The sequence below is a fragment of the Pteronotus mesoamericanus genome, unplaced genomic scaffold (genome assembly GCF_021234165.1).
Source record: "Pteronotus mesoamericanus isolate MK-2021 breed Mesoamerican mustached bat unplaced genomic scaffold, CSHL_Meso_final contig_164, whole genome shotgun sequence".
Lineage (NCBI taxonomy): Eukaryota > Metazoa > Chordata > Mammalia > Chiroptera > Mormoopidae > Pteronotus > Pteronotus mesoamericanus.
Window position 1 is genome coordinate 27,455,105 of NW_026555065.1, and position 144,179 is coordinate 27,599,283.

Sequence of the window (144,179 nt, forward strand, 5' to 3'; positions counted from 1 at the left end):
TAAATTAGACATAGGGATCCGAAAATTGCATAGCTCCAGGAACATAGATCTTCTTTAATTTGGTTCATTATTGAAACTGTTTATTTTCTGTTAACCTTATTTTCCATTTCTTTTTTAAGCATCAATGGAAGAACATCTTAAGACCACTCGGTGGTTGTTCCTACCCATTCAGTGGCCTCAGCAGCAGGCGCTCACACCAGTCTTCAGGGGCGGGCTGCGCGCTCCAGGGCTTCAGGAGGAGACAGCTGAACAGGTACCGAGGGCACCTGCGCCCTCAGACCAGTCAGCAACCTCAGGCTGAGCAGCAGTGAACTTGGGAGCTGGAGCAGGCTGTTCACCCTGAAACTCCTCCTTGTTCACAGCCTTTTCAGCAGCAGCAGCAGCAGACTGCTCTTCCTTTCCAGCCTCTTCAGAGTCTCTGTAGAAGTATGGATCAGGCCTGAGCTCCCTGTGGTTGCTCGTGGGAGATGGTGCCGAGCATGCGCAGAACCTCTTGGGCCAGCCTCCACCCGCTCAGACTCTCAGTGTAGCCTGGGGTGGCGGTGTTCACATAGCGCAGAGTAGAGTCTGTGCTTCAAGAGGAAGTGGCAGGCAGTGCAAACTTAACCGCCTCTGTGAGAGGCCGGTGCTCAGCCCTGGGATCAGTAGCCAACCCCCAGAAAACACAGCTCCCGGAAGGTTGTCTGGATCCGGTTAGGGAAGGTCTCATGAGTGAAACAGCCAGTTGTAGAAGTGGCTCCGGTGGTCGCAGCAGTGGACTTTAACGCAGCTCGCCGGTCAGTATTCCTGAAGAATGTGACAGTGACATCAACCGACTTTTCAATCGCGACAATGGTTCAGCCGGCCGGCAGGAAGCTTCTCCCAGGTTCACGTCGGATTTATGAAATAATGCCATCACTTTTCCTTTTGCAGACGTACTGTACCATTTGGAAGTCAAGGTTGGTGCCGCCTACGTGGGGTCTTGCTGCAAGACATTGGAGGACCCTATGGACATTGTGACAGTTTCCCTTTAAGTTACGTTGGGAACCCCGAGCAAGTCATGAGAATCCTTTGCTTGAGAGTGTGGAAAGGACCCTTTAATTTTGTCAGTCTTAGTTTATTCTTCATGAAACAAAGATGAGTAATTCTTTTAAAATTATTTTTTGGGGGTAGTGCTTTGAAAGGGAATAAACAACAGTTCACTGACAAGTAATATCTAAAATCTAATTTCACTTGAAATTATTTTTATTATGTGAAGAATTATATTTGCAGAGAATACAATCTATCCATTGACACATTTAAGTTATTAAATCGTGGAATAAAACAATGCTTCCATTATTTAGTATTCAGAAGTAACAGATGATAGCTGATTCTTTTAGCAAACATGTACTTTGATAAGACTTGCCCATCAACCCACAAGCTCAAGAAACATAAGACAATATACTATTGACCATAAAAGCTTTAATATGTTGTAAACATTTTAGAAATTATATTTCATCCATCCAGCCTCCCCTTTATCCATCCATGCAATAACCCATGCTTTTATATTTAAAAACAAATTATCTAATAATAATTTTCTATGCTTTTATTCTTACAGCAATAAACCTGATTTCTCAGGCAGTGTTATTATTTTTCTGTTGAGAAACATATATGGCACAGAGGGCACGGTCCCTAACAAATGCTTTCTAAATGTTGCAAGGATAAAGGTCTAGGCAGTAAAATGAGACAGACCAGTGTTAATTCATAAAACTTACTAATAGCTGTTTTTAAATGGTTTGCTTCTAAAATGTCCCAGTGTAGTTTCAAATTCCACATTATTGTTTGAACCCAAATTGCCTGAAGATACCTTGCTATAGCATCCTTCAGAAGGAATTTTACCATCTTGTTGATGATATGAAGACACATGGACTAAATGATAGTATAGTTAGTAAATTTTTAGCTATTTGAACAATGTTCCTGAAGTTTGATTACTAGACCAGTTTCAAACTTGAGTGCTGTCTCCAGTGACAATGTCAAAAGTGCCTGTCTTAGATACTTTTTCCTCAAAGTTCATAGGGATAGTTTGAACAAAAAGTTAGGCAGACACATGATGTTTGTAGAAGTTGCAGAACTGTAAAAAATATATTAAAACATTGTGCTCATTGAATCAATATGGGACAAAATCAACAAAATAAAGTTTAATAATCACACACACATCCATCCTAAATATAAGATATGTATGTATGCAACCTTACATTATGGTTAACAATATCAACTGGAAATATATATATGAAGATTATCTCTTTTTAAGAAAACACCTGAGCTCTATCTTAATAAAACTGAAAACAAAGCAATATTTAGGAACAAACATATTTGTTACATAGCTGTTTATAATAGTGAAAAAATAAAATAAATAAGCACCCAAATGAGGAGACTAGTTACTATAATCATGATACATTCACTTGATGGAATATCGTATGTTCATCCAAATGAAATTTATAAAGGGGTAGAGCTTCCAACAACATAGTAAGATGCTTGTGTATTATCACTAAAAACAAAATACAAATTGGATGATTTTTCATTATATAAATAATTTAAGTGATATACAAGTAAATATTTAACAGATATACATTGAATACTATCTCTGTTATTCTACTATCTCTTCATTCTACTTCTCTTTGTTTCAGTTTTAACACTGAATATGTGTTACTTTTTATAATTATATGACTATTTTTAAATCACTTGCAGAAGTAGGAGACTAGGATGCCTGGCCAAAAGCAGTTAATGCTGATGGCTAATGACAATCAGCTTGTTAAAAATCCTGTCTTTTCCATACTTCACCTCACTTAATCCCTACCATACACTTTAATTCACTTAAAGCTTGCAACAATTGTATGAGGTATGTATCATCGTCCTCATTTTAAAATTTAAGCTTACAGGCCACGTTGTTAGTGCATGGTAGAAGTCATACTCTGAAAATTTAAACATGAGCCCACAGTGAAATTAATAATAACTTCATAGGTTATGATAACTGATAATATATGTGAGGTACTTGCCTCAGTATTAATGAGTAGAAAGCTCTTATGATTAAGATGCACACACATACACACACACGCACACACAAAGATGATGGTGGTAGTGCGGGCTGCTGTGGTCCTCTTACAATGTTTTAAAAGTGTGTGGAAAAGGAAGAGCAGGGTTTTTCTTTTTTATGGTTTCAAAGGATTGAACTCAGACAAACACTGAAAATTACTGAATGTGGATTTCCAATTAATATAGAATTGTTGAAATATTGGCTCTTTATTCCTGGAAATACAGTATTAAACCAGAGTCAGAATGATCATGTATCAGAAGAATATTATAAGTGAGATCTATGTTGAGTGAGGGTTTTTATTAGATACTCTATTTAAAGTTCTGGAGTTCTTTTTATAATTCAGTTGTATTTTATCTTCCTTAATTCTTAAGTGTTTTTCTCCATATTCTTTACACATTTAAGTGCATTGTTTTCTCTACTGCTTTATTTGAATGTACATACTTATTGGAACCAAATAACTGTTCTCTTCAACTTCACAGCTAGAAACTTTAACATTGTTGCAGTCTGGGTTTCAAGTGCCCATTACAAACAAATCTTGGTTTTGGATGAACCTGATAAAATGGATGTTGACCAAAGAAATCAAATATGATCTCCTTTCCATGAGATGGGGCAGGTGGTGTCTCAGAGGCCTGGTCTGGGCACTGATTTGGAAGTTGGAGCCAAAAGAGGCGGAGACAATTAGCAGAGGCAAATATTATGGGTTTCCAAGGTCAGTACACAAGGTAAACAGTCTGGGAATAGTTGCCAAAACCAAATGGAACAAAATGAGGAGGGTGAACCAATTCTCAAAGCCAAGAGGGTAGAAAGCAAGCGCAGATGATATCTGAAATGGCTTGGAGCAATGAAATAAAGGAAGAGTGGAGAAATTCCCTAATCTGGGTTTTAGATTATGCAGTATCTACAGCCTCAGTGAGTGAGGCAATAGCAGGGAGAGGCAGACACCAGACCTCACACTAAATTGATACCCTCAGGTAACATTAATTAATTTATGAAAAAATGCTTAAGGGATGCATCTTATGAGCAAAACACTTTGCTACCTACAATGAAAAATATAAAAAAGAATAGGCACAGATCTTGTCCTCAAAGAACTTACTTTCTGATGAGTGGAAAGATGGATAGAGATACAATAAAAAGTACAAAAACATATGTCATATATAAATTAAGTGGCAGGGGAAAATAGATACATAGTACCTGGTTAGGTAAATATGTAAGTCAGCACATATGAGAAAAAAAATAGAATAATTCAGGAAGACAACATTACAAAACTTTTAAAAGACATTTACCACTTCTAAATTTCTAGTTCAGTACAATTCTACTCTCAAATTGAGTTTCATTTATTAAAACAAGTGTACAAAAACACAGTTTGTAAACTTTTAGTGTTAGGTCGCCACTGGCAATCAGCCAATCCCTGCCCTCTCCATGAAGTTACTGCACATCAGAGTGGTTGAGGAACTTGTCCAAATCACACAGCAGCTCCACTGGTCTGCATTCTGTTTGTCTGACTTATAGTCATTCACAGGAAATGATTATTCATGTGAGCCTCTGTTACCTTTTTGTTAAAATTTTTTATCCTCATTGAATTTCACATGAATGAGTTTGATATATCTGTTGTTCAACAGCTGAAAACATTAAGTCTGATAAAGTTGCTCAAATTGATGCATGAAAATTTATACAACTCTCAAGCCATGTGATGGTTGACTGATGTACACACTAACACTGTTTGAAAATGTCTTTTGGATTCTATATTATTTCTTCCAGCACTGCCTCAGAATGTAGTATTAGGGCATGCTTTATTACAAATACATCTATCTAATCAAACATTGGTGTGGATCATGCCAGCCATCTTCTTTATACTTCTTTAGACCCAGGAATTAAAGGTTTTCTACCCTAACTGAATACCAGCTTTACAAAATGATCCTGAAGTCTGCATTCACCTATGATACTCTCTATACTTTTTTAAGAATCATTGAGGAAACTAAAAATATAAAATATGACCTATCAATGGATGTGCAATGGTTTTCATTTTTCAGTATCTAATCCTACCTATAATTTTTTAAATAATGAGCTTAGAGAACAAATGACAACATTTTGCTTGAGTTTATTTGAGAAATCTTCGACATAAAAAGGCTGGAGTGTGTTAATGACAGAAATACTGAAAAATACAGCTGTGGATTAAATATAAGATTTTTTTCTAGAAGTTCCTCCTTTTCCAATAAGTGTGGAATTATAAACTTTAATGAAAATATAATTCTTTGTAGTCTTCATTTTAATTAGTATAAATAACTATTTACAAAACTGGTAAGGTTTTAACAGAAAAAAGGTTATTAATATTAAGGTTATATCTGCCAATTCAAAATAATTTTGGGATTAAATTTTTTAAAATAATTTTCAGTAATTTTGTTAGACAACACTTTAATATTAAAAAATATATGGTATTTACAATTTTACTCTCAGGCTATTTTTCCAAAATGACTTTACTGATGGACAATCACAGAATTTTAAGAATAGAGTTTAATTTTTAATTTTATTTTCTCCATCCCTTTTCTGACTTTTAACTTTTTTGCTACTATCACATCATACATTCACCAAGATGAGTTAGTAGAAATGGCATTTTTTTAACAACCTATGTAAAACAGAAGTGAATTGATTGTTTTATTTATTCATATAAGTACATAAGCATATGTATATATATATTATGAGGTCTGTCCAGAAGGTATCCAGCCATATACTATGAAAAGCAGAGACATTTTCTGAAGAAGATACAAGATACAAGAAACATTGTACATAGGACAATGATGCCTCTGTTCCCTTCAAAGTAGGCACCTTGGGACCTAACATAGTTCTCCCAATCGCCATCAGCTGCCCTGTCATATGTTTTCCAAATCTCACTGACTGAAATCTCTTCCCTTTCAAAGAATATCAGTTTTGGGAAAAGCCAGAAGTCACAGCCAAATCTGGGCTATAGGAGGGTGGAATCCCATGAGTGATTTGATGTTTCACAAAAAACCTCTGCATGAAACATGATGCAGGAATGGACATGTCATGATGAAGCTGCCAATCACCGGTTGCCCAGAGCTGCGGCCTTCTGAATCATCCAAATAGTTCATGTGGAGAAATGTTCAAGCTTAATGCAAAATTTGATGCAGACTTGTTGCTCTGCTCTCTTAGTCATTTTGAATGCAGCGGCCACACAGTACACATGCTCACTCAATGGCATCTACCATCCCCACTGACTAGTACAGTGAAGTCGTTGTTGTCCACGCATGCATATCCCAGTCCATTCTCCTTGGCTGCCAGGTTACATTGATGCTGCTCAAACCATTCTCGTTATATTAACAATGGCTGGACTTTTTTCAGACAGACCTCGTGTGTGTGTGTGTGTGTACAACTATTTGGTTTTTTCCCTATTTATAAATCTATTATTGATACTTATTCAAGGAAAGCTGACCAATTTTACTAAGTGTGAAATCTCTAGCACAGAAGTTTACTTATGATAATCACCTACAATAATAGGAAAGTTTAATTAATATAGTAGTTACATTTTCATATACTATGAGCAATAGGACCTCTATAATACCAGTCTAGAGTCCAAAGCATTCTAATCAGTTAATGGATATGGAGTGATTTCTTTGCTGGTAGCTGGCAAGTAGCAATTTCTAGCTATGCTTTTCTAAGCAAAACTATGTCAGACACTTGAAATGCATTTAATTAATACATTCATTTAATTTTTATGTTCAGCTGTTTCTGCAAGTTTGGAATTGCTGGGAACTAAGTGACGTGGAAGTAAAGCCCTTTGTCCAACATCACGCATTTATGAAGTACTGGACTAGAATTTGAACCCGTATCTGTCTGGTTCCAAATATCCAATAAAGGAGGCAAGGGATCCTGGTGTATCATGGTGATCTGTTGAGGCAGAAAGTTAATCATTTTTACTAGACCGCTATTGATTATTAGAGTACTGCCCTAGCCTGTCAGTGATTAAAGGGCTGGGAGATCATGTTGACTTGCATAAATGCAGTCCATCCTATTTCTAATAAAGTGAAAGGGAATAAAGCGTAGTTGTTGAGGACACTAGTTTTGGAGTCATTTAGCTCTAGACTGGGGCTCAGGTTATGTTGCATTTTAGTTATACAATCATGGGAAAGTTACTTACCGTCTCTCAGTTCTAATTTTTTCTCACCAGTAAAATAGGCTTAAGTTACAGAACTTAACAAGTATGATTATTGAACTTTATTGAGATAATGCTTGTGAAGTCCTCTGTAAAGACTGCTTCATATAATTAAGTACTGAGTAGTGTGGTGGTAATTATTATTATAAAATTTAAAATATTTATTCCATTTTTATAACATGGAAATAAATTATCTAAAATATTCCTGAATGGTATGGGATCTCACCAAATTATCATAAAGAATAATTATCCTAAAAGAGAAGTGAATGTTCAGGGTGAGAATACCATAAATGGAAATGATAGAGCATAGCTTAAAATCACATTTTGAGGTTTAGTCAAAAGGAAAAGAAAAAAAAAATTACTGTTTCAATAGCAGGTGGCTGAACACAAACCACAACTACGGAGTTAAAAAAATGTCCTTCACTCTGGAGAAAAAATACTGATATCTCATTTGGATGTTTTCTTTTTTTATTGCAGTATTATGCAAGGAAAGTGGTACTTAAAAAGCCATAATCCATTGCTAAAGGCATTAGTTTCCTTTTACATTTCAGGTGCAAATGCAAGTCTGCTATGAAAGATGTGTTACATTCTTTAATGTATCTGCTAATAAACAGGGTAGAATTGTGGTCCTTGTGAATTTCGAATCCTAGAAATTTCAGCTGGAAAATGCAGTGAAGCGATTTAAAACCACAGCAGGAACTCAAAATCCAGCCAACGGAGTCCATTTTTAAAGGACTTTCCTACCTGAGCATAAACTTACTAAATGATTCCCTCCTTTCAGTTAGGTATTAAGAAACAGTTTCAGTGTGTGAAAAAAATATTCTGTGGTATCAGAAAGCATTTGAATGTTTCGGCTGAGAAATTTAATAGTCACTTTTTCAGAGACACTCGGGTATTTTCAGCTATTGGGTTAGAACCTGTAGGCACACGTCATGTGGTTAAGCATACTTCGCAGGCCTCAAGTACTACCCTCTAAACCTCAGTATTTTGTTTCCTCACCCCCCTTCCCTCTGTCTGCTCTGTTTACATATGTGGGAGACGGCTGTTGAGTGTGGCTGATCTCTCCCAGCTGTGGCCTCTTCACTCACCCTAATTTCTTTCTCCATAGCTCATTTGGACCCAAGCGGTGGTGAAATTGCTGACTGGCGAGTGTGCCCTGCCTCAAAAGCCATAGACAAGACATGGCCGCAACAGAAGGAGCATGAGGGATGGAAAACACCATCTGGACTGTGCAATTGAAATAGCATAAACCCCTCTTTTTTCATTTAAGAAAAATCAGCCATGCAGGCTTTTGTTGCTTTCTGCTGTGGCCAAAAACCACTTAGGTTGCAATCCTCTGCGAGTGAAAGAAAAAGTCCAAAGGGACTCCAGAATATCCACTGCCCTCTTCTCAAGTTTTATGTACAGCTTCCCCCCGCCTCCCCCACATCTCTGTAGCCCGTTCCCTGCTCAGGGCACAGAAAGTGGCTCCCAACTGTACATCTATCATCGGTCTCCCTGAGAGTGCTCACTGGGCTCTTGGGGATTTGTTTTCCAGTTGTAGGTAGGCAAGGAGAGTTTGTTTTCTGTTTATATACAGCCAATAATCCAAGAATAAGCAGCACATTCCAGACAGTCCATGCTCATATTCATTTGGGAAAAGATACCTCTGTCTGATTCTTAACCAGACTTAGTCATTCTTTGGTTTTTACTTTGCAGTAAAGATTCATAGAGTTAGGTTGTTATATTTTGATAGTATTTTATAACAAACAATGATAAAACAGTTGCTTTTATTTATTTATTGTTGTTTAATTACAGTTGTTTCCATTTCCCCCCCATTTCTCTCCCCCACTCTCCCCACCCCCAGCTCCCACAGTCAATCCTCCCCCTACTGTTATCTTTGTCCACGGGTCCTTTGTATATGTTCCTCGACATACCCTTCCCCTTCTTTGCCCTGTTATCTACCCCCACCCCCTCCCCTCTGGTCACTGTCAATTTGTTCTTTATTTCCATGTCTGGTTATATTTTGCACACTTGTTTATTGTGTTGATCAGGTTCCACTTATAGGTGAGATCATATTGTGTTTGTCTTTCACCCCCTGGCTTATTTCACTTAGCATAGTGCTCTCCAGTTCCATCCATGCTGTCGTGAAGGAGAGGAGTTCCTTCTTTCTTTCTGCTGCATATTCCATTGTGTAAAGGTATGACAGTTTTTTGATCCACTCATTTACTGATGGGCACTGAGGCTGTTTCCAGCACTTGGCTATTGTAAATTGCACTTCTATGAACATTGGGGTGCACAGGTTCTTTTGAATTGGTGTTTCAGGATACTTAGGGTATAATCCCACTGCTGGATTTATACCCAGCAGTAGGTCAAAAAGTTAGTTTTTTTGAGGAAATTCCGTATGGTTTTCCACAGTGGCTGCACCAGTCTGCACTCCCACCAACAGTGAGCTAGGGTTCCCTTTTCTCCACAACCTCACCAGCACTTGTTGTTTGTGGACCTGTTTATGATGGCCACTCTGACCGGTATGAAGTGGTATCTCATTGTAGTTTTAATTTGCTTCTCTCTGATGGCTAGGGATGCTGGACGTACAGAGAGCCCAGGACACATCCTTTCATATGTCTCTGGGCTGTCTGTACGTTCACAATCAAGACTTACTCTCTAACCATGAGGGTAATGAAATAATGATTTTTTTTTCAGTGATTTAGGTTCATCACAAAGAGCATTCATCTTTTGGGGGAAATCAAAGAAGTATTGACGTTATAGTAAAGATAATACTAGACTAAGGGTCAAAGACTCAGCTTTGTCACTAACTGGCTGTGTGACCTTAAGGCACCCGAGCCTCTCTGACTTCAGTGTCTTTATCTGTGAAAGGAAATTGAGATCCTCTCTATTTCTGCAAACCCAAATCTCTTCCTGAATCTTCAGAAAACAACTTAAGAAGGAAAGTAAAAAATAAATAACTAGCATTTAATTACCCTACTAAGTGCTAGCAACAAGGAAGAATACATGAAATGCTCTACATGTATTGTTCATTGCAACCATTAAAGAGAGTAGATATTATTATTATGTCCATATTGTAGATGATGAATTGAGACAGAACATTTAAGAAATTTCCCAGTGCCACAAGAGGTAGAGCTGGAATTCTTTGTAATTGTTGAGCATTTATTATGGTCACAGCAATTTCCATACATTGTCCCATTTAAGCTTCAAAATAACACTGTAAGGATGGTATTATTATTTTCATTATGAAGATAAAGGAATTGCAGCTTAAAAATTTGGAAGTCTACCAAGAGTGACATAATTAATGTAGAACAGGAGAGCCAGGATTCATTTCTTAGTCAGCCTAATTCCAGCAATCAAGCTCTTTTCTATTACGCCAGTTGGATGCCTGGACAAACCTCACTTTGTTGGATAATTAGATAGCTTTTGTTTACTTCTAAATTTTGGATCTGACATGAGGTTGGCATATTCAAATTCAGGCCAAATGTTAGGTAATGTCATGGAAAGTGTTATTTATATTATAATTTTTGGACAAGGCAATAGGACTAGTTTCGGTTCAGTTTCAGATCCCACACAAAACTTGGAGGACCTGAAGAACAGAGGGGTGGCTGGTGGGGGAGAGTGATGTCACTATCAGACTCGGGCGATTCATTTTATAAAGTAGACTTTTAAAAGTCAGATGATCTAGAATGCAGAAGTTCTCTTGGCAAAAGATCGGTAGACATCATCTTGAAATCTAGAGAATGTCATTAAATCTCTGATCTCTTTATCTTTTTTTATTGACCTGTACAACATGTTTTATGGAGGCATGAATATGATTGGTTAGTGCATACTAGAATCTTAAGAACTGATAGTTATTAGAGAGGTTGCAGGAGTGGATAGAAACCTTAACATGGCTACTTTGTCAATAAGTGGAGTAGTCCTTACCTAGGATGGTCGAAATCCTGGTTGCTCATTTAGGAAGCATTAGACATTCAAATGCACCTCTCTCCAGTTAATTTGAGTAAGAATCACTAGATTCTGGGGTGTGCCCAGAGCATTTGCATTTTTAAAAAGCTCCCCTGATGATAATGATGTATGATCTGAATTTGGGGAACCACTGAGCTAGGCTAGAATCTGGCCTCTTAGCTTCTTGAAAGAAGTCGGTGAAGAGTTGAGAGGCCCTGTAGAGCCATTTATACAATGACTTTGGTGTGTTATAAAGGCATGAAAAGTCACCAGGAAACTCAGATGCCACTTTGTAAGACTTAAGCCTAAATTACAGAAAAACCTCTAAAATTTACTTGTGATTTTATTTTTGCTTCGCTCAATAGTATAATTCTGCTCCCATTTTTTTTTGTTATAGTGAACAGATATTATAACAATTTACTCAAGCTTTACATTTTCTGTGGTTAGAGAGTTGAAACAAAGAATGCTTTTCATTTTGAAGGTATGGTGGATTCCTTTTATGAAAAAACTTGGGTCAGAAGGCACTATAAGGAAAATTAAACATTAGTTTTCATGAATCCCCTTGAGAAATATGTTTTAGAAATGTGCACACCATATATCAGGATATTTTCCTTCCTTTAAAGTCATACCATATATTTTGACATGCTCTCAATTTAACAAAATGCATTAGTTCTAAAGAACAAACATTTTGGTATTACTAATTTGCTTTAGATTTGTAATGTCTTTTTTCATTATGTGTATGATCTGGGTCCCCCCCACCCCTGCCATATTCTTCTCTTAGCTGCTATTAATAGGTTTGCATTTATGGTTTTGTATTTTTTTTTTCTTTTGAGATGATGGAAAGGGCAAGAATTATATTTGGGTCAGTGTACAAAGAAGAACTAGAAATTTCCTGTGGATTACAAAACAATGAGTAGATTTTAACAAAATGAAAGGAGAGACTAATATTGCAGATGTTCAGGGTAAAATCAGTTTCTGAGGAAAACCTCAAATAAGAGATTGTAAGTTTTATCATTTTTTAAAAAAAAATAGTACACTTCATTTACAATAAACCTTTTCCCCCTCTCTAGTTAGTTATGGTTAGGGTTATTTCTTATCAGCCAGTCAAGGAACTACAAAAGGCAGATCTAAGAAAAAATTTTCTCCCCCAACTTTTCACATTGTGAACAACTTGGTTTACTTGATGTGTATGTAGTTTTCTAATAGCTGCATGTACCAAGATTGGTATCTAATTTATGTGTAAGAAACATACTTTAGTGGGTTTTTTTTTTAAGGCAAAGAGAAAATCAGGATGTTATGAGTCTATTTCATTGATTTTAGAAAAATAAACATACTGGCGGCACAAAATGCCGCCAGAAGGATGAGGGCTAATGACTGTGGGCTTGTTTGCTTTTCATCTTTTAAATTCCATCAGGGAAAAGTCCACTGGAAGGAATATTAAAATCCAAACTAAAATTGTCATTTAAAATCAAGTTCTGAGGGAAGGGAGCAGGGTAGAGATTGAGTTGTGAATAATGTAAAATTGATTTAAAATTCAACTGTATTTCATACTTTCCAGGACGCCATTTGAATCAGAGTATTTTTTTTTGGATGGGTTGTACTCTGTTTCCAAGGCTTATTTCGGCTCACACTTGGTTTGTGTGGTGACCACATGCCTCCGGGTATCTGTGTGTGTGTGAGAAACGCTGTTGTCCTCGCCTGCTCCTGGCTTTCCAGCCACTCACAACTGCTATCACTGCAGGACTCCATGTCAGGAAGGAGATTTAACTAGGTGTAGAGTGATTCTCTCTTTCATATTCCTGAGCAAAGTGACCCAAGAATAATGTTCCCCTTCAGTTTGTCTGAATTATGTACCTTTACATTAAAGAGTTTCTTTTCCCTGAGGTTAATCAAAAATACTTTTTTTTTTTTGATAGGAGTTCCTATACAAGCCAATTGGCCTCAGTTTGTTCTAAGAGTCACATCTATTGAATACATATAAGCATGGCTAGCTTTTTGGCAAATGCTTATCACTGATCTTTAAAGAGAATTACTCTAGAGAGTATATTAATCTCAGACCAAAAAATCATCCTAGCTACTAGTAAAATAATGTATTAATTTATGCTGTGTAACTGCAAATAACACTTTCACATTAGGAGGACAACATGGAAAAACAAGTGTTACTATCCAATACATTCTGATCAATTTTATAATGAATTACTTGTCATAAGCAAAAACACAAAGTGAGTAGAGTTTGGGGTTACTTGAACTATTTGCGGAGTATCTGTTCTCTGTGTTGTCGTCTGGGTGACCAGGCACCTGCTAATGTATGCCAAACTTCTGCCCCAAGTGAGCAATTAGCGCTTCCCCACCTCAACTCACACCCTTTAGATATGTTTAACGTCCTTAAAGACGACATGCTCATTAACCTATTATCTCCGTGAAATAAGCCAATAAGTTTGTAAGAATGCAGACTTATGGCAAAATCAACAAGGGCACAATTCATCAGACTTCGGGAAGAGTGTCTATTATCGATCATTATGCACATTAAGAATCTTCTGGATGTCATTGTAGTAGTGGTTCCTTAAGTTTCTGGGGATCAATAGTCCCAATAAAAATTCACTTTTGCTAAAAATAGCACAAATGTACAAGTTCAAACCATTGCATTACAGTGAATATATATATAGATAGCCTTTATATATCTGTAGAGAGTAAAATAGTTGTTGGAAAGAAGAAGAAAAAAGTACCTTAATGTTGTCTCTCATAACCCTCTAGGAAAGAGTTCAGGCAGTAACTCAGACAATAGAGCATTTTGAATGTCAAGGTTTCTTTTATAATTACAATTTTGGTTTATTCCAAGCCTTCCTCCCTCCCTCCCTCCCTCCCCCCTCCCTTCCTTCCATCCCCCACTCCTTTCTGCAAGGCAAGAGCTGAAGGGAGTTACTGTATAACTATATGCATATCTGTATGTGTTTATGAATCCCTGTACATGTGTATTTTTAATTAAGCAGGTTAAGAAAGGAGTCATCCTATACTAACTGTATAGTTATTAGGAGATGAATGAATGTGGAAAGTGGCTTTTAGACTTAGTGATTAGAAAAAGTTTAAAAAACTGTAAATAATCATCACAGAAATAAAGATAGAACATTGAGATGATGTGAGGTTTGTAAAAAATTTAGAAATTGATGAAGTGTTAGTCTTTTTTTAATGGAAACAAAAATGAAACAGGTGGACAATGTGGCCCAAGATTCAGGACCATATTTCCACTTTCAGCATTTTGATTTTCTTATTTTTAGTGTAGAAAATTATTTTGGTTACTGCTTGAGTGTTGGTATCAATATTTAATGAAAGATATATATATATATATATATATACTTTCTTTTTAAATATGTGATTTTTAAAAGACTTGCTGCATACCTAGGTACAATCTTATTACATTGAGGAGTCAAACATTATTTTTCAACAGAATGCATCTATGATTTTATGTGATGGGGAAATATTTCACAGGAAAATTGTATTCCTTTGATATGCTTTTCCTGGATAGACCTTCTGCTTATATATCCTCCAATGTAGTAGGAGTTTTTGTAGGACCTCAACCATATTTCATTTGGCCTGGTTATTTGAGCAAAGGCATATTTCTGGAGGGAATACCTCTAACTGGTAAGAGAAAAACTTCTATAAGTACTGGCCCTACTTAAAATGATATTTATAAAGATCGCCTATGTACTTAAAGGAAAGTAGGTTCTGTGCTTGCCATGCATGTACATCATCACCATATGATACAAACCACAATAATCGTAACTTCCCTTGTATTCACAACACTAGTGGATTTGTTTAGGAGCCAAGGAAGGTTACAAAAAATGAACTTGTTCTTTTGGACCCTGTGCCTTGGGAAATGTTCTTTAAGTCTGCTTTATGTTTTATAAAAATATACCTTAGTCTGCTTTGAAATGATCATTTTTTCTTCTTCCTCCAAAGTTACTTTTGATTCCAAAATTTAAAAAAAAGATCTGGATGAAAATGCAATAGTTATAGTCCCCTTACATAAGGCCTCAGTTCTGAGGTAAACCAGCATATGGTTATTTTAGGAGGTGTAATTTAAGCAAAAATTTTGTATCTCCTTTTGAAGAGCAAACAAAAATGCCAGAATACATGCATGACTAGGCCTCCAGAGGTATAGTGGACGGAATAATGGTTGGCAAAGATGTCCATGTCCCAATTCCTACAACCTGTGAATATATTACCTTGAATTATAAGGGAAAATAAAAAAGGGAGATTCTCCTAGATTATCAGGTAGGTTCAATATAATCAAAAGGGTTTTTAAACTGGAAGAGGGAAGCAGAGAGGTCAGAGTAATATGATATGAGAAGACCTGCAGTTGCTGACTATGAAGATGGAGGAAGGCTCCATAAGCCAAGGAATGTGAGCCTCCTCTACAAGCTGAATGAGGCAAGGAAACAGATTCTTCCCTAAGGAGAATGCATCCTCCCTTAGTGCCTCTGGAAAGGAACATGGTCCTGCTAACACAAGTTTTAGCCCAGTGAGAACTATGGGATAATAAATTTGTGTTGTTTTATACATTATTTGTGGGGATTTGTCACAGAAACAATAGAAAATGAATACAGGAGGTATTAGACTTATATCCAGATCTAACTTTACTAATTCATTTCTCTCACATGTGATATGATTGGACTGGGATTTAGGTAAAGACAAGGACACAATCCTCCAATAACCAGCACATTCTTAGCACAAAGGCATTCAGAGTTGGTGTGTGAAATTTACAGGGTGGGATAAAAGTAGCTTTACAGTTGTTTGTATAGAAAATAATACAATCATTAATAAATAATAATATATGAATAAATTCTGTGTTTTGTGTACTCACAGCTGTAAACCTACATTTGCCCCACCCTGTATGTAACTTGTTCCTTGGCTACATGTTTATAAGATTGATCTGCATGTTCAGTTCCTTAATTGTTCCTAGAAATATGTTTGGTAGTCTTATTTGCACCAAATGGTAGAATCTAAATTAATTATCAGAAGTGTATTCTAATTTTAAACAATTTTATTCTATTTTATTAACTTTTGTCTGGCTAAATGGCAAGTGAAAACAATCCATTTGCATGATTAGCTCTTTAACTATAATGAGGAAGAGAAGGAGGAAGATGGAAGATAAGAAGAGAGAAAAAGAGGAGGGGGGAGAAAGAGAGGCTTCTTAGAAGGTTTGTCAATTAATATCCTAATCCCAGTCAATCTTAGTGGAAAACGACTCAATTATGCAGCATTGGTTGAGGAATAGTTTTGCTGTCAAAAACCTTGTATTTGTTCTGATTGAATGTGATTTAGGTAATCCCAGTGGGATAGTAAAGTCAGATAAAGTTGGGATTTGACCGGGTTTGCATGACCTTTCCAATTTAACAGAATAAATAGTGCCTCTATGTATGCTTAAAATATTGACATTATCTATATCAGAATAAATTATTTTTGAAAAAGTGACAGGATTTTCTGACATCATGGTAAGGTAGACTTGCAACATAATAGCATTTTATCATCTGGATTTAAATATACCAAATGCATAGTATAAAAACCTGCTAGGATTAGCCCATGGTGCAGGTGATAGTCTTAAAGCATGGTCATTTAATTTTGTTTTCAATTTTTAACTCATTAGTTCATTATGTGTTGCACATATATCTAAATATTTTTATTGTACTTTTACTAATAGATTCATAAAATAAGCCTTTTAAAAGTGCATTTACAAAGAAATAAAATAGTTTTTGAGCTCTTCAAAGTCATATTTAAGAAAATGTGTAAAGACCATCAACAATGATGATTTGAGTTGTGTTAATATTTCAAGTATTTTTTAGCATTACAAACTACAAATTAAAAGAAAGAAAATAAACATGTATTGTTGCCAAGTATTTTAGCTTTTCTATATAGGCAAAGATATATAGCCAGGGGCATATCTGAGGAAATGTGGACCAGAGAATGTACCTTATACTCTGTGGCTCACAGGCTCCTTTGATATTCTTGAAGTCTATCGTCCTTTTACTGAGAAAATGCACACACACACATACACACACATTTTGATATTATATACATCTCAGAGAGTTTTCAGAGCCCCTGAAGTCCATTCATGATTGTCCCCAGGCAAAGAACCAGTGGTTCTTCAAGACATTGTGGCTTCCTCGTCTGTACTACACTAATACAATCCACTTGCACTTCAGTTTATCAGGAGACTTCAGGAATCTGGCATTTTCATATTGTAAGGAACAAATTATGTGGGGCACACTGTACTTTGAAATTTTAGTTTGTGATCTAACCTCAGGTGAAGTCCCGGTATTTATTTCTGCTCAAGTCTAGGGTTTTAAAGACAACAGGGAGTTTTAGATGGGAAGTAAATTCTAGGATGTAGAGTAAAGAACTCAGGCAAAACCAAAGATTATGAACTCAAAACAGATCTGATTTCCCCATCCCCAACCACATTTACAAGTGAAATCTGAATTAGGTAGGAAAGAACGAGAGCAGTTCCCAGTGGTGTTTGCTGTTGTACCATCAAGGCTGGTGGGTTCCATGTACAGGGGATCTGCCTGGGAGGGAGCGGGGGTGTGGTTCCAGGGCACAGCCGGCGGCCCTGAGAACCTGGGCACCAAGGGACTGGGCCACGGATTTCCAGAATGAGTGCTCAAGGTGGGGGAGGGGAATGACTAAACATTACAGGCATTGTGGCTGATTTGATCTTGAGCCTTGATCTTTGGAGGAAGGCACTTTTCATGCATTTTCACTAGCATTGGGACAAAAAACAGGCTGGATGAGCTCACAGTTAGGAACAAGCCTGCAAATCTGGCAAGGACAGAAAAGGACGGCTGATCTGAGCCCAAATGTATGGTGGATTCTTTTGGAAAAACACATGCATTTCTCCATGTAGTCTATATGTATCCTAATAAAGTCATCTATATTAGTGGGCCAAGGTTTAATTTATTTCAGCAATTCAATGGAAAATAAGAGGTTTATTTTAAGGGTCTGTGCAATAGGGACAAATGAGGGCTGCATCTAGTCTGCCTACAGGAAGCGTTACCTTTTAAAATTCATGCAAAGACACTATGACATCCACAGTTTTGCTGAGCTTAACAGAGGGAGCATCTCTTCTGACTTTGTATAAACACCGCATACAGACCAGCAGTAGCTCCGCCCATGTTCAGGAGTCTGTTGGCCACTCTGCCTCATGGCCACACCATCAGAAGAGTGCCGGCGGTAGACTGCCTGTGTTTACACCCTGGTGCTGCCACACACTAGCTGTGTGATGGTGGGTGAGTTATTTAATCTATCTGAATGTCATTTTCCTCATCTGTATAATAGGAATAATAAAAGTTCTACCTACTTTATAGGGTCACTGTGAGGACTAAGTGACATATAAGCATGTAAAGTGCTTAGAAACATTGTCTAGAACATAGTGGTCAATAAATGTTAGTCATTAATATTCTCCTAAATATGTCATTTTATGCAATAAATGACAATATTTTATTCAGGTAGTAAATTTTCTGATAGTTTCATGTTACTGACAGAATAAAGTTCTAACACCTCAACTTGACATTTAAAGTCTGCTCGCCACATCAATTCAGTTATAAACCCTCTTCTTTGACATACTATAAAGCCTCCACTTTAGCCCCAATGGTTTGCTCATGGACAGCCCCCTCTTTTTATGTTCTCCTACAACTGTAAGGCTCCTGTCATCCTGCTGAACATACATGATTGTGCAATTCACATAATACTTTTGCAAAATATACTGAATGCATGTGAAAGTTAAACATTTCCTTTTCCAAAGGTAGGTAAAAGAATAAAGGAAGACATAAGAAATCCAAGAATTCTTTAGCTCATAGTAAGTGAAAATTTAAATAAAATACTTTTATGTGGACATCTATTAACTTTGAATACAATATGCCCACTGTAATACATCTACTTGTAAGCAAAACTGAAGGGCAGATACCTCCACTGGTCCCTTTCTCCAAACACTTTTCATTTAAATTAGGGTACCATTGTCTTTCCCTGAGATATCTGCTTTTAAGTGATGATTAAAGCCTAAAATATATAATATTGTAAAGAGTTGCATTTTAGACTGTAACTGAGGAATGGAATGTGTAATATTTTTTCCCAGTTGCCTTCAAATATCACCCTTTGGGCTGTTGCTTAATTTGCAGGAACATGAGCATAGCTTGAATGTTAATTAATTAAAGAGGAAAATGAAAAAGATAAGAGAGGAAGGACATCCTGACCTCTAGTGTTTATTTTTCTGTTCATCTTCACTGGTGGTGGTTGTAATGCGACTTCAGATATTTAATTGGTGTCTTTTCCATCCTTATGTTCCCTCTGCTTCATGATTTATCACTTTGGTGCGGGAGAGAGGCTAAATGCCATTGACTTCCTTCTTTAATTTTGGTGATTATTTCCATGCCCAGAGGAAAACATCATCTGAGAAGCAATTCTAAAAGCTGCTAACAATCTGGCAAGGCACTCAAGAGGGTGGAAGAAGCTATGGAGAAGGTTTTAGGTGCCCATGGGTAAATCAAATTGTTGGATCATCTGACCCTTTACTTTTGAAGTTGGCATCCCAACAGAACATCACATAGCTACACAGACGGTCTCTACATTGTGACCAGAAGAGACACTGAGCCATGCCTCTCCCTAAAAACACTGAGCTGGGAAGAGGAGACCTATGTTCAATTCTAAGCTCTGTCATTAATTCTTAACTGCTTTATATCTTAGTTTTCCATCTGTGAAATGAAGGATCATTCAGTGAAATATTAATTGAGCACTAGGCATTGTTTTAAGTGCTGAGAATTTGGCAGAGAATAAAACTGACAAGATTCCTGTTCTTGGTGTGTTGGGGTAGGGGTATGTAGGAAAAGGAGACAGTCCACAGATCCATCAATTTATACAGAAAGAAACTGCCGATCCTGATAATAACTTTGGGGAGGAGAACACTGGGTGGAGTGATAGAAAGCAGCTGAAGTTGGACAAAGGGGGGTCTCTTCGAGGAGCCTGGCATTTAAACTGTACGTGCATGATGAAAATGAGTCATGATACAGGGCAGTAGTTTCCAGAAAGAAAGCACAGTTAGTGCAAAGAAGGACTCCTAGGCAAAAATTAGGCTTGTGTCTTGGACTGACAAAATGCCAGTGTGAAAAGAATGAGGGGAGAGTGACAAGACATGGGCTCAAAGAAGTGGGCAGGGGCCACGGAGGACCCTGGTGCCGCTGCAGGGGGTTTGAATGAATGCTTATTGTCAGGTACACCCAGTGAAGCAGCTTTTCTAAGAGAAATGTAATGCAAGCCACATATGAAAGTTTAAATAGTTTAGTAGCAACATTTAGAAAATACAAAGAAATAGATAAATTAGATTTAATAACATTTTATAGAATATATAAAAATATAATTTCAATATGTACTACTATTAAAATCATTAATGAGGGGTTTTACACTCTCTTTTTGGAGTAAGTTTTTGAAATCCAGTGTGTATTTTACATTTTTGGTGCATTCAGTTTGGATGACAAATTTTCGTGGGAAATAATTGACCTGCATTGAGATTTCATAAAGTTTACATTTGAGATAGTAGATCTGCATACCCAAGTTGTTCCAAACACACTTACACGTTTCCAATAGTTAAATTAAATATCAGGGTTTAAATTTAGAGTAACTAAAATTAAATAAAATTAAAAATTCAGATCTTCAACTGTGCTAGACACATGGGTTCAGTAGACACATGTGGCCACTGGCCGCCATATTGGACAGCTCGGCATTCGAGGGTCTTAAGCAGGGAGCGGCAGGATTTTATTTGCTGTAAAGGGGTCACTGGTTGCTGTGTGAAGAACTGGCTGTGGCAGAGAAAGCATGGATATAAGGGACCGATTACACAGAGGTCAGCAAACTTTTTCTGTAAAGGGCCAGATAGTAAAAAGGGGCCCGATAGTAAATATTTTAGGCTTTGTGGGCCATATGGTCTCTGTCTTAATTACTCAACTCTGCCATTGTAAAGCAAAAGCAGCCATAGGCAATACATGAAAGAATAAGCATGGCACGGCTCCAATATAACTTTATTGATGGATACTGGAATTTGAATTTCATATAAGTTTACATGTCATGAAATATTATTATTCTTTTGATTTTTTTTTTACAATCATTTAAAAATGTAAAACTTTCTTAGCTTGCAGGATGTATACAAAGAGGCAGCAAGTGGAATTGTGAGCTCGAGTGTGCTGACCCCAGATCAGGGCTCCTTGGCAGTACCCCAGGTGGGAGGTGAGGGTGCGAGGGAGCGGCAGTGGGAGGAATATGGTTCCCATGGCGGAGCTGGCTGAGCAGAGAGCTTGATAATCTGGGTGTTGGGGGTGAAAAAGGGAAAAGTCAAGCACGGGGCTTCATTTTGAGCCTGACCAGATGATTTCTAAAGTTCCCTTTAGTCCAACAGTTTGTGATCTATGATTTTTAAATGGAATCCATTTTATTTTTACCCGAGTTTGGAATGATATTCTTTGTCCTCCTTGAGTGGATGCATTCCAGTGTCTGAAAATTGTAAACCTGGGGATTTTCTCTGCTAAAGGAGTGTTGTAGATTTTAGCTCTTCGCTGACAGGCCCATTAAGCTATTTTATAACTTTTAATTTTTGTGTTTTGGAATTTCATGGATCTTAAGACAAATGTTTGTATGTACTAGTAATATGCTTCGTTTCTGTACAGTTACCATCCTGTTTAAATGAATCAAACTTCTTTATTTTCAAAGAGGTTCTATGGGAATTCTACATCATTTAGGTCCCTCTCTCCTCTTTTTGTTTCATCCAGTCGTAGCTCTCTTCTGGTGAGCAAAGGTTTCCTGGATTAAAACAGCAATTGATTTTGTTTTTAGCTTTTATTTGAATGTATCCTTTCTCCTCAAATACATTATGCCATGTCAAAGAAACTCATAAATTATAGACTAAGCAAAAGTTAAAATTAGATCTGAGTGTGGTGTAATGCCCAAAGGAAAGTATCTGAAAAGGTTACAAGCTGTCAAAAACCAATTTGTATGGTTAAAAGCCACACAGTTAGATGCTGTTAATGGAGTATCTGTAATGATTATTTGGGCATAGGTTCCTTATTATGTCTCTGTGGCAACTAATCAGCGTGTTTCTTTGGAAGCCGGAGAGGCCTGGAATTCAGCACCTATAATACCAGAGATGTGTGTGGAAGAATGTGTTGTTCCACATCAAACACACCACACCTCTCCTTTCTCCAGATTTTAATAATTCCCCACCCCTCCCAAATTGTCACTGGTGCTGATTGCAAGAATAAAAACTAGTTACTTCAGTGAAAGGATCATAAAGTCAATCATGTGGATAAAATTACTGAGCCATCCAGCCAGCTGGTCTCTATTTGGCTCCACTTTGGTTCATTAGTTTATGGGGTGAATTCACTCCATATTTAAGGAAAGCAAAAACGGCATCAAAACTAGTTTGTAATTAATTGCAGCTTTTTAGAAAGGAATGCATTTGCAAGTGGGGAATATGCAATGTCAGATCCTGATTTCTGATTATGTTATGGATCTGTCTGAAATGTAGCTTTTTTGTGTGTTTATGTTAACGCTGGGTACAGGTTACACACTTTTTCAGACCCTTACCACTGTTCTCTGTGTTTTAAGAGTTTCTCTTGCACAACTTCAAAAACTTTAAAATAACACATTGTTGGTTGGCTGGAGTCTGTGCATCTCCAAATAACGTTAAGAGTCATTTGGATGTCTGGCCATATAGTCTCGGCGCCTGTCTTGATGTATTGTCGTTCAGGTGATTAGATGGGCTTGTGCAACTCTGTAAGCTGACGTTGAAATGACTGTACATCACAAAAACATTGTGGTTTCCATGCTTTGTTAGTGGCATAATGGCTAACGTTAATTACTTGGGCATTTAATGGACCCAGAAATAACAAATACATGATTCTCTTGACTTGGAAACCTTTTATAAAAGGACATAAAAGCAGTCAAGCAACTCTGGAGCTGTGCCTTTACACATGTAACTCCTCATATCGATGGCCAAAGTAAGTGCAAAGGACACAAATGCTTTTAAACAAAAGGAACCCAGTGGAACAGAGCACTAATATTTAATGCTAACTCTCATGTACACAGAAAGGAAAAATCTGTTGAACAAAAAAAGCCAAATGTCATAAATATGCCTCCCCATGTCAAAGACTGGAATTAGTTCTCACAGAACACAACAGGCAAAGGCAAAACAGAATTCCACTTGGCTACTTACGGTGGAAACAGTCTGACCCAGAGCAAGTCAAGCCACTGACAGGAGCATTTCTTTGGAAGTGATGGATATTCAGGATGTAAGCCCTGCGGCTCAAGAGTATGAGTTCACAATGTGCTTGGGGGGATGTCCAAGTATGCAAATCCCTACCAGATGCCATGAGACACAAGGGCCACAGGCCTCGCCGTGACATTGGGTCACCTTTGGACCACATCTTATCCTCTGCATCTCCTCAAGTCCCCTACTCCTTGAACTGGCAAGAAATTATCTGTAGATTCAAAGTTAAAGTCAGAAACATAAATAAATCACTAGAAAAGTAAATTTGTTTCAAATGAGGGATTTCCATTCCCTCACTTAACATTAGGAGATTGAGGCCTAGAGAAATGAAAATGGTGGAGTAACTTGCCCAAAGTTACCTATTTAATCAGTTGGGGGTAATTAACAGAATGCCTTTTGAAATTTATTTTTAGAGAGAGGAAGGGGGGAGAGAAAGGGGGAGGAGAGAGAAAGAGAGATATATTTGTTGTTCCACTCATTTATGCATTCACTCACTGGTTGTTTCTAGTATGTGCTCTGACCAGGGATTAAACCTGCAACCTTGGTGTATGGGGACATCACTCTAACCAACTGAGCTATCTGCTCAGAGCCCAAAATGCCTTTAATATGTGTTTTAACTAATCCTCAAAAAAAATCTTACAAGGTAAGTAGTCAAAGTATTATCTTCAAAATATTACAGGTAAAGGAACTAGTATTCAGAGAGGTAAAGTGATTTGCCCAGGACCACATAGCTAGTTAGGAAGTCACGATCCCTTCTAACTCATTCTTCTTGACTGTGCGAACTATGCATTATTCTAAATTGCCTCCAGATTTAAGTTCCTTTTATTCCCATGTAGTGACCAGACATAATGAAAAGCTAAATCATGAGGAAAGAAAGAAAGAGGAAAGAAAGAAAGAAAGAAAGAAAGAAAGAAAGAAAGAAAGAAAGAAAGAAAGAAAGAAAGAAAGAAAGAAAGAAAGAAAGAAAGAAAGAAAGACTAGAATTAGTTTTGTGTCTGATTCCAAAGACGATTTTCTCAACTGGAATAGATATGCTAAATACCACCTAAGCAGATTGATCAAAAAGAAAAACTTAGCACTTTGGTAATGTTACTTCATAGATGAGCCAGTATTGGCATTCTTTGAACCCATTTTCTTCTCTTAAAATTCCTCAACATTTCTTTCTAAAAATCTCCTCAAAATCAACATAGGCTCAAATAAACTAAAAATGAATTAATTATTCCTTAAAAAAATGACATAGGGTTCTAAGAAATGTAACACATCAAAATGCAATTTTAATGGCCTAAATGACACATAATAAAACATTATAATGACCTGTTATTTACATGTGTTCTAAAAATTACTTAAAATTAATTGGGAGCAGGATTAACAATTTTAATTACTTTATGAAATATTCATGAGCATTCATAAAAACCACAAGGCATTTCTTTAATGAATTAATGATATTTAATATCTTTTCATAGAATTTAAGGGCAGAAAAACCCAGTTAGATGATTAGTGTATGTTTCTGAAGTTAGTTGTCAGTCTCCCTGAAGAGACAGCTACCACACATTGGTCTTAGCTGTCAGATCTATCCATAGTCACACAGCGATACTTTTCTGCTTTTAATAATAAACCAGATTCTTCCATCATAGTCTATTGGACGTGACAACAACAATAACAAGAATACCTTTACAGATGGAGAGCACTTATATTTTTCAAAACATACATTCTGATATCAAGGGCGGGAAATCCATTGATTCATTTTTCATAGCCACTGTGTAGGCCACTGTGAGCTCTGGGTTGAAGAAACACTTAGAATTTAAGGCAAGAATTGAAACTGCTTCTTTTTGTAGTGGAAGTGAATAAGAATTACAGTGAAATGGTTGTGGTTAGTAATCTGCAAGAGGAGGACACACAATGGTGTGTACAGCGGACTGAAGTATCTCCTTAAGTCTTAATTGTTTGTGTTCTCTCTCTGTCCCTCCAACACCACAACTTTTTGAAATCCACAGGTAAATATCACTTGTAATAACAACTAAAGTAAAATAAATAAGATAGTTACATTCTAACACATCAGCAAGGAACTATTACTGACAAAATGGAGAGGAGGTAATAGACAAAAAGAAAATATTAAAGATGGAGTTAAAAAAAAAGTCAAAGAAAAACCCGATGAGTGGAATTCAAGCACATGGGGTGTTCAACAAATAATAACCTTTATTATTAGCCTTCTCAGGGTACTTCTATACCTATTTAGGGAAAAGGCATTTTACTCTGCTGATGGAGATCTTGGCAGTTCTATTTCTGAAGGTACATTAGTAAACTGTTGTTTTGAACTCTAATACTATGTTAGTTAGAATCAGCCACTTACAACCCTATTACTCCTGAGTAGCTCCGAAATTATGTTCCTGACTATAGAAAGTGGATGACAAGAATGTGGACTGGTGGGGACCAAGAAGGACAAGCATTTAGTAAAACATCCAAGGGGTCAGGGCTGTTATTGGCCATTAGTGCCATTTATAATCTTTATTGCAGACAAAAACACTCTCCTGGAGCAGAATTAAAGAATGGGTGAACAGGTACATTCTTGAAAGAACTTTTATTTTATCTTGACTTCATACCATCACAAACTTCTGAGTACAGGTTCACGAATGCTAAAATATTAATGATTTTGCATTTTAAAAAATCACATTAGATAGCTTTATAAAAACATAAAAATTAAGTTTAGTTTATATTTTTTGAAGAAGAGAGTCTTGTACATAAGACATTTGGAAACTGGCAAAACATAAACAAGGACAGAAATCATCTAGAACTTCTCCAAACCAGAAAAAAATCACTATATTATTTTGGTGTATTTCTGGTTATGCATTTAAACATGTTAAGCTTTAAAAATATCTTAAAGTAATAACTAAACTATTTAATAAAAATCCAAGCCAAGTAGAAAGGTGCAGAATGGAAAGTACAGATCTCTCTTTATTCTACAAGATAAGCATTTTAAACAGTTTCTATTTTTTAATTATTCTGTAGCTACCATTATCAATCTAAATACTATATTTTGTCACTTCTTTATCGACTTAAAAAAATACCTGGTAACTCATTAGTACATTCTACCTTTATGCTTGGCATCTGCTAATTTGTATTACAAAAATGTGCAAAAGTAGGTTTACCATTGTTTGTATAGAAAAAGACATGTAGGTTATGATTATAATAATACAAGAATAAATTTTGTTTCACGTACTCACAACTGTAACCCTACTTTTGCCCACTCCACCCCTGTATAATATGATACTTAAGACTTTAACAGTTTTGTGATTTACTAATTCTAAGTGTCTAAAGATGTATAATTTTATAGATTTTCTTATTTATATTATTTTTTTACCTGATCAAATTTCATAACTTTTTTTCTAGTTAAACAATGGTTTTATTGCTTGAGTACAGACATTTTATGTAACCAGGGCAGAGGCTGTGGATGACTTGTATTTCCAATTGGGAGGGAGGACTTGTTTGGTCTTATAATATCAAGCCAACCTATTATATATTATATACTTATGGTTAACTGTAACTAAGACTTTGTACTTTGTCTAAACTGAAACTAAATTTTGAAATTATTAAAACAACTTTTATAATTTTATGATTATGTGAATATTATGCATTATAGACCCAAATAGTGTAAAAAGATGCACAGAAGAAGAAATATAAAAAATCTTATGTCACTAAACCTCTGTGAAAAAAGTTATTTTTATGATACTTGAAGAGGTGGCAATTTCTTTTTTAGAATTATTTTACTTTTCTTTAATTCTTACCCAGTTGCTAGTGTATCCTTTTACCTTAGGTCATCATCTAACTTGCAATCTTTTAAATTTTTCTTGTGTATCTTTTCCATAAATGAAATTTACAGAAGTGGCATGGATAGTAAGTTTTTTGAGCCCTTGCTTGATATTTTTTGTTTTGTTTTTACAGTTGAGTAGAATATTATGAGTTCAAAATTTTTTCTTCTCAGACTTTCCTTCTCAGCCTCTGGCCAGATGGATGTTGGATATCCACATCTTTTAACATTTTACTCATATTTCTATTTCTTTTGTTTGTTTTGCTCTTAGTTCTAGGAAATTGTATCAACTCTCTTCTCCTGAGCACTAGTGTGGTTATTGGGACTTTTCTTTCTATTATTTAGTCTGTACACTAAATTTTTGCCTTTCATATTTCTAATATCTCTTTAGTGTCTACAATAATTGCAATGCCTTATACTGCTCTTTTCTTATTGTGACATATTCTAATTTTATGGATAGATTAACTTCCTTCGCCTCTCTGAGGAAATTAATTAGAAGTTTTTAAAAACTACGTTACTGTTTCTGCAGAGGTCAGATATTTTGTTTATTCATTTTAACCCTTCTCTTTTATGCCATTGGCTTTTCCCAAAAGGGTTCCACTTCCATTCAGTGTATATTTGTGAATGATGGATCAATTTAATTCATATAAATTTATTTAATTCAATTTACTCCAAAGTTGTGAATTATAAAGGGTAAACACATTTTAATACTATGATTTGGTTCTATTTTCTTTAGTGAAGTCCAGGAGCAAACAGAATGGAAGGGTGGAGGATATGAAGAGAAGGCAGCGCATTTAAGAAACACTTGTGTAGACACAGGTTCTTAGAACTGCAACAGACTTGGAAACAGTCAGAAGACCATAGTTTACAAAAGAGGAAATAAGCAGGGGCAAAATCAGCAGTTAAGATTTTTCTCTTGTATCAATAGTTATGCTGATAAAGGAAGCACATTTTGAATTTTTTGAGGTCACATTGACTTTGCCTTGCATGTGGGTAAATCTGTATAGAAGGTAATACTGAGATGGCAAAATACGCTGAGAGAGTGTTGATGTCCAGTTCTCTCAACTGGATATCGACATTTTTCAAATTGTTTCATTCCTCTTCTCAGAATCTAGAGTCTCAGTTTTTGTTTTAATGATAATCTCTGTCACATTTTCCACTGCTTTTGTAAAAATGCATTTCCAAAATAGAATCCAAGAGACATCAGTGCCTAGTAGAGGACACATTCAGAAATGGATAGAGCCTGACAAATTGGCCACCCATTTCACAATTTTTAAATTCATAAAAATAAATGCTTATGACAAACAGTCAAGTTTTTTCACATTTATACTGCATATTGCTGCATGATTTCAGGTTTCACTCTTAGAAGCAGCAACTAGGCATTTTATGTAAAAATTATGTGGACATTTCTCAGGGGACAGACAAAAAGTGAAAAAGAGTCTCAGAGGCTTCGGGCGCAGGACAGAGGCCATAGATTTGAGTCCTGGCTCAGTCATGCATTGACTGATTTATTTCGGATAAATTTTTTAACCATTCTATGCTTCAGTTTCTTTATCTGGAAAATGATTATTTAACAATACTTACCTTATAGGTTGGTGAAGGATTCGAATATAAGAATTTATTCAATAATAAACTATATTTTATTAGAATAGTCAGTCAGCCAGTCACCAAATGTTTATTGAGTTTGTTATAAGACTAGCACTTAATCCTTTAATTAAAATATATAACCAGCAGAGTTATGGGAAACTGAATCACTAGGGAGAGCAATGCAGCCTATAAAGTATATGTACCATATACTACAAAGTTTGGAAGTTTGATCATTATCCTAAAATTGGAGCATGAAGAAAAGACAAATGAAACGTTATAAGTAATGTGTTGGAGTCTTATTAATTTAACAGATTGTTAAATGGGATTTTCGTTCTGTCTTAGAGTCTTGGTTGGGAGTCAAAGGCTGAGAAAATCAGTGGTAAATACTGCATATTCTAAGGAAAGATGTGAGACTCATCTGTGTAGGAATAACCTTTCTCTTCTTGTCTATAGAAGAGAATTCCACAAAGTTTTGAAGAAAGAAAACGAGGGTATGTTTTATAGCATAGCTCTATGATTTAGGTTTAATTCATGTAACATACAATTCATCAGTTCACAGAGTTGAAACCATCACAGTTGTCAATTTGAAAACGTTGCATTACCCCCCAATGAGACTCCTTGGCCATCATTCCTAGATGCTCACTTGCCCCTTTGATACCCCCTCCCCCAGTGCTGGGCCGCTACGAACCTTTCTGAATCCATAAATTTGCCTTTCCTGGATATTTCATATGAAGGGAATCATATGATTTATGATCCTTTGTAACTCCATTTTTTCACTTAGCATAATGCTTTTGAATTTCATCCATATTGTAGCATGCATGGGTACCTCCCTTCTCTTTATTGGCTAATACTATTCCATCGCATAGATACACTACATTTTACCTATTCATTCATTCTTTGATGGGTCTTTGGGTTGGTTTTACTTTTGGCTATTATAAGTAATTATGTTATGAACACTTGTATAAACATTTTTTTGTGTGCACATACGGGTTTTTCTTCTGGGTTATATGCCTAAAAATGGAATTGCTGTTTAGTATGGTAACTCTATGTTTAACTTTTCTGAGGGATCATCAGACTGTTTTCTAAAATGGCTGAACCCTTTAAACTCCCATCAGCAATGTATGAGTGTTCCAGTTGTTCCACAGCTTTGCCAACACTTGCTATTATCTGTTGTATTGATGATAACCATCCTAGGAGGTGTGAAGTGGTATCTCATTGTGGTTTGGGTTTGCATTTACAGCATGGATAATGGTGTTGAGCATCTCTTTTTTTGTACCTATTAGTCATTTACATATCTTTGGAGAATGGTTCAGATCTCTTGCCCATTTATTAATTGATTATTTGTTATTTTGTAGTATAAGAAAGTTTGTGGTGTTTCTGCTTCCCTCCAGCCATTGAGGCAGCTGCAGAAGAATGACACACAGGCATTGCAGGTGTCTGCCAGAAGAAAAGACTGACGTATTATTCCCTCGCTGGGATCCTGTGACCTTTAGAAACTTGTAGATCCAGGGCTTGGAGCAGAGCCTAGAGACAGTGCTGTGGAGGCAGTGGCTTTTACTTCTAGAGTTTGAGGGTACAGTGGGGCTTAGTGTTTCTATAGGCCACCTGGATACTAGTATTGATGGCTAGAGTCATTTCGAAAGGACCCTGAATATTAGAGCTGCCTTCCAGGGAATGATGAAACACCAATGACCAATGCGACAGCATTAAGAGGTGGGGCCTTCGGGTGGTGATTAGATCATGAGGGCAGAGCTTTCCAAAAGAGTTCTTTTTATAAAAGGGGTCCAAGAGAGATGCCTTGCTCTTTCCACCATTTGAGGATACAATAAGAAGTCTGTGACCAAGAAGAGGACCCTCACTCAACTGTGTTGACACCCTGAACTTATATATCCTAGACTCCAGAACTGCGAGAAATAAATTTGTTGTTTATAAGCCCCCCAGTGTATGGCACTTGGTTATAGCCATCATCGTGGAATAAGACACAGGGGCAGAAGTCCCAGGAATAGAGCATTGAGTAAAACACTGAGGAGGAATCAGAAGTAGTTGGCCCGAGTGCGTGTTTCCTGAGTAGTGACAGGGTTGGGGCTCAGGTACCAGTCTTGGGATCTCCAAGGGTCTCCCAAAGTGGTCCATGAGATGAGTTTGAAGAGAAAGGACCACATTACATAAGCACCTATCGAATAAATCTTTTCCTTTCCATCTACCCCCTCCTCAGGCCGCTTCCTACCCCCTTTCCCCCATTTCTGATACTCAAATTGCAAGTCTGGTATATGTTGGAGAAGAGGAGAAAGCTTTGAAATGATTCAAGTTTTGATTTAAATTGGACTGGATATTTTCACACCTGAAAATAATACTGCTCTAATACCCAAAAGTGACCACAAAAGCCACAGGGAGACTTCCTGAGATATTTTTCAAGAAAAGTGGAAAGGAGATCTAACAGAGAATTTCTTAAAATGGTAGCTGAGAAGAAGGAAACTAATTTTTGGTTGTCCCTCATCAAGTATTGCCCGTTCAATACACGCATGCATACATATGCATATGTATATATTCTCAGTGCTGCATTCTTTCTATGTTGATGAAATAAGCTTAAGCCCTTGGGTCTATGCATCATAGTAGTGAAATGAAGTGGCATGCGATTTCTAATCACAGAAAGTAGGGCAATGATGGAGTCAAGGAATAGAACTAAATCTATGACTTATAATTCATAAGTCGGGCATGCAGCCCTGTGGTTTGCAACTCTATCTAGGGCTGCTCACATTGTCAATGACTCTAAAAATTGACTGCTCTGTTCACATTATGTGATTAAAGACCTTCATTCCCCTGGGAGATCTCAGATATTTTAATAAGAGTTAGTTTGATAAGTGAAAACATCTAGTAAACAGAACGGCCTTTTGAAATAAGTAATAGAGTATGCAGAAACATTTTTCCAAATTTATATATTAAAATAAACAACATGTTAATTGCAACAATCCAGTTGTTTAGGTAGCAGACTCCTAGATGCCTGATTGGAGTGATAATAGGGGTCAGTCCCTGAGGGCCTGAGTCCCCGTGTTTTGGTCATGTCAGGCCCAAGATCAAGAGAAAACCCATGTGCTCAAAAGCCTGGCATAACATCTTAGAGACCCAGAGCACGGAGGCCCTTTACACAAACAGAACAAATCCTTTTCAGTGCTTTTAGACCTTAACAAACATGGGGTGATGTATAAAACTTCACTCCCCCACCATAGAGCCAGCCCCTACCCTGAAAAACCCTGATCTCTTTTCAGCATTTCTTAAATCTGCCCCAGTGAACAATCTGCATTCATTGTAACAAATACAATCTCATTGAATTAGATTCTGAAGAGACTTCAGACCGAGAGAAAAAAAGAGGACTGATTCTGTATTCTCTTTCGTTTAAACAAGCTACAGAGCAAACGAGAACTCTTGGGTGAGCTAAGTCCCCTGGAATGGATGAGGAGGGAAGAATTGGGAGTGAAAATTGAAGGGACTTGTACTGGGTAAGGAATAAATTTCCAGGTGTTCCAGGAATAGAAAACCAGCGTCAATGCCCGTCATTTAATTGTGTGACTGTTAGGTGTCACTTCGTACATTTCATTTTCCTATCACAATGTGATACATTTCCTTTTAATTTAAATTTCCTTAGATGTAAGGTAAGACTTCAGATCAGAAGCATGAAAATTATAAAGTGGGAGAGAAGAAAACACTCCAGTAGCTATCTGAGGAGGTAATAAAGATTTGACTAATTTGCACATTTATAGTTTGTGTTAGCTTACTGGCCATCACGGTCTGATAAAACCTGCACTATCGCCCAGCCGCACACAATTCATTGCCTAGTATCATTATGATTATCTATGGGTTTCTCATTACTCACCCATTGCTTCGGTTGTATCAGGAGTAAAAATAATAAGCCATAGGCTTCCCTGCTGTTTAACCTAACAACAAATCATTCTCAATTCCAAGCCCAATGTCAATTATACAAAGCAAATTAGGATCACACAGACAGATTTCTTCTTCCTTAACCGAGCAGCCGACCTCTCTCCCCTAAGCTGTCGACCCTTGCAAGTGTTACATTTAGAAACTCGTTCTTCACTTTGGGAGTTACAAATCCTAATAACTTAACAAGCAAAACATAGAGTTAGCCCTGTAATGCTTCAACACACAAGTTATGTAGACAAATAAAAAGGGTTAAAACATCTTGAAAATACCACTTATCATCAGTCTCCCATTCAAAAATAATGAAGGAAGATGGTTTATACAGATTTAGTAATAAGACATGACATAAATGAGAATATAACATGTCATGACCTTCTTTTCTGGTGAACAATAAGCATTTAGTTCATTATTCAGAATGTCTCTGTTTACAATGAATGTGGTGATGAATCGAAGTTATGACACCAATTAAATTACAAGTTTATATTATTTTCAAACAGACAAAATGCAGATATTTGAAGGCAGGTAGCAAAAATGATGAGTTACTATCTATTCGTGGTCTTTAAATGAGTTATACATATTCAAAAAAGGAACATTAAAGGCATTCTACAAAGCCAGTATCATATATTACTTTTACAGTGAACAAAGATAACATTCGTAGAATCCCATTAGCAATAAATCTTTAGATTTTTTTTCACTTAAAATCTTATGATCCCAAAGGGAAGGATAGATAATCAGTAAATAGAACTCTGATATCTGTTAGTAATTTTCCTGAATTAGAGGTGAACTAACTTGACAGAGAAATTAAGAAAAAAAATTACCTTTGGTACTCTAATGAATGTATTTGAGTTTTTTTAAAAAGGTATCACTAAAACGGAAACAGAAACACCTTGCATATTTGAAAAACTCAGCATGTATAATATATAATTACCAATGATATAAAGTAAATATGCTTGGGAAAAGTATCTTCACAGACCATAGAATAATTTTTAAAATCTTGAACTTTAATGTGTTTTTAGAAGTATTGAGTTGGCCAAAATGTTCATTTGTTTTTTTTCCCCAAGAGATGGCTCTAGTAGCACTTAGTTGTCTTTAACTTCATTTGAAAAATTTCGTTAGATTGTATTGTGACAGCTGTCATATCAGTGTGCATTTAAAAAAAACTTATCAAAATTGGTGAATTTTTTGTAGTCATTTTAATATTGAAGATGAAAGAAAAAATATGTAACACTTTGGGCATATTATGCTTTATTATTTCAAGAAAGGTAAAAACACAACTGAAACACAAAAGAAAATTTGTAACAGTGTTTAAAAAAAGTGCTGTGACTGATCGAATGTGTCAAAAGTGGCTTGTGAACTTTCATGTTGGAGATTCCTCGCTGGATGATGATGCTCTATGGTTGGGTAGACCAGTTGAAGTTGATAGAGATCAAATGGAGACATTACTTGAGAACAATCAACATTATACCAAGCAGGAGATAGCTGACATACTAAAAATATCCAAATCAATAAAAATTATTGGTGAAAATGAAAAATATTTATTTTATTTTCCAAAAAGAAAAAAAAAAACCCAAACAGACTTTCTGGACAATGCATTGTTACACAATAAAATAGATAGTTTAGTATTATGTTTCTCTCCTTTTAGTGATTTCAAAAATCCCAGATACAATTAGATTTAAATTGTTTTATAAATCCTCTCTTTTCTTACCCAAACAATGGTTGCATCAGGACATAAAAAAAGGTAGGAGAAGATTAAAATATTCTGGAATATTGTATATAATATATTCATCACCTTCATTGACTTTATTTTGGAGCATTGCAGCATTTGACACTAATTGTGATTTAGTTATAAAGCCCCTTTAAATACCCACTTTCTAGTGCAGTAGAGTTAGGATATTTTCATCACTCTGTATCTCAAAGAAAGGGGCTTCTCACATGGGAGGGGCTATCGCCCCTTTGGGACGACCTTAAGATCTCTCTGTAGAACTACACTTGCTGTTCCCTTTAAAAATGGATTGCTTTTGACCTTGAAGGGAAGAATGCCGCATCAGCATCCTAGGCTTTCCCGGAAGTTGTCAGAAGCCGGTGGGCCATGGCAGCAGGACTCCTGGTGGTGGCAACATCAAAGAAAATTCTCTCTCAAACCCCCATGTAACTGGTACCAGAGCGGCCCACTTAGAATGCCTGTACTTAACATTGAAACCAAAATTTCATAGAGAATAGTGGGAAATGGAAAGATTTGGTTGGAACTTTATCTAGAAATATAAAAAGTAAATGAAAATAATATAAAAACAAAATTTAGGTTGCAATAAAAACGATTCTCTAACCCTTAGAACAGCTGGAGAATTTACCAAATCTTAGATTTTCGACTACTCTTTCCAACATAAGTTTCAGACACTAAACATATTCTTATAAAAGCAATCAATTTTGCAAAACTCATTCCATGGCTTTATTAATTTTCAAATGAGTTTTTCTAATCATTTTGTTTTTAAATTGTTCTTTTTTGAATCTCATCCTTTAATTTTTCCCTTTTTTATTTGGGTGACCTTGATAGATCTATAGTGTTTGCCTGTGACTCCAAAATCACTTTAATTAACTTCTTGAAACCCTGCATTTTGAAAAGATTTTCACTTTAACTTTTAAATTTGCATTCTATATGCACAAGAAGTTGTAGGCATCAGTTCTCAGCAGAATTATGGCTAATCAGGATGTTGATTCTATGGATTAAAGTAAGTGCTCTGTTAATTGCAGAGGGGAGTTTGAGTTACAGATAAGCTTGTAAGTGGTTAATTCACTACTGAATATTTTCATGCTACGAGAATTTCTGATTTCCTATGGACAATTTCTTAACTGGTGAGACTCGCAAAATGAATATGCAGATGATTAATCAGATACCTGTGTCTATTTCACTATCTAGTGGAGATCTGGAGAAAGCAATGTAGGTGTTAATAATAGCTAAATATTTTTGTTATAAGCACTTAACATATATGGATCTGTGCCCTAAAATTCTTACTGCCCTCTGTAAGGAGGAAAGACAATTTGACTTGAGTTTCCTTATTTTATTCTTAAGTCCCTCAGATAACTTTACTGCAGATTCTTTGTTCTGCCCTTCTATGACGCTGACATTTATGAATGCATGCTGTCCGTTAGACACTATGCCAGGCTCTGGAGATATAAAGATGGATCATGTGTTTCTTTGCACAAAAAGCTTGGGATCTAGTAGGAGAAAACATCTGAACAGACATGTACAGTGGAGTGGAATTTAACAAAACTAACTCATGGTTATGATACATTTTTGATGTATCAGGCATTACACTAGATGATTCATTCACTTAGCCCATATCATTTAATCCTAATAACCTAGCTGGTGTCTGAATCTAGACTTGTACCCAAGTCGTTCTGAGGCCAAAACTGAGTTCTTTATCACTGTATCTCACTGCTTCCTCATGGTAAGTGCAAAGACAAAGGTTTATTATGTCCACGTGCTGTGAGAACACCCAGTGGGGTCTAGGCGTCCTTAGGAAAGCCCTCTTGGAGGTGCCGTGTGAGCTAGAATGCTGGAAGACAAGTGCGCAGCCACTTGGCAAGGCGCAGTAACATGGAGTTGTGGTAGAGGGGTGGGCTGGGCTTGGGAAATTATTCTGTCTTTGTTTTCTTTGGTATTATTAGCATAGTTATGGTATAGACCATTTTTGCACTACATTGCCAGGAATATAACAATGCAATTTTATTTACATTCATGCTTAGTATCCCTGACAAACACCAGAAAATTCTAAATAAAATCTTAGGTCTCATCATGCTCCCCATTTTTGTATAAAAGATTTCAGAAGCCCATTGCCTCCGGCAGTGCACTTAAGAGGGATTGTTATTCAACTGATTGCTGCTGCTTCTGATTCCTTCTACCACGAATATTTACCCAAAAATGTCACATGGGATTTTGCATTTATATAATGCTTTTTAGAGCAATGAAATCCCAATAAAATCAGTCGGCTTATTTAATGTTCAAAGTGTTTAATAAGGTTTTTTTTTTTTGAATGAGCCATTTAAATGAGGGTGTTTTTTTTTCATTAATTAACTCACCAGTGCACCAAATACGTATCAGATAAATGAGTTGATAAGGTCCTCAGTTAGTTGAAGATGCAATACGGAAAGCACTAATTAGGCAGGCAAGAGCTCCAGATAATTAAATAGTGATTAATAGATTTTTTGGTGCCACCAAAATTAAAAGTAACTAATTGGTTGAAAAAATATTTAAAATTGTGTGTTTGGAACTTACATGTTGAACACAATTCTGAGAGACACTAAGATTATTTTGGTTTTGTTAAGAGTGAAGTTTTTACTTTTTTACTCATTTTTTCCACCTTCTGACATCTTGTGTCAACGTGTTCCCATGTTAATAGTAGAATATAATAGAAGTTTATGCAATTAAATACAGCAAGAGAGTTTATAGACCATTTATCATTGGATATGGGTCATATACTGTGAATTTCAGAAAATAAAAGGGAATTCCATTTGTAGCCCACTCTTGCCTGAAGCTCACCTAATGAAATCTTTCTCTCTCATAGAATTAACAGTGTATCCAGCTGAAAAGTATTTAACATTCTCTGTGCATACTAAGCATGCAAAAGTGGAATAAAACCTTGCATACTTACAGGGGATTTTTGTTGCCTTTTCTTCAGCCCAAATTAGGCAGCTCTTGTTCATTTAGTGCATTTGAAAGGAACTGAACTTTTAAAATTCTAAACTGTCAGTCCCCATCATTTCATTTGACAGCTGGCACTTTGAGAGTGAAGAGCACACAAATCATGTAAGTGGAGCGAAATGCTGCTAATAAATGCTATTGTTTTTCCTGATGGAAAAGGAGCACCTTAAATAACTGTTTGCAGATCCAGCGGGTTTGTTATGATGCAAAATACATGTTTGGCTGTCACCATTTTTGTTTACTACCTGCAGAGCATAAAATTGCTGATAAAAAAATTGAAGAAACATAAGGCCAGATTCATTAAGTAAAGAGCTATACTTTTCTCAGCTTATCTTACTCCCCACTTCCTTATTTTTAATACGATAAATACTAAGTCTTCATTAAGACATAAAACTAAACACATAATGTATGGTTCTTAGATAAATTGCAAGATTTCTGTATTTATGAAAAACAGGGACTTTGAAACATTTGTTTGTCTGCTTATACTCTGCTTGCTAAGCTCGAGAACTTGACACAATTGTCTGCCATTTTGGAGATTCATTTAAGAATGTCTGTGATAGCTTTGGGGGCTTTATATCTTTGCTTTTTACCGTCAAACTTCTAAGGTCAAAATGTTTGTCCTAAGTTAGAAGGAGCCACCTTCTTGATACAGAAAATCTTGGTGTGTCCTTCAGACCTATTGACCTGATAAACCTATATAGAATGATGTATCATATTTTATTGAAACCTTCCTTTGTCAATGTTAATATACACTGAACAAGAGGATCATTCCTATTTTGTTTATATGTACCTACTGTAGAGAAACAGACTTGAGAAATAATGTGTTATGCTTACCTCAAAACAATTGAAACACTTTCACCTCTTAAACACTTTATAAATACTGTTAATAAACTTGGTAAGTTTCTTTGAGTATTTAAGTAAGGCTTACTGAGATGTCTAAAAGATTGAAATTGGCCTGACCCAAATAATGAACTGGAAAGGTTATAGCATATGTGTGATGGTTAATTTTATGTGTCAATTTGAGTGGGCCACAAAATGCCCAGATATTTAGTCAAACATTATTTTTGATATGTGTGTATGATAATGTTTTGGGATGAGATTAACCTTCAAATCAGCAAACTAAGTAAAGTAGATTACATTCCCTAGAGTAGGTGGGCCTCATCTAATCAGTTGAAGGCAAAACTAGAACAATAAGTCAGACTTTTGACTTATTGTTCAATGAGAAAACTTCTCCTGCCTGACTGCTTGACATTGGACATCAGTTTTTTCCTGCCTGAGACTTGAACTGGAAAACAGCGGCTCTTCTTGAATCTCGAGCCTGCTGATTTCGGATTGGTTCTTATAGCCATCAGCTCTCTTGGTTCGTAGGCCTTGGAACTGGGACTGGAACAATACCATTGGCTTTTCTGGCATATCAGCTTCCAACTGCAGATCTTGTGACTTCTCAGTCTTTCTAGTCACATGAGCCAATTCTTTATAACAAACTTCTTTCTGTATATATACATCCTGTTGGTTCTGCTTCTCTGGAGAACTCTGATTAATTCACAGGGTTTAACTTCTGAAAAAAAATATGTATATAGTGGTGCAACATGTTCAGGAGTGACGGGTATTTCTTTTTTCTTTTTACACAATGACTTAATTTTCAATGAAAATAATAGGAAAAAGAAAGTATTTTCACTGTGTTCCATACTGATGAACTGAGGACAGGAAACATACATACATACATGTGAAAACATGAAAAAACCCATTACCACATGGCTTTGAACAATGTTAAGATCTTATACATGTATTTATGCAGGTATATACAGTGTACAGTTGATTGAGAAATTGCCCATTGGAGAGTCTCATAAATTAGTTCTAGTGGTATTAGACACATAATGTTTTATAATGCTTCAGTATAGCTCTAAACATGAAATGCTTTGGACTTTTATGGAAAAGTGCCCTTCAAATTCATGGGAATGTACACACAAATGTTAAGAATGTAATCTACATTGTTTTCATAGGAAGCCATGGAGAGTCTTTGTGCCCCACTGGGGCACTGGAAGTTCCTCCTGGAGAAGCTGTTGCCCTGCGTTCTAGTTGTCAGCGCTCTGACCTCTCTTCCAGGTTTTCCTTGAAATAGATTTAACTTTGAGTTACCATTTCTACTGTTTGCTTACTCACCTTCTCAAAACCAACAGGTCAGAAGTCAATGGGTACTTTTTAAAATTCATGACTGTCCTAGGATGTATGATTCCCAAGGCAACTATGACAAATAACCAGTCTTACAGATGAATACTATCCTGAATGTTATTCTGTGGCTAAGATTTTACTGTAGTTGCTCCTTATGCCCACAAATAGGCCGTTTGCTTGGTTTGTCATTCCCTTCCAAAGGTACTTAGGAGGGTGGAAGCCTAGAGTGAGCAGTTAAGTTCCTCCATGTGAGAGCACAAGTGAATTAAAGTTCCAGCGACTCAAGTCTCAGAGGCAATTACAGAGGTTTTCAGTAGTTAAACCAAGGTAACTTGCAAAGAGCCCAATTCCATTGTCGACTTGCTCTTTAAATCAATATTTTCCACAGACATTATATATGATAGCATATGTAGGCTGGGAAATTAGGAATTGAAGCCCCAGAACAGATTTAAAAAGGAGAAAGTGAGTCTTTATTTGAGGCTGAATTTTCAAGTATTATCTAGGGCAAAAGTTTTTTAAAATTCTTAAATTACCTGTCACTCTATAGCTGAGAACAATTCCAGAGACTCAACTTTGCTCTTACATAGTCCCTCCACGTAATGTCAGAGACCCCTGAAAGGGTACTTTGAAAGATATAGTGCAGATTCTTATGCAATTCCCAATTCCTCTGACTGGAAGAATTAAGAATTTGGAAGGTTTTTTATGTGGGGTAGGGGAAAGAAAGGGTAAAGAATTGACATAGAAATTTATTTTTAAGGATACTAAAACCCGGGCAGTTTTTACTGCATAGCCACAGGATACTGGCTAAAATAATTTGAAGGAACGTGGTGGAGAGACTGACCTGATGGCTTCAGAGAACAGGTTCTAGAAAAACCCTTTCAATGCAATTTAAATGGAGGAGGACGTCACTGATCTCAGATTCTTTCCAATTTCACTGGAAGGCCTGAGGGACAAAGACATCCTATGTAGCAGTTGCTAAATGACCAGTGTTGTTGGTGTGACTATTATATGGATTGTGCACAGAGAAAAAAAAATGTCAGTGATGTCCCCCGAGCCCTGACTGTGGAACAATGCTCATCTTGTGTAGTTTTGCAGAGGAGTCAACATCTTTGTAAATAGTTCATGGTGTTAAAAGCTTGGGCTTTGGAGTCAGACACACCAGGTTTCAAATTCCAGCTCCACAGTTATTAGCTGGGTGCTCTGAAACATTTACTGAACCCCTTTAGGCTCAATTCCTTCACCTGTGAAATGCATTCAATAATAGTATCCAATAGTAATGGTAGTAAATCAGACTCTATGTGGAACATGCTTTGCAGAGGTCCAGGTGCTTGGCATGTGCACAATACAATTTAGCTAGTAAGTTAGGTAGGGAAACTAGTAAATAGAAGCTGATATGGTAATGGTAAACATGATACAATGTTTAGAATAAGGCAGTCCTGAAAAATGAGAATTGGCATCCTGCAACTGAACACCCTATTGGTAGCACATTGGATTAAAAAAATATAACCTGGGTTCATCCTTATTTTCATCACCAGGGAAAACTTCAGACGGGCTACATACTAAATAAATGCTTTCTCACAGTAGAAGCTGAAATGTTATTATTAAAAATGGACAAATGTGAAATATGGTATATTCCTGGACAAGATTGATTCATTATGTGTTTGTCTTATGTGAACACATATTGGAATCTTTATAAATTTAGACAGAAGTGATAACAATACTTGAAAATAAGACATCATGAAGACTCATTCTCAAATGACTTTAGGTTGTGTAAATGAACCTTTTGTCTGTGAAAGAACAAGAATGATGTCATATCTCTCTTCCATTCACAAAGCCTAAAGTCTCAAATATCAGAAACATATGGCTTTAAAGTTCTGTGTCTGAGTCTGCAACATTTTTTATATAAAGAGATAAAAATCTGTGCGTGGACTGTCACAAGCTGTTTGGGTGAACAGAGTCACTGTTGCCCAACCAATGCTGATGTTCTTAAACGGGTTGCAATGAGAACCACCTGTAAAGCAGACAGGTTTGGCAGTGGTGAAATCATCAAGGGATCCAGGTCAAAAATAATGTAAATAAGATGGGTAAAGAGAGGTTGAACGGTATCAGTGAGTCACATGGCGATGAAAACCTCAGGAATAAAAAATGCAGACACAGGTTTGACTTGCGTCAGAAGCGTGGCAGGAGTGTTTCTGAGGGATGAGATTATGACTCGCTCAGTGGCGGTCTAGAAAATTGGAATTCCCGATCCCTTCACTTGTCATATTATTTACCCTAATTATGCCTGGACAGGAGACCCCACACCTCCAGAAAACATATACAGTATTGACAAATAGAGTACAAATTTTGGGGTGAAGAACTTCCTGACAGTCTCCAGGACTCTTTTGTTGAAGCTGAGCAGGCTGAGGTGAGGAGGGTGATACAAATATGTCAGCTGTTCTATACTTGCCTAAGTGAATTTCAATACTTTATCTCATTTGACCATTTTACCCTCATGTCTTAGGTGGAGTGAAAGAAGTCTTGACCAGTGCAAAGCTTTCATAAAGTCTTTTGTTCTAGATGAATTTGATGAAGTACAGTAAAAATAAAGATAGAGATCAAATGAATTAAGTTGAATCTCTTCTGAGTATTTGGATTTCAAAAATTCTGGTCTCACCCTTGGCCAATTCACGTTAATTTTCTAGATATTTTTAAGTGGTTGAAAGCACCATAGGTATTTATGTGATGGTAAGTGGTGGGATGTGACCTGAGGAGGTTCCTCAACCCAAAGCGTTTAAGAGTAAGGAAATGCATGTTAATAATTAACTTTTAAAAAAGCAAAACAAAATAATAGCCACTAAGAGAGGGACTATTGCATAAGGGTCAAGCTCATGAGCCCTGTAATCAATGGCCTGGTTTACCACTTATTAGCTGGATAACCTCGGGCAAGTTCTTTTCTCTTTCTAAATCTCGGTTTCCTCATAGGTTGCACCGATGGTAATGTGCCTAAAGCCCTTACCAAAATGCCTGGCATATAATGACTATTCAAAAATGGTAGCTATTATTGCTAATCATTAGAAGTTAAGTGCCATGATTAGGGACATTATGGAAAACAAAAAAATAATTTGTCAATTACAGTTGACATACAATATTATATTAGTGTTGGGTGTACAGTAGAGTGATTAGACATTTACATACGTCATGAAGTGGTCACCCTGATAAGTTTAGTACTTATCTAACACTGTGCACAGTTGTTGCAATATTACTGATTATAATCCCTATGCTGTACTTTACTGGCAATTCATAGTTTTTGATCCCTGTCACCTTTTCCATCCATCCCCTTAACCCACTTCTCATCTGCTTGGTGACCATCAATTTATTTTGTGCATCTGTAAGTTTGTTTCTGTTTATTTATTTTGTTTTTCTAATTATTATTATTTTCATTGATTTTGCTATTACAGTTGTCCCATTTTTTTCTCCCCTTTATTCCCCTGCACCCTGCACCCCCCTCCCACCAGCATCTCCGTCCACTTAGTTCATGTCCATGGGTTGTACATATAAGTTCTTTGGCTTCTCCATTTCCTGTACTATTCTTAACCTCCTCCTGTCTATTTTGTACCTGCTATTTGTGCTTCTTATTCTCTGTGCCTTTTCCCCCATTCTTCCCCCCCGTCCCGATCTCCATTTCTGTGATTCTGTTCCTGTTTTAGTTGTTTGCTTAGTTTGTTTTTGTTTTATGTTCAGTTGTTGATAGTAGTGAATTTGTCTCATTTTACTGTTCATAGCTTTGATCTTCTTCTTTTTCTTAGATAAGTCCCTTTAACATTTCATATAATAAGGGCTTGGTGATGGTGAACTCCTTTAACTTGACCTTATCTGGGAATCACTTTATCTGCCCTTCCATTCTGAATGATATTTTTGCTACATAGAGTAATCTTGGATGTAGGTCCTTGCCTTTCATGACTTTGAATACTTCTTGCCTACAAGGTTTCTTTTAAGAAATCAGTTAACAGTCTTATGGGAACTCCTTTGTAGGTAACTGTCTCCTTTTCTCTTGCTGCTTTTAAGATTCTCTCCTTATCTTTAATCTTGGGTAATGTAATTACAATGTGCCTTGCTATGTGCTTCCTTGGGTCCAACTTCTTTGGGACTCTTTAAGCTTCCTGGATCTCCTGGAAGTCTACTTCCTTGGCTAGATTGGGGAAGTTCTCCTTCATTATTTTTTCAAATAAATTTTCAATTTCTTGCTCTTCCTCTTCTCCTTCTGGCACCCCTATGATTTGGATGTTGGAATGTTTAAAGTTTCCCAGAGGTTCCTAATCCTCTCCTCATTTTTTAAAATTCTTGTTTCTTCATTCTATTTGGGTTGAATGTTTATCTCTTCCTTCTGCTCCAAATTGTTGATTTGAGTCCCGGTTTCCTTCTTTTTAGTGCTGGTTCCCTGTGTATTTTTCTTTATTTCACTTTGCCCAGCCTTCATTTTTTCCTCCATTTTGTGACCATACTCAATTATTTCTGTGAGCAGCCTGATTACCAGTGTTTTGAACTCTGCATCTGATAGATTGGCTACCTCTTCATCACTTAGTTTTATTTTTTGGAGCTTTGATATGTTCTTTCATTTGGGCCATATTTCTTTGTCTCAGCACACCTGTTACATTGGGAAGAGTTGAGCCTTAGGTATTCACCAGGGCAGGGCAATCCAGGTGGCTGCGTTTTGATGCTGTATGTAGGGGACAGCTTTGAGAGGGAACAATGCAGCTTGCTCTACTCTCGCAGGCTTTCAGTCACTTCCCCCGCTACCCACAAGCCAATTGGGCCCTTCTAGTGCTGATTCCTGGGTGGGTGGGTTTGTGTACATTCTAGGACCCTGTGGGTCTCTCCAATGGACTCTCCCGTGAGTCTGGGAGTTTTTCTCACTGCCGCAACCCCCACAAGTTCTTACAGCTAGAGGTTTTGAGGCTTTCTTTCTCCACACTGGAATACTGGATTCAATGGTCTGTCTCGCTCCCTAGCTGTTCCTCCCTGTTTATCTGCACACAAATGTGAGATCTCCCAGTCCACCAGCTATCACCTCCCCCTCCTGGTCCTCCATCTTCTGCCTTGCTAGGCGTCCTCTTCACCCCGGCTGCTTGTCTCTGCCCCTCCTACCAGTCTGGATGAATGTTTCTTCTTTAGCTCCTTGGATGTTGGATTTCCATATAGTTCAATTTTCTGGCAGTTCTAGTTATTTTTTGTTGTCCTTGTTTTGGTTGTGGGATGAGGCAAAGTATATCTATCTATGCCTCCATCTTGGCCGGTAGTCTATATTTTGTTTTTTGTTTTTTTAAGATTCTGCATGTAAGTGAAATCGTATGGTACTTGTCTTTTTCTGTTTGACTTATATCATTTATCATAATACCCTCTAGGTCCATCCATGTTGTTTCAAATAGGAAGGCTTTATTCTTTTGCTTAGCTAATATTCAATTGTATATATGTACCACATCTTCATTACCCATTTATCTATCTATGGACACCAAGGTTGCTTCCATGCCATTGTCATTGTAAACAATGCAGCAAAGAATATAAGGTGCATATATCTTTTGAATTAGTGTTTTGGATTCATAGAGGGCCTGATACTGGTTTATAGGGTTTGGGCTTTATTCTATGCCCAGTAGGGAGTCAATGAAGGTTTTGGAAACAATATTACATGTTCTAGAATGATTATTCTGTACCCTATGGTACAGTGGGCTCGAAAAGTGTCCATTAGTGTGTTATTAGTGAGTATATTATAAGATTTTTTTTTAGGCATGTGTCACCATCTTTTGTTCCCTCCCTTTTCCTGGATCTGACTTATATCTTTCTTGGGCTATTCTCAATAATTCTCAGCCTGAGGTGGCCATTAATAATATTTTATGGAACTTTAGATATACATTAATGCCTAAGCTCTGCTCCAGACTATTGAATTAACATCTGGATGGGAGGGCCCAGGCTAGGAATTTGAAAAATCATTACAAGTGATTCTGATGTCCAGAGAGGATTGAAAGCTTCCTTCTGAACTTCCTGTCTACCAAGTTTTACCTTATGATTTAGTGAGGAGGTTCATTAAGTTGCAAGAAATATTCATGCATTATGGTGGTCTACTGTTTAGATAGTGGTGAATATAAAAGAAAGAGAGAAATTTTGCCACTTGGCCACAGCTCAGAGAAATGGACAGCAGGGCACTAGGGAGTGTTGGACAAAGAGAAGCCACAACATGATTGGGTTTGTGGATGACTGGATCACAGTTCAGATATAGGAAGGTGCCTTGGGATTTAGCAATGTAGCCAAGTATCAGCAGGGATCCAGAGATTTTTTCTCATGTTGTGCTGTGACTATGATTTAGCCTCTTTCCCAGTCCCTCCTGTTTCTCAGTGTGAGTTTTCACTCCACCTCTTACTGTCAACTCGCTGACTCTCTTCTATATCCTCAGTGGCAATTCCTGAGAGGGACGATTGGATTGGTCGTTACTCCTGATGGGTCATCTGCCTTTGATTAGGTGCTTTCTGTTTGGCCAAGTTAGTTGTGATTGGGTGGCAGAGTCTCATAAGGTGGAATGTGTGGGAGAATTATTGCAGAAGGGACCTGGGCTTCCAAGAAGGGAACTATTGAGTAATAAGTAATTATAGGCAACCTTTCTTTAGCATGTAGGCACAGGTCTAAGCATTTTATATGTGTACTAACTTATTTAATTTTTATAATTTATATAATTTGTCTTATTTATTCAACAAATATAAGAATTTCATGTAAATATAAATTTATATAAACATATATATAGCAATTACTCTGTATCAGACACTGGTCTAAGTTCTTTACATTTGACTCATTTAATGAGCACTTTGAGACATTACTACCATTTTCTCATTTTATAGACGAAGACACAGAGTCATAGAGTTAACATCTTTTCTGAGGTCATATGGCTTACAGTGATTTGAACAGGGACACTCTAGGCACAAGTTGACCTGTTGTGTCATTTATGGAATCAGTTTCTTTTTCACATGGTCATGTAGCCCAAGGTGTGAAAAGCATATTTGTTCCTGTTATGCTTCCCAGGCTGATCTACAGAGTGGTATGAGGATGAGCAGGTCGCCTGGTGCCTGCTTCTCTGGTCTTCTAAACCTATGTCTCGTGTGGTCTCCCACCGTTCTCATTTTCTTTTAAGTTCTATGCATCTAACACTAGGTGTTGAATAAATATTTATTAAATAAATATGCAATAAATGAATGAATGAATACATGAGAGTGAGATTTCAAAGAAGAATTAAGCACAAAGAATTGGAGTTTGAAGGAAGATGGAAAAAATCTTTGGCAGAGTGGAAAATCACATGTGATTGATAATTTTTGCTATTAAGAACAAATGATATCACTTGACTTTGCCTCATACCTCAAGAGGCTCAACTGAGACCTGATGTAGTGTTTAAAAGATTTTTGTTTCCAATCTTCTTAGTTTGTAAAAGTTGAGCAATTTGACACCCCAGAATTTAGAAAATTATTGATGTTTTTCCAGCAAAACAGTTATGAGAATCATCATCATTTAGCATTTGTGTGTGTGTGTGTGTGTTTGTGTGTGTGAGAGAGAGAGAGAATCTTGAGCCATAGCAAAAGAAAGAACAAGAGGAGAAAAATGGATTAAAACCTTAGCAACTGTACAACACTAGACATATTTGCATTTGACAGAATTTTTATTTTATTCCTGCATTTTCTTAAGAAAAAAAGTAACAGAAAGAAAACTCAGAGACTCTTTTTAAACATATCCTTAAAAATATATTATGAAGAAAATGTATTTTTAGTTACTCAGCAGGGTAAGGACAGGTCATCAGTGAAAATGAGATGCAGACACTGAGGAGGAGGACTAACAGTAGCGCCAGTCGGGTTCTGTTACTTCACTGTGGAGGAAGCAGCAGACAGAGGAGAGAGTAACAGCTGCAGATGTGCCATAAACAAGCACAAGGGACTAAGTGCAAACTTGATGCCAAATTAGAACTGTGCATGAACCTTATTTGTTTTCTTGCAGTTATAGGGACACACCATTCAAATAGATAAGTTACATAAGGCAGGCCATCTGCAAACTGGAATCAGGATTTCCAATCAGGAAAGTTTTTATGTCATTTTTCTATTAAGAATTTGCTTCAGGCACTCTGGCTACCTTAAACACATCGGTTGTAATCAGGGAGGGAGAACCTAAGAAATGTTCATGTAAAATATTCTGACAATGTTACAAGATGCCTTAGGATTATGCCCTCATTTTAAATGAGAAATACAGAACATTTTCCATTCAAGAGTTGCTTCTGATTATTCTACATATCTGGTACAATCTTAGTAACACAAAATGTAGGGTAGTAAGGTATTCATGTAACAGTTATGTTATATAATACCTCATAATTTTTACTCTTAATCTTTTTCAAGAAATCAAGTTTTGCTTTATATTCTGTGAAATGGTGCCATTTCAATTTATTTATACATATTTTGTGTAAGAAAATTAAGTCACCCTCCGTATCCCTGTAATGTCTTACAAAATCTCTCCCCATTCCTTTCCTTCTCTCAATCTCCTTTTTTTCTCCAACCCACTCACCAGCTGTGGCCAAAATATATAATATAACAAAATGGAAATATGCTAAAATCTGATTTGTAATTGAGATTCTAAAGAGATGCATATATTCAGAACTTTCTTAGCAAGATTGTAAAAACAAAATGCACCTTGAGTATAGAAAAATACTGGTGGAATAAAATTCTTCAATTACAATTCCTCAAAACCTATCTTTAAAAATTGGTTTAAATAGAAAATTATTTATATAGACTTATTTTCTATTACATTTTATAGAGATGCATACGTGTTATCATTTTATAGTCTCCTGTACCACAGGGAGGAATGCTAGTTTTTTCTAACCACTTAATAACCTGGGAACAGAAGCAGAAAAAGTTCAATGATATGTTTAAGCTATGAGGCAAAAACAAACAAAAATAACTCTTCTGTTCAACTGAGTATTTTGTGGTGGTTCCCATGAGCCAGTCTCTCATATCAAGTCCCTTCTCTCTGATGAATTTGTTAATCAAAGACATTATCTATAGGTAGCAGATAGTTACAGAAAGAGAATGATTTTCTTGGTGATGATTTAGCAATCGTTTTGTAAGATAAAGATAGTCTTAACTTTTAGTAGTCAATTTTAGATTATCATGAGGTGGTTGGATGCAGTGCTGGTAGTTAAGTTCTTAAATCTGGAGATGATGTTAATGGAGGGTGGAGCGAGGAAGATATTTGAATGAGTTTCACTTATAGTAGGGATTCTGATTCTCTTACTTTTTGAAGTTCAGCAGACTTCAGGGAGTGAGAATAATTAGTAGACCTTCGCAAATGGGAAATCAGTTGAGCAGGCTTAGATCCAGCTGGTAGATCCCAACATCGTTTGGTTTGGTAAAGTGTCCCTCACCACATTTTCTTTTTTTTAAAAAAATTAATCTTTATTGAATTTTTTCCATTACCATTTAGTCCCCTTACACCTTCCTCTCCCCAGCAGCCCCCACACGATTGTCTATGTCCATGAGTCCTTTTGCATTTTCGCTCAATCCCTCACTCCATCACCTCCCCCCACTCCCAGCTGTCATCCTACTCTCTATCTGTGAGCCAGTCCCCATTCTCCTTGTTAGTTCAGTTTGTTCATTAGATTCCACATATGAGGGAAGTCATATGGTACTTGTCTTTCTCTTACTGGTTTATTTCACTTAACATTATGTTTCCAAGTCCACTCATACTGTTGCAAACGGAAAATTTTTCTTCCTTTTTACTGCCGAGTAGTATTCCATTGCGCAAATGTCCCATAGTTGTTTTATCCACTCATTTACTGATGGACGCTTGGGCTGCTTCCATATCTTGGTGATTATAAATAACATAGGGATGCTTATGTGCCACAGGGAGCACCGTGGTGGAGCGCAGGGCTCCTGGATCTGAGGGTTACTGTCCGGAGCCAGCTGAGGAGAGAGCGGGGCTCTGAATTCCTCCGAGTTCTTCCTGGGGTTCTCACGGATGGGGGAATAAACACAAGTCATCACAAACACTTCTCTGTCTGCCAGGAGAGGGGACATGGCTCTTCCCTCTAGTGGAGACGGCTCCGAGCCCCCGTGTCCAAAGGCTTTTATGGAGAACCATATGCACAGGGATATACAGCAAAGCTCATCAATCAATGTCAAAAGGCTATGTTTACAGAAAACAAATAGAGATCATAGATAACAATGGAAGGGATACAAGAGATCAGCCTCAGGTCAGGGTCTATGAATAATGAAAATCTCCTTCCCAGCATGAGCCAGCTATCATAGCTTTTGAGGGAAGAACAAAGCCTGCTTCAAGGAACTTACTTCTAGGCTTGATATCCCCCTGGGAACCTCCTGATCCAGTTTAGGGCTGTACCTGCCTTTAGTATTGTTTCAAGGCTGAGCCAGGTGGGTGGGGCAGAGCCACCAAGAGATAAGGAGACTTCTTTCAGGTAGAATAAGGACTCCAGCCAGGTCCAAGCCGAGGGGAGGGGCGCGAGCTTTTTTGCCCTTTCTCCGTGTTCCCCAAGTCCTTGACTGCTGCCCATACTGGCTGTGTCTGGCTTAGATCATCCCTTCTCTTGAGGAATCTTACCCATCTTTGACTAATCGACCATCACAAGGCCAAGCAGGGTGATGTGAGGAAGGCAAGGTCTGCACCTCTGCCACGGGGGACAGGTTTCATCTTCTCAATGGCCTGTTTTCCCGAGGCCTCCTTGATCATTTCCAGCCTTGGGGCCCTCTTGCCTGTCGGCAAATCTACAGTCCCTGAAACCACATGAGATGGTTCCCAACATTTATGTTCTTTCACATTAGTGTTTTGGGTTCCTTTGGATATAGTCCCAGATGTAGAATCACTGGGTAAAAGGCAGATCCATGTATATTTTTTTGAGGTATCTCCATACTGCTTTTCACAGTGGCTGCACCAGTCTGCATTCCTACCAATAGTGCAAAGGCGTTCCTCTTTCTCTACATCCTCACCAGTACTTGTTTGTTGATTTATTGATGATAGCCATTATGACAGGTATGAGATAATATGTCATTGTGGTTTTAATTTGAATTTCTCTCATGATTAGTGATGTTGAGCATCTTTTCATATGCCTACGGGCCATCTGTATGTCCTTTGGAGAAGTGTCTATTCAGGTCTTTTGCCCAGTTTTTAATTGGGTGGTTTGTTTTTTTGGTGTTGAGTTTTGTAAGTTCTTTATAAGTTTTGGATACATTTTCCACTCATGCTAGCTCTTGATTTTTGATTTTTGTGGGTGTAATCATAGAATTACACAGAATGAAAATATTTTTGTGGCATAACCTGTGGCCAGGTTAATTAACCAGAATATAATGTTGGAAGAGAAATGGGGTTGGTGAATGTTGCTTTTTATTATCAGAGTCTTTAACTGAAAAAACCAAGCCAAATCAAGCAACCAACCAAACAAACTATAACAACATCCACAACATACTCCAAAAGAAAAAAGTGTCAAGATTATGACTTGTTATTGGAAACCAAACAGAAATTTCAAACTTTAGAACTTGAGGAGTTTTATGAAGCTAGAAAAACTACTAAGGATTGTCACTGATGTGGGTTTATTTATTTAGCGTGTGTGTGTGTGTGTGTGTGTGTGTGTGTCTGTGTAAATAGTGGTGGTGTAAGTAAACAATTTTTGAGCTGTGGGTTCTCCTAAACCTCATGTTTATTATTGACAGAGTCAAAAGAAAATATAAGATAAATTTTCTTCCCCATCTGGCAGCTTCAGTTCAGCAGAAATGAGAGAGGAAAGCTAAACACAGCTGTGAAGACAGAAGGCTGAGGAACAGCATCCTGTTAATGACTTGGGACAAGTCTTAGCCACCGTTCACAAGGACTCCTTAGAATGAGGCAACCAAATTTTTATGGCCGTTAGCATGAAAACAGCATCACCAGCCCTCAAGGATTCTGTTTTACATGAACAAACAAAAAGATAGCTGAGGTTTGGCAAAATAAAGGGAAAACATTAACCTTCTTTGGGAGAGAGTGAGGGGGGAGGGGCAAAATGGAGGGAAGGGCGAGGAGAGTGAGCACCACCAGTGGGAGATTTTCAAAGCCTTAATTCCTGCATAGCTTTTTAGTTCTTTTCAGTTATTACGCTTAGCAAGTTTCTCTCTTTTCACCTTTACTAAATGTAGCATTTAGAATAACTAGCCCTTTGATGTCCTATGCATTGAAACTTGTGGTTGTTAGGAGATATGTTGGTCTCTTTTATTTAACATGGTGAAAAATGATTTTTTAAAGGAATGAGAAAAAATTATGTCATAAAATATGGTCCCTGTGCCCCACTTCATCCCTGGCTTGCCTGCTTTTCCCCTTTCCTTCCTCTATCCCTCTGTTCTTCCCTCCTTCTTTCTTCTTTCTGCCTTTCTCCAAAAGTGTTTATTAAGTGTACAAAACATGCAAGACATAAATTGATATTCTATTAATAAATAATATTTCAATAGTTGATGTATAGGTTAGTCCTTTACCTTTTATTTGATCATCTTTTGAATGAGGAATTGTTTCTTAATATATAATTTTAATGGCTTTTAGTGTTAAAATATATTAAATGCTCTGCTATGCAGCCTTTTGCTGATATGCACACTTTAGCTGGTATTCTCATGTAGCTTCAGTATCATTCAAGGTAATAATGGTATGGCAAGATTCTGAATAAAGTTTGGAACTGTGAAAGATTAACTTACATCCAATGTGGTAAAGTGTTACAAGTGTATATTATATTGTAATCACCTGAAAATTAGAAATCCAGGTGTAACATATACATTGACTACATAAATGTCAATTAGAATGCTTTATTCTCCATTCATGGCAACATTTTTCATATACAAGCTGTGAAGCGCTTTGCAAAGGATAACATTCTCTTGTCACCAATAGATTAAACAGGATATCAAGTCAGACGCCTAAACTAGGTTACATTCTGGGACAGAAAACCTTTTTTTTTCCTTTTCTCCTTTCTGTCACTTTAGCCTTGATTATATTCATCATTGTTCTCCTCCCTTGGTGTTCATTCTAGACAGCAGGTTGTTTTGAATGATTTTATCCTATGAGATATTTTGCCACTGTGGGTGGAATAAAGAGATTTTCATACATAAGAAATGATACTTCTCATATGTAGTAGTTTTGTTTGGGTTTTCTAACAGAATAATTATAGTCAATATATATGAAAAGTAGCCTGATAATTTAAGGGAGAAATATTAAAATTTGTATCTTTAAGGCTACTAATGATAAATTAAATGTATTTCCTTGACAAAATAATTTAAAAATCACTTTATTACTGCAGGCTACACACGTCCTGTTATTGTAATAATTCTATGAGTTTTCACATGTACATGTGGCTGCAATAGCCCTGCATATTTCCTTGTTATATGCCTGAAACTAAATTAATTACTTTGTTTAATTTCATGAACATGCCAAGCTGCAGTTATGAATAGCTACTAATATCAAGTATTTACATGGAGAGTATGGGATGTTACAATAAATATCTACCCAATTACCAAACCACTGAGGGCAACACTGTTTCTAGGTAAACAGAAGAAATTATAAATCCACTATATTTAACAGGGAATGAAACAATTGCAGTCAGCAATGAAGTTTTGTTAAAATGCCCACAATGTCAAATTAAACTTTATTAAGAAACCAATTTGAAAACACAATACTGTAAAACACAAAGTTTTTTAAAGCCAAAGAATCTTCAGTGAAAACAAATACACCTTGGACATCCATTCTACCAGAGTTTTAGAAATATTTTGAAAAACTTTATGAGGTAAAGGGAAATCAGTTTGGGAGGGTAGCTCAGCAGTGAGCTGCGGCTTTAAGAGACATTAGCCTAGAAAAAGGTACATGCACATTTGCCAAATACAAAACAACAAAACAACAACAGATTTTTATATCAATGCTCTAGACTGCAAGGTTCACATTTTTATATAAATTATTTTATTTAATCCTTTAGAAATATCATAGAGGAAGTTGGTAGAATTAAATGTTTCCCAAAATGATGTCTCTTTTCGAGTGAGAGAATTAATGCTGACCTAGAATTAAAATTTGAGTGAGGGGGAAGATCTGGTTGCAGGTTAGAGTGGTTTAAAACTGAAATTGGGTTGGGCCTTTCCTTTTAAAGGACATCAGAATTTACTCCAATTTAGTAGAAGTGTATCTGTTCTCATGGGTGTGAGGAGGGAAAGATAGGACCCTGTGGAGTTTCAGGTTATTCTCCTGATTGGGCACTGAGCTCTGAGCCTAAATTTAATCCTGAATTATAGCTTTTCTTCTTAACCTTCATTTCTAACATTTGACTGGGTCAGAAGAAGGAAAATGTATGGATATCTGTAGGTTTGGGTCCTGTTGTTAATATTTCATATTTGGAGAGGATTTTCACTAAACACTGTACCTGGCCCCACACCTCCCTCCATGCTTACAGGAAGGATCTTGTCTTATTTATCTTTGGTTTTGGCTTGAGTCCTGCTAAGTCCTTGTTTAGCTAGAGGTAAATAACTTTGGTCATTTATAGTCACTCTCCTTCTTTTGCACTTTGATTTCTGCCTCAACAGCAAAGTAGGAGACCCCAAATACTAAGGCCCTGGTAACTATTTCTGCTGAGACTTAGAGATTTAGGAACAAATGTGTGTTCTTTTGACTTTCCCAGGGGTGTCTACTTACTCCTTTGCTATGTATGGACATATGTATTTCTAAGACTTGGGGCTATTTCTTTTTCTGGTATTACCTACAGGATGTTCAGGTGGGGTTGGGAATGGCACTAACCCCACTGGAAATATTTTGTTGTTGTTCTGCCCTTTCTTTTTAAGATTTTTAGTGAGAGTTACACCCCTTTCGAATTTAGTTGCTGCTGGTGATCCCCCACTGCTTTTGAACTATAAGTTTTATTTTGTTCAATATTGGAGAAAAGAGATCCTGAAATCTGATTTCACTCCATTAATTTTACTAAAAAATCCCTCAAGTCTTGTTTCAGTTAAAGTAATTATTAAAACACTCAATCTGCAGTTACATCGTGTATTTGTAGTTTTTTATATTAGAATGTAATCCCTGTTTAAAATGACTTTTGATGATGGAATGTCCCTGTCTTGGGCAAGTAGCTGACCTATTTTGGATTCTGCTGTGCAAGTCTGTATTTTGTTTAGCCTTTATGTGGCATTTTACACTATTGACCATTTTCTCTGTGTAACTCTATTTTGCGGGGGAGGGCTTCAACTAAACTTTTTGGAGTAACTTGCAATCTATCATGTTGTTCTTGATTGGTTTCTCATGAAAACTTCTTTTGTCTGCTCTTAAACATTGTCTCCACAGATGTTTGTCCTCGACCCACTGGCCTTTTCAGAGAATATGCTTTATTGTCATGACCTTGTATATTACACACAGGAAGAAAGAGAATAGGGGATGAGGGGTAAATTAGATGCTCATGTGGGGTCATGTTGAGTTTAAGGTAGCTCTGAAATTTTCAAGAAGAGACTATACTCTAGGCATTTAGATATATGAGTCAGGATTAAGCAAGAAAGTTTTGCTAGAAATTTAGATGCAGAAGTACCCTAGAGACATTCAAACATCAGAAGTTGCATTTTTATTATGTTGAAAAAACTCAGTTTTTCCCTTCTGTGTGTCTTTTTCTTATTTTCATATACCAACACACTCACACACAACACTTCATTTTTGACAATTTTGGACGACAAATGTGGAGCATTTACCTGCACCGCCAAGCAATTCTCCACAACACCAGCTGAATGTCCTACAGTTTAACTCAATTCTGACACTGCTTACCTGGAGATACCATCAGATCCCACAGATTAAGGGCTCAGTCCTACAAGACAGTTCCCTGCCCCATTCAGGTGCCAGTCACAAGTCCAGGTTGTCTGTCACCTGTGTTTCTGACCAATTGGCTACAAATCTCAGGTTCCCCCCACTCCCATTTCAGGTTTAATTAATTTGCTATAGTGGCTCACGGAACTCAAGAATATACCTAATTACATTTCCAGTTTATCATATTTCTTATGATGAAGGATACAAACAAACAGTCAAGTGAGAAGATACATAGAGCAAGGTCTGGGAGGGTTCCAAGCACAGGAGCTGCAGCCCACATGGAGTTGGGCAATGTCACCTTCCTGGTATGTGGATATGCTCACCCATCTGGAAGGTCTCTGAACCCCATAGCACTGGGTTTTTATGCAGGCTGAATCCCATAGACATGATTGATCATTAACTCCATTTTCAGCTCTTCTCCCTTCTCAAGACGACTGGGAGCAGGGCTGAAAATTGCAAGCTTCTAATCATGGCTGGGTCTTTTCAGTGACCAAGCCCTCACACAGTAGCCATCCAGGCATCCATCCAGAATTGCCTCATTAAAATAAAAGACCTCTTATCACCCAAGACATGACAAGGGTTCAGAAGCTCTGTGTTAGGACCTGGGGTGAGAGATCAATATATATACACTTTTATTATTTCATACTTACCTCCCATTTATTTACTATATCTTATATATTTTGCTAAAAAAAATTCAACTGAATAAATTTGAAGATTTAATTGGATTTTTTTCATAAATTGGGCAGCATTCCATCTTGCAACTAGAAGGGCACACCAAGAGGTTATACAGAATAGAAGGTTTTTACAGGAAGAGAGGTGGGGTGAAGGAGCTATTAATAAAAGAAAAGAAAGGATTATTTTTAGAGCAGGGCAGCTTTTGGAGGGGGTAAGGGAATGGCAAGGTTTTTGAGTGATCTAAATTTATGGATAAATCTAGTCACTATATTTTACAAGCAAATAGTGTGGACACCTAATCTATCTTATATTATGAGTACCTCTGATGGGTTGAAATATAATTTTAATAAAATTATAAATTCTCAGGGGAATCTGTACTTTAAAAGAACATTGCTTAGACTCTTTTATTAAAAAGAAGAATCTCTTGTAGTGTAAATAAGTTCAGGTTTAAGAAAAATTGCTTTCTAAAATCAAGTAACATCTGGAATACATATATATTTAATAGAAGTTCAATAAAACATAGAAATGTGACATAGTATGCTTTTATGCAAATAAAGCAGCTTTCAAAATAACAGAAACATTTTCGTCTGGGAGTCTTTTGGAAAAATTATGATAGCATTATTTTTGGTCTTTTTATGTCAGAGGAGGTCATTTTAGTAACTCACTTTATTTAGAGAACTTAAAGTTATTCTTGAATTATTATTTTATGTACAGAGACTAAAATTGATGTTAATGGTATAATTGTAACATTTATGCCTGGCTGATAATATTTTGGTATGAATATATTGTACATGACTATATCTGTATACAATATTAATAGAAAATAATATATTTCACAGAAATAGGATCATAATGTTCATAGTGTTTTATGTCTTGCCTTTTTCACTTATCATGTATTATAGACATTAGAATACATTTTCTACTATATCACAGTACATGTTAATTTTTTGTAAAAATTAATTTTTAGTTGTGTTTTAGGTCAATTTTAAAATTAACATTCCTTCCTGAAGCTTTCACACTAATACCTATTCTGTTGGGTTTTTAAAATCTATTTTGTAATACCAATAATATATAATGTATGTTATAAATACATCCACTACGGAAAAGGAACAAGTGTGAGCAGTTTGGGAAGGATATCAAAGAAGAGGCTGGTTCTCCATTCAGTAACAATCTCTTCCTTTTTTCTCCGAAGCCCCCAGTTCAGCCATGGACTGTTGTACCTGGGAAAACTTCACAGAGTGGACTGGACTCTTAGGCTCGTATATCAAAGGTGGTTTGTGGATTTGATTTTCCCCTCTGGAGCTCCTGACTCCAACCTTTAGGAGAAAAAATTCCTGAGGGCTCCTTGTTAAAAATGCACACCACCTGCTTAATCTTGATTGGGCTCCTTCATGAAGAAGGTCACAGTTAGGATTACTCTAGAGCCACATCTCATGCATCATCCCATTTCCTGTAAGTAAAGTGGTTAAGGATGAGCCTGACACACAGTAAGCACTCAATAAATAACTTATTATTCTTATTACTTTAAAGGATGCTCTGGCTTTAGAATCCTACCAAATACCAAGGACTGGGTCCCATTCTCAAATATTCTATTTTCATTGGTCAGTAGAGGGGCCCAGGCAGAAATCAGTGTTTTTTAAATAGCTCCCTGGGTGCTTTGAGTATGCATCCAATATCAAGAGGCAGTGATCTATAGACATTGAATTAGCTAACTTTAATTGCATACAAATTCTGTTGACAGGCAGTGTCCTAATTGATTCACATACTCATTTAATTCTCACAGCAATCTCTGAGAGGGATTATTATCTCCAATATAAAGATGAGAAAGCTGGGGTTCAGAGATATTAAGTAGCTTGCTCCATCCCACATAGCTGGCAAATTGCAGAGCTAGGATTTGAACCCACAATGAGAGCAATCAGTAAAGGAGATTATCTAGTCACAGAATGGGAATGCTGATTTCCACCTATAGGAAGATAATGTCATAGCAATACCAGAATTGGATTCTGGTATCAAAGTGTTAGTTCATACGTCAGTATAGAGATTGGGGACCTGAGAGAGATAGATGAGGCTGGATGTGTTAATCTTGTAAACTTAAGAGGTAAGACTTAGACCTTCACACTATAACTGGGTTGTAAGTTAAATTATGTTCTGGTAGATCTCTGAAATAAATGATACATAATAAGCAAATAATAAATAAGGACAAACCTCTGGTAAATCTGCAGTTTAGGATAACTTGTAGTGTACTAAATATCTAATGAGTAAAAGAATGTTCACCAACTTGTTTGGAAGTGAGAGTTTGTCCAAAGTTTTTACTACTTTAAATTTGCCCAGGTCACATTTTCTTCAGTTGATTATTATTTATAGTTCACAATTTAATTTTTTTCTCACTGTTCTTATTAACATTTTTTTTTAAAGAAGAGGTTTTAGAATTTTAGTTAATGACTAGGCTAAGTCTTGACAATGCTATAAAATAGTATAGCTTCTCAAATTGCAGATGTTTTCTATAGAATGTGTCACACAAGTTATAGATACGTTAAGCTTAATCTTCACAGCCAGTGATTCACAGTCACCCGTGAATTTTGACATTACCCAACCTACTAAACAATAGATGTGGGTTTTGCAGAACAAAAGGATGCTAAAGTTTTGAGGGAAAAGTAGGAGGAGCAAGTGTTAGGGGACAATGTCCATTTGGGAGAGGAATAACTATAGCAGAACATTGCAGAATGAGAGGAGAAGTAACTTGAGAAGTAACATAACTTGAGGAGGGTATCATCAAGCACCTGAGGTAAATGTGAAAAATATCCTCTGCTTAACCAGTCTGTGTGTTTAACCAGTACATGTGGTTATTAATTTTCTATAATATGCAGTGACTAAAAGCTTACAGATAACTGAGTTGCAGAAAATCTAACTGTTCTAAACTTATTGAATAGTTCATTCAAACCCCTAATTGTCTTCTTAATGAACTACTATAAATTTGAAAGAGTCAGTGACTAGAAACATAATTAAAACCAACGGGCTCTGGTTATTTTATTTTTTTTCTATTGATGGTTTAAGCCCCCCAAAATGTGATGCCTGTTCTTTAGTCTTCTAAAATTTAGGAATTCTCTGGTCTGATATGAACTGTTCAAACACTGCTGTTATTCGAAATATACCTGTGACCACAAGTGGATATAGATTTCATTATATAAACCCCAGAAATGTTAAATGGTATATTAAATGTTTGAGTGGCAGAGAGAAAGCAGTGATCAAGCAAGCCCATTGATGGGAGGCACACTTATTATTTAATGTTGACCTTTTAATAAAATATATATTTTAAATTTTCATTATTAGGGCCCTGTCTGGTTAGCTCAGTTGGTTAGAGCATTGTCTGGACACACCAAGGCTGTGAGTTCGATCCTCAGTCAGAGCACATATGAGAATCAACCAATGAATACACAGATAAGTGGCACAACAAATCTCTCTCTCTCACACACAAATCAATCAATAAAAAATATAATTATTAATTATCAAAGATAGGACTATAATTACTAGTGAAGCCAAGAAACACAATTTTACTTACAAGATGCTTATAGAGAATAATGTCTTTTATACTATCTTTTATTTAATACTTTAAGCCAGTGATTCTACTTCTGGGAATATACCCCAAAGATCCCAAAACACCAGTGTAAGAAATATATATGACCCCTATGTTTATAGCAGTGATATATACAATAGCCAAGATTTGGAAACAGCCTAAGTGCCCATCAGTAGATGAGTGGATTAAAAAATTGTGCTACTTTCACACAATGGGATACTATGCAGCAGTAAAAAGAAAAACACTTGCACTTTGAAACAGCATGGATGGGCCCGGAGAAAATCATGCTAAGTGAATTAAGCCATCGGTGGAAGAAAAATACCACATGATTTCATTTATATGTGCAATCTGACAAATACAATAAACTAACAAACAAGATAGTAAAAGAAGCTTAGATACATGGAACAGACTGACAGCTGCCGAAAAGGGTAGGGGACAGGATGAAAGAGGTAAAGGGATTAACCAAAGAACATTTATGCACAACCCATAGACAAGGACAAGAGACAACAATGTGGGTATTGCCTTAGGATGGGGAGAGGGTGGGGCTGGATAAGGGAGGGGAAGGGGAGAGAATTAGGAACAACTGTAACGGCTTAAACAATAATTTAAAAAAATCAGCCATGGCATACAATTTAAACTTTTAAAATAGAATTAATAATAAGATATTGATTTTTATGCATTTAGTTATGAAAAATAGCACTTATATTTTAGATTCTATTATTTCCTTATCACATTCTTACTGAGAAAATCATATGCAGTTTTCTTTCTACAAACATTTAACTATTCAGTTGAGTTTTAGAGATATTGAGCAAAATGATAGCTTAAATTTTGTTTTGCCCAAATATTAAAAATATGAGATTATTTTCTTAAAGTTATACTGAAAGCTGGCTCTTTAAGTAGTTTTTATAGCAACCAAATACCGAGCTACTTTTTTTTCTCGTCCCATGCACTGTTGATTGTTTTTGTGTGGATATAATAGTGATGTCTTTCTTTATAATTTTAAAATGTTCATGGCTCGATAAACTATTAGAAATTACTTTATCTTTGTGATAATTGAAGGAGTATTTCATTGTCTTATACATTGTCTTATACATTGATGAAGTTAGATGTTGACTTAAAGTCCAGCGATACTCTCTGATTTTTCCTTATTGACTTTTACAACGCAATTCCCACAGGGTAAAGGAGAATTACTAAGGGGCCATGAAGCAGGGACAGTGAGCAGGTGCACATGAGCATTTGCATTTCAGGTCATCTGTTACAGGTGTGAGCCTAAATCGGTCTGTCTTTTCACTGCATTGGACTCATACTTCCACTTTTAAAATCAGTCTTCAACTCCTCTTTCTCTTTTGTTAGTCTAAAGAAAAGTTTCTGACAATTTTCAAAATTGATGCCCACATTAATAAATTGCTCAAGAGTAAGGGAGAGACCAAACCAAGCAATTCTCTTACCAGTAACTCAAAACCGTTGTTTCCTGGGTTTCCAAAGTCTATTTTTTATAATAATCAAAAATGGTCAAAATCTATTTTCACATTCCCACTCCTCTCTGATTCCCAGAACACAACACCCGAATCTTTGATTTTTTTTCCCTTGCTAGTTGCCATACAAAGAATTATACAGCTCAATAAAATGAAAGACTCAGCACTATGTGCTTCCTACAAGTGGCTGAAGGGATTTTGAGATAGGTTAATGGTTCTGATTGTTTTCTCGTATTGATTTTTAAGATGATTATATTTTATTTATGAGGAAAAATGTGGACTTGCATGTGAACTGCCTTGAGGGTAAGCTAGGCCTCTTACAGGTTGAAAAATTTTATGTGAATTTGCAATGATTCACAGAAAATGAAAAGAGAAGAATATGCTCCTTTTATTTTAAGAAAAGGTTATGACTCTGAGAACCTATCTGAGCTAAAATGTTGAATCAGTTTAATGTAACTGGCCATTTTTAGTACCCAACAAAAGCAGAAACAAAATGTGGTTCTTTCTGGCTCTAGTCCAAAGAGAGGTCAAATGGTTGCTTATCCAGAGTGGAGTGGTACGGGGGGAGCGGAGGACCAGTCTTGGATGGGACAGCCGGGCAACTCCTCCGTGCTTGGCTTTTGAGATTCCTTATAGTCTTTCCAAAGTCTGCTGCTGATGCCTCTCACATTAAGGCAGAATTGCTGTAGTTCTGGAATGCTGAGGCAAATGTATTTCTCTTTTTGCAGTACTGACTTGAATTTTTTGGATCTATTTCAAGTGGAGCAGATGACTAATCACCCCCTTCTGCTAGTTGATAATAGGTTGTCTATAAAACCTTGTTTTTGTATGGTTACCTTATTGTGAAGTTCATGTCTTTTGAGGAACATTCACAACTGAAAGGCAAGGAAAATGTCCACTCTAGGGTGTAGTAAAGCTGACAGGGAAAAAAAAAAAAAGAACCACTAAATGTCTTGGCCGTTGTTTTGTAGTTTCCTGAGAGAAAGTGGCCTTGACCCCTATGCATTACTGCTTTTGAGATTGTAACAGCAGATGGTACGAAATGACAGTTGGTGAAGACAACGAAAGGTGTTTATAACATTGCAGGGTTGTGCAGGTGACTAAAAACACAGGATTCGGAAGTGATAAAAAGTAGAGACTGGCAGTAGAGATAATAATAAAGCCACTAGCCACTTGAAGCAATGTCCTTTTTAAAATTTTTTCTTTTATTGCATCTCATTGCAAATTAAAGTGGAAAAAATTTAACCCTAGGCAGAAAAGAATATCAGCCTCTGCCTCAGTGGTTTTTCAGAATAAAAAACTTTAGTCTTTGATTTTTAGATTAGATTTTTTGTTTGTTTGTTTGCCTGCTGGTTGGCCTACAAAGAGATATAGCTCAATAAAATGAAAGATCCACAGCGCTGTGTTTCATAGCAAGGGCCTGGAGGGATTCTGAGCCAGGTTAATAGATATGATGGTTTTTCCTTCATTGATTTTTAAGATGATTATATTTTATTTATAGGCAAGAAAATAATAGTTAATCTTAGATTTATTGAAAACTTATTTCAAGACTGCATGAATTGATAACAATAACAGTACGTTTAGGGCAACAAAACTAGACTTGTCTTGAGTCTCTTACATGCTGATGTGCTACACATCTATTGGCTTGAAATTAAATGTGCTCTAACCCATGACTGAATTTCAAGTAGAGAAGAATGATATGTTTTGGGCTGATATGAAAGATTTCATTATACAAAGCTTTGATACACTGGAGGTGTTTCTTTTGTAAAATCTATGAACAATCTAGGCTCTAAAAGCTCAGGGATATCAGCATGTTCTCTGGAGACTTTAAGAACTGATTTTCAAGTCAGTCAGACATTCGTAAGCAAAAAAACCTACTGGTCAGCCAGAAGATGTTTGTCCAGAGGTTTAAATCTCAAACCAAGATGTGTGGGTTCTAAGACGCAGAAAAAACTAGGCGCATTAGCTAATTGTAACTCAGATTTCCATTGCCTTAGAACTCTTATAATCTGCTTTGATGTCCTAAATGAGTTCAGGGACCTTTTGTATTTGGAGCAAATGAATTCCTCTTAGCCAAACATAGACAGGACTTATGCCCAGTAAGGACAGAACACTGGATCTTTGTCTCTAAAGGAGTTAATAATTTTCAGTACAGTCATTTCATATCTATGACTCAGTAATGACAGCTAGAGGTCCTTGCTATGCAATGTTTGTCAGAGATTAGGAGTGGAAAGGCAAAAACATACTTTCCAGCAATTTAGTAAATTAAAATTTTCCTGATAATTCAATGTTTATGTAGAGAGAGGGGAGAAAAATACTCAAAGCATGCTCTACAGATGGGAAACTTGAAACACAGTGCTCACTCAAAATAATAATGTAGCATTGTTATAAAGTATTTCAAAGTTTGCTTTTATTAAAAGTGCTATATAGGGTTCACTTGGGCAGCACTTATATTAAATTGGACCAATGCATAGGACCCTTGTGAAAGGATGACATGCAAATTATTGAAACATTTTTATATTTTTGCATTTTCAGCCAGAAGTGTAACATGTATGTGCAAAAATTAAACAATGCTACACTTCAGTAATACTAAAAATGTATTATTGTGAGTGGTGTGTAATTAGCCCAGTGAGACATCTAACAAGTCCATATACACCTCAGTAAGCACATATAGTTTGCTAATTAATAGAATATTTCTCTTTTGCAAACTAGTGGCAGATACTTGGATCACATTTATATATTTATAAAGCTGAAGATTTGATTATGGTCATTTTTTTTCCAAAAAGTGCCACAGTGACTCATGCTGTAGCTAATATAAATGATTGAAGTTGATTTCTACCTGTATTAAAAAAGAAACTAAAGCATGTTAAAAATATTAAGAGTGCATTGAAGCAAAAATTGATTCAAATTGGTCAGCGCCAAACTGGAAGTGGTTAGGAGTAGCCCAAGGACAGGAGTTAGAGGAAAGACTTTTATAGAAAGGAGGCAGAAGCAAAGCAAGGAAATCATTGGATTGGCTATAATTGAAGCAGTTACCTCATTTGGAAAAGTCTAGTAGGCTGTTTGTGGTGGGCTGTCCTTGGGTTTTGATTTGTTCACCTTTAACCATTTACAGGCTTAGGTTTTGGTTTCCTTAAGCGGGCTGCTAAGGTATTAGAACCACCTCAGTCTAAGGGCCTCCTTGTTTAATTAATTTAACACCTATAAGGCTAGCATTCATTTTCAAAATACACTGTGGTCTTGTTTTCCACAAAACTTAATTTGCATTCTCAGTCAAATGCTCTTTCAGTTAAATGGAGTGATAGTATATGAAAATAATTTCTCACCACAACTGCACTTACAATTTCCCTCAGCAAGAGCAAACCAACATTTGAAAGTGGACGCCAGAAGGCATTAACTCTCCATGTCTGAATCCAGGATATAATAAAAGTAAGAGAACAGAGAAACAAAATAGAATTAATGAGGCTTCCTCTTTTACTTGATTATTCTTTGCTTGCTTGATTAATTGAACTTCTATATTTAAAAGAAAATAGATTGCGAACATTCCAGAAGTTGTATCTCAGGTTCATAAAACTCTGGATAAAAAGAAAAAAGCTATTTTTTAAAGAGACATTTTGATAACTGACTATCAATAAGGAAAGTTTTACATTTACTTTAAATTCATGTAGCATTTTACTACTAGAAAAATGGAGAAATTCAAATAAATCTTTAACATGTATATAAAGATAAAAATACAGACAGATTATCTGAGGGGGGAAAAAATTTAAAGGACCAAGAAGAAACTTGAAAAGCAGTACTAGCGTGCTCATCACATTGTCTTAAATACATTTTTGTTCGTTATGGCAGAGGCTTTTCATTGCCTACTCAATGTCTATCTCCCTCTTCTGAATAAAAATATTCTCAGGTTTCCTTGCAGCTAAATGTGGCCATATTTCTAAGTTCTCTCTAATGACGTATAAGTTGTGTACAGCTGCAGGGGCGAGAAAGGAGAATTCCTTAATGGAGAGCAGGTTGGTCTTGCAGTCAATATATTTCTTTACTGGAGCTCCAGCAGCCACATTGACCTTGAGGATTAAGAATAGTGAAGGGAATTTGCAGCGGTCATGATACTGTACATAGAAAACCCCAAAGATTCCACCAAGAGACTACCAGAACTGATAAATGAATTCAGTGCAGTAGCAGAACACAAAATTAATACCCACAAATCAGTTGAATTTTGATGTGCTGATAATAAACTATCAGAAAGGGAAATTAAGAAAAAAAATCCCATTCACAATTGCTCCAAAAAGGATGAAGTACCTGGGGATAAATCTAACCAAGGATGTAGAAAACTTGTACTTAGAAAATTATTGGGCACTTAAGAAAGAAATGGAAGAAAATATGAATAAGTGGAAGCACATACTATGTTCACGGATAAGAAAAATTAACATCATTGAAATATCCATAGTACCCAGAACAGTCTATAGATTCAATGCAATTCCTATTAAGATATCAATGACATATTTCACAGAACTAGAAAAAATGTTTCAAGAATGTATATGGAACCACAAAAAGCCCCAAATAGCAGCAACGATCTTGAGAAAGAAAAACAAATTTGGAGGAATCATGCTACCTAATATCAAACTATACTATAAGGCCATAATAATCAAAATACCATGGTACTGTCATAAAAACAGACACATGGATTACTAGAACAAAATAGAGAGCCCAGAAATAAACTCACAACTTTATAGTCAATTAATATTTGACAGAGGAAGCAAGCGCATACAATGGGCTAAAGATAGTTTATGCAATAAATGGTGCTGGGAAAATTGGACAGATATGTGCAGAAAAATGACACAAGACCACCTTCTCATGCCACACACAAGAACAAATTAAAAATGGATTAAAGACTTAAATGTTAGATCTGAAACCATAAAAATCCTGGAAGAAAACATAGGTAGTAAAATCTTGCTTATTGCTTATAGCAATATTTTTTCCTGACATATCTCCCCAGGTAAGAGAAACAAACAAACAAATAATCAAAAAACTCAAAATAACAATTGGGACTATATAAAACTAAAAAGTTTTTGCATAGCAAAGGAAACCATCAACAAAATAAAAAGACCACCCCCTGAATGGGAGAATATATTCAATGATACATCTGATAAAGGGTTAATATCCAAATTTATAAAGTACTTATAAAACTCAGCACCAGTAAAACAAACAATCTAATTAAAAATGGGCAAAGGACCTGAATAACACTTCCCCAAAGATGTCATACAGATGGCTATATGAGAAGATGATCAATGTCACTAATCCTCAGAGAAATGAAAATTAAAACCACAATGAGATATTACCTCACACTGGTCTGAATGGCCCTCATCAATAAATCAAGAAAAAACAAGTACTGGCGAGAATGTGGAGAAAGAGGAACCCTTTTGCATTGTTGGTGGGAAAGTAGACTTGTGCAGCCACTGTGGAAAGCAGTATGGAGTTACTTCAAAAAATTAAAAGTGCCTTATAACCTAGCAATTCCACTTCTGGGAATTTACCCAAAGAAACCCAAAACACTAGTTCAAAAGAATATAAGCATTCCTACATTCGTTGCAGTATTATTTACAATAGCCAAGATGTGGAAGCAACCTAAGTGTCTATGAGTAGATGAGTGGATAAAATAACTGTGGGACATTTATACAGTGGAATAGTACTCAGTCCTAAAAAAAATAAAATAAATAAAAAGAAGACAATTTTACCTTTTACAATAGCTTGGATGGACCTGGAGAACGTTATCCTATGTGAAATAAGCCAGCCAGAGAAAGACAAATACCATGTGATTTCACTCACATGTGGAATCTAATGAACGAACTGAACTAACAAGCAAAATAGAAACAGACTTAGATAGAGAACAGGGTGACAGCTAAGGGAGGGGGAGGGTAAAGGGTGGAGAGACCTCGAGCGAAACAGAGCAAGGCCTCGGGGACATGGACAACAGTGTAGTGATTTCGGGGAGGAGGGTGGTGGGTGCAGGTGAAAGAGGGTCTAAGGGGGATATATGGTAATGGAAAAATACAATAAAATTAAATTTTAAAGAAACAATAGTGAAGGGAAATGATCAAAGCCCCATTCCCTGGTGTCTTTAGAAGCCACCATATTCCCCCTTTAGGTTCACCTCTGTTATTATTAAATGAATGCAATTCCTAATTGATATATTTGTCAAGTGTGGAAACTAAAATTTACCTTTTTTTAGAAGGGGACTATAGCTAATGTCCAGATGCCAATCCCTAATATAGAGTAGACACCTCCGACATACTTTTTCAATATGCAGAGTTTTTGTACTAGAAAATATACATAATATTATCATAAGTGAACATGGTGGATTTATGACTTTTTTCTCTTTAACTATATCCTATTAATCAAGTTCAAGCAACCTTCATTACATCATCAAATAAGGCAAATATTTTAAAGAAAATATTATATATGTAAATACTTTTATTCGTCTTTATAGTCTATTTCTTACCCTTAGGTTTCTCGTGAGGTAACATGGAGAATCGCGATGATAATACACCTAATCTGGGTTAAGAATATCTTTATATAAGAACATACTGTTGACACGGGTGAAAGTGGAATTTATCCCTGAATTATTGTGAAAATTGCCTTAGCATTTTACTTGAACAGAACTTGTTTTGAATCTGAATAGGTTCTTGCTTAGAATATGTGCTGCCTTCAGGGAAGGATTGTGTTAGATAATCTGCATGGCATTGAACAAAACTCTTTATTTTGAAATGTTCAGTTCATACTTATTTGATGATGCCAAATTGTTTGCTTTGTTACGCTGTTGACAGAATCCAAGAAGAAAACATTAAGTTATATATTGCTCAAGTCTAGTGTACCAATAACTGATTTGGAGGGCAATAAGAGATTAGGCAAATAAAATAAGAATGCTATTTTTAAATGTAATATTCTGTAACATACCTGATTACATACTTATGATCCTGGATAGAATGAACTAATAAAATCCAAGAAGCATTTTATTTCCATATTGTATGTATTCAGCAAACCCTAAGTGATCATTTTAAGACACTGTGGTGTCCAACCAGTTTTGCTTTATCTCTGGTATTCTCCCATAGAGACATCGCAATAAAAATAGACACTCCTACTCAGATTTTTATTCATGACTCTGTGATGCTTGTGCATTTGAGGGTATTTATTGCTTAGTTCAGTAAGTCCATCTGATTTACGTTTTCAGTAAGAAATGATTACAGTAGCACTTAGCTGTCTTTGTTCACTACCTCTTCCATTGAGACACGATGTTTCTTCTTTTTTTCTATGCTCACCTTTTCTCCAACCCACCAGTAAATTATCAAGGGGCTGCAACTACAGAAAATCCTTCCTGGTTTTTCTCTACTCTTCTTTCTCTTCATGAAAAATATTAAGAAGATATTCAGGTCAGCAGCCTAACTATTTCTTCATATTTGTCCTCTCTGAAGTCTCATATACTTTACCTTTAAGTGCAAACCTTCAAAGTCATAATTTTTGAACTCTCAGACCCCTCTATTCATAGTGATACTGATAGCTAATCTTAGAAGGTATGGAATTTTCACCTTATTTTTCCAGTGTAAAATGTCCTGGATGTGACACCAAGAGCTGTCTTCATAAGTTGTGTAATTGGATATTCAATTGTGGAATGGCATGTATCCATCATTATGATATCATACAGAATATTTTCACTGCTTCCCAAAATCCTCTCTACTCTGTGCATTCATTCCTCCTTCCTCATTAATCCCTGGCAACCACTGATCTTTTTACTGTCTCCATAGTTTTATATTTTTCCAGGCTATATTTGAATTCATATGCTATGTAGCCTTTTCAGATTGAATTCTTTCACTTAGTGATATGCATTTAAGTTTCTCCCATGTTTTTTCATGGTCTGATAGCTAATTTCTTTTTAGAGCTGAATAATATTCCATTGTCTGTATGTACCACAGGTTTATCTATTCACCTCCTAAGGCATATCTTGGTTGCTTCCAAGTTTTGACAATTAGGCATAAAGCTGCAATGAACATCCATGTGCAGGTTTTTGTGTAGATATAAATTTTCAATTCCTTAGTAATTAATTTTTTGGAAATAAGTTCATGCAATCAATATATATTTCTTCTTACCTTCTTATGTGCCAGGCACTGTGCTAGTTTCTGGAATGGACTTGTGCCTGCCTTCACGTCTGTTGTCCCTGGAGAATGCAGGCCCATGAGGCAGGTATATGCCTAGAGTGCTTATCACTGTATTCACGGATTCCAACACTTTTCTTGATATTTATTTATTTATTTATTTATTTATTTATTTATTTATTGTGTGTGTGTGTGTGTGTGTATAAAAATACACATCTGTGTAAAAGTGACTGAGAAAGCTATAAAGGAAAAGGATGAGAAACAGGCAAATGCAAACAATAACAAACCAGGAGGCAGTACAGTTTGTCTTCTGTATCTGCAGTTGCATATCAGGAGGTTCAGCCAACCACAGATGGAGAATTCAGAAAAGAAATATTACATAGTTGCTGAGTGAGGCCTACTATATAGTTAGGACTACAATGATTGCCTGTACTGGACAGGTACTTTTTTTTTACATTATTCCCTAAACAATATAGTATAACAGCTATTTACATAGTGTTTACATTTTATTAGGTATTATAAGTAATTTAGAGATGATTTTAAGTATGTAGAATATGCATAGTTATAGGCAAATGCTATGCCATTTTTATAAATGACTTGAGCACCTGCAAATTTTGATATTCTCTGGAGGCCCTGAAAATAGCCTCCCCAGACACTGAGCGATGACTGTGTAATAATATCAGTCAACGTTGAATTAAATACAAAGCACCTTATAATAATAAAGATATTGTCTTCAGTGAAAACCTGGAGTCAACATTTAGTACTGTACAATAAAGCATCAAAATTTATATTTTATTGTTTATTAACTATATTGTTTATTATTATATATGTATATTGTCTATTATTAACTAAATAATAAACCCACGGAAAAACCTTCCTTAATTTTTGTATGTACATTTTTCCATACAAAAATATGTGTATATATTTTGTATGAAAAAAATAGAGGGAGAAATAAATGTGACAATATCAAAATGAAGGATTCTTACTGAATAAAGAGAGCTATAAACAAAGTTCACATACTGGGCAATCAGATATTTGAAATATCTAAAACTTACAAAAAATTCATATCTGCAATGAAAAACTGGAAACTCTCAAGAAAGGACATAAAGTCCAGTAAGAAAATGCACAGAAGTAATATATAATTTCACAGACAAGAAAACTAAAAATCTAACAGGTATTTAAAGAAATACTTAATATCAATAGTTATCAAGAGAAATGTTAATTAGAACAATAATTAGATGGCATCTGACACTCTACAGCATGTGGAATATTAGACAACGAAAGCAGCAGGTTGTAGTGAGCAGAGGGGAATGCCGGGACCTGGGGAGGGAGGCCACAGAGCAGGTATATGTCTAGAGCGGTTTGGTAACATTCGGTGAGATTGTGCCTGTGTGCACCCAGCGACCCAGTGACTGTCTCAGAGAACTTCTCCCCCTTGATCCCAAAGTGATATGTCAAAAAATCTTCATTTTTTTTTTGTAGAAAGTTAGATTCATCAATAAAAGAATTGATAAGTAAAATATGGCATATTAATATGTATTATAGGACTATATGCACATTAGAAAGACCAGATAGTTATAGAAGTATCAATCTGGGGCGGTTTTTAAGAATAACATTAATAGGAGGAAAGTAAGAAGCAGAATGTGATGTATGGCATAATACTATTGGTATAGTTTAATATATACACACAAAAAACTGCAGAACATATTTTACAAGAATATGTGCCTATTTGAAGAAACACAGTAAACGTATTTAAATAGATGTCTAGGAAGGCAGAGTAATAGAATTAGAATCTTGGCATAAAGTGGAAAAATAAACAAGAGAAGGTCTTGGGCAGACTGGTGTCCCAAGAGGGGAGAGGGAGAGAGAAGGAAAAAGCAAAGGGAGAGAATTGGCTAAAGGGAAGAAAGACGAGTGGGAACCTGGATTACCAACTCTCTCCTCACCTGCAGCTGTTCTCCTTCTTAGGCTCCATAATGGGGCTTCCAACTAAGATTTCACTTAAAGAAAAAAAAAAAATTCTAATTCTGAAAAGCACTTTTAAAGACATGGACCTAAGGGATAAAGCGCTGCACTTAGAAGCAAGCGCCTTAAATTTCACAACCTGCCCCAACACAATCTCTGTGCCCTAGGGTAAAACCCTGAAACCTTTCGTCTTGGTTTCCCTATCTGTAAACTGAGAGAAAAACTCCTCCGTTTTCCTTAATCTTTGAAGATTGTTATGATAAGTAAAAAAACCTGATGACCCTTGATATTATATCTAAAAGCAATGAGTCATGCAAGATAATACCTGTCGCTGTGCTGTATTAATGTATAGAATTGTTCTTGCCCAGAGGTTTCTTTGTACCACCTGTGTGCCGTAAAAAACTACATGGGATCATGTTTAGAAATATGCCTGTGGAAATCTCTGTACTCATCTCAGACTCCCCTCCTATCTCCACCCCAAGTGAGTAATGAGGTAAGGTCCTCAGATACTCCGCCAGTCACACACTTTTCTTAGAAGTAGGTCTAGGCTAGGTTCCCTTAGGACTGAGTAAACAGTATGATTTATAAAATGTCTAACGTCTGTTGTTTCTCTTCTCTTTTGCTGATTTATCTCTTTAATTAACCCAGTGGTTCTCAAACTTTACCCTCTTAAAAATTATCGGAAGCTCCAGAGAACTTCGACTTTCGTGCATTGTATCTATTGGTATTTACTCTATTAGATATTAACACAGAGAAAGTAAAATAATATTTATTCATCAATTCATTTGAAAATAATAACAAACCCATTGTAGCTAACATAAAAACATATTTTCCAAAGCAAATAACTATGTATTTCAAAATAAATAATGATGATTTCCAAAAGCAAAACAAAACAAAACATTAGAATAGTGGTATTTTTTAATATAATTTTGCAAATCTCTTTAGATTCTTATAAATGCTTCTAGAAGAATATGTTCAGTAAAATATTGTCTCAGAAAATTTTAAAGCAAGGAATATACTACTTCCACAGTTAGAAATTAGCTTAAATTGAAAACTTTGTCTTTCATCTGTTATTAAAGGAATAGCATTTTCTGTTTTAAACTAAATGAAGAGATCCAGGAAAATTTGACTTCAAAATATTTGTCTTGCAGATGATTTTATAAGGAACCTTAAACCTGTCTGGAATAATACTAGGTTGAACTATGTGAAATTCCTAATATATGACCATTTTTTGACCTATAAAATAGAAATTTCATATGGGTTTTTCTATTATGGATAGGAGAGTACAACCTCTTTGTGGCTTAAAAAAAAAAATTCCTAAAGTAGAATGTTTACCTACCCTGAGGAATCAGTTAGGTTATACTACTGAATAGTATTTCTCCAAGAATAGTAGTCTTGGAGAAGTTTCCTGAAACAGTTTGAAGACATGGTTTATGGGTTGAGTCTTGACTAAGCTCAGGCAAAGAACTTTATGATAAATTTATTGGTTCTCACTTTGTATTTTTACCATAGCACATCACATTTGTTTGAGATGAAAACTGATTTTAATTTATTTGAAATCAAAATACTAGGAATCAGGGGCAGATTTGACAATACAAATCTTAAAATTGTGCATTTTTATTATTGCTGAACAGTCTTGTTAGAACTCACCATTATAGTACCAGTATAGCAAGAATACTTTCCTTTGACTAAGAAGCAAGAATATATTTATAGGTTTATCCACTCAGAACACTTATTGTGAGATAGATCTACTATTTAATCATATAAATATATATCTATGTAGTGATATTTTTTACTTGCAATGTATTCCTTCTTAGACCAAAAGCCATCCTATCAAACCCAAAAAGTATGTAAAGATATTGCTTGACATCAATGCTTTATGTTTTAAAATATAAATTGTTACTGTGTTCTGGTATCCTAATGTGCCACAACCAAAGCAATCACTTTTTAATTTATTGTGAACCTAAATGTTAATTATTATTTTTTCCTTGAACTGTGTAGTAGTTATAAATTATTTGAAAGACAGTGTGAAATGTCAACAAATCTTATATGACAGTATAGCTCATTTAGTGTTTTAAATCAATAGTATTTCACATTGGGACCTAGGGAACCAGGATTTTTAACCAAAATGCAGAAAGGCTTTCTATTATCGCTACAGCATTGTACAGAAAATCCAAAGTTTTTTGTTTTTGGGGGGATTTTTTGGCCATCATCACTCAGTTCTGTAAGTATGCAAGTCCATGGCTATTTAAGATAAAATATCTGCATTTATTGAGTACTTTATCAAAGAATACTTAAAGCTATCTACCACCAGTCTTAAATTATGTCCACAGAGGAACTCCTAAATAAATACAAGATAGTAGAAATGAAAGTGATATAATACAGAATATCATTTTCAGTGAAGTGGTCAGGTTCAAGAAGAAGAATAGCCATTCAGTTCCTGGCATCAGGGAAGCAATAAATGGAGTCCAAATAGGAGAGAGCAGAACTGTGGAGGTGTGTGCCACAGCCTGGTGTTCCCGGATCCTGTGTTGACTTACCGACCTAGCCAGGATGCATCCCACTCACCAAGTCACCTCGGACACATCTGGGGGGACAGGGGAACTGTGACATTGATGCTGGCTGTGGAATGGGCTCTGGAAACTTGTCAAAGAATCATAAATCAGTCAAAGAGAAGTTGATCTCTAATTATTTATATTCCTTTTCCTTTGGAAAGCAATATCAGATACTTTCAAGATACTGAGGCAAAAAAAGTATAAATCAAATAATTGCTAATTTTTCTTTTGGTTTATTATTTTGGGGAACAACAACCCCCAATTTTTTTTTAGCATCTTTTCTTAGGACATGTTTCTGTCCAAATCATTTTCAAATCTCTGTTTTCTGACTCCTGTGTTTTCTATACTGTGCCTGTGGCACCCAAAAGCCAAACAGTATATATATAAAAATTTTAACAATGTTATCCTAACCCTCTCTTCCTTATCTGTGATTCTGATCCATCTTCCTTTTACCAGTCTCCTAAACCAAACCTGAGAGAGCAGGTAGAATGGCCAGTGCAGGACTGCCTGTTACCTTCTCCTTCTCATAAAGAAACTAATAAGGACCTCTGTATAGAGAAATGACCATTTAATTGAAATCTGGGACAAAGCTTTGCTAAATGTTTTAAGTAAAAGCCTTGTTTACCATTTTAGTTTTTTTGATGTCCCTGATAGCATGAAATGCTCATTCAGGTAATACCGTCATAGAAACGCTACAGCTAGCAGGCTTATTGCCTTTGCCAAGAATCTTTAAGTAACTCAATTAACTATTACCACACAGGCTTCCATGCTTCAGTGAGCAATTAGTCTCAGAAATTCCCTTCAAAGACTTGTTGAGCCTCACTATCTTGGCATCTGCACGTGCAATTTTTTGGGACAATACCTCAGTAATGGGGCAGCTTTATTTTATAAGTCAGTAGTCCCCAAACTTTTTGGTGCCGGGGACCGTTTTGTGGAAGACAGTTTTTCCTCATACTGGGGTGTGGCAGGGGGATGGTTTCGGATGATCCGAGCACATTACGTTCAAGCTCACCTCCTGCTGTGCAGCCCAGTTCCTAACAGGCCCGACTGGTACCAGCCCACAGCCCGGAGGTTGGGGACCTGTACTATAAACAGCTTCAGAAAATAGCTTCATAAACACAATGCAATTATACAAATATGATTTAAAACTACTTTGAAAAAGGGAGTTTTGAACTAATTTGATTAAAACCATAAATTAGTCTTTATCTGTTTCTTTGTTCCCATTCATGGTCTAACACTTGTAGAGTAAACTGAAGCTAACATAATGAATTAGGAAAAATTCCCCTCCTGAGAGCCAGTGTGGCTTAGCAAAGTGATATTTAATGTTTTCTATGATATTTATTTAACTAAAATGGCTGATTAGATGTTAAATAGAACAGAGGTTAATGATCTTTGTTATTGGTATTATAAAAAATTAAAAAAGAATAAAATAGGGTTAATGATGTATGACATTATTGTTTTTATGGAGATTAAAATCATGCAGTTGTTGGCTGCCATAAAAAATGGGCACCAAGCTGTGAGTAATTAGCAAAAGTATATTATCTTCTAACCTTATAATTAATTAATTTGTTTGGCTGAAGTACTTTTTTATGCTGGTCTTCATTGGTTTCATGTAAATATAAAAATCTGTACATAATTTTAATTCTAAGTCATAAAAGCAAACTTGCAATGCTTTTCTACGTCTGAGGGGAAAAAAACAATGAAACCTTTACCCAATACCAAAAGAAAAAGAAAGAACGCATGGAAGAGATGGGATGATCAACAGCTTCTGGACGTGGTCAAGGGAATGGAGACCTATTGGAATAAGTTTTGGAGGTGCTTTTTTTAACTTTGGATCATATTCCCTGACTCTGACAGCTACCACCAAACCAGAAATACTGTTTTGTTCATTGGATTGTTTAACCAAGACTTGTTTTGTTTTGTTTTCCTTTTCTACTTGCACTATTTTTGGTTTGCTAGATTTAGGACTTAAAAATACTGGATGTCCCATTACATTTGAATTTCAGGTAAAATATGAGCAATATTTTAGTAATGCTTCCATGCAATATTTAGGACTTACTTATACTAATAAATTATTTGTTGTTCACCTGAAATTCAAATTTATCTGGAATTCTGTGTTTTATTTGGCAACTCTAAGTATTTAAGCTCTCTGAATTTTATTGCACTAACAGTGGCTAATAAATTCAGACATCAGATTTAAAATGGAATATCCTCAAGATATAAAAATGCAAGTATTCCTCTCTTACAATTAAATTCAAACTTGTACTTTCGCCCCTAAACTTTACCATCATTTGTTTATACAAAATTCACAAAAACATTCACTTCTTTTTATGGGTTGTTGCTATATTATTAGTCTACATACATTTCTAAATAAGGCTTCTTTTTCCTAAGTTCTTCATTTCCCTGGTATCATAGCTACAAATTGTATACTAGAAAGGTATGATACTGATTGGAGTAAACAAGAGTAGAAACCATATGATAGTCCTGAAGGCTACCTGTTGCTGACTGTAGTCATCTTTCAACATTCCCTCTACCTAGCATTTCTATTCCTAGTCACAATATGGCTAGTTATGTCCAAAGAGTTATAGATTTCTAAGGAGATAGTTAATAGTTTTTCTATTCTTTTTACAAGGAACTAATGAGATTTCTAAGAAAGATTGGGATATTTAGATTCTGATAAAGTTTACAAAGATATATTTTTGTCCTGGCTGACCTGGCTCAGTGGACTAACCACTGGACTGTGAAGCAGAGGGTTGCTGGTTCGATTCCCAGTTGGGGCATATGCTTGGGTTGCAATCTAGAAACCCAGTGGGGGGTGCACAAGAGGCAACCACACATTGATGTTTCTCCCTCCCGCCCCCTTCTCTGGAAATAAATAAATAAAATCTTTTAAAAAAAGTTTACAAAGATATTTTTTAAAGTTAGCTTAAATTCTAAAGTGAATTTTTTACATCATTACATTACTTTGTGCCTAAAGTGAGGGAAAAAAAAATTGGAGGAAAGTATGTTTGATTCAGTCTTCTTAAGTTATTTATTGGATTTTGATCATTTCCTTCTAACCGTATTTTTTTTTAGACAAAAGGACATGCAGGCTTTCTAAGTATTTTTTTCTTAATTTGTTAGATTTTATATCTTTGGAGGAAAATAAATAAATTTATTCTTGATCATGATCATATTTGGATGCAGATGAACAAAGGTGCGAGTCCCTAGAAGGAATAATCATTTCTTTTTGTGTTGCCATCAGGGAAGAGTATTACATAAAAAGAATTTGTGTGTCACTAATAGTTACACGAGTTAAACATGTTGACGTTTATCCTTATGTTTCAGTGGGCTATAGGCGTGTTTTCTTAAATTTGTTAATATATTTTGTTTTCATACAAAAACTTATACAAAACTCAAAGTTGTTATATTGAACCTATTCATTCAATCAAAGCTTCATTTTTACATAATACATTTTAGACAGTGAATGCTGTGTAGCCACAGAGGTACATCAGGGTCAAACCATATGAAATCGCCAATATTTGTCTGTTTCTTAAGGACAAAAACAACGATTTCAAATAGCACAATCTAGTGTAAGTTTTTTGTCTTCCCTGGAGAAACTGGGAAATACAAGCAACAGAATACATTTTAATACATGAAAAGTGGTGGTTATGTGGACCAGTGTTTTTCACACTTTCATCATCCATGTGAGTACTACTTGTATTTTTTTTAATGATTTATTTATTTATTTTTAGACAGAGGGGAAGGGTGAGAGAGAGGGAGAGAAACATCAGTGTGTGGTTGTCTCTCTTGCGCGCCCTACTGGGGACCTGGCCTGCAACTCAGGCATGTGCCCTGACTGGGAATCAAACCAGCGACCCTTTGGTTTGCAGGCCGGTGCTCAATCCATTGAGCCACACCAGCCAGGCTGCTTGTATTTTTATCTACTTAACATTCTTTCAATGAGTCACTTTCTAAAACTTAAGTAAATTTAACTATTTTAATCATTATTATCCTTTAGAACAGTGATTTTTCAACTGGTGTGCCCGAAGAATTTTTAAAAGATGTAATACGTGACTACTTAGTTAGGGGCACTGATCTCTTCCCTTAGGTTGTCAAATTAAAAAAAGACAACAGCCAATACAATAGCCATCTGGTGTGAATGAATAAAAATTATACTTATTTTTTGCCAGATTGGCAAAAAATATGCTTTTGGTGTGCTGTAGAATTTTAGTAATCAGCTTGTGTGTGCCATGAAATGAAAAAGGTTGAACCTGCTGCATTACAACATACTAGTTTGAAATGCTAGCTGCATATTTTCTAATAGCCCTCATGTTTATCAGTGTTCCACAAAATTCACCTTACAAAGTTAGACAAGCATCACTCCTTAGAAAACCACTGGTATTGATAGAAATGCTATGGAAGTTCTGCTACATTGGTCATTTTTCAAATGTTTCTGAAAATTCAGGCAGAGATGTAGGTCACCAGAGGGAAATTTCCATTTTTAGTAATAGAAATCTGAAAAGAAGAAATGGAAATGGCATTTCCCCCCCTAAAATTTATATTTAGATTATTGGCTATATTAGACTAAACCATAAGAAACTAGCATTCTTATGGATCAAAAATGTTTGTATAACGGCAATTTCTTGTGGCTTAATCTAGTATATAGTGGACCCTTCCTTTTCATGAGGGAATTAAACCGCGGGTATGTTTGGATTATCTATGAAGATGTGCAATACAGTTCTCAGAAAGGCTTTCCTACTGTCCATAGCCACAGGGAGCTTGTTGAAGGGACTCCTTCCCTGAGCCATTTCACAGCAGTATCTGCAGTGACCTTTTACATACAGCAAGTGAAAGCCGTGCAGGTAGTAGCGGGACTAGGTAAAGTAGCACACCTGCTTATGTTTCCCAATATCCTGCTCTGATTGAGTGAGACATCTACAAAGATCACCTTTTAACAGATCATTTGCCTCCTACCCACAGCCAGTCAAGTGGATAGAAGTATATCAACATAGCTGGGAGCAATCATCAGCCTGCTAAGTATATGGAAGGCAGACAGGCATGAGATGTGTGCACATGACTTGCCCTCTTTCAAAGGTCAGGCCACTACATTGCTAGTATATGCTTGGATGCAGGATGCCCAAATGTCCTGAGTTTAATTTCTCTGATGTCACTACTTGGATCTCATAATATGTGGTGACACTGGAAGATAGAAAATAACAGGAGATTTCAGTAGCATGAAAGAGAGTTTTGTACCTACTATAAAGCCAAAATATCTATGAAGACATCTCTAATTTTTTATGCAATTATTTTTTTTCTCTTCAGTAAGTGTTTATCATTATTTCTCTTTTTTAAAAAATGAATTTTGGGGGAAAATTGAGCTACAATTATGAATGCATGAACTAAATGCAATGCATTATGCAGAGAGAACTTCCTGCAGTATTAGCTATATAAAGCACTTAACCCATATTTGGAAAAGGTACTGTTTTACCATATTCTATAATCCTCATTTGGGGGACAGTACTCAGGATATTTTTCCAGTGAGAAGACATAATTTTGTGTTTGAAGGGGTAAAAGTAGAGACATAAATTATATTAAAATAAGTACAGAATTTAAATTGCTGAACACATCGAAAGTGTCCAATAAGTCATTTTTTTTTATTTAAACAAAAGCTCCAAAGTTTTTGAAAGGGATAAAGTCAACTTTAATGATTTCTCTATTTTTATTAAGTGCCTCTAACAACTTTTATAAAATTTTCTCTTTAAAGTTTAGTTATAGCTCAGTCTCAGAGATAACATTTTGAACAATTTTAATGCATGTGTACATAATGAATACAAATGACTTGACTAATGTTAAATACTTTATATAGATTTTGTACTGAATTAAAATACACACAAAATTTTAATATAAAATAGTATTGTGTCTAATAATTTTTAATATAACATTTTCAGTTATTACTTTAACATAGTATCTTTGAAATATTATCAAAGTTTAGCCAATATAGTCCTCACATAGTTTATAACATTATGTATCTCTGAGAAATGCTTCTTTGATAAATACATCTTAAAAGAAAACATGGAAGTTGTACATTTAATGTTAAATAAAATTTTCTGAGACAATTTTAACATAGCTTGTTTTACTGGATATATTTTGTTAGATGTTTATGTGAATGAATAGATAAACATCTTTTTTTGAATGGAACATCTTACAGTTATCAAGATTTGGGGTCAAAAGGAGATGAGGTATCTTCATTAATTATTCCAAGATTTTGGTAATGCTATAATGCTGTTTTTCATCTCCTGCTGGACAAAAAGTACAGGGGCTTTATGCCATGATCACTTATCTATTTTAATAGATATTAACAGAGTAGAATTGTTTGTTTAAAGTATCATGTTCATTTAGTAATTAAACAAAATCTGAGTCTTTAAGCAATAATTAATTTTCATTCTGCTTTATTTATTAATATGCATTAAAATTAGGTCATGATGGTCTAGAGAACAATAAAGATGAACGTAAATGTCTTGGTAGAAATGTATTCATTGCTTTAGTCTAATGAAAAAATTTGTAATTGATAACATTTATGAAAGGGTGGTGGTGGAAATGCAACATTAGTGGGTAATTTTTTTTCAGTCATTCTTAAAAGGATTTCTAAAACATTAGGTTAAATATAAAATTTGGCAGGAAAATTTTGTACTAGCTCCACCCACATTAGTCATGGTGAGTTCCTTTAGGTAAGGTCTTAACATTTTTTTTTCATTGCAATGTTAGAGGATTATTTCATAATTTCAAAATACCAGAACATAGCTGCATTACAGAAAAACAAATATGTTGAAAAATTTTGAGAAGGTTGTACATCCTTCACAGTAAGGAAATGGGTTAGCAAGTCATTCTTTCAAATCAGAGATTTATTTTCACATCATATATTTAAACACTATAACTCAGGGACTGTGCTTGTTTTATTTTCTTCCATTATCAATAATAACCTTAAAAATATTTAACCTTTCATAGGTTATAGGTTCAGTATTAGCTATCAAATACCATACTTAACAGGTTAATTTTTTTATTGGATTGTTGTGCTTGTATCAGCAGTCATGACATTATAACTTTAATTTCTTCAAGGAAGCAGTGTCAGAAGGAAATTATTTCTTGCCTGGATTTGTGTTTTGTAGCAACATGACCAATGCAGTAAAGTTTAATATATTATACTAGAATCATAATTCGTACATAACATATTGAATGTATATCATTACGAATGCAGGGTTCATTCTGCCCAGTTTTATCCTGAATTCTTACATCTATGTCATTATATTTCCCCCCTTCTATTTAATTATAAAGTAGAAAATAATCTTGTTATAAATATTACATAAGAAGATACTATCTTAAATTTAAGGTAACTTAGGGACAATTAATTTAAGTAAATATAATTTTTCAGCACAATTGAATTTATAAACCTGTTCTTATGTTTACATGTGCATGTAAAGTACTTTGATACCGTGATAACATTGAAAAGTATCGCCCTGAAGGAAATGGCTTCCCCTCTGTCATCTGCATTGACAAAAAATTATTAATCTTTATAAAGGATGCAGTTAAAGTCATCGGTGACTTTATCATGAAAATAACATAGAAGTGAGTTTAAATTTAGATGTCAGTAGTGATACAATGTTAACAGGAAAGAATTTCTAAGGATAAGTTCATCTTATGGTATAGTTATGTAAAATATTTTTTCAAGAATAGAAAAATAAATATAGGACTTCCATTTTTGGCAATAGAAAGCATAAGGAGCTTATATTGTACAGTATAGAATATATTTTGTGGCTTTCTCTAGCTGCCACTACGGTGCTCTGTCCGCGGCGCTCACTTCATCTGGTCCCTCGCACTGTGCCAGGCAGGCACTCACCCGCACCTCAGCCTCAGCCTGGGACTGAGCTCACCTGCATTCACTAAGCCCTTATCCTGCAAGATGATGAGGTGACAGTGACAGAAGAGAAGATCAATGCCCTCATTAAAACAGTTGGTATACATATGGAACCTTTCTGGCCAAGCCTGTTTGCAAAGCTTCTGGCCAACACCAACCTGGGGAGCCTCATCTGCAAGGAAGGGGCTGGTGGACCTGCCCAGGCTGGAGGGCCTGCCCTCTCTGCGATGCCGCCCCTGCTGGGGAGGAGAAAGTGGAAGCGAAGAGAGAAGAATCTGAGGAGTGTGACGATGACATGGGCTTTGGTCTTTTTGACTAAACCGCTTTTGTAATACATTAAACAAAAAGCTGAACTCGGGAAAATAAAAATATCACGTGGTTTGGAACAGTGTCTTTAGAAGAGATGTGTTTAAAAACTTTTATGTAATTTGGCATCATTTCAATAATTTAAATGTATCTTACTAAATTTTGTTCTGCAAAAGATTGGAAATTAAAAACAAAACAAAATAAAACAAACAAGCAAAAACCAGGTCTTGTGCCTCAGGTAATATGAGAAGCAGTGACCTGAGAGCTTTAGGTTTACCAGGCCCAGGCACTGCTCAGAGATAGAAAAATATCCTGGGTTTACAAAAATTGGGAAATCATTTCTTACATTTTTGCAAAGGTAGCAGGTGCAGATAATCAACACTATAACAACAAAAAGCAAATAATGAAAAATAAACAATGCTAACAACAAACCTGCTCTGGTAAAGGGGATTGTGTGGATACTTCAGCTCTGGGTGAATGAAAAAAGAATCCCATGAGAATCTCTACCAATTCTTTTTTACTGCCAGTTTGAGGCCCCAAGTCTTATTACCTATGTGCCCCCGCCCCAAAAGTAGAAAAACTAAGTATAAAGTATTTCTGATATGTAGTTTGCCAGACATTACCTTCTCTTCAAAAAATGCAAGGACCTAAGCTTGCTTTATTCTAATTAGCTCTCTTCCAATGTATATGCTATTATTCTTCAAGTTAATAATGCTTTCAACCTTATAACCTTTTATGGGACATACATTAAATATCTAGGAAACCACTGAAGAAATAGAAATTAAAAACTGAGGTGTGAAACAAGTAGGAGGAAAGGTAATAAGAAACAGAGATGAAAAAGTTTACATAAGTAATTCTAATATTTAATATGGATATCAAAACGTATGTTAATAGACTAAATTCTTCAATAAAATACATGATTATCAAAATGGAAATAAAAAAGAAATATGGCTATATGTTCTTTATAAGAGATGCAACTGTAATATAAAGACAAAGGATGGTTCACAGTAAAAGGTTAAAAAAGGAAGCTGTACTAGGCGTATTCAAAACAAAACAAATTGTGTGTAGCTGAACTGAAAGACATTGAAATAGGTTATAAGATACAAAGATCCTTAGAAATAGAGGATGACAACATTTTGACTTCTATCTATGAGCAATGAATGTAGCTTGTTAAAACTAATATAAATAATTAAAACAAACCTATATAAGATAGTTTGGTATTTGGGCAGAGATGAACAGCTAAACTGATGAATCAGATTGGAGAGCCCAGAAATGAACCTATCTGATGCAGAACAGAGTTTGCATTGGTAAAAGGATGGCTTATTGAACAGAAGTGCATTAGATCCATAGGTAACAGCATGCGCAGAAGTCAATTCTAGATAGATAAAAACTTAACGTTGAAAAACAGCACTTCAAATTTTTAGCATCAATCATAGAGACTATTTGCATGCATTCAAAAGCAGAGGGTGATTTCTTAATGTTAAAAGAGCCCAAAATAAAAAGTAAAAATGTTTTCTCTACCTTAAAATTAAAAAACTTGTCTTTATTAAAAAAGGTGAAAAGACAAGTAAAATAAGTATCATGTCTATATATGTACATACAGTATCATATATATTAGTATCTTATATGTATACACACATATATATATTTCCAAGAATCAAAAAGAAATGGATAACCCAATAACCTATTAAAAAAGGTATTAAAAAGTTACGAACAGTTATTTCTTAGAAGGGAAACCCAAGTTTTAATAAACATGAAAAATGCTTAAGCTTATTAGTTATCAAGAAAATATCAGTTAAAGACCCAAGTGATACAAATTTACCAGACATAAATTTAAAGGTCTGAAAAGATCATGCATTCTCAGACATGAGGGACAATGGGAACTCTAACACACTGCTCTAGGAATTATAAATTGGTGTATTTTAGAACACAATTTGCTTTTTCCAAGTCAAGTTAAAAATGTATGTATATTCTGACATATGACCGAGCAATATATCTCCTAGAGTTACTCTCATACTGAAAGAGGAGGCTCATACAAGAACATAAGCCTCAAGTTCATCAGCAGTGCATAAATAAATTTTGATATATACAGACAATACAATCATATTAACATCAAATGATGCACAGCTATAGACATGAGCATATCTCAAAGTTTAATATCAAGTGTCAAATCATGTCACAAAAAAGTTTCTTCAGTATGATTTCATTTATGTTAAGTTCAAATTTAGGCCAAAAAACCCCAAGTTATATGAGTATATAGAGCTATGTGGCAAAACCCATAAAGAAAAGAGAATAAATAATACAAAATTTATTTGTTATCACTGAAAAGAGAGTAGCAATTGCCAGCAAGGAAGACACAATAGGAAGTTTTAGAGCTATCTATAAGACCCCAAATATACAAATTGGTTAATGGGTACAGTGGTACTCATTTTATTACTATCGTTTAAACTAGACTATGTGTATGTTATATGCATTATTCTTTAAAAATATTTAATAATAAAATTTGATTAAAATAAATGTATACATCATGATTTATTTGATATTTTAAGGTCAATGTATAATGTCTTCTTGGGACATTGAGTACATTAAATGAACTAATCAATCAAATGAAAAGTGAAATGGCAAAATAAAGATGCTAGACTTAGTTGAATCCTAGTAGTGACAGAAAATATGCCTTAATTAAATGATAATCAGGATTATATTTTCTGTTGATAGGGAAACATCCAGAATTATCAGTGGTATTCAGTGAATCAGAAACAGAGATCTCAAAAATATTTTTGACAGCCTGTTATTTTGTCTGATAAATACAGGGTCTGGCACAAATAACACCCCTTTTTACTCTAAAATCTTTTATTACAAAATCATAAGCATGTAACTCTATAACATAATAATATCACACTCAAGCATACCATATGACACTTTAGGTGAAATGTTCAAATTAAAACTATAAATTATTTCACCCATATTATAACCCTACCATCCACACTCAGGCAGACATTACTTCTGCTGGACCCTTATATAGTTAGATAATGAGGTTACTTTATCAAGATACCTACAAAAGATTTGGTTATAAATATTTGAAAGACGGAATAAACATATAAAACTATAATGTCTAGATAATAAATAGTTTAGAACAATGACATCAGAAAGATCACAAAAGTAAGTCAAGAACGTTTAATTTCAGACCAGGCAAACCAACCAAGTGACAAGCTCCCTGTATGTATTGCATGTTGCCAGGAGCTCTCTATGATTGTTTCTAAATGCATGCCTAGTTTGATTGTATTGACTAAACTTTTTTAAGACTACTAGGGCATTAACAATCATTAGAACCAAAATGACTAAAAAAGGTTTGCGTGGAAGAAGAATTAAAATCGTGATGGGATATTTTGATGTAGCTTGACAAAATATGCCATCAAAACTTGATGAGAAGGAAAGCTTCCTTTCACATTTTACATGAAATCATAAGTGGAAACGGTCTCATAGATTTTTCACTTCTGACTCTCGTTTATCTTTAAACAATTTACAGATATTCTATTTGTTTGCAAATAAAATGTTTAACGGCATAAATTTTTCTCAAATTAATAAAAAATTGCTAGTAAAAGTAGGAAAGTGTTAGCTCTCTTCATCTCACATAATCATTATCCTTGGTATTTCTTGTGCTTTTAATTTTCAAATGTTTTCAACTTTAGGTTTGTCATAAGTCTTCAACAACGTCAAAGGGACAATATGACACAAAGGACGGTAGCACCCATAGCTCATGATTTCCATGTATTCTTCTGTTTCAGACAATAAACCACATTCATAGCTTGGTTCTTTATAGAAATTATTTTCCTTTTTAATAATAAGAATTTGATTTTATCCCACAGCTGCATTTGAAATTAATTGGGACTTTATGTTCTCGACTAAGGCAACGCTTTGGGTTATTTGCAATATTTGGAAGATTTGTTTATCATCCACTCATTTTATTTGTTAAATTTGCAATGGGCATTTTCACAAAACAAAAGCTTATGTGGCAGACAATGTGCCAAAATTGTAACCTTTTATTCTCATGTTAGTCCTATAAGATAGGCGCAATTTTACATTGTTTTCACTGACAGAAAAATGGATTTAGAGAAGCTAAGTGACCTGCCTAAGATCACCCTTTCAGCAAGTGATCGGAACCTATTTTACAACACTAAATCCATTCTCTTAAAGCATTGTACTGCAATATTTCCTTTCCAGGAAGTTTTCTAAATATTCATCTTTAATTTTCTCTCTTGTACATCTGTTTGCACCATTTGTTACCCATTCTACAAAAGTTCCTTTCAGCAAACCAAGCTCCATCACCCCATCACAGGGCTAGTTGTGCCATTCTTAACCAATGCCGAAGGTCAATGGAACACTAATTGGAGGCTTGGGACCACTGAACTTAAGTTTATACTTAACTGTACTTAGAAATTGCTCATTTCATTTTTCTAATACATGGAGATAGTTTTGTTGTCAAAATGTGTTGCTTTGTCTGCATTTGTCTATCTTCAAAAATGTTAATATGAATCTTCATCATTTACATCTTAATGTAAGTATGTAAATACATCTACACATATCTATCCATACTGGAAATTAATTACAGCAATACCATTAGAAAATTTTATCCAGGAAGAAATAGTTCAATGAAACACATTGCTCTAAAATAAATTACTGACGGCAAAAGGTTACTGGATTTTTTCCCCTTAAACTCTGCAATTAGAGATAAACAAAAGTGGACATACATAAATATATCAAAAATTTTAAACTGTTTGTTGCTTGAACTAATTATATATTTTCAGGTGCATACCATCCCAAAGTTTGTCTGCCGAAATGCACACTGTAATGTACTTTCTGAATCCTATAAAATGTAGTTTTAAAATTAGGGTCACAAAAAGGTGAAGACAGGCAGTAATACACTTGTTGACCCTTCACAGGAATTCCAGATAAAACCCCAGAAGTTGAGTCAGAGATAATCACAAGATCTGGAATTTACAATAACAAACTCTCCATATATCTACCTGTCAGAGTTCTTCCTCTTAGGGAGAGACAAAAGGTCACTAAAATAGTTTTTTTTCCTTCAAAATGTCTTGCCCTTGTTTAGGGGGTACTGAGAAGTTACAGTTTAAATAAAATAGGGCCATTGAGAGTCTTTTCATCAAAACTGTTTATTCTTAAAGACCCAATTATTTTTAAATGAAGATTGTAGCAAAATTTGATACAGTCATAACAAGAACAACAAAAAAGAAAACAAAAGATCAATTAACTACGCAAAGATCAAATGTTAGCAAATTTTGCAAGATCAAACACATGAGAAAATTGTGATTTAAATGGAATTTAAGACAAAATCCACACAATTTTATCAATTGTAATGCATTCATCTGCTACAGTGAGGTAGTGTGGTATTAAAATAAAGGCATCACATGCTCAATACTTCCTTCTACTTTTTCTTGTAGTAAGTAGAAGAAATCATGAAAATACTGTAATTATTATTATAATTTCCTAGCAGTAATTCTGTTGATCACATTATATTTTCTTAGAACTTAGAACATAGGAAATAGAAAATAATGTAAAGTTATATTCTCTTTCAATTTTTTCAGTTTACAATATTAACCTTATGATTTCACTAGTCTGTATTAATAATATGAGAGCAACTGTAGTTAACCATCAAAAAAGTAAATCCATGCTTTTATTTCCCATCTCTCTCCTCTATGGGTTTTTGTTTAAAAGCAAATATTACAGAACATTCAAGGTATTGTCATAAATTATAGCATACATATGTCTTAAAATGAATCTATACAGTACGTTTGAACTTTATAATACAACATAGTGATATTTAGTGTTTCTACAGCATTTCTAAAACAATATAGATTCCCTTTAGCTTCTAATTTACTGCAAGTCTCAAAATTTTTAGCCAACATTTGAGTTGTTTAGTAGAAAAGATTCTGACTTTTTCATATGAGTGTATGAGTTGAAATCATGTGGAAATGCTTTTGATTAAAAAATTTATATCTACTTTTGTGGTTAGAACACCACAATAAATTAACTACTATCCAAGAACATGATCCATCTACCTTAAAAATTAAATTACAATTTTTAAAAGAGAAAAATAAAATATCTTATTTTCATATCTTACATGACTAGGACTACAGCCAATATTGTTAGAGCCAATAAACATTTTCAAAAGCAAATAGTAGGCGCATGCTGTCACTTACCTAAAAAAATATTAACTATCTGGTGTTCATTCTGCCTACCCTTGTGCCTTGGGAATGGGGAAGAGACCAACATTTAATTGAGATGCTGTTGCATAACTATTTCTCCTGTTTTCAGATGACACTGAGGGTGTAGGCCACGGTTGTGAACCTTATTTTGTATCCTCATTACCTGATCACTAGGTGCTCAGTACATATTTGGTGAATAATTGAATTTTTTGAAGCATAGTTGTTGAAGCTGGATTTAAACTGAAGTTATCTGACTCTCAGCTAGGGACTTCCCTTTTATCTCGGAATAAAAAGAAGTCATCGAGAGCAGTCATATAAAAGAGACTGATGCTCATAACACAGGACTGTAGAGACAGATAACCTGATAAAAAAGAAATTAAAAAAATAAAACACTATGTTGAGTTTCCGGATTTTTTTACAAAGTATTTTATTAGCATCAACATTTTAAATGTTACAGAATGAATATTTTTAAATTAAAGAGACAAACTTTTCAAATCCTCTCACTAATCAATTTATATGAAACAATTAGATATGCCAGTTGTGACTTAGGCTTATCTGACTATTTGAGACTTAATGATTCATGTTTATCTTGGGATCATTTTTCCCAGTCATGTCTTGTTTCTCTTAAAAACATAGTAGCTTGACTGATATAGACACCATAGTATGTGCCAACCAACTTTCAAGTTTAGAAAGCATTGCTTCCTAGCTTATAACACGTGTATTCTCTTAGGTTGGTATATGAATCATCAGGTTATATTATAAAAAGTAAAGAGTAAGATGACTTTGTCCATTTTCTCAGTTTTTACTTATAAGTACATTCTCTCTCCAAAGCTAAATAAAACTTCTTATCCAGATTCTTATGTTTCTTTTAGGAAATCTGAATTAACAAGAAATCAAACAGTCTCACTTTTGCTCTATCTCAAACTTTTATTTAGAATCAAGTTTGGGGATCATTTTTATGGTCTGTTATTGGTTTGTGTGGCATCCTTAATTCTTCGTTGCATCTGATAAAAGGCATGCTCTGCTTTTTACCTTTTCTTTTTATTAATTTTTATGTGGAATTCAGATGCGATAGGATGCTGTATTGCTTTGACTGTCTACCATAATATAAAATGCAGTAAAATGTACAGCTGGTGATAGTCTATTTAGATTTTTTTAATGAAATGTAAAGGAAAAGACCAGGTGCTTAATTTTTACTTGCTGCATTTCATTTTAAAAATTCATGGTATTTTTTTGAATAATTTTTACTCATGCAGATGTTCTGAATATTGCAGACAGACGTTTATTTTATTTCCTTGGTTCCATTTTCACACTAAGCTTTTGCACAAAGAAGGTGGGTTGAATGCCTAACTTATTTGTGACTCAGAAATCCAAGGATGATTTTTCTCAGATAATTGCCAAGTGACTCATGGCAAAACTTTCAGTGATGTGCACCTTCATTTTTCTAGTTGAGATCTGGAAAATGATGGTTGTTTAACGCAATGGGAAAGAGCCTTAGGCTATTTAAGAAGAAACACATGTAAGTAGGAATGTGTTGACTCATAAAATAATAGACAACCTCATTTATATTATTTGTTAGAGGATGAATCATTGCTGTAAGAACGGTTTTTGACAAATTTTAGAATTTTTAAATTCTCAGATAAAAGCGCTTCTTCTTTTTAGTTCAATACACATTTTAAAAAATTCCGTCTGAGTCATTTAGAACTAAGTGACTAGAAGTTATGATAATGATTTAAGCTTTCCCCCCCAGTTACCACTTTAAAAAAAGGTCATGTTCTACTCTTTACATAAAATATGGGTCCATAGCTAGATAACTTTAAGTTATATGCTTGATATCCATGAACAACCCATGTGTTTAAGCAATAACTTGCCAGCTTAGTTATTAAATGAATATGCAAAGGACATCAGGATATGTTTTGTGAGTGATTATAATTATCAATAATGATGAGGATGAACTCATTGTGAGTTAGGTTACTTCCTTTATGTAATAATCTTCATTTTTCAAAGCTATATCATTCTGGAAAGAGAAGTTACTAATGGATATCTACTTGACAAATCATCATTTAGTATTAAATTATAATGTATAAGATCCTTTTAAAATGAATTATTTCTCATTGCTGTTTATTCTCTCCACTTTGACCCTACTAACAGGAAGAATATATCTGCCTGGGAGAAAGGGATCCCCAAATCTAGACTTTGTTCTACCTCTCTTTCCCATTAATTGATTCAAGCAGATGTAAAAAGATAAATCTCCTAAAAAAGAAGTCCATTGTCTTGAATCACTCTGTATTCTTGCTATTCATGAATTTCATTCTGTTTTCCTGATTTACCAAAAATAAGGCAGCTTTCCTGTTGATGTTAATTTAGGATATTTAAAATAATCCCATCCTCTAAAAACAAGGTTGAAATATTTTATCCTGGATATCAGTGACAGTCATTTGTGTTTTCTATATTTAGATTATCACAGTATTCTTCATAAGTCACAAGTTGATCAAGACTGTGATCTCATTTTAGTATAATGAAAGGTTGCCAGGAAAGAAAAGATTAAAAACCAAAACCAAAACAAAACAATAAAAACACAAAAATGTGTCCACTGTTTCTGGTCCTTGTTCTCATATTGTGGCTAAAAGCAACTCCATGTAATCTATCACTCTGACTACTTTTCCCCTTGATTATAAATTGTACCCCAGACATTCTCGGGCATATAACAAAACAGTTCATGCCAATAAAAATAGTTTGCGTAGATGTGTGGGAAGAACAGAATGGTACAGAATCAATTCTGTACCATTGGAAAAATTTGACATCTGCACCAAATACAAAATGTTTTGATCATTTTTAATCTGGCCCCAAGAAGCGTAATACTCCTGCAGGTTTTTCAGTCTTGCAATAAGAAAAATCTTTTGTTGTTTTCCATCTTTGTTTTTTTCATCTCTCAGTGGTAGTGCTATCTTGCAAGGTAGAAAGGGAAGTGGTTAGGGTTGTCTTGATGTCAATGGTAGATACTAGATCACTCACTGTAGAACCAATTGAGAAAGGCTGGCAGGGATGAAGAAATAGCGCAGGTTGTGTAACCATAAACATTCACAGACATACATAAGATCAAAATAAAGGACCAAAAGGAGTAAAAAGTAAAACCAAAAAATTCTGCCGTTGAAATTCACAAATTTCACATTTTTTTCCTTGATAATGGACATATGAGAGAGCATATTGAAAATGGTAAGTGCTCAACATTTCACTTGTAAAAAATCAGTTATAAAACTATAATTACTGAAATTGTGAAATATTTGACTTTCTACATCAATACTTTAGCAGGAAATCAATATTGCTACTGTTTGTGTGTTGGGAAAGCAGGACTGGTACAGTAAGTGGTGTGGAATAAATGGTCTGTAAGAAGTAAAGATATTTGCCTTCTTGCCATATTTCTCTCTGGAAGTAAACAAAATAACAAAATATGCTTTTGCTCATACTTAATGTGACCAAATGGCTTTTGATATTAAAACAAAAATTGAGGGTAGAATTTTATCTTAATTGAATTAAGCAGCAAGTGCCTGCTTAGCTGAATTGACACAAATGATTAGTTTTGAGCTTAATGGGCTTCCAGACTTAATGATCAAGCACTATAATTTTTAATTGAATTTATTGGGGTGACATGAGTTCACAAAACCATACAGGTTTCAAGTGTACAACTCAATAAACATCATCTGCACGCTGCACCACGCTCTCATTGCCCAAAGCAAAGTCTCTTTCCATCCCCATTTATCCTCCCTTTGCCTGTCTCCATCTACCCTCAACCCCTTTCCCTCCGGCTATCACCACACTGTTGTCTGTGTCTACGTGTTTTGTATATAGTTTTTGGGTTAATTCCTTCATCTTCTTTCATCCATTCTCCAACCTCCTTCCCCTCTGAGAGCTGTCAGTCTGTTTCATGTATCCATGCCTCGGTTTCTATTTGTTCATCTATTTATTTTGTTCATTAGATTGCACATGTAAGTAATATCATATAGTGTTTGCCTTTTTCTGACTGATTTATTTCGCTTAGCATGATAATCTCCAGGTCCAACCATGCTGTTGCCAAAGGTAAGATTTCCTTCTTTTTTATGGTTGAGTGGTATTCCATTGTGTAAGTGTCCTATAGTTTGGTTTTTTTTATTACCATTTAGCCCCCTTGCATCCCCTCACTCCCCATAATATACACATTGTTGTCCATGTCCATGAATGATTTTTCCTTTTTGCTCAATCCTTCCACCCCTTGACTTCCCCCACCATAGCTCTTAGCCCGCTCTCTCTCTATAAGTCTGTCTCTATTTTGCTTGTTAGTTCAGTTTGTTCATTAGGTTCCACATACGAGTGAAATCACATGGTATTTGTCTTTCTCCGAGTGGCTTATTTCACTTCGCATACCGTTCTCCAGGTCGATCCATACTGTCACAAAGGGTAAAATTTTCTTTTTTTTTTTTTTTACAGCCTAGTAGTATACCCTTGTGTAAATGTCCCATAGCTGTTTTATACATATTTATTGATGGACACTTGGGCTGTTTCCATATCTTGGTGATTGTAAATAATACTGCAATGAACAAAGGGGTGCTTATGTTCTTTTGAATTAGTGTTTTGGGTTTCTTTGAATATATTCCCAGAAGTGGGATTGCTGGGGCAAAAGGCAGTTTCATTTTTAACTTTTTGAGGAAACGTCACACTGGTGTCCACAGTGGCTGCACCAGTCTGCATTCTCACCAACGGCGCACGAGTGTTCCCTTTTCTCTGTATCCTCACCAACACTTATTGTTTGTTGATTTGTTGATGATGGCCATTCTGACAGGAATGAGGTGATATCTCATTGTGGTTTTAATTTGCATCTCTCTGACGGCTAGTGACATTGAGCATTTTTTCATATGTCTACTGGCCATCTGTATGTCTTCTTTGAAGAAGTGTCTATTTAGCTCCTTTGCCCATTTTTTAATTGGATTGTTTGTTTTCTTGGTATTGAGATATATAACTACTTTATATATTTTGTAAATTAACCCCTTATCGGATATATCATTGGCAAACAAGCTATCCCATTCAGTGGGTTCCCTTTTCATTTTGTTGATAGTTTCTTTTGCTCTCAAGCACTGCAATTTTTAAAGATAGGAAACTGAGTTCCAGTAAATCCAGCTTAGCTGACATGTTGACTCCTGATATATTCTTGTACTGTGCCCCTCCTTGGTAAGTGAATAGAGTCAAATCATGATTCAATTGGCAGATTTTTATTTTCTCACTTTTCTGACTTCGTGCAAGTGATGATATCTCTGTACTTTCATTTCTAACATTGGGACTAGGCTATTGTGTTTTCCACCAACTCCTTTCTAAGCATGAATCATTTAACATCTGTAAATCACTTTGTGTCATTCAGGGAAATGTGTGATGCAAATACAAGGTAGTTGTGAACAAAACCCCACAAAAGTAGAAGTTAATTTCCTTCAGAAAGCATTGACATTTAAGGAACATAATGACTAGCCTTGTCAGGCTGAGTTGCCAATATTTTGGAAACAAAGTTTTTTTGTTCCAGAGGCAACAAGAGCAGGTGAGTTTTTGACTAATGAAGTAGAGTGAAAAGGAAACATTGAAATCTTTACAGTCCTAAAAGTGCAGGAGTAACCATGTAGAGAGAGGAGGCAAAGACAGCTGGGATTACCCTGGTGATAATTAAATTCTTTAAAAGATTTTATTTATTTATTCTTAGAAACAGGGGAAAGGAGGGAGAAAGAGAGGAAGAGAGATGTCAATGTATGGTTGCCTCTCATGCGCCCCTTTCTGGGGACCTGGCCCTCAGCACCGGCATGTGCCCTGACTGGGAATTGAACTGGTGACCCTTTGGCTTGCAGGCCAACACTCAATCCACTGAGCTACACCAGCCAGGGCTGATGATACTTCATTTTGATTATCTTATTGTGATATATTAAAATTCTAAATATAAGAAAATCAATTGTGGGTTTTAGACTTTCTCATTGGCTCTATAAAATCAGAGAGTTTTTAGGAATGGATCATTGTACCTTTTGCCCTTTGGGAGTCAATAGGTTATTTGTAGATTAATATTGTGGAGTAGAGAAATCTTAGAGATTAACTTTAGGAAAGTGAACAGAAGTCAAGGGCCTCCTCAGTTATTAATTTGGTTTCTGTCTTTAAAATGCCTGTAGATATTTAAAAAAAAAACAAATGAAAAATGAAACACCTTTCAAAAAGAAAATGTTTTACCCACTAAATAACAAATAGGGAATATGCTTTATGGTAAGCAGGGAAGTTCAAGATATTTACTAGTTTTGTCCCGGATTCTCTTTGTAAGGTGGGTCTATACTAATTAAAAAAGGAAAAAGAAAAAGAAAAAAGAAAGAAATGCTGCCTCAATGATAAGGCTATATTGTATAAAGAGAAAAAATACCGTAAGAAGAAAAAAGCAGAGAGAGAGACAAAGACAGAGAGACAGAGAAAAGAAGGAAGAAAACAAAGAGAGATGAAGGAGGAAAGGAAAGGGAAGGGAGGATAAAGGAAAAAACCAAAAACCTGCTTTGCTTTAGCATTATTAGGAGAAGAAAGAGCTGCATTTACCTCAAAGGTTTTTTATAGTGTTGTTTATGAAACTTTTTAAGTGGGAATTGTTAATAAAAGGAAATAGGGAAAACTCTATGAAAAAAGTAAAATATGAAAAAGGTATTTATACTACATGCAGATATGGAGAGAAATATAGGTTCTTGCTTTCTTACTAGCTGATATAGTCTGTCCTCCACATGGCTAGGTAAATAGGGGAATGGATGGGAGAGGGAGGGGTACATTTAGTCTAATTTGGTAATTTCCATCTCATTTGGGTAAATGCCCAATATTTTACTTCTCTTTCCTTTTTTATCCTCCCTAAGATGGCATGCGAGTATATATTCTCAAAGGAAAGTGAACTGATGATGTCCTCCATCTCCTCTGTGAAATCCTATGTGAAAATGTCCTGTTTCCCCTGGTGGCTCTTTGCCCAGGTGGTTGTCTTAGCTAAACTGGCGGCCGCAGGCCTGCAGGTGTGGCCCTCACGGCAGCCTCACACAGTTCCTCTCTGAGCCTCTGCCTGGCCTCACTCTGCTTAGCCAAGTCCCATGATGGACTGCGTTGAGAATCTTGCTGGTTTTTCACTCAGCTGCTTTCTGAGCTCCCTGTACTCTAGAGACTTCCAGGTCGCATCCATCCATAGCACATAGGAAACAAATAGTTCAGCAAAGCTAAAGGAGCAGTTCCTATGCCTAATTACTGTGCAATCACTACCAGAATGATGTTTCTGTGGCCACTCTATTGATATGCTTGAACAGGGACACCTGTGAACCAGTTTCCTCCCAGAGTCCTTTAGGCTCGATATTCTCCTCCATTTATCTAACATACCACCCTCTCCCCAGACTGAATTCAGAGAAGGGAGTTCACTTTTCTCATCCCCAGCTTCCATACCCCGCCGTGCCCCATTTTTTGTCTATCCACTAGGGCTGAAGGAGGTAAGATTTTAAAAATAGATATTTCTCTTTGTAGCTGAGATGTCTCTTCCTAGTCTCCTGTTTTTGAACTTCAGCCTTGTTGCTAAAGAATTATTCATGAATGGAGATGGGGAAAAAAGGAAAAAAAATGGCCTAAGTGTATGAGAAACTAAGTTTAGGAAATATTTCCAGATTATTGGACCCAGGGCAAAGAGAGCAGAGCTGTCAAGAAATTGGAGGTTGTGGAGGCTGGAAGGGTGAGGGAGGAAAGGGCTTTAGAATCAGCAATGGGCTTAAGGATGAAGTTGCTGGTACAAAATTCTACTGAGAGGGATGGCAGAACAATATTTGAATTGCTTTTGTGCTGTTCTCCATTCTGTGCACATTTGTAATACATTTTTATCACATGCAATAGCTAAGATGAAGCACAACTCCATGCATTGCATAGACTAGGGTAAGAATGGAGAGCTACTTCAGGAATCAAATGACAAGCACAGTTCTAGAGAATAAAACTGAGGACAAAAGTTCAGAGTGAGTGATCATTAAACAGAATAAAAGCTATTTGGCTTTCTCCTTCCACTGTTATCTCATATGAGATTCCCAGAAATGAATAAAAAATCCCTTAGTGTTAAAATTACAGGGTTTTTTTCCCCCTTAGGTTACCTCTAAAATCAAAACACACAATATGGCGAGAAACAATTAAAGCACACTTAATTACAGACACACCTCAGAGATATTGCACACTGCATTCCAGACCACCACACCACCACAATAAAGCAAATACTGCAATGAAATGATTTGTGAGTCTTGCTTTCATTCTGGGGGTGAGGAGGGAACTCAACTAAACAAAACAAAAAAAAACAACTTTGCAGCTCAATAAAGTAGAGTATAAAAAAAATGAGGTAGGCATGTACATAGAACTTTCTTAAGAGGAGAATTTGGATTAAGATATGCACATCTTTTACTTTACTTAAAAAAGGTCTATTTGCTTTATCTGAATGTACTTAAAAATCAGCATTAACCATAAATAATCTTAGAAAAATATAGTACCTGCCAGTCACCCGATGTAAGGAGAAATTATTTTTAGGTCTCCTGATATTCCACCAGTACCTTAAAATAAGATTTTTAAGAGCCTACAAATTTTTCCAAATGTGTTTTTGTATCATTGGGAAGACACCTGGCTGGTGTTCATCTGTATCATTTATTATCTCATTTATTTTTCTTTCTCTGCCTCCTCTCTGGGCTTTGTGGGAGGAACTTCTGCTATAAAGTTATTTCCAAGTTGTGCTTTCCTTACTGTATTATTTTGGAGATAATTCCAGAATTTTCATCTATTCTTTTATAGAAACCTAGCATCATTTTCATTCATCATTTTTGTTCTTGCCCTTCTGTGGACCTTCTCTATGGCTCCCCAAAACCTGCATGTTCAAGAAAAACAGCAAGTTACTAATTTATAATTTTTTGCAAAATATAAAAAATAATCATTTTTTTCCTGTCCTTTAATTCAATATGATAACTTATTTGCTTCCTTGACCACTGCATTTTATGCAATGAACTAGTCATGTGCAAAATGACATTTTAGAAGTAAGTTTGAAAGATCTGTATTTCATTAGAACCCCATAATGTGAGTGACTCTTTGGATACTACAGCATGGCAGGGAGCCTGTTTTATAATGGTATATTTGAAAGATATATTTATTGTTCCCCCACAAGAAAAAAAACCAAGAAGAGAAGGAAAAATAAGTTAAACCTTAGTCTTGAGGCAGAATCCCTGGGGTACATTTGGGGCCATCAAAAATCTGACCCCTCTTCCCAAACGAAAGCAAAACTTCCAGGAGTTCTTAGTCAGCTTATAAACAAAGAAGAGAACATACAGAAGTAATGAAATTTCCAACTGTGGAGAAAAGCACTCATTTATTTTTTTTAAATCAGGGAATGATTGATGTGGCTGCAATTTGATGTCTGCTTTTAAAGAAATTCTTTATTTCACTGTTCCCCCCACCCTTGCCTCCAGCTATTTTATAGCAAAGCAATGCTTGTCTTATTCGGACTTCCAAGATTGGAGTAAAAGAATGTTGGTGGATTTTTTTCTGCTCTTCCTATTCTTTACTTCCTAGTAATCCCACATTTGTTACAGTGATGCAAATTGAGAAAAAGTCATGTTCCTTTTTTTTACCTCTGAACTTCCGATTGCTTTTGAGGTACCTGATGATTTCTTTGGGTATACTCTTCTTTTAGGCAAACACGTAAAACATGGCTGGTTCGGTGTCAGCTGAACTCTGATGATGTATGAATATTAATCAAAACATGAATTAGGAAGAGTGTTTTATTTTGTGTGTGGTGAGACTGAATTTGTAAAAAGTATGACTAAGGAATGTCTGCGCTGGAGACAACACTGGTTTAGAACTCATGCTGCCTTTTCTTTAATTAAAAGGCTTTTTATTTGCTTTCTCAAGGCAAATTTGGGAGTTTACAATTTCCTTTGAGAACATTCATGTTAAGATCTTTCTGAACTACACATTGACACAGAGAGACACCAGAAAGGCAGCAGCTGATGCTCCATTTTGCATTTCATATTTTACGTATCTTTAGGAAGATCCTACAAATCTGAGTGTGGATTTTATCAGAGCTGAGGGAGAGGAGTCTTCCTCTCATTCTTTATGTCTTCTTGAAAAGTTCCCTGAGGAATTATAATAGGAAGGGTCTTCAGTGAGATTAATGGATGACGACAAATATATATGTGTAAAGTAGCCAAGTCACGCCTGGCATTTCAGGCATTCAGAACTGCGCACAGAGGTCCTGAGCGTTACATCGTTCTTTGTAATAGGAGCCAAATTCAAAATTCCAACATGTCAGCCACCAAGCAGGTTCAAAAGTTTGCTCTGATATATGGTGATATCGTTTGTTTCTGTTACCTGGGAACTTTCAGGGAGGGTGGCTTCGTTCCTTTCTACTTCGACGTGGATGCCCTTGTCACTGATTTCTACTTAAAACCATTTATGACTCTAGCAGATGTTTCTGATTTAGAAAGAGTACTTTTTGAACCATTTCTTTCCAACTTCCTCCCCCCTCAACTCCCCCTCCTAGCTCCTCTCAGGAGCTAATTCCAGTCAGGTTGGAAATTACAAGCATGTTGTTTAGTGCTGGGAATGATGTGCTGACTGATGAGCACAGGTAGGGCTTGAACTGGGGTCCTGAGGAACAGACTTCAATAGATTAGAATATCAGTCTACTGAGAAATGTGCCATGCAGAAGCTTGATTTCCCTTCAGTCCAACTTAATTTTTCAGAGTCTGTAACTGAGACTGGCAGTTCTGAGCTCCTTGTTCCTTCAGCACAATTTATCAGCACAAGGTCAGAGAATTCTTTTGGGCCTGTTTCTCATGAGCGGTGATAATTATGCATATAGACAGCCCTACTCATATTATGTAATGCACTGAATGAAGTAGGGAGGGAGAATGGTTTTGATTTAGAATCAGAAGCACCGTCACCAGACCCAAATATGTCCAACATCCAACTAACCCAGGAATCACCTCTCATGTTCTGGATCAGATCCATCAACACACCCCCAATGAGGACACATCCTTCTTTTTATGACTATTGATGGGCTTTCAGCCTGACAATTCAGAAATGTGCCATTGACGCAGGCCACATTCAGAGGAGAACGCCTTCTGGGATTTCTCAGTCATCGGCCTAAGTGGGGGTGATGTGGTGGCAGGAAATGTCTCCAGATAATGCATTCTTCTAATTTCTTTTTCAAATACTCTGCATCTTAGCTATTAATCAGGGAAGCTCCCACTCTTCCCTGTCAGAGCCATTCACCCATTTGGCCCAGGTTTTGGCTGTGGGAATGAATGAACCATGTTCAGTTCATCGCGAGGCTAAGCAGATCAATGCTCCTGTCACTGTCTGGTTAGAGGATATTTAACATCAGTCTAAACAAAAGCGTTTCCAAGCAAAAAAGAAGAGTGCTAGTAAAAATAGAGCACTGGAGTGGATGCTCTACGCAAGCCTTCCTTACACAAAACGCAGAGGATTTTGTTAACGCTTAAAGCTCCGTTTGACCCTTAGGGAATTTTTATATTTCACAAGCTGGATAGAACTAACAGTGGTAGCTATTAGATAGAAACCATTATAGTCCTTATTCCTAGGAAATAATTAAAGAAACCTGGGAGGATGCTAGGCTTACCTATGACACATGAGATAGTTAAATACCGGTAAACCAGATAGAGGTTCATATCAGGGGAAAAAGTATTATTAAGACACTGGAGTAACAAGGAGCCCGGTGACCCTTCAGGGCCATCCAGGAGTACTTCCCACAGTTCATCCTACAGGACATAGCAATTTACACCTGCCTTGGTCTCTTTCTCACTTCTCTTCTATTGCTTTCTTGTTGGAAATAAAACAAAGGAACTACCAAAGCTCTACTGTTCTTTATTGAATGATATATTCGATGTATATACAATAGACAGATACAGATTTGCAAAACATGCTAGCCATGGTGTTGCACTGTGTTGTGACAATAATTTGCAAAAACAAGCATCTTAGCCATTTGTTATTTGTACCTTGTTTGCCAGCTTTACTTTAACAATTTTCCAAGGTTATTTCGTTTCATGTGTGGCTGAAGAGAAATAGATTTCATTTGAAAACTTATTTTTAGGAGCGATGAGAATAAGAGAAACCCTGTGGTATTTGTGTTTGTGCGTGTGTGTGTGAATTTTCTTGGTTTGTTTATTTTCTCTTTCTCTTTATATCACTTCAATCCAATCAGATGTCTCAAGAAAGTGGATGCCAGGAATGATGAATCACTGAAGCCTGTCCCGGGGATCGACATTCAACACAGGTGGAATGTGCTGGAATATTAAGTGAGGTACACCATGGCCTTTCAATAGAGAGAATACCTTATGCTTGGCAAATTGAGAAATGACATCTAATAACTTGGTATATTGGAAACCAGACTGTAAATAAATAAATGTATGCCTGAGACAAAATTGTTAAGTATTATTCTGAGTACCAGGTAGAAATCTTCTCTTACTGGCTCACGGTGATGAGGCTTCGAGAAGCTTATTTTGCTGACTATACGTAGATACCTTATTACAACACAATACTGTATTCTGATGGCCGTTTTCTCCCTTGTTAAGATTTTAAATAATCTGTGTGGTAAAAAGGCAAGAACTTATTTTGGTTAATGTCGTTATACTTTTCTTCTATTTGTTTTTATTTGTATGTGGTCTGAGTTCTATAGTTTATATTGGCCATTACCTTTCATCTTAAACTTTACCACAAATTCTAAAAATATTAGAATTAGAATGAGCTAACTAAGAATATGATTTTAAAATTCATGAAATATGAATATATTAATATATACACATATTCCAAAGCCTATATTCTTTTGCTGGAAATAATATCTTTTGATCTAGCACTTAAAAACATCTAAACCATTTAAAAATATATATTCTTCAGAAAAGCATGTGGGCTTAAAATAGTAATTTGTATTGAGAAAACCATAGTAGAAATAGAGTTCTCATATGTCGTGAAAAAATTCCAAAACACATTAACCCAGAAGCCATAATATGAATATTTTTTATTTACTCAGAGTTTTTGTCATTCTTTTCATGTCTCAGTGTTTGATTTTTCACCATCCTCAATTTCTCTTGTGAACAGCCAAATTAGAAGACAGCTTTAGTTTTTATCTCAAAATCTTGGAGGTGAAGGGAAATGTAAAATGGTAATTCTTCACCAGCACTGGGTTTGAGATCAGCACAGTTTTGTATCCATATACTAAATATTTTAAAAACCGATCTTTTTCCTTATGTGCAATTCAAATCACTTCATATCTTTCCCTCCACCCCCGCAGCAGACCATGTGTTAGGGTCTATGGAGTGGTGTAGAAGGAATTATTTATACTCTATCTCCTCAAATGAAGGACGACTCTCAGTAATACGTGCACTTGAGCAGGCTGATGCTTAGAAAAAGAAGAGACAGTTACACAAGAATTTCACAGACACAGCACAAACAAAAACAAGGACCTACATGCAAAGGACAGTGAATTTCAATCCAGCAAGGAATGCTTAAAAAAATTTTTCTGAGCTGGTACAGTTTGCGTTGCATAAAATTTGCAAGTGACTCTGCCTCAGCCAGTCATGATGATGAAGCAATATTTCTCAAACAAAAAATGGTTACCAACTGGAGATTTCCAATGCTAATTAATCAAGTTTTCTGAAATCAGATGCCTTCTGGAAATTTTATTCATTATTATTAGGTATACATCCTTAATACAATTTTAATTATTTCTTGACTTTTAGGCTTGCCAAATGTAGTTTTGCCAACCTTAGTACTTTTCAGCCATGTAACCTCTAAGTTAATGACAGATTCCTGTATAGTTGATGCAGAGCAGCCAAATGGTACAGCAACAGTTTAGCACTAAATCAAATGATTTATTTCAGTACAGCAATAACAAGGCTTTTGATGGGGATGAGAATGAACTCAGTAAGCACCCTTAGGCTTCATTTTTAAGGTTGCAGGGATGATGCTGTGCTGGATATAGGCTTAGTCCTGACAGAGAAAATAGGTAGCCACCAGTCACCTTGGAACCTCAGAGGGTTGCTTCAGTCCTCTAAAAACTGCCACACTTGTGCCTCTCTGTACAGACTGAACCCAGGCCCATTCATCGCATGAGAGCGAGCAGCCTGCAAGATGATTAGTGACTTCAACTAATCTGGGAACAACAGTTGGCAACAACTCACTCCTTTTTCTAACTTTCTGGCCTCTCCTGCTGTTGCAGAGACCGTTTCTTCTGCTGATGAGGTAGGTAAGATTCAGATCTACACCAAATGATGCATGAACTGCGCAGCCCTGCCTACTGGCAACCGACATTTGCCTTTGCTGGACTTAAGCCAGCCTTTCCCTGGCAAGGCAGATTTTGCTCATGCTGAAAGAGGGCAGCGGGACCACAGAGCCAAAAGAAGCTGGGCTTCAACCTCAGCTATAAAGTTGCCCAGAGGGACCTTTGAGCAGAATTCTCATGCTTGCCATTCTTAATAGTTATCCTTACTCTACATCGCCCCCAGCCTCGTGCAGGGAAATTTCTCAAACATTACTTCATACTTTGGTCGTATCTTCAGATACCTCTTTACCTCCATGTTCCTGTGGTGGGGTAGTCCATCTCCTCAACATCTTACATGCTTTGCTTTCCAAGCTCAGGCTTCCCAGATGAGACTTAGATTAAAATCTAGCTATTATGGAGCAAAACTATTAGCATATCCCTGAAAACTTCTCTTGCTTATTGCCCAGAGTTTGGCTGTGCTCCCTATCTCCCTTATTAATAATATTACTCCTTAAACAGCAACTCAGGCACTTGGAATATAGTCTCATATTTTTACAAGAGACCCAATTAATGTTTATACATATGCAAATATATATACTTCTCACAAAACCCCAATAACAAACACAAATATGCTAACCATTGCTATGAATTTCTTTTGAGGGGTAGAGTTGGCCTTTATCTGGTAAAATCCAGTGGGCAGAGAGCTTGCGCCTGGTGGTTAAATTTATATCAGATTTCAGCCAGTCGGCAGTTACTCTTGTCTACCGGTAGACTACTTTCTCTGTCACTTGGTATTAGATGTATTACACACCAAGCAGTAATTATCTTTGACACATAATTATTATGGGTTTGATGACAAGAAAGTCTTTTCTTTCGCTGCTTTCATAACATATATTCCTGAAAGTCCAGGCTTGCAAATGCAGCTAAAAATTAAAAGCACTTGGCTTCAGATCAAGCTTGAGAAAAGGGAATAAAACAAAAGAATTGTGTGCACATGAGGGAGGACAGTTTGGGGAGGGCAAAAATTTTAAAAGCAGAAAAATATACGGACAATTTGAAAGTTTCCCAGATTATCTCACGTAAGTCGATTGCTGAACAAGAATGAAACATCGGTGGGTCATGGATACCCTGGGGAAAAGCTGCCAGGACACAGCCAGGCCAGGTTCCCAGCAGGAAAAGGGTGTCTTTAAAGTAACAAACTGATCAAGGCTTGGATTAAAAGAGAGAGGAGGGAGAAGGAGGAGGCTCCCGGCAAGGCCATACAAACCACAGAAATGAGTTTCTAATCTTGCCACATGGGCATTTTCCAGCTTTGCACTCTGAGTCAACCCCAGCTGCAGGCCTGGATGAGCACTTTAACAATCCTTGCCTGTAAACAAATGATCAGAATGAGGCATTCTGAGCCTGGGGCCCTGTGCTATTTAAACAGGCAAGCGCCTGGCGCTCCTCCAGCTGTACCTGCAGCTGTATTTCTAGTAAGACCCAGTCCCCAAGCTTTGGCTGCAGAGCTTGGTTTTCATTCTCTTGGACAATTCCAAGAGAACTGAAACTTCTGCTTAGGAGCATCTGGGGACAGTGGGAGGTGGCGAGGAGGGTGGAGACAAGAGGATGGGGACAAAATAGGGGTGTATTGGAGAGACTTGCTAAAGACTAGAATTATAATACATGGATGTAATAATTTAACTCTAGGAAGCTGATGTTATCCAGGATCTGATTAGCACGAGAGGAAATCTGTTGGGTCGGCTGATGGTGATTGGACTGAGACCGACGATTTGTTTTCCTTTTCCCCGTTTGGAAATCAAAAATGTGGGTACTGGGGAGTCACTTGTATTCCCAAGGGTGCTCCGTCTCCCCACAGACTTCTCAGCTGTAACTCAAATAATAATAATCAAGTGAACATACTTGAAAACAGCTCTAATTTTAGTTCATTTTTAGTTCATTTTATTATTTAGAGATGGGGAGTGGAGGAGGGGAGGAGGTGGAGGCTGCCATTTATGACTAATGTAGTCTTGCAAGCTCTTAAGCCATATTTAGTAACATGGGGTATAAAAATAAGCTTTTGGTTCAATTTTTTTAAAGTTGACTTCTGTTTCCTTTCTTCTATTCCCTCTCCCAAAGACGGATTTAACTAATTACACTTTCAGCTGAATGCTGATAGACATGTATTTATTATCGGTGCTGTAAGCCCTGGAATTCTTTTTTCCTCTCTGAGGCCACAGACATATACATTAAGCTCAAGTCCCTGTGAGCTGTCAGAGTTATGGTCCAGCCCAGAGCAGTGCAACATGATAAAGTTTTCAGGCCCTGTTTAGTTAAGACTGAAGACCTGGGACCCAGCCAATCTCCACCACTCAGGGCTCTTTCACAGTCCAAAATGATTTGGCTTAAACGTTTCCAACTGTGATGAGGTCCCATTTCAGTGATTACGCAGTCATTCACTTTTCCACATCAACATCAAAGTCATTAACAGCCGAGTATTATTGCATTGGCTGGAATTCAGTTAAGGACTAGAAGGAAGTTGCTCTTTATTAAGATAAATCATTGCCTTGGTTATGTCACCCATGAAATAATCAATTTACTGTGTTGGTTAATTTCCTCCCTCTTTGATCTGTGAATTAAATTCAACAGATCATTGTTTCACACAACTACCACTCAAAAAATGTTTTAAGGGAAAAATGCACACACGTGTTCAGATGGCTGTGGTCTTACAAGTATGATAAACAACATAGCAAACTGAGGGCTCAGTTCATTCCATCATTCATTTCCACAGTTATCTTATCTTCCCGCTGCTCCGAGGGCAGGGTGACACCCTCGTCTAGCTGGGTGATCCTCTCTCTGAATTCCTGAAGTGTTCTGTTAAGAAATAAAATGTTAAGCAGAGCTAGCCTTAATACTTTGGGGATCATAAGCTTGAACCGAATCCAATGTGGGATATCCTTGTCTGGAATCCAGGATGAAAAAGCAGCAATCTTTACAAGCATACTCACTTATAAATGTGAAGCATCCTTTAGAAGGATCCCTGTCATAAATACAATGTATTCTTTGCTCCATAATTCATGTCTTCTTAGAGGAAAGAGAAGTTGAGTGGGATGTTTTATTTTTCCTGGCTTTGGTGATTTCTATGAGAAATATTCTTGTGCTTGGATGATTTTAAAATATATTTTAATAATGAACTATTTCAAACATGCAGACAAGTACAGAGAATAAGATAATCAAAATCCATGGACCCACAATACAACTTTATCAAATCTTAACATTGCACTTCAGATGAGCATGTGTTTCAAAGAAATAAATGTTACAGGTACAGTTGAGGACTCCTATGTAACTCCTACCATCCTCCCTCTCCTCAAAGGGAATAGCTGTCATGGATTTATGCATATAAATACTTTATTTATCATTTTACTTTTGCTACATATTTTTGGTGATGACAAGCAACAGACATGTTATTTTATAGGTTTTTAATCTTTTTGAAGATGGTATTACAGGGCCTGGCATAAGTAACACCTACTTGAGTGTGGTAGGTAAGATAATAATATGGGTGTACTAATTTATAGTTTTAATTTGAACATTTCACCTAAAATGTCACATGGTATTCTTGAGTGTGATAATGTTATGTTACAGAATTACATGCTTACGATTTTGTAATAAAAGATTTTGTAATAAAAAAGGGTGTTATTTGTGCCAGACCCTGTATATCATATGCCTCTTTTTGCATTTTGCTTGTTTCATTTACATTATATGTTTGGGATTTACTAACGTTGATACATGTAGATCTAAGTTAGTCATTTTAACTGTGACAGTATTTTGTTATATGAATTTAAATCTCAGCTGTATGTCTTTCTTCACAAGTATATTTTCTCTAGGACACATACAAAAAAGATGGAATTTCTAGGTCATGGGGGTGCACATGTTTAGCTTTACTAGGCATTGTCAAATTATCCATTTATATTCTCACCCCTACTATATCAGGATCTCTATTTCTCCAAACTTTCCGTGCTAGAATGGCTAAAAATAATTTTCTGATTAAAAAAAAATCAGACTAAAGACACTGTTCTCTGGTTTCTGTGTGCTCAGTCTCCACACTAAAAATAAAGTAGAAAAGTGCAGCCAACATAATTCCAATGAAAGTTAGAACTGCCCAGTGGTTTCACTTACCTTTGTTTCAACCTTGAATTTGGATATCTGGCTCAAGAAATATACGCAGTCAAGATAATATAGAGGGCTAGCCTATGGCAAGTCATTTCCCCTCCCCCCAAAATGTGGCTAGCTCATTATAGTTAGCTGAAATGGAGATATATAAAAATTTTCCCCATTTTTCAGACACAAAATAACATTTTGACAAAATCGTTACAACAAACACAGAACTGCAATATTAATCCCCTCAATCTCAAATTTTCATAAAGATGACCAAACCATTTCAACATTTTTTCAAAGTTTCTTTATGCACTAAAATCAAATAGCATTTATTGGACACTTAAGAGAATATGGAGTGCGATGACAGCTATACACTTATACTTAGGTGAACGTGGGGCTAGGCAGCTTAGAATTTATTATAGAAAAAATAAAAAGTCAATATTAACCAAAAGAAGTAGAACGAATGTAAACGTGCTTAGGAAACAGCATCACTGATACTGTTTGTGGTTAATCTCAAATTTAAAATGTTTGTCTTCCCAAACAGGGTTGCACAAATCCCCATGGAGACACAGAAAAGTGTTCAAGGACTATTCACCCAGACATACTGGATTATTCCCTAAGGAAGAGGGAATGGAGCCTGGCATCTAGTATTCAGTTAGATGTATGTATACATACTAGACAGACCACTCTAAAAAATTATACATTGGCATTATTACTGCTCCAAATCAGACTATAGAAATTTTCCCACATCACTTCTGCTATTTCTAGGTGGACATTAGGCACCAAATCCAATGTGTTTTATTGGCTCCTCTTTCCAGTTAGGAGAGTGGCAATGCCGGCTGCCCAGGCATTCTTCCTCTAGTCCATCCTCCACCCGTCTTTGCCACTCTGGGACTTCATTAAACACACTCTTATGTCCTGTGTCTGGCTGGGTTTTGTTAGCAGTGAGCACTGGTAGGAGACTGGAGGTTTGGGAGGGAGGTGAACATATGCATTCCTTCCTTTCTTCCTTCCTTAGACCACTCACAATTAAAAAAAAAAAGTTGTTTAAAATATTTTCAGACTTCATGGTAGAAACATCAGACTGATAAAAGATAACTGGAAGAAATTAGATTTTATGTAGTTGTGGGGTTTTTGTAGAAGTGTTATCCTTAGATAAAAAATTATTAAGATTTTAACATGTATGAGTTTCTCAGAAACACAGCCAAACCTCAGTTTTGTCATCTGTAAAATGGAGATAATATGAGTACCTACCTTAAGGACTGCTGAGAAGATTTAATAAACTAGTGCAGTGATTTTGAACTGGTGTGCCACACAGATTTTTAAAATATGCAATTCCTGACCATTCCATCAGGGGCACTGATCTCTTTTCCCTTAGATTGTCAAAAAACAAAGGAACAAAAAACCTGCCAACAGCCAACACAACAGTAGCCGTTGGTGTCAATGAATCAAAATCATACCTATTTTTTTTGTTAAAGCGGCAAAAATATAATCTACTTTTTGGTGTGCTGCACAGTTTCAGTAATTAGCTTATGTGTGCCATGAGATTTAAAAAAAGGTTGAAAAATCACTGAACTAGTGAATGGGAAGCATTCAACATAATTTCTGGTACCTAATAGGTGTGCAATAAAGTTAAGATCTTTAGTCTCATAATTTTCATGTTTGGCTGTCTACTCCCATTTACCGTATCTTCTCAGAGATTATCAAATGATGATTTGTAGTTTTAAAAATAATGGGAACCTTTTTTTTTTCCCAGGGTAAAGTTGAGATGTTATCTTTGCCAATTTTTTTATAAGCACCTGTGGCAGGAAAATAGTTTGAAAGATTGATTTTTGTTTCCTCTCGTATTTCCTAGTTGAGCCCCTGGAGCCAGATAATCTTGGCTTGAATTCTGATTCCATCTTTTACTCATAGCATGACCTTAGACTAAACTCTAATTTTCTCATCTGTAACTGCATAGAATTGTAGTGAGGGATCATCAGAAAACTGATTTAAATTACTTAACTCAGCTCTAAATGGATGTGAGCTCTAATAATATATTGTGATCATTATTATTATGTTTAGTTGCTCTTCAGGTGGCAAGGAGAGTGAAGACAACAAAATAAACTATGAGGTTCTGCTGAGCGAGCTGAGCCCACTCGTTCCAGGAGAACATTGTGCATCCAGGGGGCACTCTGCTATGCATTCGTGACTGCCTCTGTGTGTTTGTCCACGCCGGGGATCACACTCCACCAGATGGGTTTTGTCCCATTTAGGCTTTCTTGACTCAGGACCTTTCTGAGGCACGTCGTTTTGCAGCATTCCTTTAAGATGAGCTGATGGCAGGATATAAAAGGTAAACTGAGGAAACAGTGATTTCAGGTGCCCTGAGTTACACAACATGCAGTAGATGGGTGTTTTGTTTTGCTTTTTTCCTTTCAGAGAAGGGGAGAACATAATGGAAATCCTAGAAAGCCTTTTCTAGAAAGCCTTTTCAATGAACTGTCTTTGACTTTGCTGTTTGTTTCTGACTGAAGGGCATGCGAAGGACTGGAAGGGCCAGAGCTGGAGCTACAGGAGGAATCGTCTGTGAAAGGCACCAACAGCTCTCCACTGAGGGGCTCTGTGGGAGCAAGGAGTGCTGGGCACATACTTTCTCCCCATTTTTCACCACAGAAACACTGCACCGACTGCTTTCTTTGATGTGAGACTACATCATTATGATATTCTGTGAACTCACTTCTGAAAAAAACTAAAGATTAATGGAGAAAAAAACACAAGTATCATTCTTTAGGTTGAGACATTTGTCGGAAATGCTTGACACCTCAAATACACAGGATCTTACATGTTATAGGTTGAGGTAAATCATGTTTAAACAACTTAACATTTTTAAGTGTTTAAAGATCAAACACTTAGGTTTTATCAAACTTATTTAATAAAAATTAGGAAAATTAATTATTGAGAAAATATGACTTTAGATTTTGTCTGGTTATACCAGTTTCCAAAAAAGGCAAAGAGAGTAAATGAAAATGTATGTATACATGTGGGTGTATGTGGGTGAATTCTCTTATAATTTATACTACGAAGACCTATTATCTAAAAAACAGTACAAGAGAAAATATGAACTAGGATTGGATTCTGAGTAATATTGCAATAATTTCAATAGGAGTGATTCTCTTTATTTTAAAGATGGTCATTTCTGATGAGAATTTCTCAGTCCTACCTGTTATGATATTTAGGGGTTAAAGATGTGGAATGTAATGGTAAATAAACTTTAAAACTAATTACATTTGCTTTTAAATAGCCCCATCAATCAGTATCTAAAATTTACCAGAATTGGACATTAATCCATCAAGTGGTTGGAAATTGCCAGGGTATTTCAGGCTACTCTAGCAGTTCATATTTTATAATATTACTGTCTGCACATTACTAACATTAAGCATAATTTCATGCAGAAGACAATTAGATTAATGAATGACTCTTGTGTTGTCAAATCCCATGAAAGCCATTTCTGCAAAACGAACTGGAAAATCTGTTCTGTATTTTAGAAGAGGTGGCAGTTTCTATACTAGACAAAGGCCAACTTTTGTATTCATATAATTCTGGCCTGGAATTCTAACCTCAGAAAATGGTCCAATAAATTCACGTCCAAAAATAAGTTCAAGTCCAGTGAAGCAGTTCATTATTCATTGGGTAGGATATGAAAGAGAAGCTTAATATTTTACTGATGATTCCAAGCCCAATAAAATTTGTTATTTCTAATTCAGGTAAAAGTCAACTCTCTATTACTTGTGATATTTCTGAATTAGAAGTAATTTCTGTTTGAATTGATGACCATATATAGAAATTCCAAGCCTTGATCATCTCTCTTCACTGATAAATAACATCTTGGCCTGTTGAGAAGTTGATTTCCCAGTATTATCATACAATAAATGGCCTTAAGAAGCAGAAAGTTAGACCATTGAGCCTCATTCAGAATTATTTATGCCAGGAACTCTCATTATGTGAGTCATATAATTAGATTACCCCTTCTTTACTTTGGAATATGTTTCTTCCAAGGCCAGAGGAAAAGGAGGACTCATAACCTAACATTCAATGAAAAATGTTAGCCTGTGAAAGCAGCTGAGGGTCACTGTACCAATCCTTTTATCTCATAAGAAATGGTGGGTCCAGAAAACTTGAGTGTAAGGATCTTGCACTTAACAGCAGAACCAGAATTAGCACGCAGGGATCTGACTTCTGATTTAGTGCTCTCTCTCCCACAGTTAAAGTCTATTTCCATTTCTATTACTTTTTAAAAAATCTGTCAGGTATTTTTCAAAAATGCAGTCACCTGAGCTGAGTACATGAGACCAATGCTTTGCTGAATGATGGAGGGAGCGAGATCCTCGAGCAACAAGAGACGGGGTTGCTCTGGCATAAGGCGTTCATGAGCTCTGTGGGCAGCTCAGGAGGGAGGGCTGAAGAAAGGGCAGGATGGGAACACCAGCAGACAGAGCCTTCTGTGATATCCTGAGGGTGAATAGCTTCTCAAACTCGGGAAGGTGAGGGCTCCAGAGGCAGCTCAGTTAGGGCAGCTAGCAAGTGTAGGATGGAGGAGCATTTCCACAATTTTGGAGGAAGGGTTTTGAAGGCATGCCAACAAAAGTAGAAATCATAAAGAAAAAAAATAAACAGGAGTAAAACAGAATGAAAAAACAAGAAAGGAAATTAGGAGAAACATTTGCAACATAAGAAATAAGCAGAGTTAATAATGCTATTCTAGCATAGCATAGTTCTTATTAACAATGAAAAAAGATAAACATGTAAGTGAAAAATAACAGTAGCCACAAGGAGGATAAATTGGGAGAAATAAAAAAAATTTCCAACAAACAGAAAATATTTATCCTCACAATGAATCAAATACAGTAAATGAAAAAATTTAAAACATCATTGACATGCAATCTTTTTCAGATCAAACTACTAAAAATAAAAAATAATGAAAACATGCTAAATTGAAAACCATGAGAGATATGGGAAATAGGCTACTAGTGCTTAGGCTAGTGGGACTTTAACTGGTATAGCTTTTTTGGAGAGTAATTGCAATGTATCCCTAAAGCTTAAAAGTATCCCTAGTTTTTGACCCAGCAATTCTAAGATTGAAGTCTAAGTCAATAGTCATTGAACATAAATATTTAACAATGAAAGAAAAATCAAACAATAGAGAGCTTGGTTAAATAAATGATATGTGCATAATGCGTATAAAGCAGTTTACTTATGTATAAAATATGTATAATAATAGTCCATATCTTAATATTTTACTATGGAATTTAACTGATAAAATGTATGTAATATGTATAATAAACACTGTATCACTGTGTTTATTATCATATGCATATTGTCTTTTAAAGTTTTTTTAAGATTTTATTTTAAGGAGAGGGGAAGGGAGGGAGAAAGGCAAAGAAACATCAAGGTGTGATTACCTCTCACACACCTCTCGTTGGGGGCCTGGTTCCACGACAGAGGCATATCCTGGTCCCACAACAGAGGCATATGCCCTGACTAGGAATTGACCCAGTTACCCTTTGGTTCACAGGCCAGCACTCAATCACTGAGCCACACCAGCCGTGGCTGTCCTTGAAAGTTTTAAAGTACTTCTCTGTTTCGGCAAAGGTTGGTCCTGGTGGATGGAAATGCCCGGTGGCGGTCTGTGCTTGGCAGGCTGGCTCCAGGAAGGTGGGCAGTGTGACTGTGGCCCAGGACCACAGAGGAGCAGTGGAAGACGGTGATGAATTCGGGGAGGTGGCTGGGTCCAAATCGCGTATGGCCTTGTAAGCCATGTTCACAACCTGATATTTTATATTTATTTGCTTCCTGTCTGTCTTCCCCACAATGACTAACGTCCACAAGGGCAAGCACAGAGTGGGGCAAAAGTCGGTTTACAGTTCTTCATATGAAAAGTAATACAATAGTTAATAAATAATAATATAAGAATAAATTTTGTGTTTCGTGTACTTATAACTATTAACCTACTTTTGTCCCACGCTGTATTTTGTTTTGTTCACTGCAGTACCCACAGCATCAAGAATTGCACTTGTTCCGTGTGGCAGCCACTAGCAACATGTGGCTGTGAGTGCTTCAAATGTGGCTGGTCTGAATTGTGAGGACAAATATCTCTTTAGTAAATGTTTATATTGATTGAATGTTGAAATATAATACATAGTTATATTGGATTAAATAAAATACATTAAAACTTGACTCATTTCTTCTTTACTTTTTAAAATGTGGCTATTAGATTTACAATTACATGTATGGCTCTCATTATGTTAGAAGCACAGGTATAAAAAGCATGCGGTTGTTATTCAGCGAACATTTGTTGAATGAATAAAGGAGCAAATGTTAGAGTCTACCCTGAGTCTGTTTGACATGATTTCTGGATTTAAAATTTGACTCAAAAACTAAGAAATCTATGGTTAAAAGAGAACTTGATTAACATTTGTCCTAATAGCCAGCCTCACTTAAATTTTTTTCCCTCCTGGCTCTGTGTTAATGGATCTTTCTGAGAGATGGACACACATGTGTTTGGCTGTAGGTATTTCCTGTTTGAGGTAGAAAATTCTTCCATTGTCTGTGTTGATAGACAAAGACTTGGATCTGACAGTATCAAACAATAGCTCTAATAGTTTGTGAATTTTAGATCCAAGATCATAATTTTGGTGGACATTGTTGTAAGGATTTGGGCACTGAGTGCATCAATACCTATTTAATTTATTGAAAAAGTCACAAGCCACCATACATGTAAAGGCAATTACGCCATTAGTACCTTTTATACCAAAAGACATGTATGTACAGGGTAAAACTCTGAAGTAAAAGGGTAACTTTTTTTTATTGTTTAAGAAAATGGCATCTTTCTAAGTATGCATAACTGTGAAGGAATAAGTTTATATCTGTGCATTTACCTATAGGGAGTTCACAGGCATCTCTGTTGGCCTGGTATATATTTATAGAAATCACTTTTTCCTATCTATAGAAATGTAGATGAGTAAGTTTCTAGAATTTATGGGCGGCCATAGAAAGTGTATTCTAAGTGGATGACAGACACTGGGGCTGAATCCTGCTTCAGGCAGTAGCGAGCAAGTTAAACCATCACTGATTGACTTTTATTAACTCTGATTTGTAAGGCTGATAGGCTCAGGCTTGCAGCTGATGGACAGGTTTTTGTCACCCAGCCAAGGCAGGAATCCTAGAGAAATGCCAAAGAGAAAAGACAGCGTTGTTCCCAAAACCCATTGTGCTTTGAACGTTTGCTACTTTGTTTTTTCTACTTTACATACCCAAGCTGAAATGTTTTTACCAATTATTTTGTCATTCTTTATAAAATTTAGTTTAATCAGACGCTGAGTCTGATCTTTGTGCTTTAGGCTATGGCTGTAAATAGCACTGAAGTAGAAATGCTGTTTGTTTAAGAAGCTGGAATGCATTGGTTCGCTTGAGAGAGGTCGGGGGAGGATACGGACACACGCTTCCCTCAACTCCCAGTTCCCTCCAGAGAGATATCTTAAAAATGTTTTTTGTCTTTTCAGTTATCCTTAAAGAATTCTTTTATTAGCTAGTTAGGTATGAATAGAATTCCTCACGTGGAACGGATATATGTTGTTCTCCCCCTTGCCAGGTTCAGCCCCAGGCAAATTCATAAAGCTTGGTTTTGATAGCTCCAAACTACTTTTTCATGCAACCAGTGTTTGTTGAGCGTCTATTAGGATGGACCAAGCCCCATGCTTGGTAGGTGCTTTTGTAAGCATGGCATTTAACCTTCATAAAGATGTGACAATGCAAGTGTTGTTATTCCTGTTTTCAGAAGAACAAATGCATTTTCTCAGAGGTTTTAAAATAGTCCCACATCCAGTCAGAAACAGTATCAGTCGTCTCTTACATTCGCTGGTTTTTCTCTTCTTAGGTGCAGCTCTTCCATGTCTTTCTTTGTGTTCCACTAATTAAACCCTGCTCTCTGAAATGTTCTGATAATCTTATTCTCATGAACATGTAAAGGTAGCTGAGGCTTAGTAGGCTTCTAATTTCCTTTGAGAGTTCTTTGAGCCTTGAGTTAGAGGTCTGTTGTTTAATTTAGAAATATTTGGAGATTTTATAGATTTCTTATTGTTGTTGAATTCTAAATGAATACTGCCCTGATCACAGAATACACTATATTATTCTGATCCTGTGCAATTCACTAAGTCTTACATAATGGCTCAGTATGGTCTGTCTTGGTGAATGACTCATTAGGGAAGAATGTGTGTTTTGCAGTTGTTGGGTATAGTATTCTATAAAGGCATATCAGGTCAAGGGTTAATATTTTGTTCAAATCTTCTATATCCTTTCTAATTTATCTACTTGTTCTATCAATTACCAAAAGGAGTATTGAATCTCCAGCTCTGGATTTGTCCATTTCTTCATTTACTTTTGTAAATTGTTAATTCATATTCTTTTGGACTTAGTTATTAGGTTCATACACATTTAAAATTGTGATGACTTGTTGATGAATTGATGTTTTTTTCATTATGAAACCTCTTTCTTTATATGTTAGTATTTTTCTTCTCAAAGTCTACTTTGGCTGGCACTCATTTATGATGTGAACTTTTTTTTTATATTTAGTGTTTGCATGGTATACATATTTTACCCTTTTACTTTCAGCCTGTGTCCTAATCTTTAAAGCATGTTTTGATAAGCAACACATAGTTAGGCGTTGCTTTAATTTTTTTCCAGCCTGACAATTTTTACCCGCTAATGTAACTGATTAGTTCATTTACCTCTAATTTGATTATTGATATATTTGTATTTAGGTTTACTATCTTGATGTTTATTTTCTTTTTTGTCCCATCTGCTTTTTGTTCATCTTTATCCTTTCCTGCCTGCTTTAGAGGGAAATTAGTATATTTTAATATTCCATTAGATGTTCTCTACTTTAAGGCTGTGCCTCTTAGTGTTACTTTCTAGCAGTTGCTGTAGATATTAAAACGTTCATCATTATAATCAATGTAAGAACTCTATTCCTATATACTTCCAATAACTGGCCAAGTCCGCCCATTGTTCTCTTGTCATATGTTTTATTTTGGCATAGGCAATAAATCTCATGATGCATTAATAGAATTTTGACTTTAAACAGTGAAAAGATTTTTAAAAAGTTATCTGTCTGATAAAGGCATAGGTATAGATAGATTCAACTTTTAAAACAATTATGTTTTATACGTAACAGTAATAATTACATAGAATTTAAAGTATTTTAACAGTATATACGCATCAGGGTAATTTTGAAGAATCCTTATATTTATCCATATATGTATCTTTCCTAATGTTCTTTGTTCTTTCATGTGTACCAGTTTTTTCCTGGTATTTTCTTTCAGACTAAAGAATTTCCTTTACCATTTGTTGTGGTGCAGGTCAGCTAGGGATGAATTCTTTCAGCCTTTGTTGTCTGAAAATTATTTTTTCTTCCTTCGTAAAAGATACTTTCCCTGGATACAAAATCTAGATTGACAGTTTTTTTTCTTTCAGAACTTAAAAATATCATTCCAGTTTCTTCTCTTCTCCTTTGTGATGAATAGTCATACTTCATTCTGATTGTTGTTCACTGGTGCATAAGGTATGATTTCTTTTTTTAAATCAGGCTGTTTTCAAGTTTATATTTGGCTTTCAGCACATTGACCATGATGTGTATAGTTAAGGTTTTATTTGTGTTTGTCCTGCTTGGGGTAAATGGAGAGGAACTACGCGCTTCCTGTAATTGTGGATAAATGATTTTATCAATTTTGCAAAATTCTCCACCTTATTCAAGTATTTTTTTTTGCTCCATTTTCTCTCTTTTCTTTCTAGGGAATTCCAATTATGCATATGTCAAACCATTTGATATTGTTCCATGGATATCAGATGCTGTATTTTTTATGCTTTCTTTTTGCATTGCAGTTTGGATAATTTCTATCTATGAGCATGTCTTTTAGCTCACTTATTTTTTCATCTCTGTGCGTAATCTGCTGATAAGAACAAATAAAAAGAATTCTGACAGTCTATGCTATCATTTTTCTTTTTTTAGTTTTTTGATTTTCATTTGGACTTTTTTATACAGTTTCTATTTCACTGATGAAGTTTTCTATTTTCTCACTTATGACTTTCAATTGTATATTCAACATTTTTACCATATTTATTTATATTAAAAGCCCTCTCTGATTATTCCAACATCTGGATTATATCTGGGTCCGGTTCTCCTTTTTTTTCTCTTAATGGTAAGTTACATTTTCTTTGCATACCTCAGTTTTTTATTGAGTGCTGTATATTCTGTGTAAGATAAATGAAGAGACTGAAGTAAATAATATTTGTACTTATACAAATAATAGAGGAGGGTTTACCCCTTCTGCCATGCTGATAGTGTAAGCATTGAATCAAGACATTTTAGTTCAGCTGAGTTTGGGTCATATTGTTGCTTTAGTTAGATTTAGCACCATCTTAAAATGATCTAAGGGTTGTTCAGTACAATTTTTTTTTTATCTGGGCTTTGGATATAAGTGCCCGGAGGATTTTCCTCAGGTGTCCAGTATTGCCTGCATCTTTTAACAGGTCCCACACACCTGTACATCAGATGGGGAAACTTGTTGAGCACTCTTATCTTTCTTTGAACCATAGGGAGCCACCTGTCACACAGTGTTTCTTGTGTGGATCCAAGACTGAGAGCTGGTGAACAGTAAGATTGGCTCTAGAAGCCTTGGTCTTCAAGATGAAAATCCTTGGAATTTGTGAGAATCCAAGACCCTTCAATGAGAAAGCAAGTAGGCCTCAAAAGGAACTGTTCTAAGAAATTGGACATTTTGAGACTGGCTGAACTAGGCATGAAAAACCTCAAAGCTGAAGGCAAGAATGTTTCTGACCAACAACAAAACTTGCCACCTTAGCAACAATGGGGTCTGTCTGTGGAGAAAGATTTACAAAGTAAATCTTTACTGGCTGAAACTTGGCTTTACTTTTAGAGATTGATATTTTGATTTTGGATTTATTTGTCATTGACAATGTTGAGAAAACACACAAAATAACTCTGTACTACATACCCTTAAGTGCACTCTTTTGCATCTTTAAAGAGTACGTACTGAAGGATTGAGGACTGGAACAAAACATAAGCTTTGTCTTTCCCTTCTGATTTGGAAGATGCCATGTATTTTTAACTTGGGTTCTCTGTGTATAAATAAGACATATCCTTGAAAAAAAAGTTGCTTGCAGTCATTGTAAAGACTCAGTGTTAGAAGGGTTTATTTCATTTCTTCTACCCTCCCTTTAGACTTCACCAAGCTTTGCATACCTGTGCCTGGCTGTGCCTGGCACTGTGTGTGTGTGTGTGTGTGTGTGTGTGTGTGTGTGTGTGTGTGTGTGTGAAGGGGTTGTTCTATCAACAATTGAGAAAAGAGAGGGAAGTTTTGAATTATAATTATAGACTTGCATATTTCTTTTTTCAGTTCTGTAAGGTTTTGCTTCCCATATTTTGCAGCTTCATTATTTGGTGCTTGTATTAGGATTACTGTGTCCTTTTGGTGGATTAACCCTTTAGTGGGATGTAATGTCCCTCTATTTCTCTGCTAATTTTTTTTACTCAGGAGTCTACTCTATCTGATATTGATATGACCTCTGCTGCTTTCTTTTCATATTTGGATGATGTCTTTTTTTTCTATCCCTTAACTTTCAAGCTGCCTATAAATTACAGTTTAAGTGAATTTCTTGTAGGAAGTATATGGTTGGATAATTTTTAAAACACATCATGCCAATCTCTGTCTTTTAATTGTCATACTTGGACCATCTATATTTTTGATATATAAGAGCTTAAGTCAGACATTTTATTTTGTTGTTCCTGTTTTTTTTTGTTTGTTCATTTTTGTTTCTTTGCTTTCTTTTTCCTGCCTCTTTGTGGATTACATAAACATTTCTTAGAATTCTTTTTTGCTATATCTGTAGTATTTTAAGTATATCTCTTTATATAACTCTTTTAGCAGTTGCTCTGGGTTATAATGTATATACATCAACACATCAGAATCTACTTGTGTCAATATTTTACCTATTTGAATAACATGTAGAAACTTACTTCCCATTATGTCTCTTTACCTTCCTTTACTGATGATATAATTTTCTTAAATATTATCTTAACATATAGTTAGAACAATATCAGATATTTTTTGTTTTTGTTTTGTTTTTTTTTCTTTAATCCTCATGAATAATTTAGAACTTCCTTCAAGTGAAAGAAAATGTATTTTTTTCTAGTTCTTCCTTGTTTTTATTTTTATTTTTTACTTTTATTTTTTACTGTTGTTCTATACCTATATACTTACTTTTTTCATTGTTCTTTTCTTCAATGTTTCATGATTCCTTTTTTTTTCTTATTTCTTTTCTGTTTACAGAACTTCTTTAGCAAATCTTTTAGTCTTCTTTTGCTGAGAATGTTTTTATTTCCCTTTACTTTTGAAAGGTAATTTCTTGAGATATACAGTCATACCTGGGAGATATTTTGGGTGCAGTTACAGACCACCACAATAAAGCAAGTCACATAAATTTGTTGGGTTCCCAGTACATATAAAAGTTTTGTTTACACTATACTGTAGTCTATTAAGTAGTGTTCAGTAGCATTATATCTAAAAGAAAAATGTAGTACATACCTTAATTAAAAAATTCTTATAGAACAGACTAATGGTTGCCAGAGGGGAGAGGGGGTTGGAAGGCTGGGTGAAAAAAGTAAAGGGATTAAAACTACAAGTTGCTAGTTACAAGATAGTCATGGGGATGTAAAGTGATCAATAATATTGTGTGTTGCAAATCTTGGGGAAACACTTTATAAATTATATGATTTTCTAACCATTATGTTGCACACCTGAAGCTAATGCAAAATAATATTGAATGTAAACTGTAATTAAAAAAATAAAAATTCTTTATTGATTAAAAAATGCTAGCAATTAGCTGAGCCTGCTAAAAAATTACTGATACACTTGCTTGCTGCAGGTTTGCCACAAAGCTTCAATTTGTAAAAAACTCAGTGTCTTCAAAGTACAAAAAATGAAGTGCCGTAAGATAAGTTACACATGTTGAATATAGACTGAGACTTCTTTTCTTTCATAAATTTTAGGCCACTTTCTTAGGGCTTCCATAGCTTCAGATGAGAAATATGCTACCATTTATATTGTTCTTTTTTTTTTTCTATAGGTAAAATGTTATTCCTCTCTTGCTGTTCTCAAGAATTTTGGTTGTTTGTTCTTAGTTTTCAGAAGTTTGATTGAGTTGTTTTATGTACTTCTTTTGTTACGTTCAGTTTAGGGTTTGCTCAGCTTTGTGAATCTGTAGGTTTATGTCTTTTGCAAAATTTGGGAAGCTGTGAGCCACATGTTGTTGAGTTCTTTTTCAGCCTGCCCTCTTTATTTTCTTCTCCTTGTGCTGAATGATTGGAATGTTAGAGATTTTGTGATAGTCTCCCAGGTTTCTGAGCCTCAGTTAATTTTCTTTGGTCTATTTTCTCTCTGTTGTTCAGACTGGGTAACATTGATTGTTTTGTTTTCTTTCTCTATTTTTTATTTTTATTGAATTTATCAGGGTAACAATAGTTTATAAAATTTCATAGATTTCAGGTGTGCAATTTTGTAATCCATCATTTGTATATTTTATCATGTGTTCACCACCCCGAGTCAAATTTCCTTCTGTCATTATTTATTACCCTTTGCCCAATTCCACCTCTCCCCACCATGTTGTTGTCTGTGTCTATGAGTTTTTTTTGTTTTCTTTTTTGCTTAATCTTTTCACTTTCACCCCGTCTTCCCAACCCCCACCCCTCTAACAGGTGTCAATCTGTTTTCTGTACCTGTGAGACTGTTTCTATTTTGTTTATTTCGCTCACTAGATCCCACATATAAGGGAAATGACATGGTATTTGTCTTTCTCTAACTGGCTTGTTTCACTTAACATAATACTCTCCGGGTCCATCCATGTTGTAGTAAAAGGTAAGATTTCCTTCATTTTTATGGTTGAGTAGTATTCCATCGTGTAAATATACCATAGCTTTTTAATTCACTCATCTACAAGTGGGCTTCCAAATCTTGTCTACTGCAAATATCCTGCAATGAACAGTGTTTTGGGGTTCTATGGTCCTAACACAGTTTCATTTTTAGTTTTTTGAGGAACCTCCATACAGCTTTCCACAGAGGCTGCACCAATGTGCGTTCCTACCAGCAGCACATAAGGATTCCCTTCCACTTTATTGCCAGCACTTGTTTGTTGATTTAAGGAGGAGACTCATTCTGGCAGGTATGAGTTGTTTTGTTCTATTTTCAAGTTTGCTGATTCTTTCTATTGTCTCTTCTTCTGGTCTGCTTTGAGCTTATCCATTGAATATTTTTAAATTGTGCATTTTTTTAGTTCCAAAATTTCAATGTTTCTTCTTTATATTTTATATTCTTTGCTCAGATTTTCTATTTCTTTGCCGAGAATTTCTTTTTCTTTTTCATTTGTTTCCAGTGTGTTTGTAATTGCTTATTAAAGTATTTTTATGATAGCAGTTTTAAAACACTTTCTCAGATAATTCTACTATTTCTGTGATGTCAGTATTGGGAATGATTGATTGTTATTTTTATTCAAGTTGCATTTTTTTCTGGTTCTTAGTAATTGATTTTTTTTATATTGAATCTGGGTATTTTGGATATGACACTGTAGTACTATGTATCTTGTTTCCACCTTCTGTTTTTATCTGGCTTTTAAAATTACATTTTGTTATGGGAAGTGGAAAGTGCTGCTTTGCTACTGGCCAGTGGGGATGGAAATCCATGTTCCCTACTCAGCTTCTGTTGACACCCAAGTAGAACAGAACTCCTTATTACTGCTGGATGGGAACGGGGTTTCCAGCTCCCCACTAGTCCTCCACTGATATCACAGGCAAGTGACCTTGTTACACGTGCTTGGTGTGCAAGTCCTTACTCTTCACTAGGCTTCCTCTGACTCTACACTAGCAGGGAGGGGAATAGGCACTTCTTTACTGCCAGACGGGGTGGTATGCGTCCTGGGTCCCTGCGCTATATCCTTTTTGTAGTGTAAGGGCCAAAGCAGAGACTCTCCTCCCCACCATGCCACAAGGCACAGGCATGTGAGACCATAGGAAGCTGGAAGATAGGGCTGGGGACCTGAGCAAAACCTCCAGGAAATCTCTGGAGTTTTTATATACCAGCAATGAACAAGTGGAAATTTAAAGTAAAAACCCAATGACATTTATATTAGTAGCCCCCCAAATGAGATACTAACAAAATATGTGCAAGATCTATGTGAGAGAAACTACAAAACTCTGATGAAAGAAATCAAATAACTATGTAAATGAAGAGATATTCCATGTTCATGGATATATTGTCAAAAATGTCAGTTCTTTAGAAATTTTATGTATAGATTCAAAGCAGTCCATTCAAGATCCCAGAAAGTTACTTTTGGATGTCAACCAACTGATTCTAAAGGCTATATGGAGTGTCAAAAGACCCAGAATAGCCAAGAAAATATTGAAGATAAAAAATGTCAGAGGCCTGACACTACTCAACTCCAAGGCTTGCTATAAAGCTATATTAATCAAAGCAGCATGATATTAGTGAAAAATAGATCAATGGAGCAGAACACGAAGTCCAGAAATAGACTCATAAATACAGTTAACTGATCTTTGACAAAAGAGTAAAGGCAGTACAATGGAGCAAATATATTCTTTTCAACAAATGATACTGGAACAACTGGATATTCACATGCAAATAAAAAAAGACTAAATATAGCCTTTACACCCTTCAGAAAATTTTTCTCAAAATGGTTCATAGACCTAAAAGGAAAATGTAAAACTACAAAACTCCAAGGAGATAAAAATAAAAGAAAACTCAAATGACCTTAAGTACAGTATGGATTTTAGATACAACTCCAAGATACAATCCATGAAAGAAATAATTAATAAACTGGACTTCATTAAATTTAAAGCTTCTGTACTGCAAAAGATGATGTCAAGGCAGTGAGATGAAAGGCCACAGACTGGAAGAAAATATTTGCAAAACACATACCTGATAAAAAACTGTAATATAAAATATAACAAGACTTAAAATTCAACAATAAGAAAATGAACACCCTGATTTAAGAGTGAGTAAAATATTTGGAAAGACACTTGACCAAAGAAGATATGCACGTGGAAAATAAGTATATACAAATGTTCAGCATCATATGTCATTAGGGAATTGCAAATTAAAACAACAATAAGATACATTTACAGATCAGTTATAATGGCCAAAATGCAGAACACTGACAACACCAAATGCTAATGAGGAGGCAGAACAACAGGGACTCTTATTCACTGTGATGTGATGTGATGGGATGTGATGGGATCCCACACACTTATTACGTGATGGAGGGAATGCGCATTGATAAACCATTTTGGAAGACAGTTTGGCAATTTCTTACAAAATTAAATAACTCTTTCCATATGATCCATCAATTGTACTCCTCAGTATTTACCCAAAGGAGCTGAATGCTTATGTTCACACAAAAACCTACACACAAGTGCTTATAGCAGCTTTATTCATAATTGCCAAAGCTTGGAAGCAACTACGGTGTCCGTTAGTAGTACATGAGTGGATAAAGACACAGTGGTTCATCCTGACAGTGGAATATTATTCAATGATAAACAGAAGTGATATTAAGTCATGAAAAGACATGGAGGAAACATAAATGCATATTACTAAAAGGAAGAGGGTAGTCTGTAAAAGCTGCATAGTACATGATTCCAATGATATGACATTCTGAAAAGACAAGCTTGGGAGTGAATAAAAAGATCAGAGGTTGGGAGGAGGGAAGAATGAGTAGGCAGAGCACAGAGGGTTTTTAGAACAGGTAAACTATTCTGTATTTTGATTTTATCCAGCTATTACTTATGACATTGGCATCATCAAAAAGTCCAGTGCCTAGGACATAGTAGTTGTGCAATAAATGTTGGACAAAAAGAATGCATAAATGCATGGCTGAATGTCCAGCTCTAGGCAAAAGAGTGAAACAGGGCAAAGTTCCCAAGAAGAGTGTTTCTACTTAATTGAAAAAAGTTCTTTCTTTTTATTTTTTGAGCAACATTTATGAACTGGAGAAAGCCTTTGATAAATGTGATCTTGGCTCATTACACAGATCAGAGAACTACATGTGTTTGGGACAGGTTCCTCCTAATCACAATAGGTTATAAACATCTAAATGACAAGGGAAAATTTGTTAGTCCTTTATATCTCGCATCAAAACTTGTTGGCATACATTATGAATGATAGGTTCTTAATAAATATTTGCTGACTGAATGTTAAAAACTGATCCACTTAGTGTCCTTGATGACTATAGAAGAAGTTCTTAGATTAAAGCTGAAATTTATACTCTGCCCTAAACATTTCTGTTATGAACTGAACAGCGTCACCCTAAAATTCATGTGCTGAAATTCCAAATACAATGACCCTATTTGAAGATAAGGTCTTTAACAATGTGATCATGTCTTCAGAGTGGGACTGTGACCCAATTTAATTGGTGTCCTTATATGAAGAGAAAGAAAAACCAGGGACAAGCAGAGAGAATGCCCTGTAATGATATGGCAAGAAGGCTTCCATCTAGAAAGTAAGGAGAGAGGCCTCAGGAAAAACCAAACCTACCAACTCATTGATCTTGGACTTCGAGTTCTGGAACAGTGAGAAAATAAATTTCCCTCTTTTAAGCCACTCAGTCTGTGGTATTTTCTTCTGGCAGCCCTAGCAAACAAATATAATTCTTTTGAAAAAATAGCAGAGAAACCCCACATTTTAATATTGTGTCTGTTTTATTTAAGAGACATTGCTGTTTATCCATATATCTTGGCAAGTACGTATCTCAAATATAAAGTCATTTATCCAGTTAATGTTGAGGTGTGTTTTTCCCTCTTACTTTATCATTAAAATTTTACCTCCTGTTTATTTCTTTTTTACTTGTTTACAGTTGAAAAATATCCTATTTTAAGAGGTAACAAGTGACAAGCCATTTTTCATAATTAAGTAGGTTATAATATTATCCATGAAATATAACCAAAGGAAACTGAAAAGTATACCTAAGAATTTTTACACACTGTTTTTTTTTTTTTTTTTTTTGCCTCAAGAAACTACCCTCTTTATTTTGCAGTCTGCTTTGGTGTGACTAGTGCTAACTTGCATCCTTTATCCCAAGTGACTGAAATCAGGGAATCTCAGAGTGCTAGTATATGGTGCCCTATACCATGTTATTTGATATTCAGTTCAATATTTTTCTGCAGAGCCTAGGATCTACTGGAAGAGACAATGTTCCCTCCATACGTCTTATTTTCCCCCCCAGAACTTTTTTAGATGACACGCTCCCAGGTTAGAAATACAGAGGGGACAAACACTGATGACATTTTATCGGTGGGCTGTGCCCCAAGTGTAACCACAACCCCAGTTTCAGGGAGTCTACATTTTCAACACTCCTACCGGAGGTGGGGTGATAATGAAGCCAGACAGAGACATTTCCTTCAACTTTTGCCAGACGATGTGGCTCCTTGAAGTAGATTACAATGAAATCTGTACAGAGTAACAGGCATGTTGGAGCCTCCCTCCCCAGAGGAAAACCTGTTTCCAGTCTGTGACTGACCCCGTAAGTGGAGTCAAAATCCAATTGTTACATCATCCTTAAAGTATGCTATTTAACACAAAGGCAGGCTATAAAGTAGCAGAAAGAGCAAAAATCTCTGGCTTCAAGTATCATTAAGTATTTTTTAAGGGGATATGGAAAGGTTTCAAAGGGTAACAAAATAAAGTTTTAAAAGATTTTTATCTATGTCATCTAATTTTTCTTTTGCAGAAAACGTCTTTATGTTGGTAAGCCTTGAACTTTGTGAGTTTTAATATGACATCCAAGGCATTTTTTAAACCATAATTACTATATGTTTGTTATATTATTCACATCTATCTGATAAAAATATGCTAACTTAATCACAAAAGTGAGAAAAGATTTAGATGCAGTTTCCAAAAACATTCCATTTCAACTTTTTTTTTCTTACATTCCTACTTATAATCAACCAATTAATGTTGTGCCTGGCCTTGCTATAGGTTTGGGGGGAAATAAAGGAATAGAAATTATGGTTGGAGAGTTTATTCTGTGTCCACAATGTGCTAGGAACGTTCTGGAATGCAACCTACTTCACCATAAAAAACTCCTGTTAACTTCTGTTCCCTAGCTGATAAAAATATTTTTGTTACTTATTATTGCAGAATCTTTGGCAGCTCCATGAAGTTTTGTGGGTTACTTGAGGTGGGGGATGACTATAGGCAAGAGTTATGGCAAGGGCTAAGATTTTCCAGAAATGTTCTTTGTGAGTTCGAGTGGTGGGAGACTCATGGGTCATGGAAATCAAGGGTGGTCTTTAATGTTGTGAAGAAAGTCCTTTAGATTTCTCCCTGACTTAAACTACTCATTTATGCAATGAAATGATGAAATTGATGTATCCCAGAATAACGTTTTATATAGTAAGTGGAAGGTTGTTGATAAAGAACTTGCATCACTGGTAAAATAATGCTGGAAAACTATTTGGGAGAGCTGCTACCTCAGAAGCCGCCTAGATCTTTGGAAGCTGATTCTTGTGTATGGTTTATATGCAAAAATGCTGACTTTTTAAATATTTCCTAACCTGCATCAGACTTTCAGACTGGGCATTTCTTTGTTCAGTCCAGAATCTGGGAACCCAGGGGTACATGGTAGAGGGAAGGAGATGCTAAAAGTAGATGGAGTTTTGCAAATGATGGCATTGCTGGAGATCAGGTCAAGAGACTTGAGGAACTGATGTAATTGTTTTGATAAACTAGAGCGAGAACTAGTTTAGTTTTCCACAATACTTTAACCATGGGATCTGGGCACTTAGGTATACAATAGTTAAAAAAATTAAAAACATACATAGTCCACCAACTTATTCAATATACAGTCTGGAGAAGAGTGACAATAAAAACAAGTAATTATGTAGTTAAAAATAGGCAAAGATAAAAATAATGGAAGCTAACATATGTGGGATTTTAATCTATATATTTTCTTTTAAGAAGTAAGCAGTTCCCAATGCCTGTCTCCCCACATGAACTTAATTACCTTGTTTGGTATTCAGAAGTATTGGGCTTTTCAGGGGTAGGAGGAGTCATTTAGTATCTGATTGTAGGAAAAAAAGTGATAATGATCCATGTTCCATTGTGTACTTTTTATATAATGCAAAGTTACCAAAATAAGAAAATTTTAACTGTACTTTTCTAAGCTATGTACCTTTTTTATAGGCATTCTTGTCAAGATGAATCTTACATTAAAACATTTCTCCCAAGCTACCACAAGATCCAGAATCATTAAACATTTAAGAATTGCTAAAGTACAAAGGACATTTATCTCCATACATTGTTTTTATTTTGCATTTTACTCAGTTTGGGTAATGAAACTAAATTGGTTGGTCTCTTTTATATTTTGCCTGTTTCTAATCAGGTTCACTTTTGTTTTTCCATGAGCTCATCAAATGATGATGCTTTGGGGATCTCGTACTCCTGGCTTCATCCATATTCTCAGTGAGGTTTTTGTCATTGAAAGTAAACATTTCAGTGTATGTGAGCATTTAAGATGCCTGGAATTATCTGTTAAGATTTTAAGTTTGGGATTAAGAATACTTTTCCAAAGATGCGAATGAAATTGTGTGGAACTCAGGTTTATTCTAAAATAAGAAAAGTCAAGCTTTATCAGAACATCTATATTTTCCCAGATGCTCAATAAATTTAATAATTATGCTGAATTTTGTTGAAGTACTAAAATACAAATGGATACATTATAGTCTTTAATTTTTATCTGCTTATGTATAAGTCCTGGTAATGTAAGCACTGTATATATTTAGTAAATACAGCTTGGATGCAGCATATCCTTCTAATAATCATTAAGGCAAGCTTGGTAGGATAGTAATGCCAGTTCAGTTAAACCAACAGATGATTTCAGTAGGACCAAAGTGTCTTTGGTTAGCAGATCATTCTACTGTGCTATTAATTGGTAATGTAAATGAACAATTGATATGCGCCTTCCTATCTGTGCTGCTAAAAGACTCATATTAAATTAAGACTTTTACAGAAAAAAAAACATAATTGAATACAAAATAGCTAAATTCCATCATTTATGCCAAGCCTTTCTAATTATTCAGTATTTATGAATAGAAGAGTAGGAACACTGCCTCTGGATATGTGACAGAAGTGGAGATTCAGCTGGCATTATCAGTGGTTTATCATTCGGCTGAGGATTACCTGATTCTCCTGCCCTTTCTCCACTTTGGGAGAGCTGCCTTGTGGCCATTCTGCAGTTCATTAGCACCTCCACCAAGATGTGCAGGACAAGAAGTCCTTGTCAGCAATTTTGGTCAAAGCAGGAGCCAGGGACAAGATTGAAACTAATGGCTGAAATGAGGTTTGAGGATTCTCTGTGTATTTTATTAGTCCTCTCCACTTGTTAACAAGCTGAATCCAGAGCGGAATGTAGTATTTTTTTTATTCACCTGAATATGTAGTGTATTTCATTTCTGATAAAAAATTCCGGCTTGCCATTTATGCCTTACCACTAAGTGGGACATAAGTAAAACTGAGTACACTAAACATTTGTAACTTAAGTTTTAAAAATTAATGACGTTGCTGTGTCTGTATAGATAGAAAAGGGTGAGAAGTTTTACTCACACACATATGGAGAAAGACAGAAAGATCTTATAACCAAGTCCTTGCAAGCTCTTTCATCTTATGCGGTATTTTCTCAGTAATTTTATTTTGGACCCAAGGGGTTATTTGTGGAAACATACATTAACTTAGAACTACCTCAATTAGTTGTTCCAAAAGGGGACATCTTTTATATGGATTTAATGATGATTTTATGATGCATGACCTTGAGATTACATGTTTGATATAATTAGGTAAACACAGCAATTCAATGGTAAAAATCAAGACTATTCACCTACAGAAAAAAAATGGGCTGAAACATTGAAATGTTATGTGAATAGGTGCTTTGGATAAAACAGTGTGTCAGCATTATATGTGAATTGAAATAGGGCTCTATCCCAAATAGACTTGGGCAGAAGTAAATAGAGAGAGCATTCTTTAGAGCAGGCCAAAGGACTCAAACAATGGCTCTGCCAGAACACCACCCAAATACCTCTGCATAAGACACAGTCAAAGGGTAGACTCAGCAGGCACCAGGAACACCATTAAAGTGAATCCTGCTCCATAGGGTCAACCCCTGCACAGAAGCTCCTCCACTGTGGTAACAGCCAGTTCTCACATGCAATCAATCTCCCATTGACATGCCAACAGTAATCAATGCTTACCTACAACAGGAGCACACACAGCATCTACACATGGGACGCACCACACACACATGGGGCACACCTGGAAGACCCAGCTTAGGTGAGCTGGGAACTGCACCACAGGGCCCTATAGGGCACCTACTATTAAAACACCTACCAAGACCAGGTGACACAGCAGCCCTACCTGATATATAGAAATAAACACAGGGAGGCAGCTAAAATGAGGAGACCAAAAAAGAAAAAATGTCCCAAATGATAGAACAGAAAAAAAAGCTCCAGAAAAGAACCAAACAAAATGGAGACAAGCAATTTACAAGATGCAGAGTTCAGAACACTTGGTTATAAGAATGCTCAATGATCAGTGAGATCTTCAACAAAGAGACAGGAAACAAAGTAAAGATAGAAAACATTGAAAAGTCAGAAATAAAGAATATAACTGAAATGAAGAATAGATTAAAGAGAATCAAATTAGAGTAGAAGAAGCAGAAGATCAAATCAGAGTTTTGGAAGACAGGGTAGCAGAAAACACCCAATCAAAACAGCAGAAAGATAAAAGAATCTTAAAAAATGGATAGCTTAAGGGACCCCTAGACAATATCATGCATACCAATCTTCATATCATGGAGCTACCAGAAGGAGAAGAGGGAGAACAAGAAATTGAAGACCTATTTGAAGAAATAATGACTAAAAACTTTCCTAACCTGGTGAAAGAAAAAGACTTACAAGCTCAGGAAGTACAGCAAGTCCAAAACAAGATGAACGCAAAGAGACCCACACCAAGACATGTCATAATTAAAATGGCAAAAGTTAAAGAGAGAATCATAAAAAGAGCAAGAGGAGAGCAGTTCATTATCTATGAGGAGCTCCCATAAGACTCTCAGAGGATTTCTCAACAGTAACTTTTCAGGCGAGAAAGATTGGCAAGAAATATTAAAAGTGATGAAAAGCAAAGACTTAACAACCAAGATTACTCTACCCAGCAAAGCTATCATTTAGAATGAAGTAGAGATAAAGCGCTTCTCAGAAAAGAAAAAGATAAAGAAGTTCACTGCAAAAAAACAAAAACAAAAACAAAAACAAAAAACAAAAAAGAGTATTCCAAGCAATGTTAAAAGGACTTCTTTAAGAAGAAGGTAAAAATATAAAAATATGAATAATAAAATGTCAGTAACTACATATCTGTCAATAGTTACTCTAAATGTAAATGGATTAAATGCTTCAAACAAGAGATACAGTGTGGCTGTATGGATAGCAAAACAAGACCCTTACATATGCTGTCTACAAGAGGCCCATTTCAGATCTAAAGACACACATAGAATTAAAGTCAAGGAATGATAAAAGATATTTCATGAAGATGGAAATGAAAAATATAAGATGGATTAACAAATACTTATACTAGACAAAATATACCTTAAAACCAAGATTATAATAAGAGACAGAGAAGGACTCAGTAATTCCACTTCTGGGTATCGGTGTGAGGAAACCCAAAACAGTAATTTGAAAGAAGATATGCGTCCATATGTTCATTGCAGTGTTATTTACAATAGCCAAGTTGCAAAAGCAACAAAAGTGTCCATCAATAGAAAAATGAATGGAAAAGAAGTGGTGGCAAGTACAATAGAACACGATTCAGCCATAAAAAAGAATTACATTTTGCCAACTGCCATTAACAGACCCAGAAGATATTATGCTGAGTGAAATAAGTCAGACAGAGAAAGATAAATGCCACATATTTTCATTTATATGTGGAATCCAAAAGACAAATAAACAAAGCAAGGACAAATTCATAGATACACAGACCATTTTGATATTTGATAGATGGGGGGGGGGGGTTGCAGAGATTGTTGGAAAAGGTGAAGGGATTAAGATGTACAAATTGGTGTTTACAAACTAGTCATGGAGATGTAAAGTACAGCGTAAAGAATACAGCCAATAATATTGTAATAACTATATATGGTGTCAGATGGGTACTAGATTTATTGGGATGAACACTTTGTAAGTTATATAAGTGTTTAATCACTATGTCATACACCTGAAACTAATATAATGTTATATTAACTGTAATTGAAAAATAAAAATAAAAAATTAAATTGACATGGAGACAAAAATAAATTGGCCCTGGTAATAACCAATAAATTGATGGTAAAGATGTGAAAATTTTGAATAAAATTATTTTGTAGAGTATTTGATATTTTTATTGAAAAATTGTTGAGAATACAGCTCTGAACAACTTAAACAACCAACTTGACCTAACAAACACCTATAGAATTCTAGATTTAACAGCTACAGAACATACATTCTTTTCAAATGAACGTGACTCTTCACAGAGATAGAGCATATAATGAGCTAAAAATGTTTTAACACACTTTAAAATATTGAATTCTTATAGATCATATCCTTTAGAATTCAATTAAAAAGCAATAACAATAACATCTAGCAATGCTTCAGGTATTTGGACATTAAACATTTTTTTTTTGGTAGCCAACAGTTTATAGAAGAAATTGTAAGAAAAAATTAGGAGATATGTTGAACTCAATAATAATTACAATTCACCATTTCAAAACTTATGTGATGCAATGCTTCCAGTGAAATATATAGTTTCATATTAGAAAAGATAAAAAGTCTTAAAATAAATTATCTAAGTGTTATCTTAAGAAATTAAACAAATAAATAAATATTGAATGCAAAGTAAATAGAACAAATGAAATAATAGAGAGAAAAGCAGAAATCAGTGAAATAGAAAACAGATGAAAGAGAAGTGAACAGAACCAAATGTGACTTCTTTGAAAATATTAATGAGGTTAATAGATTCCTAGCAAAACTGTTCAAAAAAAAGGAGAGAAACATATTATAATTGAAAAGTGGGACATCCTTATATAAGCTCCAGATATTAAAAGAATATTGAGAGAATATTAGAAATAATATTATTTCAATAAAATCAATTGTTTAGCTAAATTCCCAAAATATATAATATTCCAAACTGGCAGGATGAAATAGAAAATCAGAAATGTATTTATTAAGTAAACATGTAATACATTTATTAAATAAATTAAATTTATAATAAAAACTTTTTCCATAAAGAAAACTCCAAGCTCAGATGATTTCCTGGTGAAATTTATCAACATTTATTAAAAAAAATAAAACCATTATTACAGAAAATAGTGTATGTTCAGAAAATAGAAAAGGCAACACATTTCTAATTCATTCTGTGAGGCTAGCATACCCCTGATACGAAAATCTGACAAAGAAAATGCCATTCTCTCCCCTGCCAAGAACCCTTCAATTTGTTAACGGGGTTTATATAAAATCAATAGCTAACAACATTTTTAATGGTGAAAGATGATATTTTCCCTCTAAGATATGAAAAAGACAAGGCTGCCAACCTCCACCACTCCTATTTAATATGTACTTGCAATAAGGCGAGACAAAGCAATTAAAGAAATAAAAACTAGGAAGGAAAAACAAAAGTCTGTATTTGCACACTGTGTGAAGGTGTATATACGTGATAGTCTACATATATTTGTAAAATCATAAATAATCTCCAAAGTAAGCTAGCAATAAGTACACAGTTGATAGGTCAAACTTGCAAGATACAAGGCCAATATACAAATATCAACTGTAGTTTCACATGTTTGTAGCAAACAATTAAAAGAAAAATTTACAAATGCAATTCAAAATAGTAAAAAGACAAAACACTTATGAATAAATATAACAAAAGATGTTCAAGGACTCTGCACAAGCACCAAAAAAATGTAATACCATGGAGAGAATTCACAGAAGTTTAAATAAATGGAGAGTTGTTCTTGTTAAAATGGAAAAAAAATCTCTATTTTGTAGAAATAGCTGAGTTGATTCTGAAGTTGATATGGAACTGAACAACTATAGTCAATACAATCCTAAAAAAGAAGAATGAATTTGGAGGACTTATACTACATTACTTGAAGACTTACACTAAAGCTATAGCAATGAGAACATATTTTTCCTCTTCATACTATGAAAATTTCAACATATACAAATGGACTGACTAACATAATAGTGCAGTGCTCAGGATCCCACCTCCTGGTTCTAACAATTACCCACTATGGCAACTATTGTTCAGTTTGTACACTCTCCATTTAACCTCAAGTGATTATTTCTCCTTAACTTAATATCTTATATCTAAAAAGATAAATTTCCTGTGGTCACAAATTTGAGTACTCTGAAATACAGCTCATAGAAAGTCAGGAAGTCAAAGAAAGTCAGAAACAATGATTTATGTTTTCACTTCATCAGTTTGTAAAAATAAAGAGTTGGTTCTCTAGGATGCTCCAGAGAGGATCAATTTTTACTTAAGTATTATGAAAGATGCCTTCTTTTAAATATATTTAATGTCCTTCAATACATTTAGGATATAATATTTATTGATGCTAATTTTTTGATATTTGGCAAAGGAGTGCTTATTCAAATGGGTTCCTGAGGCAGGTTGATAGTTTTCTTGCTTATGCCAGGATAATCCTTACATACAGGGTGAGCAAAAGTAGGTTAACAGCTGTTTGTATGGAAAAATACGTGCAGGTTGGTAGTATTATAATAGCTTTATTAATTCTGTATTTCACATACTCACAACTGTAAACCTACTCTTACTCATTCCTCTGTTTCCTGCTCCAGGTCTGGAATTGACAATTTCTTAAAGAATCTCCTTTTTCTTTTTGTGTAAAGTGGTATTTGGAGAGAAAACTCTTGAGTACCAGGCAGGGGTGCTCATTGCTGCCGCATTGGTCGGAGGCCTCTGCAGTGGAGAAAATGTGTATGAGTATGTTGTTCCTAACTTCTGTTGTTTACTCATCTCCCCCTCCACCCACTAGACTGTAAGGCAGGCTCTATCGCTTTTTCTCCCTTGTGCCTAGTATGGTTTTATTATTTGTTGTAAACTTTTGTTGAATGAGGGAACATGCAGATAATTACCAAGAACGATTTCCCAGAAAGGCTTACACTTTATAAAGAATGGTGATGGAAGTTTGGTGCATGTGTGGTTTTGTTAGTATTACTGGGTGGATGGTAGTAGAATCTGTTCAAAGGGTTAAATAGACTCATATAAAGGTAAATTGGGGTGTTTTAGAGTGGATATGAATTTTTCTGTGGATTGAAATACGTTGGAACTTGACATTAATAATAAATGAAGACCTTGCCATTTTTATATACTTCTTAGGTAGAATGTCTTGGGTAGAAAGAACTTTCTGGATTGCTTAATGGACTAAACCCCAATCAATTCATACATTATTGTTTTGTGCTGAGCAGTGGAGCACATTACTCCATAGATCTTCTCACCTGGTTATGCTGAAAATGCTGGGTTGATTTACTGAGAATTTATTATATCGACAGTTACTTCTGCTACTTGAGAATATCTGTGTGATTCACAATTTGAGGCAGTGTTGGCCCTGGTAGTAGGCTTGCTCACCAGTTTTCTATGGAAAATAAATATTTTTATCTTATTTAAACCACTGTGCAAGTATTGCTTTAATTTTTAAAATTTAGTTTTTATTTTTATTGTTATTTGATTATAATTGTCCCCACTTTCCCCCATTACTCTCTGCCCTACCCACCCCTGCCTTCAATCCTACCCCCTCCGTTGTCTTTGTCCATGGGTCCTTTATAAATGTTCCTTGACAAAGCTCTTTAGTATTCCTACCACATTTCCCCCATCCCTAGAAACTCCTATGAAGAAATTCTGTAGCTGACACTATTGGGTGATAATTATAATTAAGTGGGAAAACAAGATGTTAATGACAACACAGGAGGGAAATGACACTTCTATGTTCCATGGTGTACACTATGTACTTTCATGTGAAATAATACCAATGATATCACTACTTGAGCAAACTTAGACTTACTGGATTCCAGCATTATTTCAAGTATTTTCCATGTATTAATACATCACCCCATAACTATTATTATCTCTATTATACAGATAAAGAAACAGAAACAAGAGGTAAAAGTTATCTTGCTCAGATTCCATACTCTTTTAGCTACTGTCTTGGGCTGAGGTCAGAATGTTATATAACCCTATTGGCCACATAAGATAACTTTTTGACATATTGTTATTCTCATTTAAACAGATAGTTAAACTGAGGCTGAGGGAGACTAAATAACTTGGTTAACTCCAAACTGCTTGTAAATTGGACTTGAGATTGCCTGAGTCAAAAGCCTCTTTTAGATAGACATAAACAGAATAATTAGGTTATCATCAATGTATCATTTGCCTCCCTAGTTTGTATTTTATGTGTAACAAAATATTAAAATGTTATAGAGAACTATAACACATATAGCTGTGTATTCATTTTATTTAGCAACTCGATTCATTAGAGACAACAGCTTGGATTTTGGTGGTTAGTTTTCATGCAAGTCAATGTTATCAGTGTGAAACAGTATCACACTGCTAACCATTTTTTTCCTGAAGTAAACAAATTAATACAGTTATATACTTTTTGGGCAACATCTAGCTTTTTGCTATGCAATTAGTTTAAAAATTTGATATAGAAGAAAATGGTAGTAGTGAAATAGTTTATTTTTACACAAAGAGAAAACAAAACTTCTCTTGGCATAACAACTCCCCAGAGATAAATATCCTATTATTACTACAATGGAAATATTCACTTTTGGAAATAAACTCAAATGGGAAAAGCTTGGAGCAAGTTGGAGTTGTATAACCATATTGGATACGATCAAAGTCAAATTTGAAGGGCTATTTACAAGTATTAACACTTTGTGGCTTTAGCCAAATGCATCTCAGTAAGGAGAGTCAGTCCTCCAAAACATTCATGACATGTTGATTGTTATATATTTCATTTATTGATTTATTTTCATATGATTTGTATTACTTTATAAAATACAATGTTGGGTATGTTTATATTTAAAATCTGTAGTCTTTGTTTTTTGGCCTTATTGCATTCCTTTTTTTTTTTTTCTTTCAAACTTACAGTCTTCAATATTAACTAATAGGTAGGGAACATTATAGAACCAACTTTCCCCTCTAGCTATTTTTCATAGTAAACAAAACAAAGATGTGCTTAAAAATCCATAATATAGAAAGTGTTATTGAATCACATTTTAAGAAGATACTTGCTATTTCATAAATGTTTATAATAAATACAATCTGTAAAATACGGCGTGACTTTAGAATTCTAACTAGAGTCACCCAGCCCCTGAGAACAAAAGGGTGAATCCAAGCCCAGGAAGAGGGGATGAAGAGGTGGAGAGTGAGAGTGCGGAGAATCACAGGTGACCAGCTCCCTGACCTTCCTCTGCCCCCAGGGCTGCAGCCGCTGGTTGGGGGAAGGAAAGCTGACACTAGCTGTTTATCACGCTTAAAGGCCAGAATGTAAAATGAAAACCATTACTACTTCTCAGGATGCAAGGAATGTAGAAGAAAGGATTAAATCAATTGAAGATGTTATCTGGACGCGAGAAGGAATTCTAATTAAATTGAAGCCTTAAAAAAAATACTGCCTGTTTCAAAAGACTGATAGAGATGTATAGCTGTGGAGTCAACCTGGTCTTTTCAAGGCGCTACCCAGGCCACTCTTGTATTTATGCTTATGATTAGAGGGATAAACAGCCCATGAGAGCTTGCTATCTACCAAATCCATCTGTGCAGTCTTAAAAATCACTTTCCAAGTCTGTGGATAATTCTTGTATCAAGTAAGTTGATTCAAGATTCCAAGAGTTAGTAGGGTTGGACTACAGTCAAATCCACTGCGTTCATCAACACTTTATCAGACTGTGTCCAGCTTGTGTTGGGATCTAAGAGATACCTAGAAATAGATGGTAAAATCACGCCCTTCCAGGAACTGACAGCATAGTGTGCTGACAGGAGGCAAATACAGCCAAAAAGGACAATAATTAATTGAAAGGCAGTGTGGAGGAGAGGAGTGGCTCTGGAGGCAGGCAGGCTCCATTTGCCGATGACTAACTTAGGGCTACTTATGTAACTACAATTTGAGTTTCCATTTCTGTAGGGTGGAAATAAGACATCGGCTCTATGGTTGGAATGATGAATATCAGTACTCTGGGAGAGAGCTTCGACATGCTAAGCATTTAATACATGAGAGCCATGATGATAATGGTAATGATGATATAATAACGCCCCACATCAGAGGCAGAAAATAACTAGATTAGTAGAAATACCTGTATAGGCAGGAATGTACCTTAGAGTTCAGAGATCAGAGTTAAGTGGGCCCTGAAGTATCAGCAAAGGGGAGTAAGGACAAAGTGTGGCATGTTTAAGGGTAGCTAAGGGAACCACTAAGACCGTCAGAGTTGCAGGCAGTTTGTACTTTGGCCTTGGGGACAAGTGATGATACTTAAATTAACACATTTGTCCACATTCTCTGAATGACTCAGCCATGAGCCTCAGTGCTTATGATTACTGTGGAATTGGTGCCAGCTTTGCCTCATCAAGAATGCCAGATGTAATGTAATTTTAATGACTTTCATTGTGTTTGAGGCTTCCTTGCTAAGATCCAGCATCTCATTGCACATTTACACTGACCTGAGTATACTAATGAAGATTAATTGTTCATTGATTAAGGAAAGATGAATCACCCTATTACTGATGTGAACTTTCTGTCCTAAAGTAAAAGTGTACTGAGCTTCAAAAATACTGGCTCAGAGATAGTGGGAGCCTCCATTTAATTGTCTTTCATTTTATTTTACCCAGATAATAACGGCAACAAAACATTTGTTCCCGTAGAAGAAAAAAATCAAGTGGAAGTTTGATTCGATCTCTTTTTAAAAAATGTCTGCAGATAGTGAATGTGAATAGTAAAGAGGTTTTATTAACACCACCTTTTAATTATTTTTTTCGAACTGAATGAACTTCTTCCTATGAGTCAACTCAGATAATACATTTTATCATTTAGGATTGCATTAAGCTGCATGTAAGCAGAAACTTAAAAACAATTGCTTAACCGGTGGCAGGGAGGGACATTTTTCTCACCTAACAGGGAGATGGGCAACTGAGAGAACTAGTTTTTTTTCTCCTTCCATTCCATTGATCCAAGTGTGTCATATTAGCTTCATGGCTGTAGGATGGGTGCACTGTTGGGCAGTAACCTATAACACCTTCTGTCTCTGCAGTATCATTTATCTTGTGAGATGAATATAAAACTCCTGCTTCTTTGTATATGTAGGACCTGGTTTAGGTGTCTTCCATGTGATAGAGACTCAGTATGTATTTATCGTTAATTATAACAGGGGATTTAACTAATTAAAAGATTATTGTGGATTGTGGTAATTAAAAGATTTCACCAATTATGAGAGCTATAATTTAAAAGAGATTTCAAGAATTAATTTAGCAGCAAAGTCCATCCTGGCAGGGACGGTTATAACAGGGGATCATGAAATGCTGCAAGCAAGAGGCAGTGGCAGAATGGAGGGTGGCTGGTTTCTTTGACCTTGGACATAATAGGGTAGTGAAGAAGCTGGTTTTACTAGTTTGTTGATGAGTTTAAATATATGCTAAATACTAAGGGATATCAGATTTGCTCTGAGAAACAGTAAAGAACAATTTCAGACTCTTTCACAAGAAAACATGAAGAATATTGTATTTTAAGAAGACTCGTTAAGCAAAGGTATGCATAATTAATAAAATTTGAGAAAGAAAAACTGGAGGCAAAAAGACCTACTAGGAGATGGTTAAAGTCCAGAGGGGAGGTATGAGAAAGGGCAACTTTTCTTCAAAGGCCTGAGATTAGTACAGTCTCAATTTCTTTTTGAGGTTTTAATGGCAGCTTCAAAAGACATCCTAGTGTCTCCTAAATTCCCTAAAGAATCCGAAGCATTTTTCTAAGCACTTGAATTCATGTAAGAAGGAATAACTCTTTCTAAATATAGAAAAATAAATTATAAGGAGGAAAAAATCATTTGTTAGGGTATAACAAACTTTTTAAACCTAACTTTATTTTCAAAACATACTTCTATGCCAGACTTTTTAGTGATACAATACTTTTTGAATTTTTTTTTACAAAGCTGCATTTTTTTACCTGAAAATTCTTGAAAATATTTTGTATCCTTTTTATAATGCTTCATTTTTCCAACTTATCTGTTTTCCTTTGAATTAAGATAATCACTGTGTATTCTACACTGTTGATAGTGATGATTTTAATTAATGCTATACCAATTCAGTGGAACCGATCAGCACAAATTTCCAAATTCTCTAATAAGATACTGACAATTCAATAAATATATATTGACTGACTTATATTTGCTGAGCATCCTGCTAGTCACTGGTTATGTAGTGATGAACAAAATAGATAAAACCCATGGCCTCATGGGATTAACTATAATAGGTAAATAACAAAAAAATGCTGATGAGTTATGAGGAAATTTTTTTTAAATGCTGAGAAGTGTGAGAATGTGTTAAAGTATGAGAGGAGCTAGACTTATTTCAATAGAGTAGTCACCTCTAAGAAAGTGATATTGAAGTTGTTGCTGAAAAGATAAAAGGGAAAGAGCTGGCCTTGTAAAGATTTGCATAAATAGAGTGGATAAAAAAAGAACTATGTGGAACATTTAATGACAGGACAATTTTCAAAAGCCTGGACAGAATCAAGGATAATTAACAAGAGAAGGTAAAATACTTAAACAACAGCAATGAATTGTTACCATTCCTTGGCCTGAAGGCAAGAGCTGGAGGATTGTCCCTTATGCGGAGAATGTAGTTGCAGCTGTAAGAGATGGCTGACCGGACGGAACTACAGCTTTGAGGAGAGGAAAGCACCGCTCTCAAACTACAGCCCAGCAGGGCAGTAGCTGAGCAAGTACACTCTGCAATCTTTATCTCTTCTAAAATATATGGATATTAAACTTAACGTGTTTATAATAGGCAAAACAATTTTTAAAAAGAACAAAGTTGAAAGAGGTATCCTATTTTATTTCAAGACTGTCTATAAACTTATATTAAGAGAGTGAGTGCTAGTGAAATGGTATCATAGATCAATGAAACAAAATAAAAAGTGAAGAAAAAACTTAGATAGGGTCAAACTGATTTTTAACAGTGGGGCTAAGACAATATGTGGGAAAATAATAATCTTTTTCATCAAATGACCCCACAGCAACCATATACAGTTTTTCCAGAATCCTGTCTGTCTATCTATCTATAGAGTGGGACAGAGACACAGTAAAGACCAGTCTTTATCCCTATTCCTCACTACACGTAGTAAATTTTTTGAGGCAGATAGTAGACTTAAACATAAAAACTCAAGTAATAAACTTCTGAAGGATGACATTAAATGAAAATCTTTGTCTTACTGACAGGCAAATCTTGTTAAACACAAAACACAATGATCATTTTTAAAAAGTTAGACTTCATCAAAAGTAAAAACTTCTATTCATTAAGAGTCATCACGAAGAAAATGAATAGGCAAGCCAAAGACTTGGAAAAAATATTTGAAAAACATATGATCGGTGAAGAATTTCATCCACAGTATATGAGGTCTGTCCAGAAGGTGTCCAGCCATGTAATATGAAAAATAGAGACATTTATTGAAGAAGATACAAGTTGCAAGATACATTGTACATAGGACAATGATGCCTCAGCCCCCTTCAAAGAGGGACTGTGGGACCTCACACAGTTCTCCCAAATGTCATCAGCTACCCAGTCATATTATCCTGAATCTCATCAACAGCCTGAAATCTTCTCCCTTTCAAAGGTGATTTTAGATTTGGGAAAAGTGGGAAGTCACAGGGCACCAAATCTGGGCTGTAGCAAGGCTAAGTCATCTGGGTGATTTGATGTTTTGCCAAAAAACTCTTCAAGACATGATGCATGAGCAGGCAAGTTGTGATGAAGCTGCCAATCACCAGTTGCTCATAGTTATGGCCTTCTGAATCATTTGAATAGTTTCCGTGGAGGAATGCTCAAGCTTAATGCAAAATTTGATGCAGATTTGTTGCTCTGCTTGCTCAGTCATTTTGAACGTGACGGCCACACAGTATTCATGCTTACTCAATGGCATCTGGCACCCCCACTAACTAGTATGGTGAAGTCATCATTATTTGCCCATGCCCATTCCAGTCCACTCTCCTTGGCTTCCAGGTTACATTGATGCTGTGCAAACTGTTCTTGTTATATTAACGGTGGCTGGACTTTTTCCAGACAGACTTAGTATATAGAACTCCTATGTCTCAATAATGAAAATGCAATAAACCCAGTAAAAAAAAAGGCCAAAAATTTGAATAGATCCTGAGCAAAGGAAGATCTATGAAAAACCAGTAAGATTGTAAAAAAGTGCTACTTTTAGGTATCAGGAAGTTGCAAATGATACCACAATTAAATTCCCATTATATCTCCACCAGAGTGGCTGAACATGGAAAAGGAGTTATTAGTGCTCTCTTAAATTGGTAAAAATTTAAAATATTACAGTGATTTTGGAAAAATTGCTAGCAACTTAATATAAAACTAAACATATGTCTACTTGATGACCCAGAAATTTCACCCCTAGATAGCTATCCTAGATAAACAAGCATACATCAACAAAGTCTTGTAAAAAATGTTTATTATAGCTTTATTCATAATAGAAAAAAATGGGAACAGTCTAATATTCATCAACAAGATGCTGGAAAACTGAACAGTGATATATTTATGCAATGAGAATACTATTCAGCATTAAAAAGAGTGAACAACTGATTTCAAGCATCACAATGGGCAAATCCTCTTTGAAAACACTATATTGTGTAAAGGAAACTTTATACAAAGAGTATGTACCATGTATTTCATTTATATAAATTTTTAGAATAGGCAAAAAACGTATATAGTGAAAATAGCAAAGCAGTTGTTTCTGGAGGTATTAACGGGAGATTGGGAGAGATATGAGGGAACTTTCTGGAGTTATGTTAGTTTTCTATATCTTGATAGGAGTTTGAGTTCTCTGAATGTATGAATTTTCAGACCTTACAAAGTGGCACATAAAAGATTTTTGCTATTCAAGGTATGTAAATTTTACCTAAAAAGAGAAACTTAAACATACATTAAAATCTAGTTAATGATATGCATGCTGAAATGTTTAGGGGTAATGTCAACTGTGTCTGCAACTACCTTTGAATTGTATCAAAACATTAAACATATTGATAGATAATAGAGGAATAGATTAATGGATAGACACATAATACATCAAAATAACAAAATGTTAATTGTAGGGTATCAGTGGTGGATGTACGGCTGATAGCTGTGTAACTCTTTCAACTGTCCTGTGTGTTTGGATATTTGTATAATTAACTTTAGGAAAAAATTACAGAGCATGTTTGGAAGATCCTAAATGCATTCTTTACTTCAGTTCTGACTGCACTCCTACCCCACTTTACAATGATATATCAAAGTTAAAATTATGAGAATAACAACCTTCCATAAGAATGCAGACGACTCTCCCATTTGATGATTGTCTTGCCCAGGGTACTACTTTTAACATATGGAATTGATAATGGTAAAGTGGCCTAATTGTACCTTAGCTGAATAGTAGGCAGGCTCTGAAAGTGAGCCAAATCTGTGTGCTGTATTTAGAGCTGGAGAGACAGACTTAAACTCCTAATTTTAACCATATTAATACCTCCAAATTAGCAGCATTTGAGGCAGAGCGACTCTTCAGGTATAGAGGTATAGTTAATAGACCATTGTCCATCCCATATCTCCACTCTTTTTAGTTTTATATATCCCCCTGTCTGTTGGAAATGATTGTTTTGAAGGTTGGATTGTTTAAAGTCTACATTTAATTTATAATGAATCTAGTAGCACTTGATAAAATTGCACAGACTACTTGAAGCTTCCTTACTTGAAAAAAGATTCTAAATACTGAAGTTTTATGGGATTCCAAACGTGTTTTTTCTTTTTTTATTATTGTTGTTCTATGACAGTTGTCCCAATTTTTTCTCCTTTGTCCTCCTCTACCCAGCCCACTCCCAGCTCCCACAGTCAGTCCCCACACCATTGTCCATGTCCGTGGGTCATTCAAACATGTTCTTTGACTAGTGCACATGTGTTTTAACATTCACATTCAGATAGGCTCAGAGCTGATTTCCCAGCCTACCCTTGGCACTATCTTAGTTCGTCTATTTGCAGTGGCAAGTGACCATATCTCAGCTATTGCTTTCTGGGAATTCTGTTTTTCCTTCTTAAAAAAAGTGGGTTTTGAAATGGAACATATAATTGTACTAAAAAGATTATATTTGAGAAGTTATTATGATAAATGTTTCCATCCTTTCACACCATTTTCATTAAAGCTATTGTTCTCTGAGGGAATTGTGCAAGGGAAGTCAGAGAGTGGGGGCAAAAATGTAGAAAGACAGAAACAGCCCAGGGAACAGAGTAAAGTACTCTCACCAATACCAAATTTTCTGGAACATTTTGAGGTGCCCTTTCCCTCTATTTCGCAGGTGGTTAAAGTCATAATTGGAGCCTAACAAATGTGGCTGGAGATCAAAAGGTAAAAACACCATTAATTATTGAGAGGCCTGGATTCTGACAAGAGGATTCTTTGGGTCTGAGACAAGTTAAGAAGCACTTAACAAATAAGCAGCCTACCAGATTCTTTTTGCAATTCTTGATGGAGCTAAAGGAGTGAAAAGAGACTGCCCTCGTTATCTTGATATGCAGATCTTTATTTACAAAATTATTACTGCATAAGATAAAGCACTGCCTCGTGACCACATTTACATTTTTTTTAAATGACCACCTATAAAGAGAGGTGGTCATTTGAAGCCAAGTGTGACCTTCACATATTAAGGAACAAAAGTGTTTCTGTTCTGCTCAGCCTGTATTCCTTTTGGCCATTGTAGACAAACCTGAATTTCTCCTAAGTAGGTCACAAATAAGTAATGATGCTCCTCATTTCTATTTTAACAGCAGCGCAGGAACAGACAAGCACATCTGAAGGGTAGAGGCTTCTGGGTACCAGTTAGAGCAACAGTGAGAGAATCCAGGCATGATGAGTCTCTGCTTTATTCGTTACCCCCCACATGAAAAGTTCTTCGCTCCCAGCCTTGCCTCAGGCCAAAGCCATGAGGCCATAGCCTAAAGCTCTTGATGAATCCTTGTAGGCCTCTTTGGTCAGAGTTTCT

The 144,179-nt window shown here is 35.8% G+C and overlaps 1 pseudogene; it reads left to right on the forward strand.

Moving 5' to 3' along the window:
• Nucleotides 1-831: 831 nt before the first annotated feature.
• On the forward strand, nucleotides 832-82,106 carry LOC129063079 (60S acidic ribosomal protein P1-like; annotated as a pseudogene).
• The last annotated feature ends 62,073 nt before the right edge of the window (nucleotides 82,107-144,179 follow it).